The sequence below is a fragment of the Tachyglossus aculeatus genome, chromosome X1, assembly GCF_015852505.1.
Source record: "Tachyglossus aculeatus isolate mTacAcu1 chromosome X1, mTacAcu1.pri, whole genome shotgun sequence".
Taxonomy (NCBI): Eukaryota; Metazoa; Chordata; class Mammalia; order Monotremata; family Tachyglossidae; genus Tachyglossus; species Tachyglossus aculeatus.
In genome coordinates, this window is record NC_052101.1 from 30,706,596 (window position 1) to 30,850,774 (window position 144,179).

General features: G+C 44.5%; 2 protein-coding genes and 1 non-coding gene across 7 annotated transcripts; 2 read left to right on the top strand and 1 right to left on the bottom strand.

The window, feature by feature from the left end:
- Positions 1-3,251: 3,251 nt before the first annotated feature.
- On the top strand, positions 3,252-53,538 carry PWWP2A (PWWP domain containing 2A). Of its 5 annotated transcripts, XR_005447695.1 has the most exons (4): positions 3,252-3,429; positions 36,695-38,395; positions 49,143-49,267; positions 52,601-53,538. XR_005447695.1 is itself a non-coding variant. In XM_038739938.1 (3 exons), exons 1-2 carry the CDS (start codon positions 3,269-3,271, stop codon positions 38,379-38,381), a joined length of 1,848 nt encoding a protein of 615 aa, XP_038595866.1. In that variant the 5' UTR covers positions 3,252-3,268; the 3' UTR covers positions 38,382-38,395; positions 52,601-53,538. The 5 variants fall into 5 exon arrangements, 4 of the variants coding, with proteins under 4 accessions (XP_038595866.1, XP_038595868.1, XP_038595865.1 ...); XM_038739938.1 differs by lacking the exon at positions 49,143-49,267; XM_038739940.1 differs by lacking the exon at positions 49,143-49,267 and having other exon boundaries at positions 36,695-37,662.
- A 13,613-nt stretch (positions 53,539-67,151) lies between these two features.
- Positions 67,152-113,248, bottom strand: TTC1 (tetratricopeptide repeat domain 1). Its single transcript, XM_038740218.1, has 7 exons — positions 112,860-113,248; positions 95,458-95,518; positions 93,940-94,052; positions 92,422-92,458; positions 90,125-90,273; positions 76,896-76,950; positions 67,152-68,491 (listed from the first exon to the last, which is right to left on the bottom strand). Exons 1-7 carry the CDS (start codon positions 113,193-113,195, stop codon positions 68,355-68,357), a joined length of 888 nt encoding a protein of 295 aa, XP_038596146.1. The 5' UTR covers positions 113,196-113,248; the 3' UTR covers positions 67,152-68,354.
- On the top strand, positions 75,857-75,997 carry LOC119920054. Its single transcript, XR_005447823.1, has one exon. It is a non-coding gene; the product is annotated as a small nucleolar RNA SNORA7 (small nucleolar RNA).
- Positions 113,249-144,179: the final 30,931 nt, after the last annotated feature.

A 144,179-nucleotide genomic window follows, 5' to 3' on the forward strand; every position in this document is an offset into this window, starting at 1 on the left:
CCAGAGCTTGGAACAGTGCTTTGCACATAGTAAGCGCTTAATAAATACGACTGAATGAATGAATGATCACCTTGTGATTTCCCCATCGCTTAGAACAGTGCTTTGGACATAGTAAGTGCTCAATAAATACGATTGAATGATCCCCTTGTAATTTCCCCGGCGCTTAGAACAGTGATTTGCACATAGTAAGCGCTTAATAAATACAACTGAATGAACGAATGATCACCTTGTGATTTCCTCATCGCTTAGAACAGTGCTTTGGACATAGTAAGTGCTCAATAAATACGATTGAATGATCCCCTTGTAATTTCCCCGGCGCTTAGAACAGTGCTTTGCACATAGTAAGCGCTTAAATAATATGATTGAATGAATGAATGATCACCTTGTAATTTCCCCGGTGCTGAGAACAGTGCTTTGCACATAGTAAGCGCTTAATAAATACTATTGAATGAATGAATGATCACCTTGTAATTTCCCCAGTGCTTTGCACATAGTAAGCGCTTAATAAATACGATTGAATGAATGATCACCTTGTAATTTCCCCAGTGCTTTGCACATAGTAAGCGCTGAATAAATACGATTGAATGAATGAATGATCACCTTGTAATTTCCCCAGTGCTTTGCACATAGTAAGCGCTTAATACAATTGAATGAATGATCACCTTGTAATTTCCCCAGTGCTTTGCACATAGTAAGCGCTCAATAAATACGATTGAATGAATGAATGATCGCCTTGTAATTTCCCCAGTGTTTTGCACATAGTAAGTGCTTAATAAAATATGACGAATGAATGATAACCTTGTAATTTCCCCAGTGCTTTGCACATAGTAAGCGCTTAATAAATACGATTGAATGAATGATCACCTTGTAATTTCCCCAGTGCTTTGCACATAGTAAGCGCTCAATAAATACGATTGAATGAATGAATGATCGCCTTGTAATTTCCCCAGTGTTTTGCACATAGTAAGCGCTTAATAAATACGAATGAATGAATGATCGCCTTGTAATTTCCCCAGTGCTTTGCACATAGTAAGCGCTTAATAAATACGATTGAATGAATGATCACCTTGTAATTTCCCCAGTGCTTTGCACATAGTAAGCGCTGAATAAATACGATTGAATGAATGATCACCTTGTAATTTCCCCAGTGCTTAGAACAGTGCTTTGCACATAGTAAGCGCCTAATACAATTGAATGATCACCTTGTAATTTCCCCGGCGCTTAGAACAGTGCTTTGCACATAGTAAGCGCTGAAAACAATTGAATGAATGAATACCTTGTAATTTCCCCAGCGCTTAGAACAGTGCTTTGCACATAGTAAGCGCTTAATACGATTGAATGAATGAATGATCACCTTCTAATTTCCCCGGCGCTCAGAACAGTGCTCTGCACATAGTAAGCGCTGAATAAATGCGATTGAGTGAATGAATGATCACCTTGTAATTTCCCCAGTGCTTTGCACATAGTAAGCGCTTAATAAAATACGATTGAATGAATGATCACCTTGTAATTTCCCCAGCGCTTAGAACAGTGCTTTGCACGTAGTAAGCGCTTAATAAATGCCATCATTATTATAGTAAGCGCTCAATAAATACGATTGAATGAATGATCACCTTGTAATTTCCCCAGCGCTTAGAACAGTGCTTTGCATATAGTAAGCGCTTAATAAAATACGATTGAATGAATGATCACCTTGTAATTTCCCCGGCGCTCAGAACAGTGCTTTGCACATAGTAAGCGCTTACTACGATTGAATGAATGAATGATCACCTTGTAATTTCCCCGGCGCTCAGAACAGTGCTCTGCACATAGTAAGCGCTCAATAAATGCGATTGAGTGAATGAATGAGCACCTTGTAATTTCCCCGGCGCTTAGAACAGTGCTTTGCACGTAGTAAGCACTGAATAAATACGATTGAATGAATGAATGATCACCTTGTAATTTCCCCAGTGCTTTGCACATAGTAAGCGCTTAATACGATTGAATGAATGATCACCTTGTAATTTCCCCAGTGCTTTGCACATAGTAAGGCTTAATAAATACGATTGAATGAATGAATGATCAACTTGTAATTTCCCCAGTGCTTTGCACATAGTAAGCGCTTATTAAATACGACTGACTGAATGAATGATCAACTTGTAATTTCCCCAGTGCTTTGCACATAGTAAGCGCTTAATACCATTGAATGATCACCTTCTAATTTCCCCAGTGCTTTGCACATAATAAGCGCTTAATAAAATACGATTGAATGAATGAATGATCACCTTGTAATTTCCCCAGTGCTTTGCACATAGTAAGCGCTCAATACGATTGAATGAATGAATGATCACCTTGTAATTTCCCCGGCGCTTAGAACAGTGCTTTGCACATAGTAAGCACTGAATGAATACGATTGAATGAATGAATGATCACCTTGTAATTTCCCCAGTGCTTTGCACATAGTAAGGCTTAATAAATACGATTGAATGAATGAATGATCATCTCGTAATTTCCCCAGTGCTTTGCACATAGTAAGTGCTTAATAAATACGATTGAATGAATGAATGATCAACTTGTAATTTCCCCAGTGCTTTGCACATAGTAAGCGCTTAATACCATTGAATGATCACCTTCTAATTTCCCCAGTGCTTTGCACATAGTAAGCGCTTAATAAAATACGATTGAATGAATGAATGATCACCTTGTAATTTCCCCAGTGCTTTGCACATAGTAAGCGCTTAATACGATTGAATGATCACCTTGTAATTTCCCCAGCGCTTAGAACAGTGATTTGCACGTAGTAAGCGCTTAATAAATGCCATTATTATTATTATTATTATTATTATTATTATTTATTCTAAGGAGCATCCGCGCCCCGTCCTCTCCCCGGCCGCCTAGGAGACGAGCGGTCAGCCACGTGACCCCCTCCGCCCCCGCCCTGCGGGAACCCCCGCGGTTTGACGGACAGGCCGGGCGACCAACCGCCAGGCCCCGAGCCGCGGGCCCAGCCAATAAGGAGGAGAGCCCGCCCCCCCCCGGGCCCCGCCCCCCGCCGGAGGGGCGGGCCAATGGCAAGTTCGTTCCCCGGGTGGGCGGGACCGGCGGGGCGGAGGACGGACGTCGGGGCGAGCCAATGGGAGGGCAGGGCGGCGGCGCGCAGCCAATGGCGGGCCGGGGGGCGGGCCCGGGAGCCCGCGCCGCCGCGCCGCCTCGGCGAGGCGGCGGAGGAGAAGGCGGAGGGAAAATGGCGGCCGTGGCGGCTGAGGCGGCCGGGGGGCCGCCGCCCGTGATGGAGGAGGAGCCGCCGCCGCCATCGCCCGCGGCGGCCCAGCTGACCCCCGGCTCTGAGGTGCGCGTCACGCTGGACCACATCATCGACGACGCGCTCGTGGTGTCGTTCCGCCTCGGGGAGAAGCTCTTCTCGGGGGTCCTCATGGACCTGTCCAAAAGGTATCGACACCCCCCCCCCCCCCATAACAATTATAATAATAACGGACGGGATGAAGCGCTTCCTAGGCGCACAACACTGTTCTAAGCGCTGGGGAGGTGACCTCCCCAGCGCTTAGAACAGTGCTTGCGCATGGGAAGCGCTTTCCCAGCGCTTAGACCAGTGCTTTCCACACAGTAATTGCTTTTGCCAGCGCTTAGAACAGTGCTTTGCACACAGTCAGCGCCTAGAACAGCGCTTTGCACACAGTGAGCGCCTTTGCCAGCGCTTAGAACAGTGCTTTGCACACAGTCAGCGCTTTTGCCAGCGCTTAGAACAGTGCTTTGCACATAGGAAGTAGTTTTGCCAGCGCTTAGACCAGTGCTTTCTACATAGTAAGCGCCTTTTCCAGCCATTAGAACAGCGCTTTGCACACAGTAAGCACTTTTGCCAGCAATTAGAACAGTGCTGGGCACATAGTAAGCGCTTTTGCCAGCGCTTAGACCAGTGCTTTGCACGCAGGAAGCGCTTTTGCCAGCGCTTAGACCAGTGCTTTCCACATAGGAAGCGCCTTTTCCAGCAATTAGAACAGTGCTTTGCACACAGTGAGCACTTTTGCCAGCGCTTAGGACAGTGCTTTGCACACAGTAAGCACTTTTGCCAGCGCTTGGAAGAGTGCTTTGCACATAGGAAGCGCTTTTGCCAGCGCTTAGCACAGTGCTTTGCATGCAGGAAGCGCTTTTGCCAGCGCTTAGAACAGTGCTTTGCACACAGTAAGCACTTTTGCCAGCGATTAGAACAGTGCTTTCCACACAGTAAACGTCTTTTCCGGCGCTTAGAACAGTGCTTTGCACACATTGAGCGCTTTTGCCAGCGCTTAGAACAGTGCTTTGCACATAGCCAGCGCTTAGCACAGTGCTTTGCACACAGTAAGCGCTTTTGCCAGCGCTTAGAACAGTGCTTTCCACACGGTAAGCGCCTTTTCCAGCAATTAGAACAGTGCTTTGCACACAGTAAGCACTTTTGCCAGCGCTTAGAACAGTGCTTCGCACATAGCCAGCGCTTAGAACAGCGCTTTGCACGCAGGAAGCACTTTTGCCAGCGCTTAGAACAGTGCTTTCCACATAGTAAGGGCCTTTGCCAGCGCTTAGAACAGTGCTTTGCACACAGTAAGCGCTTTTGCCAGCTCTTAGAACAGTGCTTTCTACGTAGTAAGCGCCTTTCCCAGCTCTTAGAACAGTGCTTTTTACGTAGTTAATGCTTTTGCCAATGCTTAGCACAGTGCTTTGCACACAGTGAGCACTTTTGCCAGCGCTTAGAACAGTGCTTTCCACATAGTAAGCGCCTTTTCCAGCAATTAGAACATTGCTTTGCACACAGTAAGCACTTTTGCCAGCGATTAGAACAGTGCTTTCCACATGGTAAGCGCTTTTTCCAGCGCTTAGCACAGTGCTTTGCACACAGTAAGCACCTTTGCCAGCGCTTAGAACAGTGCTTTGCACATAGCCAGCGCTTAGAACAGCAGTTTGCACATAGTAAGTACTTTTGCCAGCGATTAGAACAGTGCTTTGCACGCAGGAAGCGCTTTTGCCAGCGCTTAGAACAGTGCTTTCCACATAGGAAGCGCTTTTTCCAGCGCTTAGAACAGTGCTTTCCACATAGTAAGCGCTTTTTCCAGCGCTTAGAACAGTGCTTTGCACATAGTAAGCACTTTTTCCAGCAATTAGAACAGTGCTGTGCACATAGTAAGCGCTTTTGCCAGCGCTTAGAACAGTGCTTTGCACACAGTAATCGCTTTTGCCTGCGCTTAGAACAGTGCTTTGCACATAGTAAGCACTTTTTCCAGCAAAGCTGTGCACATAGTAAGCGCTTTTGCCAGCGCTTAGACCAGTGCTTTGCACGCAGGAAGCGCTTTTGCCAGCGCTTAGAACAGCGCTTTCCACATTGTAAGTGCTTTTGCCAGCGCTTAGAACAGTGCTTTGCACATAGCCAGCGCTTAGAACAGCGCTTTGCACAGAGTAAGCACTTTTTCCAGCGCTTAGAACAGCGCTTTGCACATAGTAAGCACTTTTTCCAGCAATTAGAACAGTGCTGTGCACATAGTAAGCGCTTTTGCCAGCGCTTAGACCAGTGCTTTGCACGCAGGAAGCGCTTTTGCCAGCGCTTAGAACAGCGCTTTGCACATTGTAAGTGCTTTTGCCAGCGCTTAGAACAGTGCTTTGCACATAGCCAGCGCTTAGAACAGCGCTTTGCACACAGTAAGCACTTTTGCCAGCAATTAGAACAGTGCTGTGCACATAGTAAGCGCTTTTGCCAGCGCTTAGAACAGTGCTTTCCACATAGGAAGCGCTTTTGCCAGCGCTTAGAACAGTGCTTTGCACATAGGAAGTAGTTTTGCCAGCGCTTAGACCAGTGCTTTCTACATAGTAAGCGCCTTTTCCAGCCATTAGAACAGCGCTTTATACACAGTAAGCACTTTTGCCAGCAATTAGAACAGTGCTGGGCACATAGTAAGCGCTTTTGCCAGCGCTTAGACCAGTGCTTTGCACGCAGGAAGCGCTTTTGCCAGCGCTTAGAACAGTGCTTTCCACATAGTAAGGGCCTTTTCCAGCGCTTAGAACAGTGCTTTCCACATGGTAAGCGCATTTTTCAGCAATTAGAACAGTGCTTTGCACATATTAAGCACCTTTTCCAGCGCTTAGAACAGTGCTTTCCACATAGTAAGCGTCTTTTCCAGCGCTTAGAACAGTGCTTTGCACACAGTAAGTACTTTTGCCAGCGCTTAGAACAGCGCTTTGCACACAGTAAGTACTTTTGCCAGCGCTTAGAACAGCGCTTTGCACACAGTAAGCACTTTTGCCAGCAATTAGAACAGTGCTTTGCACATAGGAAGCGCTTTTGCCAGCGCTTAGAACAGTGCTTTCCACATTGCAAGTGCTTTTGCCAGCGCTTAGAACAGTGCTTTGCACATAGTAAGCGCTTTTGCCAGCTCTTAGAACAGTGCTTTCTACGTAGTAAGCGCCTTTCCCAGCTCTTAGAACAGTGCTTTCTATGTAGTAAGCGCTTTTGCCAGCGCTTAGAACAGTGCTTTGCACACAGTAAGCACTTTTGCTAGTGCTTAGAACAGTGCTTTCCACATGGTAAGCGCCTTTTCCAGCAATCAGAACATTGCTTTGCACACATTGAGCACTTTTGCCAGCGCTTAGAACAGTGCTTTGCACATAGCCAGCGCTTAGAACAGCGCTTTGCACACAGTAAGCACTTTTGCCAGCAATTAGAACAGTGCTGTGCACATAGTAAGCGCTTTTGCCAGCGCTTAGACCAGTGCTTAGCACATAGGAAGCGCTTTTGCCAGCGCTTAGGCCAGTGCTTTGCACATACGAAGTACTTTTGCCAGCGCTTAGAACAGTGCTTTCCACATAGTAAGCGCCTTTTCCAGCAATTAGAACAGTGCTTTGCACACAGTAAGCACTTTTGCCTGCGTTTTGAACAGTGCTTTGCACATAGGAAGCGCTTTTGCCAGCGCTTAGAACAGTGCTTTCCACATAGTAAGGGCCTTTTCCAGCTCTTAGAACAGTGCTTTCCACATGGTAAGCGCATTTTCCAACAATTAGAACAGTGCTTTGCACACAGTAAGCACTTTTGCCACCGATTAGAACAGTGCTTTCCACATGGTAAGCGTCTTTTCCAGCGCTTAGAACAGTGCTTTGCACACAGTGAGCACTTTTGCCAGCGCTTAGAACAGTGCTTTGCACATAGCCAGCGCTTAGAACAGCGCTTTGCACACAGTGAGCGCTTTTGCCAGCGCTTAGAACAGTGCTTTGCACATAGCCAGCGCTTAGCACAGTGCTTTGCACACAGTAAGCGCTTTTGCCAGCGCTTAGAACAGTGCTTTGCACACAGTAAGCACTTTTGCCTGCGTTTAGAATAGTGCTTTGCACATAGGAAGCGCTTTTGCCAGCGCTTAAAACAGTGCTTTGCACACAGTAAGCACTTTTGCCAGCGCTTAGAACAGTGCTTTCCACATGGTAAGCGCCTTTTCCAGCGCTTAGACCAGTGCTTTACACGCAGTAAGCACTTTTTCCAGCGCTTAGAACAGTGCTTTCCACATAGTAAGGGCCTTTTCCAGCTCTTAGAACAGTGCTTTCCACATGGTAAGCGCCTTTTCCAGCGCTTAGAACAGTGCTTTGCACACAGTAAGCACTTTTGCCAGCGCTTAGAACAGTGCTTTGCACATAGCCAGCGCTTAGAACAGCGCTTTGCACATAGTAAGCACTTTTTCCAGCGCTTAGAACAGTGCTTTGCACACAGTAAGTGCTTTTGCCAGCTCTTAGAACAGTGCTTTCTACGTAGTAAGCGCCTTTCCCAGCTCTTAGAACAGTGCTTTCTACGTAGTAAGCGCTTTTGCCAATGCTTAGCACAGTGCTTTGCACACAGTGAGCACTTTTGCCAGCGCTTAGAACAGTGCTTTCCACATGGTAAGCGCATTTTCCAGAAATTAGAACAGTGCTTTGCACACAGTAAGCGCTTTTGCCAGCGCTTAGAACAGTGCTTTGCACATAGCCAGCGCTTAGAACAGCGCTTTGCACACAGTAAGCGCTTTTGCCAGCGCTTAGAACAGTGCTTTCTACGTAGTAAGCGCCTTTCCCAGCTCTTAGAACAGTGCTTTCCACATAGTAAGCACTTTTGCCAGCTCTTAGAACAGTGCTTTGCACACAGTAAGCACTTTTGCTAGCGCTTAGAACAGTGCTTTCCACATGGTAAGCGCATTTTCCAGCAGTTAGAACAGTGCTTTGCACATGTTAAGCGCCTTTTCCAGCGCTTAGAACAGTGCTTTCCTCATAGTAAGCGCCTTTTCCAGCGCTTAGAGCAGTGCTTTCCACACAGTAAGCCCTTTTGCCAGCGCTTAGAACAGTGCTTTGCACATAGCCAGCGCTTAGAACAGCAGTTTGCACATAGGAAGTACTTTTGCCAGCGCTTAGCACAGTGCTTTGCACACAGTAAGCGCTTTTGCCAGCTCTTAGAACAGTGCTTTCTACGTAGTAAGCGCCTTTCCCAGCTCTTAGAACAGTGCTCTCTACGTAGTAAGCGCTTTTGCCAATGCTTAGAACAGTGCTTTGCACATAGGAAGTACTTTTGCCAGCGCTTAGACCAGTGCTTTCCACATGGTAAGCGCCTTTTCCAGCAATTAGAACAGTGCTTTGCACACAGTAAGCACTTTTGCCAGCGATTAGAACAGTGCTTTCCACGTGGTAAGCGCCTTTTCCAGCAATTAGAACAGTGCTTTGCACACAGTAAGCACTTTTGCCAGCGCTTAGAACAGTGCTTTCCACATAGCCAGCGCTTAGAACAGCAGTTTGCACATAGTAAGTACTTTTGCCAGCGCTTAGAACAGTGCTTTGCACATAGGAAGCGCTTTTGCCAGCGCTTAGAACAGTGCTTTCCACATTGCAAGTGCTTTTGCCAGCGCTTAGAACAGTGCTTTGCACATAGTAAGCGCTTTTGCCAGCGCTTAGAACAGTGCTTTCCACATAGTAAGGGCCTTTTCCAGCTCTTAGAACAGTGCTTTCCACATGGTAAGCGCATTTTCCAGCAGTTAGAACAGTGCTTTGCACATATTAAGCGCCTTTCCAGCGCTTAGAACAGTGCTTTGCACACAGTGAGCACTTTTGCCAGCGCTTAGAACAGTGCTTTGCACATAGCCAGCGCTTAGAACAGCGCTTTGCACAGAGTAAGCACTTTTGCCAGCGCTTAGAACAGTGCTTTGCTCATAGTAAGCACTTTTGCCTGCGTTTAGAACAGCGTTTTGCACATAGGACGCGCTTTTGCCAGCGCTTAGCACAGTGCTTTGCACACAGTATGCGCTTTTGCCAGCTCTTAGAACAGTGCTTTCTACGTAGTAAGCGCCTTTCCCAGCTCTTAGAACAGTGCTTTCTACGTAGTATGCCAATGCTTAGAACAGTGCTTTGCACATAGGAAGTACTTTTGCCAGCGCTTAGACCAGTGCTTTCCACATAGTAAGCGCCTTTTCCAGCAATTAGAACATTGCTTTGCACACAGTAAGCACTTCTGCCAGCGATTAGAACAGTGCTTTCCACACGGTAAGCGCTTTTTCCAGCGCTTAGAACAGTGCTTTGCACACAGTAAGCACTTTTCCAGCGCTTAGACCAGTGCTTTCCACATAGTAAGCACTTTTGCCAGCGATTAGAACAGTGCTTTCCACATGGTAAGCGCCTTTTCCAGCGCTTAGAACAGTGCTTTGCACACAGTGAGCACTTTTGCCAGCGCTTAGAACAGTGCTTTGCACACAGTCAGCGCCTAGAACAGTGCTTTCCACATGGTAAGCGCATTTTCCAGCAATTAGAACAGTGCTTTGCACACAGTAAGCGCTTTTGCCAGCGCTTAGAACAGTGCTTTGCACACAGTAAGCGCTTTTGCCAGCGCTTAGAACAGTGCTTTGCACGCAGGAAGCGCTTTTGCCAGCGCTTAGAACAGTGCTTTCCACATAGTAAGGGCCTTTTCCAGCGCTTAGAACAGTGCTTTCCACATGGTAAGCGCATTTTCCAGCAATTAGAACAGTGCTTTGCACATATTAAGTGCCTTTTCCAGCGCTTAGAACAGTGCTTTCCACATAGTAAGCGTCTTTTCCAGCGCTTAGAACAGTGCATTGCACACAGTAAGTACTTTTGCCAGCGCTTAGAACAGCGCTTTGCACATAGTAAGCACTTTTGTCAGCAATTAGAACAGTGCTGTGCACATAGTAAGCGCTTTTGCCAGCGCTTAGAACAGTGCTTTCCACATAGTAAGCGCTTTTGCCAGCGCTTAGAACAGTGCTTTGCACATAGGAAGTAGTTTCGCCAGCGCTTAGAACAGTGCTTTCCACATAGCGCTTTTTCCAGCAATTAGAACAGTGCTTTGCACACAGTAAGCGCTTTTGCCAGCGCTTAGAACAGTGCTTTGCACATAGCCAGCGCTTAGAACAGCGCTTTGCACATAGTAAGCACTTTTGCCTGCGTTTAGAATAGTGCTTTGCACATAGGAAGCGCTTTTGCCAGCGCTTAGAACAGTGCTTTGCACACAGTGAGCACTTTTGCCTGCGTTTAGAACAGTGCTTTGCACATAGGAAGCGCTTTTGCCAGCGCTTAGACCAGTGCTTAGCACATAGGAAGCACTTTTGCCAGTGCTTAGGCCAGTGCTTTACACACAGTAAGGACTTTTGCCAGCGCTTAGACCAGTGCTTTACACATAGTAAGCGCCATTTCCAGCGCTTAGAGCAGTGCTTTACATGCAGTAAGCGCTTTTGCCAGCGCTTAGAACAGTGCTTTGCACACAGTAAGCGCTTTTTTTCAGCGCTTAGACCAGTGCTTTGCACACAGTAAGCACTTTTGCCAGCGCTTAGAACAGTGCTTTGCACATAGCCAGCGCTTAGAACAGCGTTTTGCACAGAGTAAGCACTTTTGCCAGCGCTTAGAACAGTGCTTTGCACACAGTAAGCACTTTTGCCAGCGCTTAGAACAGTGCTTTCCACATGGTAAGCGCCTTTTCCAGCACTTAGAACGGTGCTTTGCACACAGTGAGCACTTTTGCCAGCGCTTAGAACAGTGCTTTGCACATAGCCAGCGTTTAGAACAGCGCTTTGCACAGAGTAAGCACTTTTGCCAGCGCTTAGAACAGTGCTTTCTACGTAGTAAGCGCTTTTGCCAATGCTTAGAACAGTGCTTTCCACATAGTAAGCGCTTTTGCCAGCGCTTAGAACAGTGCTTTCCACATAGTAAGCGTTTTGCCAGCGCTTAGAACAGTGCTTTGCACATAGCCAGCGCTTAGAACAGTGCTTTGCACATAGTAAACACTTTTGCCAGCGCTTAGACCAGTGCTTTGCACATAGTAAGCGCTTTTGCCAGCACTTAGAACAGTGCTTTCCACATTGTAAGTGCTTTTGCCAGCGCTTAGAACAGTGCACATAGTAAGCGCTTTTTCCGGCAATTAGCACAGTGCTTTGCACGCAGGAAGCACTTTTGCCAGCGTGTAGAACAGTGCTTTGCACATAGGAAGCACTTTTGCCAGCGCTTAGGCCAGTGCTTTACACGCAGTAGGCACTTTTGCCAGCGCTTAGAACAGTGCTTTCCACATGGTAAGTGCATTTTCCAGCGCTTAGAACAGTGCTTTGCACACAGTAAGCGCTTTTGCCAGCGCTTAGAACAGTGCTTTGCACACAGTAAGCGCTTTTGCCAGCGCTTAGAACGGTGCTTTGCACACAGTGAGCGCTTTTGCCAGCGCTTAGAACAGTGCTTTGCACATAGCCAGCGTTTAGAACAGCGTTTTGCACAGAGTAAGCACTTTTGCCAGCGCTTAGAACAGTGCTTTCTACGTAGTAAGCGCTTTTGCCAGTGCTTAGAACAGTGCTTTCCACATAGTAAGCGCTTTTGCCAGCGCTTAGAACAGTGCTTTCCACATAGTAAGCGTTTTGCCAGCGCTTAGAACAGTGCTTTGCACATAGCCAGCGCTTAGAACAGTGCTTTGCACATAGTAAACACTTTTGCCAGCGCTTAGACCAGTGCTTTGCACATAGTAAGCGCTTTTGCCAGCGCTTAGAAGAGTGCTTTCCACATTGTAAGTGCTTTTGCCAGCACTTAGAACAGTGCACATAGTAAGCGCTTTTTCCGGCAATTAGCACAGTGCTTTGCATGCAGGAAGCACTTTTGCCAGCGTGTAGAACAGTGCTTTGCACATAGGAAGCACTTTTGCCAGCGCTTAGGCCAGTGCTTTACACGCAGTAGGCACTTTTGCCAGCGCTTAGAACAGTGCTTTCCACATGGTAAGTGCATTTTCCAGCAATTAGAACAGTGCTTTGCACACAGTAAGCGCTTTTGCCAGCGCTTAGAACAGTGCTTTGCACACAGTAAGCGCTTTTGCCAGCGCTTAGAACAGTGCTTTGCACGCAGGAAGCGCTTTTGCCAGCGCTTAGAACAGTGCTTTCCACATAGTAAGGGCCTTTTCCAGCGCTTAGAACAGTGCTTTCCACATGGTAAGCGCATTTTCCAGCAATTAGAACAGTGCTTTGCACATATTAAGTGCCTTTTCCAGCGCTTAGAACAGTGCTTTCCACATAGTAAGCGTCTTTTCCAGCGCTTAGAACAGTGCTTTGCACACAGTAAGTACTTTTGCCAGCGCTTAGAACAGCGCTTTGCACATAGTAAGCACTTTTGTCAGCAATTAGAACAGTGCTGTGCACATAGTAAGCGCTTTTGCCAGCGCTTAGAACAGTGCTTTCCACATAGTAAGCGCTTTTGCCAGCGCTTAGAACAGTGCTTTGCACATAGGAAGTAGTTTCGCCAGCGCTTAGAACAGTGCTTTCCACATAGTAAGCGCTTTTTCCAGCAATTAGAACAGTGCTTTGCACACAGTAAGCGCTTTTGCCAGCGCTTAGAACAGTGCTTTGCACATAGGAAGCGCTTTTGCCAGCGCTTAGCACGCAGGAAGCACTTTTGCCAGCGCTTGGAACAGTGCTTTGCACGCAGTAAGCACTTTTGCCTGCGTTTAGAACAGTGCTTTGCACATAGGAAGCACTTTTGCCAGTGTTTAGAACAGTGCTTTGCACATCATGGACCTGTCCAAAAGGTATCACTTCGGGAGCGGGGCGGGGGGTGTTCGCGCCGCCTTCCATCTACCCCTTCTCATAAGAATAGTAATAATAATAATGGTCTTTATTAAGCGCTTACTATGCGCTTGCACATAACACTTTTGCCAGCGCTTAGAACAGTGCTTTGCACGCAATAAGAACTTTTGCCTGCGTTTAGAACAGTGCTTTGCACATAGGAAGCGCCTTTTCCAGCGCTTAGAACAGTGCTTTGCACATAGTAAGCGCTTTTGCCAGCGCTTAGACCAGTGCTTTGCACGCAGTAAGCACTTTTGCCAGTGCTTAGAACAGTGCTTTGCACATAGTAAGCGCCTTTGCCAGCGCTTAGAACAGTGCTTTGCACATAGTAAGCACTTTTGCTAGCCCTTAGAACAGTGCTTTGCACATCACGGACCTGTCCAAAAGATACCACTTCGGGAGCGGGGCGGGGGACTTCCGCATCACCTTCCGTCTCCCCCTTATAACAATAATAACAATAATAATGGCCTTTATTAAGCACTTACTATGTGCTTGCACATAGTAAGCGCTTTTGCCAGTGGTTAGAACAGTGCTTTGCACGCAGTAAGCACTTATTCCAGCGCTTAGAACAGTGTTTTGCACACAGTAAGCACTTTTGCCAGCGCTTAGAACAGTGCTTTGCACCTAGTAAACGCTTTTGCCAGCGCTTAGACCAGTACTTTGCACATAGCACTTTTGCCAGCGCTTAGACCAGTGCTTTGCACGCAGTGAGCACTTTTACCAGCGCTTAGAACAGTACTTTGCACATCATGGACCTGTCCAAAAGGTATCGCTTCGGGAACGGTGTGAGGGGAAGAGGGGGTCCCAGCTGCCTCCCATCTCCCCTTTCTCATAATAATAATAATAATAATAATGGTCTTTATTAAGCGCTTAGAACAGCGCTTTGCACACAGTGAGCACTTTTGCCTGCACTTAGAACAGTGCTTTGCACATAGCACTTTTTCCAACACTTAGAATAGTGCTTTGCACACAGTAAGCGCTTTTGCCAGAGCTTAGAACAGTGCTTTGCACACACTAAGCCCTTTTGCCAGCGCTTAGAACAGTGCTTTGCACATCACGGACCTGTCTAAAAGGTATCGCCTTGGGAGCCGGGGGAGGGGCGGGGAAGGGGGGGTCCGCACCGCCTTCCATCTCCCCCTTCTCATAAGAATAATAATAATGGTCTTTATTAAGCGCTTACTATGTGCACTGCACATAGTAAGCGCTTTTGCCAGTGCTTAGAACAGTGCTTTGCACACAGTAAGCGCTTTTTCCAGCGCCTAGAACAGTGCTTTCCACATGGTAAGCGCATTTTCCAGCAATTAGAACAGTGCTTTGCACACAGTAAGCACTTTTGCCAGCGCTTAGACCAGTGCTTTGCACACAGTAAGCAGTTTTGCCAGCGCTTAGAACAGTGCTTTGCACATAGTAAGCAGTTTTGCCAGCACTTAGAACAGTGCTTTGCACATAGTAAGCGCTTTTTCCAGCGCTTAGAACAGTGCTTTGCACATAGTAAGCGCTTAATAAATGCCATTATGAAAGGTGATCAGGTGGACAGTCTTCATCCCCATTTTCCAGATGAGGGAACTGAGGCCCAGAGGAGTTCAGTGACTTGCCCAAAGTCACCCAGCTGACAAGTGGCAGAGCTGGGATTTGAACCCCTGACCTCTGACTCCAAAGCCCGGGCTCTTTCCACTGAGCCACGCCGCTTCCCCTCCTCCCCTTCCCCATCCCCCCGCCTTCCTTCCCCTCCCCACAGCACCTGTATATATGTTTGTACTCTATTTTATTTGTACATATTTATTAGCCCAGTGCTCTGCACACAGTTAGCGCTCAATAAATACGGTTGAATGAATGCATTTTATTTTGTTAATAAGTTTTGTTTTGTTGTCTTTCTCCCCCTTCTAGACTGTGAGCCCGCTGTTGGGTAGGGACCGTCTCTAGGTGTTGCCAACTTGGACTTCCCAAGCGCTTAGTCCAGTGCTCTGCACGCAGTAAGCGCTCAGTAAATACGATTGAATGAATGAATATCGTGGCTCAGTGGAGAAAGCGTCAGAGGTCATGGGTTCGAATCCTGACTCTGCCACATGTCTGCTGTGTGACCTTGGGCAAGTCACAACTTCTCTGAGCCTCAGTTACCTCATCTGTAAAGTGGGGTTGACGACTGTAAGCCCCATGTGGGACAACCCGCTTACCTTGTATCCTCCCCAGCGCTTAGAACAGTGCTTTGCACATAGTAAGCGCTTAACAAATGCCATCATCATCATTATTATTATGTGTTGCCAACTTGTACTTCCCAAGCGCGTAGTGCAGTGCTCTGCACACAGCGCTCAATCAATGCGCCTGAATGATTGAACAATAATAATAATGATGATGGCCTTTATTAAGCGCTTACTATGTGAAAGCACTGTTCTAAGCGCTGGGGAGGTTACAAGGGGATCAGTCTTCATCCCCTTTTTCCAGATGAGGTCACTGAGGTCCAGAGAAGTGACTTGCCCCAAGTCACCCAGCTGACAATCGGCGGAGGTGGGATTTGAACCCATGACCTCTGACTCCCAAGCTGTGGCTCTCTCCACTGAGCCACGCTGCTTCTCTGAATGAATGAATGAATGAATGAAATGAATGAATGAATGGTGCCCTCCCCGGGCCGGGAGGGTCAGAGAGTTGGCCCGCGCCCCTCGAGGAGCCAATGTGGTTGTTCCCCCCTTCTCCCTGTCCCTTCTCCTCCTCGTCCTCCTCCGCCGTCCCCCCTCTCCGGGGGCGATGGAAGCGGGCTCCGGGCGGTGGAGCCCTGTATATATATATATACCTCTATAGATGATGATGATGATGGCATTTATTAAGCGCCTACTATGTGCAAAGCACTGTTCTAAGTGCTGGGGGAGATACAAGGTGATCAGGTTGTCCCACAGGGGGCTCACAGTTTTAATCCCCATTTTCCAGATGAGGTAACTGAGGCACAGATGTATATATATGCCCCTATATGCCTGCATATATGTACATATACGCCTGCATATATGTACATATATGCCTTCATATATGTATATATGCACACATATGCCTGTATATATGTATATACATACACACATGCCTGTATATATGCATATATGTGCACATATGCCTGTATATATGCATGCATATGCACATATATGCCTATATATGTACATATGCATATATGTGCATATATGCCTGTATATATGTATGCACATGTACATATATATGCCTATATGTGTACATACATGCCTATATATGTACATATATGCCTATATATGTACATACATGCCTATATATGTACATATATGCCTATACATGTACGTATATGCCTGTATATATGTACACATATGCCTATATATGCACATACATGCCTGTATATATATGTACACACACGCCTGCATATATGTACATATATGCCTGTATATGTGTGCATGTGTGCCTGTATATGTGTGCATATATGCCTGTATATATGTATATATGTATACATGTTTGTGCATATTTATTACTCTGTTTTACTTGTACATATTTATTCTATTTATTTTATTTTGTTAATATGTTTTGTTTTGTTGTCTGTGCCCCCCCCCCGCCCCCTTCTAGACTGTGAGCCCACTGTTGGGTAGGGACCGTTTCTCTACGTTGCCAACTTGTGCTTAGGAGAAGCAGCATGGCTCAGTGGAAAGAGCCCGGGCTTTGGAGTCACAGGTCATGGGTTCGAATCCTGGCTCCGCCACATGTCTGCTGTGTGACCTTGGGCAAGGCACTTAACTTCTCTGAGCCTCAGTAACCTCATCTGTAAAATGGGGATGAAGACTGTGAGCCCCACGTGGGACAACCTGATCACCTTGTATCCCCCCAGCGCTTAGAACAGCGCTTTGCACATAGTAAGCGCTTAACAAATGCCATCATTATTATTATTATGTGGCGGAGCCGGGATTAGAACCCATGACCTCTGACTCCCAAGCCCGGGATCTTTCCACTGAGCCACGCTGCAGACCGTGAGCTCGTTGTCGGGTAGGGACCGTCTCTGTCTGTTGCCGACGTGGATTTCCCAAGTGTTTAGTACAGGGCTCTGCACACAGTAAGCGCTCAATAAATACGATTGAATGAATGAAGGAAAGGTGCCGGACGGCCCACGCTTTCCCAGGGGAGCCGGCTAGGCCCCACCACTGCGTCGCCCGCACTCATGGATTTGCGCCCTTTCTCTAATTCCCCCCACACCACTTTAGTAATAATAATAGTCATGGCATTTGTTAATGCTTTACTTTGTGCCGAGCACTGTTCTAAGCGCTGGGAGAGGATACAAGGTGATCAGGTTGTCCCCCGGGGAGCTCAACATCTTCATCCCCATTTTACAGGTGAGGGAACTGAGGCCCAGAGAAGTAAAGTAGTAATAATAATAATAATGGCATTTATTAAGCGCTTACTGAGTTCAAAGCACTGTTCTAAGCGCTGGGGAGGCTACAAGGTGATCAGGTTGTCCCCTGGGGGGCTCCCAGCCTTCATCCCCATTTTACAGATGAGGGAACTGAGGTCCAGAGAAGTGGAGTAATGATAATAATAATAATGGCATTTATTAAGTGCTTACTATGTGTGAAGCACTGTTCTAAGCGCTGGGGAGGATACAAGGTGATCAGGTCCCATGTGGGGCTCCCAGTCTTCATTCCCAATTTCCAGATGAGGGAACTGAGGCCCAGAGAAGTGAAGTGACTTGCCGAAAGTCACGCAGCTGACAACTGGCAGAGCCGGGATTTGAACCCATGACCTCCGACTCCCAAGCCCGGGCTCTTTCCACTGAGCCATACCGCTTCTCTGTACACACCCTTCCTTTTATTTCTCTCTACTCTTATGCGCCTTCCCCTCCAGACTGTAAGCTCCTCCTGGGTAGGGAAGTCGGTTACATTGTACTCTCCCATGCGCTCAGTGTGGTGCTCGGCACACGGTAAGCGCTCGGGAAATACCGTGGATCGATGGATTGGGAGGGGCTCCGAAACCAATCCATCCCCAACACTTCCCACACCAATCCATCCCCAACACTTCCCTCACCTTCGGGAGGTAGGGGACGAATCGGATTCCAAACAATTGTCTTGGCAACGGGATGCGTTGTTAGGGCAAACTTTCTATGGCCGCGTAATTTCCAGGAACGGATTTGTACTTTTTCTGCACTTTTTAACCGGCTTTCAAGAAAGCGGGATTGGGAGGGAGATGGTGAGGATCTAACTTGCCGAAAAGACAAATCCCGGGATTCGATCCATAAGGATGATTCTGGTATTTATAAAGCAGTTACTATCTGCTGGGCACCGTACCAAGCGCCGGGGTGGCTACGAGCAAATTGGTTGGACACAGGATCTGTCCCATGTGGGGATCGCAGTCTTGCTTCCCATTTTACAGATGAGGTGACTGAGGCAGAGAGAAGCGAAGTGACTTGCCCAAGGTGACGCAGCAGGCAAGGGGAGCGAGGGTTAGAATCCATGGCCATCTTACTCCCAGACTCGTGCTCTAGCCACCAGTTAATTCCGATTGAGGATGAGGCAGTGGAGGCTTGCAGTGCACAATTGGTTCCACAAATTTATCCAGGCCGGCACACAGTGTATCTTAGTTGGAAAACCAGTGCTTATTTGCACTCACAAAGGTAAAGCAGGTGATTGATTGCGAGTCCCGAGCTAACTTCCCTTTTTATTCCCTTCTTTTGCAGATCTGAAGTGCAGAGCTTCACATTCATTGCTCTCCATTCTATTTCCGGCAACAGCATACACCCCTCGAATAGAATAATCACCATCTCCTAAACGGCTCCTTTCGTCTCCTTACCTTCCCACTAAAAAGCCCTCCAACATTTGAAACTCTGCATGGTCTTATTTTAAAATTAAGATGAAGCAAAATTTATTACCCGATAAATGGAGATATAAAGTGTACTCTTGAAATACTGAAGAATTAAAGCAGTAGAGTACTTTGAGAACTATGCCGAGAGTCCTCCCAAATGTTCAGTTGACACTACTACCTCTTCACAAGCTTATTTCCGTTGTTTATTATTCAGTTGTCGTTTTTAGGGACGGAAGGTTTTAGTTCAAATAAGCTATTACAGTTTTAGACTCATTTGCTGTTTGGTAGAAGCAGTAGTAGTGTGTATGCTTTTGAGACAAACAGAATAGAGAGTCAGTGATTGTGAGAGTCTGGACTTAAAATTTGCAAAAGGAAGGAGCAGGAGGTAAGTTCAATCATGGAAATGGGACGGAGACCCCATTGCTGTTTGATATTTCAGTTTTGCGGAAGGGGAGCTGTCTCCATCCTCGGTTTGCTCCATGTGTTCGGCTTGATTTCTCCTAGTAGGACAAATCACAGATTCCTATTGCTCCCTAGTCAATCAGTCCGTTGTATTTATTGAACACTTACTGTTCTAAACACTGTCCTAAGCACTTGGGAGAATCCAGTACAGCACAGGTGGTAAGCAACACAGTCTTCACTGGAAATTCACTGGTCATTTGGCCACCTTCAAGTAAGCCGTACCTATTTTTCATTTTTTAGAGAAAGAATCTAGCAGAAAATCATATTTTGAGGAATCTCTTAAGAATATCCGTGTTTTAATCCATGGTATTTTCTCTTCAGTGACTACACTGTAGTAGTCGCTCTAGATTGTAAGCTCATTAAGGACAGGGAACATGCCTGCACAGTCTGTTGTACTCTCCCAAGCGCTTAGTACAGCGCTCTGCACGTAGTAAGAACTCAGTAAATCCGATTGAGGGTGAATGCTAATCATTGCAGCAAACTGACCACATTTTCAGATCTAGAGTGTCTAATACCTTAATTTACTACTTTAAGGCATTACTTTGAGTAAACCTGAGTCAAATGTGGTGTTTTCTAGCCTTCCTCCTTTTTTCTTTTTCTTTTCATGGTAATTGTTAAGTGCTTACTATGTGCCAGGCTTTGTACTAAGCATGGGAGTAGATACAAGATTCATTCATTCATTCAGTCGTATTTATTGAGTGAATTAAGGTAGTTGTTAAGTGCTTTATGATGTGTCAAGTACTGTTCTAAGCACTGCGGTAGGTACTGGTTAATCAGGCCTATACAGCTCATCCCTCATGGGGCTCACAGTGTAGTAGGTGGGAGAGGAGGTATTGAATCCCCATTTTGCAGCTGAGAAAACTGAGGCACAGAGAAATGAAGTGACTTGCCTATTAATAGCGTGGCTCAGTGCAAAGAGCCCGGGCTTGGGAGTCAGAGGTCATGGGTTCTAATCCCGGCTCCACCACATGTCTGCTGTGTGACCTTGGGCAAGTCACTTAACTTCTCTGAGCCTCAGTTACCTCATCTGTAAAATGGGGATTAAGACTGTGAGCCTCACATGGGACAACCTGATCACCTTGTATCCCCCCCAGCGCTTAGAACAGTGCTTCGCACATAGTAGGTTCTTAACAAATGTCATTATTATTATTAATAGAGAAGCAGCGTGGCTTAGTGGAAAGAGCAGAGGCTTGGGAGTCAGAGGTTGTGGGTTCTAATCCCGGCTCTGCCAATTAAGAGCTGTGTGACTTTGGGGAAGTCTCTTCACTTCTCTATGCCTCAGTTACCTCATCTGTAAAATGGGGATTAAGACTGTGAGCCCCACGTGGGACAACCTCATTACCTTGTATCTACCTCAGCGCTTACAACAGTGCCTGTCACGTAGTAAGTGCTTCTAGACTGTGAGCTCGTTGTTGGGTAGGGACCGTCTCTATATGTCACCAATTTGTGCTTCCCAAGTGCTTAGTACAGTGCTCTGCACACAGTAAGCGCTCAATAAATACGATTGAATGAACAAATACCATCATTATTATTAATAGCCACCTCTTCAAACAATTGCTAGTTAAATTTCAGGAGGGGCTAAATAGCTAACCAAAATGGGTCACACAGCAGGCAAATTAAACAGCTTGGCCTAGTGGAAAGAGCATGGGCCCCGGAGTCAGAGGACTTGGCTATTAATCCCAGCCCCGCCACTTGTCTGCGGTGTGACCTTGGGCAAGCCACTTCACTTCTCTGTGACTGTTACCTCATCCGTAAAATGGGGATTGAGACTGAGCCCCATGTGGTACGTGGACTGTGTTCAGTTTGATTGGTTTGTATCTCTACCCCATCGCTTAGTTCAGTGCCTGGCACAGAGTAAGCACTTAACAAATACCGCAGTTAAGCAAGGACCTGTGCTTTATCCATCACGCCTTGCTGCTGCTTTGTATTATCCAGTATCGGTATCACGGTTTTCTTTCGCACTCCATCAGTGGTATTTTTTGAGTGCTTACTGTGCAGAACACTGAACTAAGTTCTTGGGGGAGTATGGTACAACAAAGTTAGTTAACATGATTCCAGAGGCTTTTAGCGTAGTTTTAAAAGTTTTCTGGGCAGGGAAAGTGTATCCCAACTCTGTTAAATTGTCCTTTCCCAAGCGCTTCTTAGTACATTGCTCTGCATACAGTGTGCGTTCAGTAAATGATTGATTTCTGCAGTAGTTAAGGAAGTTGCATGTTTTTGAAACTCTGTACACAGGAGTCACGTCTGCTCCTGCCTTGTAAACTGGATACTTAACGTTTTTATTGTATTGCTTAACACTTACATAGTAATAATCATATAGTAGCCATTCTTGCTTCAAGAAGACAACCGCTTTAATATATCTAGTTTCAGCCATTGAGAAATTTCTTTCCCATACTCTAGTTTTTCGTTTTAATGCTCTGTAGCATCAGAACCAATAGCCTGCTACTATAATCCCAGCTGCTGAAATGTATTATCTGGTGTTTAGTTTTTAATATGCATTCCCTGAACTGACAAGTGAACACTTCCTGACTTAATAGCTGCCCCTTTCAACAATTTCATGTTAAATTTCAGGAAGGGGTAAATCGTTAACCCAAAATGACCTAAATGGTCATTATTTGCTTTGCTATCCTTTCACCTCTTTCCCCTGGGTGGAGGTCTTAAGGTTCATGGAATCTGATTATCCAGTCCTTGCCTTTTTAGCATATAAACCAGGAGGAGACTAATTGAGGAATACCACGACGTCTCATAATTCAGGTCGAATGCCCCCAGGCATGAACTGGAATCATGAAGATGTGAATAATTTGGAGAGAAGTTTAAATGGGCTTGAATACAGGGGTGTGGTTTAGTGTACTCTGCTGGCTAGTGGCTCGTTATTGGAAATAGGCAGTTTTCGATAGCCGTGGAACACAGGTCAGATACATGCAACATGAAATGAAATTTAGAGCTTGCCGAACAGAGAAAAAAATTGACCAGTCTGAGATATGGATGTGTGTGCGCCGGGTAAGTGTAGCGGTACTATATGTTAAAGGATGGGTAGGAGCAAGTTTTGACTGTGCATTTGTTGAGCCTGTGTTAGGGATGTTCTGCTGAATCTCGATCTTGGGGATTTTGTATGAGATACTAGTAATAAGATCTAGAAAAGAGATTTGGGGTTCTGCCTGTCTCCTCCCTCCCCCTCAGTGGTCTCGCAAGCCTTTTCTCCTAAGTTTTATGGTGACTCTTGCTGCTTAGTCGTCTCATTTTGTGTGAGTTGAGAATTTCAATAGCAAACCCGCTTGAGTTCTAGAACTCTTTTATTCAAAGAGAAACTTGTTAAGTTGTAAAAGAGCTGATGACATGCTATTGTTTATCAATCAGTCAGTTGTATTGACCGCTTAATGTGTGCAGAGCAGTCTACAAAGTGCTTGGGAGAATACAGTATTAGAGTTCAAGCAGCGTGGTTCAGTGGAAAGAGCACGAGCTTTGGAGTCAGAGGCCATGGGTTCAAATCCCAGCTCTGCCAGTTGTCAGCTGTGTGAGTTTGGGCAAGTCACTTCACTTTTTAACCTCAGTCACCTCATCTGTAGAATGGCGATTAAGACTGTGAGCCCCCCGTGGGACAACCTGATTGCCTTGTAACCTCCCAGCGCTTAGAACAGTGCTTTGCACATAGTAAGTGCTTAATAGATGCCATTATTATTATTATTATTATTACAGTGCTGTGCAGTACAGGGATATTTAATGTTAAATATGGTCTGATTTTTGTCCTGGCACAAGTAAGGTTGATGAAGCTTTACCATAGAGCAGTTGCTTTCAAACACCCTTGAGCCTAAGATACAAACTTTTAAGGTGATAGGCACAGAAGCCAACATTTTTCGCATTTAGAGATGATGGGAGTTTTCTTATGTGGGCTCGGTAGCTGTAGAAAGTTTTGATTTAGGAAGGTTTCGTTGTGTTTCCTTCCATAACTTGGACTGCTTTTCAAATAAGCGTTTGTCTTTTAGAATATAAATCAAAGAAATGATTTTTTTTTCAGACTGTAAAGTTTGGTGCAATAACTCCCCTTTTGGCAGGAATAAAATACAGCCAAACAGGTGAAGCAGTGAGTAGTAGTGTAACATGCAGCTATGTAGGCTGAGAATTTAGGTCGAGAACCCCAACCTAAATTTAGGTTGAGAATTTGGGCCTTGGTTCAAGTTTGTTTGCACTTTACGTGTTTAAAATCATATTCGTTTAAGTTCCTTTGTCCTTTCTGTCTTCCAAATCCTAAAACATGGTACCCCAGTTCTCCTGTAGCTCTTGGGTTGCAATCCTAAAGAAACGTAGGGTATTCATTACGTGTGACACGGTGCGCACATGGGCCATTTCTTCTGACCTTGCAGGGCACAGATTCAAAACAGAGTCATGTAGCTAGATGAATTTGCCCATATTCCCTAGCAACGGTCAGGCAAAAATACATAGCGAAAACACGTTGCAGAACCCTGCGGATTCTGTAATAAAATGTCACTGATATTTAGAAACGCAGTTTGGGAACTGATGGCCTGCAGTCTATATAAACAAGTTCTTTAGTCTCCGCGTATATTCTGTCTCTGTATGCTGCTAAATTGAGTTTCCTAATGAAAGCTGAGTTCCGCGTGGAGTCCTTAAATACATGTAAAATCTTGTTCATGAGTAACTGGGCAGGGTTACCTGACGATGACGGAGGTGGGGCTTTCTGTTCCCATTGGGAACAATGAGGATATGCCTCGGTCCAGACGCTTGAGGAGCAAGAGTTTGCGTGAAGGAATTGGTTTTTAGTCCTAGTGGCTTGCCCAGCCCCACTCGCCCTTTTTCTCCCCTGCCAGGCCTGTAGGTCATGGACTGCAGTGAGCAGGTAGGCGGGTGAGTGTAGCACAGTGCAGACAGCGCTCATTTTCGGTGACCGCTGCGCAGCGCAAAACCCCGGGAAGCCTTTGGAAGTTGCAGTCTTTGCCACTCACCGGAGCCAACTGCATTGCAGGATTATCCCTGGGCCAGTCCACCTTGGGGGATGCGGTAGGAGGTGCTTTCAGAAATGACCCAAATCCTTTCCTAAAGTAACTCTCTTTTGTGATCTGTCTCTTAGGAAATAAACAAATGAATATCAGTTCAAGTCCTTGGTAAACGTCATAAACTAAGATAGTACTTAGGGATCCTTGACCTGAAAGCGTATGTCCTATAATTTCTGAAACACTGAAGCATCTCAAATATTTTAGTGCTCATTAGGATTAGACTCTTTTGGAGAATTCCTGGCAGTACGTGTAATTAAGTTGTCTGTGAGATTAAATTTACCTATGTGGTTTATCTAATCAAGGCACAAAATGGTTAGGAAAGTTTTTACTTGCTCACCAAAATTATTATCGGGCACAATTTTCAAGTATTCTCCTCTCAAGTGGAATTTGGTCCGGTCCTTTCCCTCCAGGCTACTTCCCTGTTTCTGCCTTTGCCTCTAGGCCACAGTAACCTTAATCCCCACACCCCACCATCCTTTCCTAAAGCAAGAGGCTCATAAATTACACACACTGGCCTGCTACACATGTCAGAAGTCACTTTCCCACTTGGTAACCTGGAGGTGTTGGATACCACTCTGCTGGTCTTTTCCCTTTACTGTAGGCCAGAGAGGCTTTCCGAGGCCTTGTGCTTCAGAGGATGGAGTGGGAGGTGGTAAGGGGAATGGCACCTGTTTTAGGGCCTGTCGCAACCATTTTCATGGACTTCATCTATTTTTGCGGATTGTAGGAACAGAGAATGGATTACGGTATATTTTTAGAATTTCACGATTTGAAAAGCGGCCTTTTTTATCTGCTTCTAAATTATTTGGATTATAATTTCTGATACATGCCTGAAAATTTTTTCACCATGTCTTAACTCTTGGACTGTGTGCAGTGGGGGAAACTGTCGTAAATGAAAACTTAATTTACCTTGAGGAACCTAGTTAGGGAAATGTACCAAATTTCCGGGATATCAATCAATCATTCATTCATTCAGTTCATTCATTCGGTCATATTTATTGAGCACTTACTGTGTGCAGAGTACATATTAAGCATTTGGGAGAGTACAGTACAACAGTAATCAAACACATTCATATTCCTTGCCCCCGGTGAAATTACAGTCCAGAGGAGGGGAGACAGATGTTAATATCAATTAATTACAGATGTGTATGTAAGTGCTCTGGGGGCTGGGAAGGGGGATGAACAACGGGAGCAAGTCAGGGTGATGCAGAAGGGAGGGGGAGAAGAGGAAAGGGGGGCTTAGTCAAGGAAGGCCTCTTGGAGGTGATGCGCCTTCAGTCAGGCTTTGAAAGAGATCCAGATTGTAGTGCCAGCTCTGACACTGGTCTCTTACGTGACCTTGAGCAAGCCATTTGAACATGCCTGTGCCTGAGCTTCCTTTCCGGGAAAATGGGGTTACTGCTCTCCCCTTGTAGACTGTGAATCCGTCTGTAAAAACTGTCTGATTTGATGATGATCTTTCTGTCCTAGTGCTTAGCACACAGTAGAGGTTGTCCTTCTGTTTGAAGAAGACTTCATCCGTGAGTGTCTTTGAGAAAGAATCTGTTGCTCTCGCATACTCAGTTCATGACAGTATGATAGAAAACCTGCTTTTGACCCTATGCCATGTCGGTGATTTTTGCTTAGCCACCAATAGTGACCAGGGAAAAGGTCCTACTGCCAGCTGAACATGTGCTTTGGGTTTTTGCTGCAGTGGTGATGGTTCACATTGAGCCATCCACACTTTGTCGCCCTATATCTTGTGCTCTGTGGCATACCTTGTGAGGGGACTGTTAGAAGAAAGGTACAATCAGTCACTTGAGTATGGTACTTGGGTTGACTTAAACAGCATAGCTCAGTGGAAGGAGCCCAGGCTTGGGAGTCAGAGGTCATGGGTTCTAATCCCACCCTCGCCACTTGTCAGCTGTGTGACTTTGGGCAAGTCACTTAACTTCTCTGGGCCTCAGTTCCCTCATCTGTAAAATGGGGATTAAGACTGAGCCCCACGTGGGACAACCTGATGACCTTGTATCTACCCCAGCACTTAGAAGGTGCTTGGCACATAGCGCTTAACAAATACCAACAATAATTATTATTAAGGATGTCTGTGTTGGGGAGGTGGGAGGGTGTCTTTTCCTCTTGGGAGACAAGGGAAAAACAACTCAAACAAACAAAAAAACACCTCTTTGTACAACTAGATAGGCGGGTTTGGTCTCAGCAGGGCATATGCCGTCAAGGGCGGTCATTTCGAAATGAACTGACTGCCCATATTTATTTGTTTTTGAGTTAAAGCCGTTTTGTGGAAGTCATTATAAATTTTAACTTTTAGCAATTATTTCCAATCCTTGATGGATAAGTGTATATTTTGCTATAAGATTAATAATAATAGTACAACTAATTGTGGTATTTAAGTGCTTACTATGTGCCAGGCACTTAGCACTGGGGTAGACACAGTCTAGGAGGTTGAACACAGACCCTGTCCCAAGGCTCACAGTCTCAGTCACCATTTTACAGATCAAGCAACTGAGGCACGGAGAAGTAAAGTGACTTGCCCAAAGTCACACAGACAAGTGGCAGGGTCAGGATTGGAATCCGTGACGTTCTGACTTCCATGCCTGGGCTCTCTCCATTATACCCTGCTGCTTCCCATTATCAGGTTAGATTAACAAAATAGCCATTGAAGAGCTCACTCCCACGTTGTCAGTAGTGTACCCTGCGCCTGTGAAAATCTGAAATCTAGTCGGGTCGATTATAGATTGCGTTCTGGTCCGATTCTTCTAAGTAGGATCATGTTGGGTGGGAGAGACTTTCCCTCTGGACTGTTCATTCCCACTATAAAAAGGCTTTATTCCATCACCGTGGGGTGAGGTCATAACTGATTTTTATATTCACACTTGAAAAACCTGCGTGACACTGTTTTTTCTTTGCTCTGCTTCCCATGGTAAAGCGTTCCTATTTTAACAGTCAGGTGTCTTAGACTCGGTCCATTCAAATAAGGCCATCTCCCTTTTGGTCACCCCCTGCTCAGTCTCAGTATTTTGAAGATGAATTTGAAGCCAAACTCTGTATCGTTCCCTGCAAAATCTACAAGTGCCTTGTTTGTGGAGCTGAACAAATGAGGCAAAGGAAAGGAATGTTTCCTTGCTCCTTGAACAAGAAGAGGGGGTAGAGGTTTGTAAAGGGGTGATAAAGACTTTTAGTCTAAAGTTTTAGTCTAAAGACTTGTAGACTGTGAGCCCACTGTTGGGTAGGGACTGTCTCTATATGTTGCCAATTTGTACTTCCCAAGCGCTTAGTACAGTGCTCTTGCACACAGTAAGCGCTCAATAAATACGATTGATGATGATAAACCTGGCAGTGCCTTACTGGACTGTGCGGTGTAGGGCATATCGACAGACAGGATGTGGATGTAAAGTAGGAGTGAAATGGAAAATTATTGAACACTTAAACCTTTTGGGAATCCTTTCTTTGGACTTTGAAACTGGTCCATGAGGTCTGCCTATTTTTCCATGGAGTTTTAATGTAATACTGCATCTGCTCTCTGAATAGAAAAATTCAGATAACACTGAACCTTGTGCCTCATTTTGGGTGACTTATAGTCAGTCCATGGTCATGCTTCTCTAATTCCCATGCATTTAGGTACTTATCCTTTCTGTTGTGGAACTTGAAGGTGGATTATGAACAAGTAAATTCCGTCCCATAAATATTATGAAAATGATTTTCTGGTTGGAATAAAAGTCTCCAGTGGCTACCAATCAACCTACGCATCAGGCAAGAAGTCCTCACTCTCGGCTTCAAGGCTGTCCGTCACCTCACCCCCTCCTACCTTCTTTCCTTCAACAGCCCAGCCCGCACCCTCCGCTCCTCTGCCGCTAACCTCCTCACTGGGCCTCGTCCTTGCCTGTCCCGCCATCGACCCCCAGCCCACGTCCTCCCCCTGGCCTGGAATGCCCTCCCTCCACACATCCGCCAAACTAGCTCTCTTCCTCCCTTCAAAGCCCTACTGAGAGCTCACCTCCTCCAGGAGGCCTTCCCAGACTGAGCCCCTCCTCCCCCTCCCCCGCCTTACCTCCTTCCCCTCCCCACAGCACCTGTATATGTTTGTACATACTTATCACTCTACTTATTTTACTTGTACATATTTACTGTTTATTTTATTTTCTTAATATGTTTAGTTGTCTGTCTCCCCCTTCTAGACTGTGAGCCCGCTGTTTGGTAGGGACCGTCTGTATATGTTGCCAACTTGTACCTCCCAAGCGCTTAGTACAGTGCTGTGCATCGTCATCATCATCAATCATATTTATTGAGCGCTTACTATGTGCAGAGCACTGTACTAAGCGCTTGGGAAGTACAAATTGGCAACATATAGAGACAGTCCCTACCCAACAGTGGGCTCACAGTCTAAAAGGGGGAGACAGAGAACAAAACCAAATATACTAACAAAATAAAATAAATAGGATAGATATGTACAAGTACAATAAATAAATAAATAAATAGAGTAATAAATATGTACAACCATAAATATGTGCACACAGTAAGTGCTCAATAAATACGATCGAATGAATGAATAAATGAAAAAGTAGAAGCTCAGTGAATGTGACAAGAATTCATTTGCTGGGGTGTGTATTGAATTAAAATGAGGGGCTCTTGGTATTACATAACACCTTCTTTTCCAGTTCTAGGTTAACAGTACTGGTGGCTAGTGTTTCTCAGGGGAAGCGAATTGTGGGAGGAAAACATTTTTCTGTTGTTTTCATTACTCTGTCTATTGTTGGAAGGAGAGGCGTGGTGTTGACACAGAACGGAGCAGACTGCCTTTTTACTTTTACTTTTACTTTTGAGGAGTTTAGGGCTGGTCTCTCACCTCCCCAGTTCCATTCAGATACTCTAAAGCAGGGCTAGTAACTGGCACATCTTTTTTTTTTTATTTAATCGTTTTATTATGCTATTTGCGCTGGGGTAGACACAAGCTGATTAGGTTGGACACAGTCCATGTCCCACGTGGGGCTCACAGTATTAATCCCCTTTTTGCAGATGAGGTAACTGAGGCACAGAGAAGTTAAGTGATTTGCTCAGGGTCACACAGCAGACAAGTGGCAGAGCCCAGGTCTTTCTGACTCTTAGGCCCATGGTCTATTCACTGGGCCACACTACTTCTCAGTGGTTGGATTCTGTTTGGAATTTGTACCAAAGAGTCAGTAGTAGAACAGGAATGGACTGTATCTAGCAAGTTCAGAGTTGCGGGAGTTTATAGATCACTTATTCATTCATTCAGTCGTATTAATTGAGCATCTATAAAATGTAGAAGCATAATCTACACCATACAGTAATGAAGTTCATCCAAGTGAGGATTTGGTTGCTTCTAGGATAGCTGCTAATAATATGAATGCAGTAGGTGAGTAGGGGAAAGCAAATCTCTGAATTTGAAGCCTGGCGTCATGCAATGAAAAATTAGTCATTAGCATTTTCTTAATCATGAAGTGACTAGTGAATTTCAGAAAATTTTCCATAAAATTGACATCCTCATTAGCTTTGCCCTGTAGATTTTATTCATAATGCAGTAGTTACGGAACTTCAATGCAGCCAGGTCGTTTCCTTTTACACATGACTTTTTCCCTGGCCTGTTTATTCCTAGAGTATTTTGTGGTCCTGGAGGTAGATTCTGAAGTGTAATAATTGTGTAATAGTGAAATTACTATTCTATTTATTTTGTTATGATGTGCATAGCTATAATTCTATTTATTCTGACTATTTTAACACCTTTCTACATGTTTTGTGGTCTGTCTCCTAGACTGTGAGCCTGTTGTTGGGTAGGGACCATCTCTATGTTGCCAACTTGTACTTCCCAAGTGCTTAGCACAGTGCTCTGCACACAGTAAGCGCTCAATAAATACGATTGAATGAATAAATTAAGATTTCATTCTGTAATTCAGGGAGAGCTGTGGGTCTGAATTCTTTTTTTTTTTTTTTTTTTAAGCTTAGTCTTGGTGTCTCCATTTTAAAGTGAACCCAGTGCAGGCTTATGTCTGGGAAAGCAGGCAGGGTAAATAATTTAAATAATTGTTAGGGGGTAAAAAAGAAATCTACACTGTGGTCCTGAATTTTGAAATTCATTGTGCAAGTAGATGAAATGATTTATTTTGTAGACCTATGCACAGACCTCTAGACTAGATTATGTCTCTGGGTCTCTGGGCTCCTTTTATATGATTTTTTCCAAGGATCTTAATTGACTTTAATGAGTTCCTTCCTGGGATTTCTATGTAACTTAACTGTGAATATGTTGTTACATAACCACATTTAATTTAACTCCTATAATAAACAAAATATAGCCGCTGGCTAGGCAGGTCAAGTTTTATCAGCCACGTGGAACCCGGGTTAGGAATTGTTAGGCTGTATTAACAGTTGGAACCACAATTGCTCGTTCTCTACAAAGGAAAATAATACTTTTTTTGCTTTCATTTATCACTCTTAAATATTATAGTTGCCTTTAAAGTATTATTACTTAATTGAATGCAGACACACCCTACGATACAACAGTGTTCTATGCCTGGAAAATGTGACTTAATCATGAGTGGTTATGTTGTGGGAGAAACCTCCCATGGATTTTACGTGCTATACATTGGGCTCCTCTGTGGTATCTTACAATGAATAGCATCTCTAAGCAACTACTTAAAACTTTAACTGAATAATCCAAATCATAGAATTTCAGTTAACATATGAAGAGTTAGAATCTGAAACTGCAGAATTGAAAGTTTCTTCTGGAGATTGGTAGTGGTGTTAGAATTTTAAATGAACAATTTGTTCAACTTAGGTGGAATGGTACACTCCTTTTGTAGAAGACTTAACACCTTTTAAATCCTGTATACCTTTACCTCTCTTAGGGTCTTCAGTTGTATATATAAATTTGTTTGTTTGAAAATTGATGCAAGATGCCCCAATCCTAAGATTTGAGCTGGTGGTGTAGAAGTCTAGCTACTTCATCTGTTTTGGCATTTTGCAGTGATTCATTGGGTTGTCAAAGTTCATTGAAAATTCTTGGTTCTGTGAACCGGAAATGGTTTGGTTGTATTTTCTAAAGCGTAGTTTCTTGGCAAAGAAAGTAGTGTGAATGAAGATATAATTTTTTTTATAGTCCAACCTGGACGCTTTTCTCCTTTAACCTAACCGACTCATTCATATACGTCAGTATTCTCTTCCTTGCTGTTGACCCCTTATCCATTTCCTCCCTCTTCCCTTATATCCAACAAGCCACCTCTCCACTTTCAAAACCCTTCTAAAATCACACCTCCTCCAGGAGGCCTTCTCCGATTAGGCCCTCATTTCCCTTATTCGCTTTCCCTTTTGCACTGTCAATGAACTTGGATCTATACCCCTTAAGCATTTGTTATTCACTCTAGCCCCACAGCACTTTGGTGTATATCCTTATACTCTCCCATTACCATTATCTGTAACCGGTATGTCCGACTGTCTCCCTCTAGACTGTGAGTTCTCTGTGGGCAGGGAACCTGTCTTTTCAACCCATCTGTGTTTTCCCCTCCCAAGTGCTTCTTAGTACAGTGTCACACGCAGTAAATACCATTAGTTAATTGATTGGCTCTCTCAGAAATATTTCCTTTGAGAGGGTTTTTCCTTTTAGGGTCACTGAAGGATCCCTGAAGCAGACTGTATTTTAATTGCCACAGTTCAGTATGCTAATAGGAAGATGTTAGTTGTTAACAGTTTTGTGTTAGGCGAGGGAAAGGGGAGTTTGTGTAAAATACCTTTTTTTCCTGAATCACGTGAATGAAATGGCATGGACAGATTTCATGGTAAAAACAAAAAAGTGAAACAGTCATTAGGGTGTTAAAGTACGCATCCTGCATGATGCACAGGGTTCAAATAGCAAAATAGATGGGAGAATTGGCACTCGTGCTAAAGCCTTTAGCCAAAGCATTAACTTTGTTTTCAAAAATTTCAGAGTAGGCAGATAGTTTTTCCTAGCCCATTCCCTGGGGCCAGAAGAATAACGGAAGTGGGGCCAAGATACTTGACCCTACCTGCTTGGCCTCTGCCAGGGAATTGTGGCTCCAGGGCTGGGCCAGAGATTCCTTTTGCCTGTAGCCTTGGAGCCCCGGAAGGAATAACTGGACATCTGCCTCATCCCGGCCACCCAGGCAGCCTGGGGGATGGATAATAACAACAATACTGGCATTTATTAAGTGCTTATTATATGCAAAGCACTGTTCTAAGCGCCGGGGAGGTTACAGGGTGAACAGGTTGTCCCACGTGGGCCTCACAATCTTAATCCCCATTTTACAGATGAGGGAACTGAGGCCCAGAGAAGTTAAGTGACTTTCCCAGAGTCACACAGCTGAAAAGCGGTTGAGCAGGGATTAGAACCTATGACCTCTGACTCCCAAGCCCGGGCTCTTTCCACTGAGCCGCACTGCTTCTCTAACCTTTGACCCTGGCTCAGTAGCCCAAGGTAGCCCTGGGCTAAAACTGGTTGCTTCCCCCTCCATCCCACAGGCTGAAGGATCCCAACCTGAGGAGATCAATGAGTTGTCAGTTCCACTGGGGTCTGGGCCTAATCTAGTTCATCCCACCGGACTCCATCCTCTGGGACTGGGTCAGAACTCAAAGCAGAGCACGCCCCCTCTCTCCCCCCGACCCTCCAAACACAGGCACGGGGGAAGGGAACGGGATTAAAAAAATACAATAAGACATCTTCCCAGCTGGTCTTGTCTCCCCCCCGAGTCCCGGAGAAGACCGGCAGAATTCCTGGATGCTCCAGGAATGGGGCTGGTTTCACTTCAGTAGCTGTGAGCCCCATGAGACCACCTAGGTGCCATTTCATTTTCTGGGCTGCAACTCTTGCCGTTTGGCTGGGGATGTCAGCTGCGGCATAGGAAGAGGTCTGGTCATGAAGAGTGAGTGCCCTCTTCCTTTCCTCCCCACCCTCCCTCATGTACATATCTGTAATTTATTTATATTAATTGTACTTTCCCAGGCACTTAGTACAGTGCTCTGCACACAGTAAGTGCTCAGTAAATACAATTGACTGACTGACTCCCTCCCACTCTTTGCCTTTTCCCTTTCTTCCGCTCCTCCATTCAATCAGTGTATTTATCAAGCACTTTAATTGGTGAAAAACAGTGTACTAAGCACTGGGGAGAGTACAATACAGTTGAGACACAATTCCTCTATAACCGATATTCATAAGTGAGGTGGGTGTGAGGTGAGTATCATCATCATCATCAATCGTATTTATTGAGCGCTTGCTATGTGCAGAGCACTGTACTAAGCACTTGGGAGTATGAAGTGAGAAGTATCAATGAGAAGCGGGATGACCTGGTAAGTAGAAGCAGCTTGGGTTTGGAAGTCAGAAGGACCTGGGCCCTCTAATCCTGGTTCTGCCACTTATCTGCTGTGGGACCTTGGACATGTCACCTCACATCTCTGCCTCAGTTACCTGATCTGTAAAATGGAGATTAAGATTCTGAGCCCCATGTAGAACATGGACTGTGTCCAACCTGATTAGCTCCTAGGTACCTCAGCGCTTAGTGCAGTGCCTGGCGCATAGTAAGTGCTTGTTTCTGAGGACAGGCCCAAATGCACAGGTGATGGAGGGCCCCCGCCCCACGTTCTCCACCTGGCCCCGAGTGCCCTCCCTCCGCACATCTGCCAAACTAGCTCTCTTCCTCCCTTCAAAGCCCTACTGAGAGCTCACCTCCTCCAGGAAGCCTTCCCACACTGAGCTCCCTCCTTCCTCTCCCCTCCCTCCCCCCGCCTTACCTCCTTCCCCTCCCCACAACACCTGTATATATGTATCTGTACAGATTCATTACTCTATTTTACTTGTACATATTTATTCTATATATTTTATGTTGTTAATATGTTTTGTTGTCTGTCTCCCCCTTGTAGATTGTGAGCCCGCTGTTGGGTAGGGACCGTCTCTATATGTTGCCAACTTTTACTTCCCAAGTGCTTAGTACAGTGCTCAGCACGCAGCGCTCAATAAATATGAATGAATGAATGGAGAAAGGAGGGAAGATAGAGCGGGTGATGGGAAATTAAAGGTGGCTTCCTGGAGAAGATAAGATTAAAATTAAGGGCTCTGAAGATGGGGAGAGTGGTGGTCTGTCAGATAAAAAGCAGGAGGGAGTTTCAGCCTGGAGGTAGGGCCTGGTGTTGGGGTCGGAGTCGCTGGAGATCAAGGCCCAGTCAGTAGGTTGATGTAGAGGAATGACACGTTCGGGCTAGATTGTAGTGGGAGGTGAGTTCCTCTCTGTGTCTTCTCCCTCCTTCCCTCTCCTCTCCCCTTCCTTCCCTTTTCCTTGAAAGGCAGGGTAAAGGAGAGAGGGAAAGGGAGAGAGAAAGTAGGAAAAGAGGCATTCCCTCTCTACTCCATATATTCCTGCCCCTAGTTAGCCTCTGTACTCAAACTGAAAGTTGGCACCGTTGGTAATAATTTTGGGGAAAGAAATATCTCAGCTAAATATACTCAGTGGTAAAAGTCTGTTTTCCTTCAGTGAAGAGAAGAAATGAAATTTCATTCTTGTGGGGGGGAAAGCAACACCTAATGGGACAAAAGTGTCACTAAGCTTTTTAAAAACTAACGTGTAATAATACAGAGTTGTTTGGTTTTCATCAAAGAGCTCAAAGTGCATAAAACAGCCAAAGAAATGAAAAGCAAAGGAATCATCAATCCGTGTCTTTTCTTTCCCGTCATGACAACTGAGGGGATCCCTGAGGGGGTGTGCTAATTGAATCTTTCACAGGCAGAGGGAATTTATCTACAGAGCTGGGTGTCTGTGAAATTTAGGGTGACCCATCCCAGCACTAAAGCGAACGTTCAGGACTGGCCTTTACATTCGCAAAGATGAAAAGCAAATACTTCTTGTTGGCTCCAGACCTGCATTGAGTGGACTCAGTTCTTTGGGTTCACTTTGGCTTAAAATAGCCTCGACACCGAGCAGGCTCTGGCTGATTCCACCCGCTTCTACTTAGACCTGGGGTAGGTCACCCGGGCTCAGTAGTATCTGATCTGACCGTGTCCATTCTGACGTGAGCTTTAATGTTCCTTTTCCACCTCTCCTTAGCCAGAAGTACACCAATCCCTTGCCCAGGTGCTTATTTTTAGGATTTAGGGGTTCATATTTAATAGCTGTGTATCTAATTCTGTAGGGCAAGCCTCAGCAATGAGATTGTCAGCAGTGCCAATCTGTGGGGGCGGGGGGGCTGTAACTTTTCTGGTGGAAAATAAGTGGTGGTGGTGTTGTCTGTGCTTCTGCTTTCAGGATCAGTTTTGTGTCTCATGCCCCGGGCTGGGCCCCTGCCTCCTGTATGGGCAGGAACCGAAAGGGAAAAGTGGCAGGTAACCATCGGCTGCGGGGACCAGGGCTAGCTACAGAACAGGACCCCAGAGTGATCGGAAAAGAAGCAACCCCCCGGGCCAGGGCCTGGCTAACTACTGGCTGATGCAAATGCAGGTCGTTGCTATCTCCTAACATTATACAGACACATGCGATGGCAGGGGTGGAGGAAGAGAATTAATCCCATTTTCCAGGTACGGAAACTGAGGTGTAAAAAGTCCCAAGAGTTTTTTGCCCTCGGTCATTTAACTGGTCAGTGGTGGGACTTTGATCAGAATCCTGGATAAGTGACTCTTAGTCCCGTGTTCTTTCCATTAAATCCCTGTTTATAATCCATGATAAAGCACCCTCCCCCCAAAGCTAAGTTTATTTGGAATTTCCAGTAATGCCTCACTGTGCGTTCAGTTTTAGAGAGCTTGAAACTTAAAACAGCTTAGGGTTTTGGTTTTGGTTTTTTTTTCCCCCAAGTGGCATTTGTTAAGCACTTATTATGTGCCAGGCACTGTTCTAGGCTCTGGAATAGATACAAGGTAAGCGGGTTAGAGACCGTCTTTGTCCTACATGGAGCTCACATTCTTAATCCCCGTTTTAGAGATGAGGTAACTGAGGCACAGACAAGTTAAGTGACTTGCCCAAGGGCACACAGCAGACAATTGATAGAGCAAGAATTAGAACCCAAGTCCTTCTGACTCCCAGTTCCATGGTCCATCCACTGGGCTAAGCCGCTTCTCTTAAGCAGGAGCTACAGCTTATGCATGCATTTTTCTTCAGTGACTGAAATGGGTTTTTTTGGGGTTTCTATGTACTACATCATTATCCTGACAAGTTAGCATTTGAGGTTATATTCCGTGCTGAGGGAGCGGTTTGTTTTCTTCGTTTCTTTCCAAATCTGCCTAACTGTGTGAGACCCGGAGGTGATGTTAATATGGCTTTCTTTTGTGTTTTTAAGCTAAATCTGCTTTTGAGGTATCAACATGAAAGCACTGAGCAGTTGAATTTGAATTGTGAACTTACCATTGTTGTTTTCTTTCATTTCAAGGTTCGGGCCTCACGGAATTCCTGTGACGGTATTTCCTAAAAGGGAATATAAGGATAAACCCGAAGCCATGCCGCTCCAAAGTAAATCATTCCAAGAAGGAACAGAAATAAAGTGTGAAGTGAATGGTACTGTTCCTGAGAACCCATCTCCTATCCAGCCCTCTGAACCTAACCTAGCTACAAGCCTCTGGACTTCCAAACCACCTCCTCTCTTCCATGAAGGAGCACCTTATCCTCCTCCTTTGTTTATCAGGGACACATATAACCAATCGATACCTCAACCACCTCCTCGGAAAATTAAGCGACCTAAGCGGAAAATGTACAGGGAGGAACCCACTTCCATAATGAACGCTATCAAACTACGACCCAGGCAGGTATTGTGTGATAAATGTAAAAACAGTGTCGTGGCTGAGAAAAAGGAGATGAAAAAGGGTGGAAATGCAAATGACTCTTCTAAATATGAGGATAACAAAAAACGAAGACATGAAAGTGTAACTACTGTGAATAAAAAACTTAAAACTGACCCTAAGATGGAGGGGAAAAACCAAAACGAAAGCCAGAAAAGAAACGCTGTGGTTAAAGTTTCGAATATTGCTCACAGCAGAGGCAGAGTAGTTAAAGTTTCTGCTCAGGCGAATACTTCAAAAGCTCAGTTAAATACTAAAAAAGTGCTTCAGAGTAAGAACATGGATCATGCAAAAGCCCGGGAGGTGTTGAAAATGGCCAAAGAGAAGGCACAAAAGAAACAGACCGAGACCTCCACGTCCAAAAACTCCCATTCGAAGGTCCATTTCACCCGTCGCTTTCAGAACACCAGCTCAGGTTCCCTCCCGCCTCGGTTGCGCTTAAAGCCCCAGAGGTACCGAAACGAAGAAAACGACTCTTCCCTGAAAGCGGGACTTGAGAAACTGCGGAGTGGCAAGATGGCAGCCAAGCCCCAGTCTCGCTGTACTTCCACCCGCTCAGCAGGTGAGGCCCCTTCCGAAAATCAGAGTCCCGCAAAAGGCCTGGAAGAGGCCGGCAGGGAGGTTCAGGACGCGAGTGAAGTGCATGTGCCCGAGGAGCAGGAGGAACCGCAGACATTGGGCAAAAAGGGCAGCAAAAGCAATATCACGGTTTACGTGAGCCTAAATCAAAAGAAACCTGACTCTTCCAGTGCGTCAGTGTGTAGCATTGATAGCACAGATGATTTGAAATCCTCCAACTCCGAGTGTAGTTCTACCGAGAGCTTTGATTTTCCTCCAGGCAGTGTGCATGCACCTTCCACCTCCTCCACTTCCTCCTCTTCGAAGGAAGAGAAAAAGCCCAGTAATTCCTTGAAAATGAAAGTCTTTTCCAAAAACGTCTCTAAGTGCGTCACGCCAGATGGCAGGACCATATGCGTAGGGGACATTGTCTGGGCCAAGATTTACGGCTTCCCTTGGTGGCCAGCCCGTATCCTTACCATAACCGTGAGCCGGAAAGATAACGGCCTCTTGGTCCGGCAGGAGGCCCGTATCTCGTGGTTTGGGTCCCCCACGACGTCTTTCCTGGCTCTCTCGCAACTCTCCCCCTTTTTAGAAAACTTCCAGTCACGCTTTAATAAGAAGAGAAAGGGCCTGTACCGCAAGGCTATCACAGAGGCAGCAAAGGCTGCAAAGCAGCTGACTCCTGAAGTGCGGGCCCTGTTGACGCAGTTTGAAACGTGAACCGGGACAGAGAGGTAGGCGAGAAAAGTCGGGAGGCTCCACAGGTTTCCGTAGTCTAGTTAGATCTAACTTCCACGAAGTAGACCCGGCCAGATCAAAAAAGTTGCACTTGGTTGGCTGCTTTTATCGTGTTTTATTTTATTTTTTTTTTAATATATTAAAAACTTTCCGTTGGACGAAAACCTAAACCGGGTTCCGGGCAATCAGATTTTTAAATTCTGTGCGAGTGAGACGGAGCGGTATTTTTCCATTGCCGTTTTAAAACCCCAAATTCTTCACCCGCCTCAAGGTATAGGAGCCGTGGCCTCAGATGAAAGTTTATTTATTTGTAGGGAATTTTTTAGCAGTTTCTACTCGATACGTACGGAGCTTGTCACTGTGTGACATAGGCTGCAGACGTGAGGAATGAGAATTAATAGCTGTGAGCTGGGTAGTCCACCAGGAAAACGATGGGACTTGATGACCACTTGTGGGATGTGGGATTTTTTTTTTTTTCCCTTTGGTTTGGTTTCTTTTTAGTGAACACCCAGCGTTTCTATGCACACGAGGGCATACATTTGACACTTCAGTTTTTGAAAAGCTGAAATGGGGATACTTGCAGATTCGAGGAGAGCTGAAAAGTTGCTCAGTATTTGGGATCAAGGGCTGTCAATGCTGCATAGGTGTGAATCATGACTTCCTGCCTTTCTTCCACGGGGGAAAATAAAAGATCTTCCAAGCCTTTGGGCCTGGGAGTTTAGATAAAAAGAGGTTTTGTTTTGAATATGTAAATAATTGATTGCTGAATTTGGTCAGATTTTCTCCTGACTGGCTGTTCCTAAATTCTTAGGATACGTCCCGGTAAATTACACTTTGTGAATTGTCAGATGTGTAATTGTTGCATTTTTGGATGTACCTAATTTCATAATTTTTTTAAAACATTTCCGTTTAAGGTATCTGTTTGCAGGTCAGAAAACGAGAACTTGTAATTGTGTAATGCTCTGAGATGTACAAAAACTGTAAATAAAATCGACTAAATCCGAATTATTTGTGTGTGTTTCTCAAAAAGCTTTGAAAACTTCAGGATGCTACCAAATATGATTACCCATTCTTTGAATATACTAATTAGAAAAAATATCAAATTGATTTTTTTTTTTTTTAGTTTTCTCCTCTGTATTGCCAGTAACTATTTTTCAATCTCTTTAAGACCGATAGTCCTGACGAGTATATGTTTTTCCCCCTCAAAATCGGCTCATATTTAGAAGCCTTTGTCCTACTCTAGGAAAAGGATTTGTCAAATCAATTTTCCCCAAAACTTTCAAGGGGGTGAGAGTTTTAATCCGTATTGGCGATCTCAATTTTTCTGTCTCGTGCTTCGTTTTTCACCTTGAAAAATTCCACCCCGTCTTCTTTCTGGTCTGTTTGATCCTTGCCTAATGCTTTGCCCCACTATCAGTTACTTCTGCGCCTTGATGGGCTTCCTGATGCAGGAGGTTTTTACCTGCTCAGTTATTTCCCCAACTATATCAACCTTCCTTGCCCCCTTTAAATCGACACTGCTTTCTCCTTTACTAGCGTGCACCTTGGGAAAAATTTCAGATGCTTGCAAGTGATATCAAATTCCTACTTGCTTATAAAAGGCACTAGTCGAGATACTTTTTTTTTAGGACTAGCAAAGTTGGTGTAATTTCAAGTAATTAAAAAACGATTCTAAGAAAGGTCAGCACAATGCTCTAGAGCTTTAAGAAAATTAGATATTTTTGAAGAGAAGATGCTTTGGGGTTAATTGCGGATTTTCAAATCACTTTACCTTTTCTCCAGTTTGTCTTGTTACTTTTAACAATACGGTGATAAATTGACATCGGTAGTGGCTTTTGGCTTCCTTAAACTTACGAGTGCCATTTCTTTCTGCAACAAATCAGATTTTCTTCTGGAGAACTAAGCCTACTTCCAGGAGAACCGTCAATGCTTTTTGAATATAGTAAACACACAAGTTGAAATTTTCTTTTCAGATTGTGAAATGTTGTTTCGCTTTCACATTACACATTCTTTCCTGCAAACAGAAACAACTGAAGTATTTTAGTAATTATTACATGAGCTGCATTGATAAGGCTTTAGTTTGTGTGAAAGTGATTAAAGCAGGAAGATAATCCAGAAGTTACAAAGTCCACAGTGGTTACTGGTTCCCTGTGAACAATAGGGTAATTTATTAGTGACTTAAAAGGACTAGCAGAACAGAAACTTGGAGAGGAATTTTGGTTTGTATTCAGTGAATTGGTTCATTCCAAATCTTAATCAAGTTTGAAATTTAAAAATGAAGTTATACTTGAACAAGCAGAATTACATTTGTCACATTTCAAAAGCTGATATCCCATGTAGTTACTCTCAGGTGTTTATTCAATTCAAATTCGCCAGAACTGTAGAGAGCTGCTTTGAGGAAGGTTTTTAATGTCTATTCTCTGGCCTGCTGTGGAATGTATTTTTTTAAAACCCCAAACTGGAGCATATATCTTAGTTATCATTGTAGGATAAAGAAAAAGGTTGTGAGTTTGCATGTTATATTTTATATATATATATATTCATATATAATGTATATATGTTTTTAAGTGTACATATACATGTGCATATATAAAGAGAGGAAGACCATTTGTTGAATGGAATGTCGTGTTTATTTCTGAGGTAAGACTAAAACCAGAATACAGTAAGCCATTTTCAAATTCTCTGTTATAATGGCAGAGCCTATATCCTACAGAAGGATGTTTTTTTCCCCAAGGTTTTTTTTTGTTAAAAATGAGTAGAACTGAAGAGATATTTGTGTTTCCCAAATAGCAGCAAAGGAAATATTTTACATTCACTCAACAGGTTATTTAGCGGGCAGGCCCTTTCCGAGGCACCTGCTGTAGAGCAAGACCAGGATTAGGTTATTCTCATCAATTTCTTTGTACAGCGCTTGGGAATGTTATACAGAAGGCTCTAATTCTGCATCCTCCACTCCCTTCCTGTATGCATTCATAAAGCTACATGAGTATTTTCCCCCTGCAGAGATATTTTAAAGAGAAGGAAAAACGGGTTTCCTAGTCTAAATGCAGGGTGGATGTGTGGCTGGGAGATAAAGTAGGTATATAAAAGAATTGTAAAGAAGTAGGCGAAAAATGGTGGCAATATAAGCTAAAGGTGGGGGAGAACAAGTTAAAAGCCCTATAAGGTTAAATAGGGAACTGTTACCCTAATGCGGTGATTTCACTAATTTGGTTTTCCAGCTTTTTAGAAGTGACAGACACCTTGCCTTTTAGGAGGGGAAAATGGGGAAAGCAATTTTAAAACTACCAACCTGCTCCTAAGAGTTCTGAAAAATTTATTTCAGAGTATCTGGCAACATTTCAGCTGAGGATGGTATTAAACTCATCAGGTCCTCCAGACAGAATGATATGTGATGTTAATGGGTAGTTTTGTGAGCCTGGAAATAGTTGTTTAGAGTTCACCTTTTTAAATAAGCAGACAGTAAGCTTTGCCCAAGACCCAAGATCCAGTACTGAGTATCGGCAGTTCTAGGTTTAAAAATGAAATAATAGTCATTTTAGTGAGGTAGAGCATGCTTTTTTCTCCAAGTTAGCTGTCAAAGCTGATTTTAGCGCCAAATAGCCATTTCCTGAATTCCATTAGTTCTCTTGATAATTGTCACGTTTGTTGTTTTTATGCCAATTTGTTAGAACTGGGTAGCAAACAATTAGCCTTGGATAAATGAAATAGTGCTAAGGGTACATGTTTGAAGTATCTCCAGGAGCAGGTTAGAACAGGAAGCTCCGTGAGTGTCATATTGAATTCTGCACCTCCCTTTCAATAAAAAAGCTCCGACAATATTGAGTTTAGGACTGAAAAGACAGTTCATGCCCCGGTTTATTTGCAGCGAATGGCATTTTGGATTCTGCCATTTTTGTTGGCATTGGCGAAGATCTACATAAACTTTAAAATGCTTTCCAGTAAAGGCTTGTTTCACCCAAGTCATTTCATCATTCTCTTATCTGAGGGTTGCTGTTTTTTTAATACATTGGTTAGCAAGTCTAGTTTGCTGTTGGCTGGGTCTGCAAGGACAAAATCAACCCTCAGTTATTCGATTAGATAGAACCATTTTGATTTGGGATGATGAAAAAAAATGTGAACTGAGGTAACATGGAGGATTGTATGAAATCCTTAGATGTTTTACTTTAAAAGACTGTATTAAAAGAAATGAATAATGTTTATGGTGTTGCACAATAATGCAGATAGAAGTTGGCCATGACTATTTTCTTTTTAGAAGGATGGCTAGGATCGTTAGATACTGGCATAAGGATACCTGTATCAGGTAATTTGCAGCTTCCTTCCATGAGTTTTTTTCCCTAAATTTTGAAAATTCAGTGGATCGTGCCCATTCAGTTTTGCTCATCCTTATGTACCAAAGTAGAAGTATGATGTTTCATTTTTATCTTGCCCTGATGGATAATTTATTTGCCTGTGGAGTTTTCCCAGTGGCTGTCTGGAAGAGGATATTTCCTCAGAATCAAGGCATATACTAAATGAAGGATTTATTGATCCGTCTCACTTAGATTCACTATGGGATTGAACCCTTTATTTGGGTAGTAATAAAGATCCCCAGTTGGATGGCCATTTGATGAAGAGCAGGGAATTATGAGGATTTGGCGGTGTCCAAACGACAGTTTATTGTATTTATTGAGCACTTAACTGTAAGCAGAGCACTATACTAAGCTTTGGGGAGAGTATAACATAACAATAAACAGACATACCCATGCCTGTACAATAAATATTCAGGTCCTTATGCAATTTGTGGATTGTCTTGTTTTTACTCCTGTTTGCTCTTTGGTGGTTTTACGGGAACTTAGCCCTTCAACCTGAGAGGGAGTAGATGATCTGAAAGAAAACTCAAGATCACTCATTTTTACTTCTTGCCACTTTAAAGTTCTTGTAAGCGTGAAAGTCTTTGACATTAACTTCAGTTTTCTAGCAAAATTAATGTCTACAATTACCATAGGTAATTGGAAATTAACAGCAAGACTGTCAGGAGAGTGGGCAAATTATTATATTTTTTTCTACAGTGGCACAAAAAATCTAGAAATATTTTACTTTACAAATTCCTCATGAATGTCATCTGGAAAATAACCCTGTAAATGTTGTATTTTAATTGCAAAGACTTCTGAACAGCAACTGAGATAGAAATAAACATTTCTTCTCTTGAAATACAGCATTATGTTGAGTTCATGTCTACTAGTGTACCCCCCCCCCACCTTTTTTCCCCCCCTTTTAGATTTGTTTTAGGTGAGAAATCTCTATTTTAAAAACTCAGTAATTTGGCCAAAGACTTCTAGGCAGTCTCACTGACTTCCCACCGATGTGGGTTTTTTAATATTCTCTCTTGGTCCAAGTTCTGTATGGCTAGTTCTATATTGTTTTGTAGATGGTAAGCCTGGTTGCTTTTCTTTTAGCTATAGGAGATTTCTAGTGGTAGCCTGAGTCTTTCAAGATGAAGTAGTTTACTGATTGAGGTTGCTTTGGTTCACTGGATCAAAGGGTTTGGCACCAGGATGAAAGTTGGAAGGAAAAAACTCATAGCCTACCTACAAAGAACCACTAGATTTAAACTGAGAATTTCCCTATAAACTGCTGGTTGTTCTAGAAGGAACTGAAAACCTTTCAAGGAAAGACGATCTATAAACAGGAGAAGCAGTGATCCTGCCCTCAATGGAATTTGTGAGAATGCAAAGCATTTGCTGAAAACACGTTTGAATAGATGCCACTTAATTTTTTCCATACTTGTCCAGCAAAGTTTTGACTTTTCTATGCATATTTTCATAATTTAAACATTAATGGATTACTAAACCTGGTTTTCTAAAATACCTTATTGAGATTTTAAATAAAAGCCAAAGATCTGTTCCTCGTAGTGCTTATAATGCATATGTAAGACTAAAAGGAAAAAAAAAAAGTGGTCATTATTTAAATGTGCAACTTTCCTTGAACTTTGATAGCTTAGATTTCCGAGTAATTTGTTCAAAGTAGTTTATAGCTCTGACTGATAAGCACTTACTGTGAACACTGTTTTAGAAAATTTGATTGCCATGTGTGTATTGGTTGTGATGTCCTGAAATCCAGATTTTTCAGTCTGCTAAAGTAGCCACAAAATCTCCTCCCTTCCTGTTCCCCAAACAGGTGTATGTCCACAGGGGTGGTTACAGTGACTTTCAAGGCCAACAATAGATACAGAGGCACACTTATGAATTTTTAGGTAGTATTTTAGTTTTTTTCCTTTGGTTATTGCGTGTTTTTTCCTGTAATTGAAGAATTGAAGCCGTTATCCCAGTTTCGTAGGTTTTAGGGTCTAAAATCCATTTGTGAACCATCGAAAAACCAGGAAGAAATATAGCCTAATCTAAGCATAATGTTTTTACTTTGTGAGAGGAAGAATGCATTTTTAATAGAAGAGGAGCTAGCTGCAATAATTGGCAGCTTTTTGCTTGTAGGACACGTGGCATAACCACGTAGAGAAGCAACGTGGCTCAGGAAAGAGCCTGGGCTTTGGAGTCGGAGGTTATGGGTTCGAATCCTGGGTCCACCACAAGTCTGCTGTGTGACCTTGGGCAAGTCACTTAACTTCTCTGAGGTTACCTCATCTGTAAAAATGGGGATTAAGACTGTGAGCCCCACATGGGACAACTTTATCACATTGTATCCCCCCCAGTGCTTAGAACAGTGCTTTGTACATAGTAAGCGCTTAACAAATGCCATCATTATTATTACTATTATAACCCACCAGGAACAGCCATAAAATTTTAAGAAGGAAAGTTAGCTGCTGAGCAGCAGTTCCTAGCATTTCCATGATGGTAGGGGCTGATTTGAAGGTATCTTTCCGAAAGTACAGAACTTTATTTCTGATCATAGCAGGAGTTGCGGTTTTAATCATGCCCCTTTTTGAGCGATCATGGGTAACTAGATAACTGGTAAACTTCACTGGGCTGTATTAGTCAAGTTTAGGAGGAACAGATAATTACAACTGCCATTAAACACATTCCTTGTTAAGAATTCCACTTAGAAGTAGCTTCTAGTCGAAAAAGTAGACGTATTTTAAATAAATTTGAAGTTGTTCGCTGCCTACTAAAAAAACCACTCGGTGACCTCAATTCACCCTTATTTTTATTCATTCAATCGTATTTATTGAGCGCTTACTGTGTACAGAGCACTGTACTAAGCGCTTGGGAAGTACAAGTTGGCAACATATAGAGACGGTCCCTACCCAACAGCGGGCTCATGGAATCAAAGTATTATAAGCTAAGGTAATGGTGTCTTTGTGTTTTATTACACATGCAATCCTGAAGCGCTGATTTTCCGTTCCTTTCAAATGGGTAATATTCAAACTTGTGGTTTATTCATTCATTCAATTGTATTTATCGAGCACTCACTTTGTGCAGAGCACTGTACCAAGCGCTTGGAAAGTACAATTTGGCAACAGATAGAGATGGTCCCTACCCAACAAGGGGCAGATGCTAGAACTAAGTAGACAAATGCTACTTTTTATTATGGAAAAAGTTATGTTTTTGGTGATTTTAATCACATCTTTAATGATAACTTTAAATAGAATCTCTGGAGTTTGGGGAAAATATGCACTTGGAGAGATTTTTCAATAACTATTGGTCAGCAAACAACCGTCAGAGTGGAAAACCACATGTAGTGTTAGTATATAGAGTTAAAATGAGCTGTGTATTCTAACACAAAGTGTGCCTTTTCAGCTTGACCATATATTTCACCAGACTGTAGCATAGTTTAGCGAAAACTTAAATATCTGCTTTAGAACAAGGTAATTAGGCGAATAGAAATGGGTGTTTTTTTCTTTAAAAAATGATTTTTTAAAAAATACAATAATTATTTTAATTTTGGGCTTTCCCCCCAAATCCTGACCGCTTTCTTCTCTGTTACTTCCTTCCCCTTTCAAGCTCTGTCGGGGGGAGATTAGGGTTTTTTTTTCTTACAACATTGTCTTGAGCTCCCCTTTCTCTTTGTACCTCCTCCTAGTGATAGCTGTCATTGTGCCTGTTTTTGTTTCCACTTTGAAGGACAGGATAAGCAGCCACCAATTAAATTAGGAATCACCAAGCCAAGGGGCGCACCTCCTCCACCTCGGGAAACAAAAGAAGTGCCAGACCACTGTCATTTCCTGAGTTTTTAGAAGGTCGCAGCAACTGTCCAAATTGGGTCTTCCTTTCCTGGGTCTCCTTCAAAGTAAATGAAAATGAAATAAAGTGAATGAAAGAAGTAAATGGGCCTCCTTCAAAGGCCCAGAGGAGAACTTATATCACAGGAATGTAGGTCCTGAGTTGAAAGAGGCCTATGCAATTAGTAAAACAGGCGTTTTGTGTTGGCCGGGCCAAGCTAGCCTTGCCTCAGGGGTAGTTGTTAAAAGTAAGGAGTCTGTCCACTGGCTACTGTTTGGATCTTTTTTGTTCTTTGTATCCCTGACCAGCTGTAGGTGGTCACAGCAGGACCTGCCTCAAAATAAGAATTGGCACTGGACAAGAATGAACTAAATGTGAACCAGTATTAAAGCAAAATGGCTCTTAATTGGCTAAGGAATTCTTGCATTTAGTTAGAGTGTGTAGATTCCTTCTATTCCCACTACCTATCCCCCCTCCAAACACCCCCCCCCCCGCCCCCCAACCTTTTGGGTTGCAAATCTCGCCCTAAAGTTTCACAGAACAAACAGGATCCTTTGGAATGAGCAGACATTGCAAGGGAGTTTCTTTAGGGATTCTGGTTTTCCATGGTTTGCTGTTTCTGCTTGTAGCCACACACAACTATTGCTTTACTCCCTTGTTGAAAACACCATTCACACTACACATTACCAAAGCAGGGATGGGAGGTAGCATATTTATTACTCTATTTATTTACTTATTTATTTATTTTACTTGTGCATTTCTATCCTACCTATTTTATTTTGTTGGTATGTTTGGTTCTGTTCTCTGTCTCCCCCTTTTAGACTGTGAGCCCACTGTTGGGTAGGGACTGTCTGTATGTGATGCCAATTTGTACTTCCCAAGCGCTTAGTACGGTGCTCTGCATATAGTAAGCGCTCAATAAATACGATTGATTGATTTATAGTATCACACTACTAACTATCCTCACACAGAAACCGGGGAGCAGTCTCTTTTCAGGTTTTTGTTGTGCTAAAGCTCTGCTAGAAAAATCACATTTTATCTGAAATTCTACCTAAATAATTATGATGATGATGATGGCATTTATTAAGCGCTTACTATGTGCAAAGCACTGTTCTAAGCGCCGGGGAGGTTACAAGGTGATCAGGTTGTCCCCCCGGGGGCTCGCAGTCTTAATCCCCATTTTACAGACGAGGTCACTGAGGCACAGAGAAGTGAAGTGACTCGCCCAAAGTCACACAGCTGACAATTGGCGGAGCTGGGATTTGAACCCATGACCTCTGACTCCAAAGCCGGTGCTCTTTCCACTGAGCCACACTGCTTCTCCAAGCATGAGAAAGGGGAATTGAAGTTAGATTAGTTTTTCCAAATTTCCATTTTTCTTTTTTGCTTGTTGGTATAAGGGTAACCAAATGAATTTTTCCCCTGGGGAATAAGGGCAGCATAGTTATTTTTCTGTTCTTATTTAAAAAGCAAACTTACTCCCCGAAGAATGTTTCATCGTAAGTAGTTCTGCTTGTAGGTAAGGTTTTTAGTATTTCTCCTTTTGTTTTCTGTATAATGGAGGCTTATTACATGATCTGAAGTTGACTGTTTGGTTTGCTTTTTCCACAACTATGTTCTCAGCTTTTGGAAGTGCTTCTTACCCAAAGATAAGGACTTCAAAAAGAGAATTAAGCCAAAGGAACAGATGTATTTTTAATCAGTCAAATGCTGCTTTTCACTCCTATCTTACTAAAGAGCAAGAAAGATGGAAATGTGATCTCTAGAATTTGTTCAAAATTCAACATGTCAATATCTTTATAACCAGTATTATTATTTTAGAAGCTATTAAAACACAATTATACAAGAAGGGCTACATGAGACCTTTCATTTAATGATATTTTAAAACTCTGGAAATATACTGATGTATAATATCTGGCAAGGGGGCGTACGGAATTTAGATGAGAAGAGGCTCTTCAATCGGCCTTAGTTTATGCCTAACTGGAGTTACAGTTTAATATTTTCCCCAATCTTGATTGCGTCCAGCCTGATTATCTTCTAACTCAGCACTTAGTACAGTGTTTGACACATAGTAAGTGCTTTTAATGAATACCACAATTCTTCTCCTTCTTAGAAACCACAATGGGAAACATGAACAGAATTAAATATTTCCATTTTTTAATTTGGAAATTCAGCGTCAGATATAAAGATAACTGATAATAATAATAATAATGGCATTTGTTAAGCGCTTACTATGTGCAAAGCACTGTTCTAAGCGCTGACTGATAATATTGAAACCACCAGTTTCCATCTGTTAGTAAGTTGAATTGGAGAATTTGGCCAATATTGTCTTACCCCTGCAACAGAGGCAGGTGGTTGTGTTCCAGCATAATGTTGAGACTTCCGATAGCAGTTGTCTCTCTCGTTTTCCGTCAGTTTCCAGGAACCTTCTCTGTGGCATTGTGCTTCCTGGTATGTTTACATAAACGTCCTCCTGTAAGGGCAAGCCACTGAATTCTGACTTTTTAAAAAATGTCAACTGGGTGGGTTCTTCTTAAACTCATGAATGAATGCTCGATTTTTGTTAACTTGATGTTTTCTACCATAGGTGTCAACAAATGGCAGCATTTTACATCAGACAGTGACGAGTCCTGCTGCTCCCATACAGTGTCTGACAGACCACTGTGGATTCAGATTGGGAGCAATCATTGAAGTTAACAGTGAAACGGGCAGGTCTGTCTGTTTTAAGCCCTGCCACGAAGTGAAGGGGGCTTCATGTCATCACTTAATCATCCCCAAAGTAGTTTAGGTTAGAATTGATGAGTTTACCGGTTGGTTTTTTTTGTTGTTGTCATTTGAATTTGGTACAAATGTACCTCAGCAACCTCATGTTGCTTCTGTACATGATAGAAAGTTCAGTGCAGCCCATTCTACTCAGCTTTGCGGCAGCTGCCAGACTACAGCCCAAATATGTATGTTTCAGTAAGGTCAGATTTTCTTAGATGGATAAACAGGATAGCCATGCATCACATAATCATATCAAATCGCTCCCAAGTCCCGATTGGAAGAACTACCATTGTGTGTATTTTATGTTTTTGGCCAGGGTTTGTTTAGGAAGCACTTAATTCTTGTTTTGTAACTTCTAGAATTTAGGTTCATTACGTGGTAAAATTATATACATATCACTCCCCTTCCTTCCACTATTCAAATCTTTCATCTGAAGCAAATAGAGCCCCACAAAGATACATCATTTAATGCAGGATTGCGGCTACAGTCTACTTTCTGAAGCACGTGGAATCAATGCAATGCTTCATAAAGTCCTGAAAGATTTTGATGTGGGAGGAGCTATTGCTGGGTTATTAGCGTTCTTTTAGATGGCTCTCAGGAGAGAAAGGGGTGAGGCTTTACTCTTGCCTCCTGGATCACTGTTATTTCTTCCTGTTAAGATTAGTTATTCCCTGGAGCAGTCAATCATATTTGAGCGCTTATCGTCATCAGTGGTATTTATTGAGGGCTTACTCTGTGCAAAGCACTGTACAAAGCACTTACTTTCTGCAGAGCACTTGGGAAATGTTACCAACTTGTACTTCCCAAGCGCTTAGTACAGTGCTCTGCACACAGTAAGCGCTCAATAAATACGATTGATGAAAGTACAGTAGTTAGTGGGCATGATTCCGCCCCCGCCCCATTCTAGTGGGGAGACAGACATTAAAATTACAGGTAGGAAGGAGGACGTGGAAAAGTTTAAATATAAGTAGGGGGGGTGGTGATAGTGAGGGACTCCGAAGTCCCGAAGTGGCATTTGGGGGCGGAAATAAAGTTCGCAGCTGAGAGTATTTGGAAGAGGCTTTCTGGAGGAGATGGGATTTCAGAAGGACCTTGAATATGGGGAGAGCAATGGTAGAGTTTGGCAGAATATGGGGAGAGCTTGGCGGATGTGACGTGGGAGGGAGTTGCTGACAGGAGGGAGGGCAGGAGCAAGAGGTTGACCCCCAGAGAGACAAGAATGAGGGACGGAGAGTAGGTTAGCATGAGGAGCACTGTTGCGCATCGTTGAGAGTTGGTAATATTTAGAGCTTTCTGACTTCTGGACTCCTAACCAGGAGAGGTGACTGCCTTTTATAGTGACTTATGAGGGCCTGTAGGTCCCTATTTACCTCCCTATCCCACAGAGCTTCCCTCTTCCATTCTTTCAACTGAATTAGAGGAACAGGATAAGATGAAGAGAGACTGGATGTTGAGATTCACAAGGGGAAGGACGAGAAGGAGCACAGATACAGAGGGAGACCAATCATCCAAAATGGGTCTTTGCTCCGTCTCTTATTTGATATAGGCAAGGCACTGATGTGCCCCTCTGCTCGTTTGTCAAATGAGATCTGTAACAGCAGTTTATAAATGTAGTTTGAATCAAAAGGTCTGTATTGGCACGAAGTATTGCAGTAAAGCATTTGGCCATGGAGAAGTTCCCAGGACTACCTTTTCTGGAAGCACTGTAAACTAGCCCTGGGCTAGGAGAGAAGACTACAAATGGCTAATTCAGAATCAGTGACTTCGAAGAAGTATTCATATTAGCTTTAAGAAAGATGGCAATTCCCGTCTTACGTGGATTGGTTGTAGCAAGTCAAATCTAAAGTATGTTTCATTAAAGTAGGCATTTGGTACTCAGAGTATTTCCAGGATTTTTAGGAAAAATCTTTTCATTTATTACGTGAATATAGTAGTATGGTATCCTATGTCTTATTTTTAGTTTTGTTAGGCCTTGAAACGGCCGCAGCCCAAGGTCAGCGCGTGTGAGGGTAATGAGTGATATGTCAAATGGCAGAAATGGCATCTGTTTGCAAACTTTGATAAGCAAGTGGGGAAGTTTGTTGTTTTTTGGAGGTGGGTGGGGCAGTCTGTGCATGCTGTTTAGTCTAGCCTGAGTTAACAGAAAATGTCATGTTTTGTAAGATGCAACTGGCAAAAATCATCCTTTGCCTTGTCAGGAAACTGCAGTTCCGGAGTCCTGTTCTAGTTGGATCTTCATGCATCTCCGTGTTCTTGGAAGAGGTGATAAGAGTGGTGGGATTCATTATTTACTTGAAACACCAGGTTTTGAGACTTATTTGATCACCTCTAACCTTTCATACTTCCAGGGTAGATAGAGATCCTCACACCGACAACAAAGGAGGCTTATAAGTTCAGACGTGACGATTTTCTACCGTGCTTTTTGTAAGAGGTGGGGCCCCCCTTGTATCATAATAATGCCAATACAGTCATTTGCCTGCCGCCTGTTGGGAACTGGGTTGCGCTTGTAGACAATACCACAGCAACGTCACATTACTTTTGCACAGGGTATGTTTGTACTTGTGATCTGGGCAGTTGTTCGTTGATAGAAACTGTCAATGGAAATGCAGCTACGAAAAAGCAGCCAAATGGCTCCTGACAGTGAACCAAACAGTTTTTTTTTAATGTATTGCATACTTTAAATTATACATGTTGTGAGTAAAATACATATTGGAAATGGTTGCGCAAAAAACAAGCGTCTACATTATTGGCAATTAAGGATGGAATAAATTCCTCTTTTAATCCGACTGTAGAAAATGGTACTTGTTGAGTGAATATGTGTATGGCAAGATAACAAATCTTTTAAATACTATGATCTTTATTTCATTACTAAGTTAAATGCACATTGAGAATACGGTAATTGTAAAATATGTATTTAAAGATATTTAAATAATGTACATTACTATTCCACAGAATTTGAGTAGGCAAAGAGAACCTAAGAGGGCTGTTTTCATTGAGTGACCACCTTATGTTTGGCCATTTGTAAACATCCGATGGCAAGGAGCGGCAGGAAGTCATAATATGCCTTAAATGTTTTGTTTGCCAGTCATCTCATTTGGTTTTAAGAACTAAATAAGCAGGATTGTATTTACCCTTGGTTTTAGAAATCTGATGGCAGTAGGATAAGTTATCACAGTTGGTAGGGTTCCAAATGGCAAAGCCTTTGTTTTACTTCAATTTTATTGTCCCTTCAGTTTAACTGTTTTTGTTTTTTGTTTTTTTCTCTCTACCGTATTTCAGCACAAAGACATTAGCAGGCCGGTGGTATCACGACCCTCACTACACCGCCACAAAGAGCACCTGTTCATCAGGGCTAAAGGAAATAGAGATTGGATTTTTTTTTCTGTGAAACCTTCACCAAGAAGTGACTGTCGATAAAAGGGAGAAGGGGGAGAGGACAGGTAAAAAACAAAACAAAAAAACAAAAAATAATGCACCTGCTAGGGACAGTTGTATCTATTGTAAATTGTTTCTGCTATATTCAAGAAGTGGTGTTAAAAAGTATTTTATAAAACTTTTTGCAATAAATGATGCATGAAATAAGGAGAAAAAGATTTTGAAGTGCACATCCAAGGACTCACTTGAATCACTGACAGTACCTTCTTTTTGATTGTGAAGTTCTTCTCAGTACATTTGGACAGATCCCGACGACAGGCATCTTGCTGGAATGATGGCAGTAACTGTTGAGCTTTGTTTTTCATCTATATATTGTTGCATTATGCTTTTTCTGATGCTTGTTTTAGTCTGTGCAAAGGTGTTCCTAAATCAGCTGCAATCTGAACAGGAACAGTCATATTGACTGAGACCAAAGTTTCCTATCAGGGTGACAGAGAATCCAATACCGTATCTGTCGAAAAAATCATGACTGCCCCTGCTTATTCATTCTCATGTTTTCTCTCACTCCTGAATAGAAAGTTAGCTTGTTAAGACTGTTCTTAATTTATTTGTTCCTGATATTTAACACTGTGGACGTATTTGTGTGACTTCCATCATATCTTTGAAGTTCTAAATAGGAATAGGGAGGTCACTAAACTTGAAGAGTTAGTGTGCATCTAGGAATAAGTATACACCCATTAACTGACTAATTCCTCTTTGTGTGGAGTTGAGAGGGCTTTAACTATTACTCATTGGTAGTGCTTGAGCATTTACTGTGCGCAGAGCACTGTACTAAGCGCTTGGGAGAACGCAACGGAGTTGGTAGACACGTTCCCTTCCCAATACGAGCTTACAGTCTAGAGACTATTCTTTCCCCCTTATTCCAGCGCTTAGTACAGTGCTCCGCACACAGTAAGCGCTCAATAAATACGATTGATGATGATGATGAAAAGAAAGGTGTTTTTTTGGTTGGTTCTCAACTCTCCTTCCCCCCGTCCCCTCCCCCAAGGTTATTGAGAGAGCATCTGAAGAGACTTTTTTTCTTTTTTCGGGGGGTGGGATGAGGTGGGAAGGAAGAGCCAGTGCAAGCAAGTTTCCCCACTCATCCTCATCATTGTTTCACCTATCTACATGTTTCACCTGTCTACATGTTTTGTTGTCTGTCTCTACCTTCTAGACTGCGAGCCCGTCGTTGGGTAGGGACCGTCTCTATGTGTTGCCGGCTTGTACTTCCCAAGCGCTTAGTACAGTGCTCTGCAGACAGTACGCGCTCAATAAATACGATTGAATGAATGAATGTACCCTGTCCACACTCACAAATCAGTAGAAGCTGAATCTGTTATCTAGAGGAGCCTCCCCTCATTAATGATTTAACACCCCTTGGCCTTTTCTTTTTTCAGTGGTATTAAGGACTTACTATTTGTCAGACACAGTTCTAAGCCCTGGGGTAGATATTAGTTAATCAGGTTAGAACAGTCCCTGGTCACATGCCTCTCATAGTCTAAGTAGGAGAGTGAATGGGTATTTAATCCCCATTTTACAGTTGAGGAAACTGAGGCATAGAGAAGCGAAGTGACTTGCCCAAAGTCACACAGCACAGCTCGGATTAGAACTTTGGACTCCCAGGACCATGCTCTTTCCACTAGGCCACGTGCAGCTTTTTGGTTTCTTTGCTATGGAAGGTATAGTCAGTAAATTTTTTTTTTTTTTTGGTGTGTGTCTGTGTCTGTGTGTAAGGGGGAAAAATATACTAATGGGAAAACTCAGAAGAATCTATGAGAACTAAATTCCTAAAACAGTTTACAGAAATGTGCTGTACTTCAAAATATTAAAAAAAAAGTTTTTTTAGTGGTGATTCTAACTTAGCCCAAAAGAGAACTGCGCCTATTTCAAAGCCACTCCAATTTAACAATGCAATGATTTACTGTTGGTCTCAAGTTATCCCACTTTTCACATATGATTTGAAATCAAAAGTAGTCCTTGTTGCTTAATTTTGCTCCCCATTCATGCATATCCTGTATACGAGGGCTCTGGATGAGGTATGGGGGCAATGAAAAAGTCTGAGGACTCTTCCAAGTTAGAGATGGATCCCAAGTTCTTTTTTTTAAATGGTATTTAAGCACTTCCTGTATGCCAGGCGCTGTACTAAGCACTGGGATAGATACAAGATAAAATCTTGGCCATAGTCCATTTTCCACATGGGGCTCATAATCTTTGTCTCCATTTTACAGATGAGGTAACTGAGGCAAGGAGAAGTTAAGTGACTTGCCCAAGGTCACACCGCAGACAAGTGAGAAGCAGCGTGGCTCAGTGGAAAAGAGCACGGGCTTTGGAGTCAGAGGTCATGGGTTCAAATGCCGGCTCTGCCAATTGTCAGCTGTGTGACTTTGGGCAAGTCACTTCTCTGTGCCTCAGTTACCTCATCTGGAAAATGGGGATTAAGACTGTGAGCCCCCCGTGGGACAACCTGATCACCTTGTAACCTCCTCAGTGCTTAGAACAGTGCTTTGCACATAGTAAGCACTTAATAAATGCCATCGTCATCATCATCAAGTGGCAGGTCCTCTGCCTCGGATCTGTGTTCTTCCCACTAGGCCACACTGCTTCTCGTGGACAAGCTTAAAGCAAATATAAAGTTGAATTTCATTACCTCACCCTAGACCTGCCCTACTGTATGTTTTCCCATTTTTACAAAATAACACCCAATTATCTAGCATTGATGGTCTGTGTAGGAACTCTGGCAGCTGGGATGCTCCGTGTTTGAGTTGAATCAAATTGAGGTGAATCAAAACCTCCAACAATGCCCAGTGCCTTCTTGCTTTTTTGACTCCAAGTCAGAGGTCTGTCTTTTTCTGTAGGATTGAACACCAGCACTTACCAATTAGTACATACCCATTAATAATAATAATAATAATAATGATGGCATTTATTAAGCACTTACTATGTGCAAAGCACTGTTCTAAGTGCTGGGGAGGTTACAAGGTGATCAGGTTGTCCCCCGGGAGGCTCACAGTCTTATTCCCCATTTTACAGACGAGGTCACTGAGGCCCAGAGAAGTTAAATGACTTGCCCAAAGTCACACAGCTGACAATTGGCACAGCCCATGCTCTTTCCATTGAGCTTCTCGTTGAGACCCAGTCCGTTTTATTCACAGGTAGAACTCCTACAGATGTGTGAATTGGGTGTATATATGGCTTGTCCGAAAGGATTCTGTATTTGGAACAAAATTGCCAAAGTAGTTATGGAAAATCAAGAAGGTCAAATTAAATCAGGAAAATGAATTTTTTTCTCATGACAAGTACCAAGGTGTGGTTGCAAACCTCATTTCCATTTTTCTCAAAAAAAATGAGGCCAACAGGATTATTCGCATTATCAACAGTGTTGTTTTTCTTTGCTTTAGGTGCTTAATATTTAAGCTTTCTTTTATGTTCCTTTTTTCCGATTTTAAATGGTCACTTGCCCATTTCGTTTTGTAGACTTGAATGGAAAAAAAAAATCGCTTCACTTCTAAAGTTTGCTCAGAGTTAAATGTTAAAGAATGTTGTGTAACGTTTATTCCAATAAAGTCGATTTTTTTTTTTAACTTATGACTTTAACGCGTCTTTTTGATCATGGTGAAACTTCCATTCTGTGGTTTGATACTAAGAACAGCGTTTATCACAAAACTTTAAAGTCTCACTGTTGATCGTGGTTTGAGTGGAAGTGCTCCATGGGAGAGCATTATTGGCAGAACATTATGCCTAGGCAAAGCAGCAGGAAGAGGCTAGTTCACTATGAGGAAATGAAGAACTGCAGGTCATCCATGGTGACAAGTTAATAATCATCATCATCATCATCATCAATCGTATTTATTGAGTGCTTATTGTGTGCAGAGCACTGTACTAAGCGCTTGGGAAGTACAAGTTGGCAACATATAGAGACAGTCCCTACCCAGCAGTGGGCTCACAGTCTAAAAGTCTATTATTATTATTAATAATAATAATGATGGCACTTGTTAAGCACTTACTATGTGCCATGCACTGAGTTCCTGGGAGCCCCAGCTAGCTCAGGTTATACCGGTTGTACATATTTATTACTCTATTTATTTATTTATTTATTTATTTTACTTGTACATTTCTATCCTATTTATTTTATTTTGTTGGTATGTTTGGTTCCGTTCTCTGTCTCCCCCTTTTAGACTGTGAGCCCACTGTTGGGTAGGGACAGTCTCTATGTGTTGCCAATTTGTACTTCCAAAGTGCTTAGTACAGTGCTCTGCACATAGTAAGCGCTCAATAAATACGATTGATTGATACCGAGATCCCTTTAGCGCTTTGCCCTTCCCCTAAAAGCAGAACTGGTTCATGTTTCATTCCCTTCCTGATTCTGGGAAGCTGGAGAAGGGTCAGTCAATCATATTTAGTGAGTACTTGAGATTACCGTATGACACATTCCCTGCCCACAGTGTGCTTACAGAGGGGGAGACCGAAATGAATATGTCTACTATAATGAGTCAGGGAAGGAGAGGGGCCTTTCAGTCCCTCTCAATCAACAGTAGCTGAACTCCTATTGTGGGCAGAGCGCTGCACTGTGCCTAGGCCCCGAATAAAGACATTAACAAGGGCTGGGGAACGTGAGGACACAAGTGCTTACGAGATCCAAGTATTGAAGCGGCCGCTGGACTGGATCGAGATTGGAGAGGTAAGAGATTAATCAGGGAAGGCCACCCGCAAGAGCTGAGCACTGAAGGTAGGCCGTGCTGCAATTTGAATTTGGGTGGGATAGTATCGAAAGCATTTGAACAGCGCTTAGAACAGTGCTTTGCACATAGTAAGCGCTTAATAAATGCCATCATTATTATTATTATGATTTGAATCCATACCTAGTCTGCAGAGGGAGAGATTTTTCTCTCCCGTGTTGGTTACAGTCCAAGTCAGAGGCCAGGGCCTTCTGGGAGGCAGCCCAAGAATAGCTCAATCAATCAATCAATCAATTGTATTTATTGAGCGCTTACTGTGTGCAGTAAGCACACAGTACAGGTTTCAACAGTACAGGTTTCTACAGGTTTTTTCAATTTGTAATTTGGGGGATTTCATTGACTTTGTGTGACTCTTCAGAGCTTCCCTCATTCTCCTTTGTCTTGAGCTTTGTATATATGTTTGTACATATTTATTACTCTATTTATCTTGTACATATGTATTCTATTTATTTTATTTTGTTAATATGTTTGGTTTTGTCCTCTGTCTCCCCCTTTTAAACTGTGAGCCCACTGCTGGGTAGGGACCGTCTCTATATGTTGCCAATTTGTACTTCCCAAGCGCTTAGTACGGTGCTCTGCACATAGTAAGCGCTCAATAAATACGATTGATGATGATGATGATGATGATGATGCAGAGCACTGTACTAAGCGCTTGGGAAGTACAAGTTGGCAACATATAGAGACAGTCCCTACCCAACAGTGGGCTCACAGTCTAGAAGGGGGAGACAGAGAACAAAACCAAACATATTAACAAAATAAAATAGAATAGATATGTACAAGATAAATAGAGTAATAAATATGTACAAACGTATATACAAAGCTCAAGACAAAGGAGAATGAGGGAAGCTCTGGAAAGTCACACAAAGTCAATGAAATCCCCCAAATTACAAATTGAAAAAACCTGTAGAAAATTGAGAGTGCACATAGAAGTGAGAAGCAGCGTGGCCTGAGAGAAGGATACACGTTCTAATCCCAGCTCTGCCACTTGTCTGCTGTGTGACCTTGGACAAGTCACTTCATGTCTCCGTGCCTCAGTTACCTCATCTGTAAAATGGGGATTAAGACGGAGCCACAGGTGGGGCAGGGCTTGTGTCCAATCTGATTTGCTTGTATCCACCCCTGTGCTTAGTATAGTGCCTGGCTCAAATTAAGTGCTTAACAAATACCACAATTATTAAGAGTGACATTTCCTAAACCTCACCGGATTTGGGTGACAGTGGAGGAGCCTCAATTGCTCCTTCTGCTGCAGTGACCATGCCTGGCCTAAATAATTTAGCGGGGGTGGGACGAGCTGGGCAAAGATTGCCCAGTAAAACATTTGTAACAACCATTTTTTTTATCCTAAATTCTCTCTCCAGTGCACAAGTGCCCACAGGATAATGGCAGCACCTCTACTCAAATCTAATTGGGAAGAAAAGGGTCAATGGAGAAGACACCCAGCTAATCCCTTTCGGTCTCATCTGAATGATCAGACAGTCCGATAATCAATCGTATTTATTGAGCGCTTACTGTGTGCAGAGCACTGTACTAAACTGTCATGATTGTGTGTTAGCCAGCATAATTAAAGCTACTGGGATTTTAGCCTGAATTTAAACCAGAAGATCAAACTCACCTAGGCAAAACCGCGTATGACCATTTTCTCTCGGTAGAAAGAGGAGAGACCATTTTCTCTCGGTAGAAAGAGGAGACATGTTGAGTGCTGTAAGCAGGAGACGAGAACTAGATCATTCATTCTCAGGCCCCACCCCGAAAGACAGATTAATCTGGAGTTAGCGCCGTACACCTTGAAGCGCGAGCCGTCTCCCTCCAACCCCCACGGCATGGGTGCAGCTAAATTCCAGAATTCCTCCTGCTCACATGGGCGGCTTGCCATAGGTTTTGCAGGAAAAAAAAGCTACAAATGTAGCTTCCTAGTCCCCCCAAAAGTGCAAAATTAGAAGGCAACCAGAGGTAGGAAAGAGGATGACCCTTACTTGTTTGGCTTTTTAGAGAACACAAACCACTGGGTAAAAGGCTACTAACATGACAGATGTTTAGACTGTGAGCCCACCGTTGGGTAGGGACTATGTTGCCAACTTGTACTTCCCAAGCGCTTAGTACAGTGCTCTGCACACAGTAAGCGCTCAATAAATACGATTGACATGTATAACGCACCCTGGCTTTGCTTCCTCCGCCATGCGTCGTTATTACCTGAATGGCTGAGGGCCACGGGAGCCCCAGCCCCTGACACCGCTCCCTGTTTGAACGGGATGATTCCTTGACAACCCTTCAGCTAGTCCGAACTCGTAGTGGGAAAGCTGCCCGGTCCAGGAACATGCGTTAACCACCGGAGCTGCTTGGGGACTGAGTCCTCCGCGGACCTAGAAGTGGTGATGGCAAAGCTTAGGGCGCCTGTTTTCGCCCTCTTGATGAAGCATTCATTCATTCAATCATCATCAATCGTATTTATTGAGCGCTTACTGTGTGCAGAGCACTGTACTAAGTAAGCGCTTGGGAAGTACAAGTTGGCAACATATAGAGACGGTCCCTACCCACCAGTGGGCTCACAGTCGTATGTATTGAGCGCTTAACTCTGTGCAGAGCACTGTACGAAGCGCTTGGCTCCGACAAGACCGTTCCAAAAACGGCATCTCAGACTAATTAAAAGTCTAGGCTTACAAAAGTAGTCTATTACCTTCATCATCTGCACCACAAGCAGTTCGATAGCCAACTTAAACATTCCCATTCATTCGTTAGTATGTTTGGTTTTGTTCTCAGTCTCCCCCTTTTAGACTGTGAGCCCACTGTTGGGTAGGGCCTGCCTCTATATGTTGCCAATTTGTACTTCCCAAGCGCTTAGTACAGTGCTCTGCACACAGTAAGCGCTCAATAAATATGATTGATGATGATTCATTCATTCGTTAGTATGTTTGGTTTTGTTCTCCGTCTCCCCCTTTTAGACTGCGAGCCCACTGTTGGGTAGGGACTGTCTCTATATGTTGCCAATTTGTACTTCCCAAGCGCTTAGTACAGTGCTCTGCACACAGTAAGCGCTCAGTAAATATGATTGATGATGCTGATGATGATTCATTCATTAGTTAGTATGTTTGGTTTTGTTGTCTGTCTCCCCCTTTCAGACTGTGAGCCCACTGTTTCGTAGGGACTGTCTCTATATGTTGCCAACTTGTACTTCCCAAGCGCTTAGTCCAGTGCTCAGCACACAGTAAGCACTCAATAAATACGATCGATTGATTGACTGATTGAGCGCTTACTGTGCAGAGCACTGTACTAACCGCTTGGGAAGTTAAGTTGGCAACATATAGAGACCCAACAGTGGGCTCACAGTCTAGAAGGGGGAGACAGACAACAAAGCCAAACATATTAATAAAATAAAATAGAATAAATATGTACAAGCAAAATAAAGAGTAATAAATACGTACAAACATATATACAGGTGCTGTGGGGAGGGGAAGGAGGTAAGGCAGGGGGATGGGGTGGAGGAGGGGGAACATATTCATTCATTCATTCATTTAATTGTATTTATTGAGCGCTTACTGTGTGCAGAGCACTGGACTAAGCGCTTGGGAAGTACAAGTTGCCAACATATAGAGACGGTCCCTACCCAACAGCGGGCTCACAGTCTAGAAGGGGCAGACAGACAACAAAACAAAACATATTAACAAAATAAAATAAATAGAATAAATATGTACAAGTAAAATAAAGAGTAATAAATACGTACATACATATATACAGGTGCTGTGGGGAGGGGAAGGAGGTAAGGCGGGGGGATGGGGAGGAGGAGGAGGAGGAGGAGGGGGAACATCTCATTCATTCATTCATTCAATTGTATTTACTGAGCGCTTACTGTGTGCAGAGCACTGTACTAAGCACTTGGGAAGTACAAGTTGGCAACATCTAGAGACGGTACCTACCCAACAGCGGGCTCACAGCCTAGAAGGGGAGGACAGACAACAAAACATATTAACAAAATAAAATAGAATAAATATGTACAAGTAAAATAAAGAGTAATAAATACGTACAAACATATATACATATATACAGGTGCTGTGGGGAGGGGAAGGAGGTAAGGCAGGAGAATGGGGAGGAGGAGGAGGGGGAACGTCACTCATTCATTCATTCATTCAATCGTATTTACTGAGCACTTACTGTGTGCAGAGCACCGTACTAAGCGCTTGGGAAGTACAAGTTGGCAACATCTAGAGACGGTCCCTACCCAACAGCAGGCTCACAGTCTAGAAGGGGAGAACAGACAACGAAACATATTAACAAAAGAAAATAAATAGAATAAATATGCACAAGTAAAATAGAGTAATAAATACATACAAACATATATACATAATAATGATAGCGTTTTTTAAGCGCTTATTATGTGCCAAGCACTGTTCTAAGCACTGGGGAGGATACAAGGTGATCAGGTTGTCCCACTTTTTAAGCGCTTACTATGTGCCAAGCACTGTTCTAAGTGCTGGGGAGGATACAAGTTTGTCCCACGGGGCGCTCACAGTCTTCATCCCCATTTTCCAGATGAGGTCACTGAGGCCCAGAGAAGTGAAGTGACTTGCCCAGGGTCACCCAGCTGACAATTGGCGGAGCCGGGATTTGAATCCATGACCTCTGATTCCAGGGCCCGGGCTCTTTCCACTGAGCCACGCTGCTTCTCTGACACCTGTCTCCATGTTTTGTTTTATCGTCTGTCTCCCCCTTCTAGACTGTGAGCCCGTTGTTGGGTAGGGACCGTCTCTCTCTCTTGCCGACATGGACTTCCCAAGCGCTTAGTACAGTGCTCTGCACACAGGAAGCGCTCAATAAACGCGATTGAATGAATGAATGAATAAAAGAACAGAAGCAGTGTGGCTCAGTGGAAAGAGCCCAGGCTTTGGAGTCAGTGGTCATGGGTTCAAATCCCCGCTCCGCCAATTGTCAGCTGTGTGACCTTGGGCAAATCACTTAACTTCCCTGTGCCTCAGTTACCTCATCTGTAAGATGGGGATTGACTGTGAGAACCCCGTGGGACAACCTGATCACCTTGTATCCCCCCCGGTGCTTAGAACAGTGCTTTGCACATAGTAAGTGCTTAATCAATCAATCAATCAATCAATCGTATTTATTGAGCGCTTACTGTGTGCAGAGCACTGTACTAAGCGCTTGGGAAGTACAAATTGGCAACACATAGAGACAGTCCCTACCCAACAGTGGGCTCACAGTCTAAAAGGGGGAGACAGAGGCTTAATAAATGCCGTCATTATTATTATTATTATATATACAGGGGCTGTGGGGAGAGGAAGGAGGTAAGGCGGGGGAACATCTAGAGCCGGTCCCTACCCAACAGCGGGCTCACAGTCTGGAAGGGGGAGACAACAAAACAAAACATATTAACAAAATAAAATAAATAGTAAATATGTAATATACGATTAAATGAATGAGTGAATCCCGCATCATCACGCTCACTCCATCTCTAAGATGGGGAACAGAGAGCAGTGGCAAAAAGAGACAGTGGTGGGGTCTCCAGTTCCTCTTTTCATCAAATCAATTTGGAAGTGCTAGCCATGACAGTCATGGGATTTGAATTATGCGCTTTCTGATTCATTTTGGTTGCTCTTAAGCATCTTGCCCTACTGGAGAAACACTACCAGGCACAAGGTCCGGGAGTTTCTAAGCGGTCGCCACTGACACGGACCAACAGTTGCTACACAGGGTAACTAGTGTGGTTCAGTGGAAAGAGCCCGGGCTTTAGAGTCAGAGGTCATGAATTCAAATCCCAGCTCCGCCAATTGCCAGCTGTGTGACTTTGGGTAAGTCACTTCACTTCTCTGGGCCTCAGTTGCATCTGTAAAATGGGGATTAAGATTGTGAGCCTCCCGTGGGACAACCTGATCATTTTGTAACCTCCCCAGCGCTTAGTACAGTGCTTTGCGCAGAGTAAGCACTTAATAAATGCCATTGTTGTTATTAAATAGCAATAAATAAAATCCACAGCTCACCCACCCCTGCAATGGCTCCTGATGCATTTAGCAATGCTGTTCCATCTTGCTTCCTTCTGCTCTCCCATTCATCTGAGAATATAAATGTCTGCCCACAGCAATCAATTGTATTTATTGAGCGCTTACTGTGTGCAGAGCACTGTACTAAGCACTTGGGATGTACAAGTTGGCAACATATAGAGACAGTCCCTACCCAACAGTGGGCTCACAGTCTAAAAGACTGTTATTTACACACACACCCCCACATACCCACACCCCACCACCTTACCCATCATGAAAACTCATTAGAAATTAGAGCTTGGCTGTTGTATTGTCTATATCCATGGTATGTGCTTCTTTTCTCAATTTAGAGAAGCAGTGTGGCCTACTGGAAAGAGCGTGGCCCTGGGAGTCAGGGCACCCGGGTTCTTATCCTGGCCCTGCAACTTACCTGCTCTGCAACCTTGGACAAAGCACATCATTTATCTGTGCCTCAGTTTCCTCATCTGCAAAATGGAGATCCAACATCCATTAGCCTCCCTCCCCCCTTAGATTGTGAGCCCCATGTGGGACATCACGAACTGCTTCTTACCTGATTATCTTGTCTCTATCAGTGTGTAGTTCAGTTCTTGGCACGTAATAAGTGCTTAATAAATACCATAATTATTACTCTTACCCAGTTGATCTTGAGGCCGTTCTCAGTCAGTAGCCCCACTAGCTGCAACTTGCCCGCTCTGTGACCTTGGACAAAGCACATCATTTATCTGTGCCTCAGTTTCCTCATCTGCAAAATGGAGATCCAACATCCACTAGCCTCCCTCCCCCCTTACATTGTGAGCCCCATGTGGGACATCACGAACCGCTTCTTACCTGATTATCTTGTCTCTATCAGTGTGTAGTTCAGTTCTTGGCTCGTAATAATTGCTTAATAAATACCATAATTATTACTCTTACCCAGGTGACCTTGAGGCCGTTGTTGAATCAGGCCCTTCCCTGCTCTATCTCAGTCAGTAGCCCCACTAGCTGCAACTTGCCCGCTCTGCGACCTTGGGCAAAGCACATCATTTATCTGTGCCTCAGTTTCCTCATCTGCAAAATGGAGATCCAGCACCCACTAGCCTCCCTCCCCCTTAGATTGTGAGCCCCATGTGGGACATCATGAACCTCTTCGTACCTGATTATCTTGTCTCTATCAGTGTGTAGTTCAGTGGAAAGAGCCCAGGCTTTGGAGTCAGTGGTCATGGGTTCAAATCCCTGCTCCGCCAATTGTCAGCTGTGTGACCTTGGGCAAATCACTTAACTTCCCTGTGCCTCAGTTACCTCATCTGTAAAATGGGGATTGACTGTGAGCCCCCCGTGGGACAACCTGATCACCTTGTATCCCCCCCAGCGCTTAGGAACAGTGCTTTGCACATAGTAAGCGCTTAATAAATGCCATCATCATCATTATTATTATTATATATACAGGTGCTGTGGGGAGAAGAAGGAGGTAAGGCAGGGGGGATGGAGAGGGGGAGGAGGGGGAACATATAGAGCCGGTCCCTACCCAACAGTGGGCTCACAGTCTGCAAGGGGGAGACAGACAACAAAACAAAACATATTAACAAAATAATATAAATAGAATAGTAACTATTCTATCTTGTCTCTATCAGTGTGTAGTTCAGTTCTTGGCACGTAAATAAGTGCTTAATAAATACCATAATTATTACTTTTACCCAGTTGACCTTTGAGGCCCTGTTGTCGAATCAGGCCCTTCTCTGCTCTCAGTCAGTAGCCCCACTAGCTGCACTGAGAATGGTAATAATAATAATAATGATGGCATTTGTTAAGCGCTATGTGCCAAGCACTGTTCTAAGCGCTGTAGTAATTTCTCCCTTTGTATAATGGTAAATTTCTCTGGTTTCATACTGGACAGTCTGGTTTTCTGCTCGTCTACCCCATCTGGTGCAGACAGTGCTATTTCTATTATTTCCCACCCCTTCTCCCCAACCACCTTCTGAGGGCCCTGCTGCTGAGCTCTTTAGCTCAGAAGCGGTGGCCAGTTGACAGGTACCTGGGAGAGGAACTAGAAGGCTCTGGAAAAAGTCTGGGGAAGGGGCCCATCTCGGGAGAAATGCTTTAGTTCTGGTGAATTCCGCATTCCTATGAAAAATGGCACACGTGATGTCACCACGTTACTCTTGTCTGGCATGACACGTGATATCACATATGCCTCCGGGCCCGGTATCCACAAAGGCTGGTAGCGGCCACCCTAGCCTCTCAACCTTTTCATCATCATCATCATCAATCGTATTTATTGAGCGCTTACTGTGTGCAGAGCACTGTACTAAGCGCTTGGGAAGTACCTTTTGGAACTCCATTCTGTATGGCTCTACCCATTCCCGTGGCAAAATACAGAGACAGAAAGGCACCTTCAAACACTACCAAGTTCCAGAACCAACCGCACTGTAGAGTTATAGCTTTCTGAAGACATGTTCACATGAAGAAACTCTTCAGAACTGACCTGAAAAACACACTCAGATGTCCAAATCTTCAAGAAAGGCCTCTCAGTCACACCTCACAAGTCCCGTAAATTCATCAGGAGAGGACGGTGATTTCTGCTCCTCTGGAAATTATCTCTTTGGGATTTAGGTTGCTACTGGCCAAGTTGATCTTTCTAATACTAACGACAGCAAACTTTCTTTCCCCTCTAGAGTTCGGATAACTTTGCAGTGCACACAGTATATAGAGTCAAGACAAAGGCCAAGGAAAGTTTGGGCTATAGGATAATTTTTTTTTAACGACCTTTGGACCACATCTAGTCACAACCATCTTTTTTTGTGAGCCTGTTAGGCCATTTTTTGATGCCAGAAACACTTTTTCTAGACCCTGGTTGGTATTTCCCTTGGTATGATCCCTTCCAGCTTCCACCCTTTTCTCCCGGTTGGAAAGCTCTCTCTCCTTCCTCTTCACCCACTTGCCTGGGACAGCAGCAACATTTACTACTGGCACACTTTAAGTAGTGTCCTGAATGAGTGGATTTGGAGGCAAAGTGCTATCAGTAATTTTAATGCCTTTCTCCCTCTCTAGCCTGTCAGCTCCTTGTGGGCAGGAAAACGTGCCTACTAACTCTACTGTATTGTTCTCTGCCAGGCACCCAGTACAGTGCTCAGCACACAGCACTCAAAATACCACTGATCATTAATGACAACTTTTAATACCTTCATTCTATCTCAACGTTGTCTCAAATGTCCAGGGAAGCAAATCTTCCTCTTCACTCCCACCTCAAAATTGTGTTTCCCACATGGAAAACATACCCAAGTCTCCACGAAGATTTCAAAACCCAACCTCAGGCTGGCTCACAGTTTGACATTTTTGATTAATTCTTGCCTTAGCCAATACACTGCCCCTTGGAAAATTCATCTGTGGTTATAAGAGAAGCAGCTTAGCCTAATGGAAAGAGCACAGGCCCGGGAGACAGAAGATCTGAGGTCTAATGTCAGCTCTGCTAACTGCTAGCTGTGATCTTGGGCAAGTCATTTAATTCCTCTGGGCCTCAGTTCCCCCACCTCTAAAACGGGGATTAAGACTGTGATCCCCACGTGGGACAACCTGATTACCTTATATCCCCCGCCCAGCGCTTAGAACAGTGCTTGGCACATAGTCACATAGTAAGCGCTTGAGAAATACCACCATCATCATTTTCAGAATCACAAAGAAGTCTCAGGACACATAAAATGATGAACACCATCCTACAAGTACTCTTATTGCATATTCAGTCTTATTATTTGTACACACATATTCTGCATAGTTTAACACAAGTTTATCATCCACCATACATAAAATTAATTTCTACGATGGAGTTAATAAGACAATTAGTTCTGCAACATTAAACTCCAGATAAAAACCAAAACAAGTTAGACGTTGCAGATGTCAGCGACATGCTTTACCACTTCAACATACACATTACACAAACACTCAACTCTAAAGGAGCTGTTTAAGCCTCCCCTTATAGGCTTAGTGCAGTCTAAAGGCATTGAGAATTGTGCTCGGTCACATCTCATTATCTGTTAACATAAAGCTACTTAATTATTTTTTTTGAGTCCTCCAGAGCTACCACAGCAATACTTAGAGAGTATTTGGTGAAACACAAAGGCAACACAAATATATAACCAAGGCAGCGTATTTTGTAGCTTCTATTTTCAACATTTGCTTCTTGAATTCAGAACTCAGGCACAGGGACAATGAGAAATTGCCTTTTTCTGAACACCTATATAGGAAGATTATAATTCTTAGCAGATGGGTGATGAGTTCACTTAGGAGAGACCCGACGAAAAACAATGCCACTCACAAGATTGGTGGAGAGCCTGCCTCAACTTCAGTGGACACACAGAACAAAAAACGTCCAACCTAGCCCACGCAAGTCACAGAAAGCCTTTATTACAACTACTAGTTTGGCAGTGTATGGTTGTGGGAAGGGAGTGGAGTGGGGAGGGAGGAAGGAGCCAGGATGCGAAAGCCAATCTCATTCTGGGTTGCATGGAGACACAGCCCTTTCCACAGTGGCTTCGCTAAATTCAGACGAGATTTCACGGGGCTTTGAATACCAGTGGACTTGCCGTGGGAGGTTTGGGGCTTGTGCTGCTGAGAATGACCAGCCCTGCCCCGCGGACTTCCTCACGAAAGACAACAAAGGATTAGAAGAGCCTCTCCAACCAACCCCTCTCCCCCACAAGGTATCCCCAGTTACCAATATAAGAGGGAAATCAAAATGGGGCTGATCACAAAAGTAATTCTATCACCCTGATAACAGAAGCACTGGACTCCCTGAAGAATTTTTCCTTTAGATAAGATGCCTTTTTCACAAATTAAACATCGACAGAGCCTCTTCCTTGGTAGCAGCAGGCACACCATTTCCAGACTAGGCTTTAATCACTCATGTTATCTGTTGTTATTGTTTGGATTTTGAACAAAATTGATGGAGTAGGAGCCGGTGGAAGAATCCTGTTTGACCTGGAAATTCTCAGTGGACAGTCCAAAGGGTCGGAGAACCAAGTTCCCAAGATCTTTTAGTTTACCTGCAATGCAAGAGGAAGAATTCAAGTAAGTAAAAGAGTGAGTATGAGTGGGCAGGCCAACATAAAACCATTTTAACTTTAACCTGGGTTGCAGCCTCACTTAGCTTTTTCCTCTCTGTTTCTCAGTTATCCTTACTGGCCGGGAAATGACTGCAGGGAACATGAGCTGCTCCAAATCTCTGGGGTCCTCTAGACTGTAAGCTCAGTATAGGCAGGGAACATGTCTGCAAACTCTGTTGTACTGTACTCTCCCAAGCGCTTAGTACAGGGCTCTGCACATGGTAAGCCCTCAATAAATACCACTGATTGACTGGACCAGAGTTTTCTGCCCCAATCCAGCTTTCTCTGGGGGTAATATCAATCAATCAATGCCCGGATGCTATTATTTCAAACTCTCCCCGCCAACCTCTAGATAATAATAATAGTAATAACGATGGAATTTGTTAAGCGCTTACTATGTGTCAAGTACTGTTCTAAGCACTGGGGTAGATACAAGGTGATCAGGTTGTCCCACGTGGGGCTCACAGTCTTAATCCCCATTTTACAGATGAGGTAACAGGCACAGAGAAGTTAAGCGACTTGCCCAAAGTCACACAGCTGACAAGCGGTGGAGCCGGGATTTGAACCCGTGACCTCTGACTCCTAAGCCCTTTCCATTGAGCCATGCTGCTTCTCTAAAGAACAAAGGTATTTTCCCTGTGGGGCATCATCTTGGACTGTGAGCCCCATGCGGGACAGGGACCGTATCCCATCTGATTACGCTGTGCTTATTCCAGGCTCGATACTATCATTATCATCCTAAAACTGTTTGCAAAGATGGGTCCCACTTTCCTCCTCTGTTCAGAACCTCCCCTTCAATGGAAGGCAGCACTACGACCACTCCTAAATCCCCATGGATAATAGTCTTCCAGACAGACACCAGTCAACACGCTCCTCGAGGAAACACAAAGCAGCAATATACAACTATGAAAAAATACAAGGGAAAACTACAGGCTGGGCTAAAGCTCTAGAAACCTGGATTGAGAGCAGGTGGTTAGTTACACATGGAAATCATTTCTCCCAGAAAAAAACCCCCACGACCACAGCAGAGTGGTTAGTCTGTGGGAATTCTGCTGGCAAGGAGGAGCTGAGAGAAGAAAATCCCAGTGTTGAATAGAAGCCCTCATTCTCTGGGACCCGACACTTCCATGCTAAACCAGTCCAATGGCCGGTCAGATATAAGACCCTTTAACATGTCTACTGGTCATTTTCCATTAGGCACATCCAGCTGCCCTGAGGGGAAGGAAAAAAAAAAAGAATCTACATTCCACCCAGCAGAAAATGATTCAAAGCAGGATGAGAGAAGTGTTCAAACTGTGGTCAGAGACACACTATAGAGAAATTTCTGGCGCTGTTCTTCTCAGGCAGTAATTTTGGCTGGCTCGACTGGAGGGTGGACCACTCCCTGGGGTTCTGTCTTGTTGCTCCAACCACGTAGGGTCCCTACCTGGAGCCATTTTCTTATTCCTTCCATTCCACATCCCGCTCCCCACGAAATCAGCTGCGTGGCCAGAGATTGGTAGTTTCTTAAGGTTGACAACGGCCCCTGGGGCTCCAGGCTTCTGCAACACCTGGGATTTATCTAAACCACCACCGAATTTGAGAAGGTGGTCACTTCCTTTTATCTTCAACGGGCAGAGGCTGTGCTTAAGAGAACGATTCTTCAAAGGTAATGCACGTTTGCGCATTCACCGACCGAATTTTTGCCTGGAGTGCTCTCCCTTCAGCCAGGGTAGGATGATCACGTTCCAGGCCCATCAATTTGTCAGACTTTTTAATCTGGTTGTCATGTTCTACATTCCTCCCCGCACCTGTGCCCCAATCTGGGCAACAGTCAATTCGGCATCTGCATCTTTATCTGTAGCTCAACCCATGGGGATAACTCTCTCTCTCTCTCTCTAGACATTTCCACGGACCCCTATCTTTTTAAGACTGCATAAGCTATTGAATGAAGTACAAGTTATCATTTTTGGCTCAGTCCTGAGGCACGAAGTAGTTTGTGCAGCCAACCAGTTTGACATCCATTTTAGGATGTGTGCTTGCTAGCCTCTTCAGGCTACCACATGCATTTGCACTGCCATCCCTGTATCTCTTCAGTCAAACAACAGCATTCATCGAATCCCCGTATGCAGCATATAGTACTAAGCACTTGGGACAACACGACAGGATTAGTAGACATGATCCCTGCTCGAGGGTGTTCCGAACTAGTAGAGGAACCTACAATCAGCACTTAGAACAGTGCTTTGCACATAGTAAACGCTTAACCAATACCATCATTATTATTATCTTTTGATGGAATCATTCACTATTACATTCGATAGATTAGCAGGTTACCGTGGCAGCTGCATTTAGCCAGATTCATCTGAACCTGAAGAAAATGAACTCCATTTGCTTTCATCACCTTTATATCATCGGTGTTTTGTCTATTTTGGGGTTCAAGTTCCCCTCTGATTATCAAGGCTGAACAATTTACAATTACCCCCCGATACTGCCCTACTGCTCCTGGGCCGGCCAGCTGGGCAGCCCTTGATTACCCGTGAGCAAATGGCAATCAAATGATGGCCGGGGGTTGGAGGAGTGAAGGTCATTCCTGATCCAAATCTTTAATCAGCTACGGGAGGAGACAGGAGACCGATGCCTCGGTTTTCAGAGTTGTTCTAAAGAAGCAGGACGATGCACTCATTTGAGCCCCACATTTGCCTCACCAGAGTTGTGGTGTGGGGGCTAATGAAAGGCAATTGCGGGAAGGAGGAAAAGCCAGGAATATGGATATATCTAACAAATTCCACCTGCAAATATTCACTCCTGGACAAAGAGAATGAAATTTTCCTCATGAACCAGGGAACTGGTCTGAGTTGTCTGGCCTCTGCAATCAATACATCAGTGGTATTTTTTGAGCGCTTACTGTGTGCAGAGCTCAGTACTAAGCACTTGGGAAAGTACAATAAAACAGAGTTGACAGACCTGAGCCCTGCCCACAGGGCACTTACAACCTACAGGAATGCAGAACGGGGCATGCTCATGTCTGCTATTAGGTACTGCAGGGGAAAATTCAATGTTTAGAAAGAAAGGTGTTTGGGGAAGTTATGCGACTGCCACAGGGTGAACTGCTGTGGTGAACCAAGAGACCTGTGCGTCAGGTCATTTCTAAATGATACCTAAAGGACATGATCACTCTTGTGGGTCTTATAAAAATAGCAATACTGACGGTACATGTACCTGCTGATTAAGTGCCAAGTACTGTGCTAAAGTGCTGGGGCAGCTATGAGATAATAGGTTTGGACACAATGTCCCACATGGGATTCGCGGCCAAAAGGGAAAACAGGTATTTCACCCCACTTTACGGATGAGGAAACTCAGAATACTACTACTACTACTACTACTACTTGTGGTATTTGTTAAGCACTTACTATGTGCCAGGCACGGTACTAATAGCTAGGGTTGATACAAACTCATCAGATTGGACACAGTTCCTGTCCCACGTTGGGCTCACAATCTTAACCCCCATTTTACAGAGAAGTTAAGCGACTTGCCCAGTGTCACACAGCAGATAAATGGCAGAGCCAGGATCAGAGCCCAGGCCCTTCTGACTCCCGGGCCAATGTTATCTCCACGAGGCTACGCTGCTTCTCAAGTCAGGTGATTTCTCCAAGGTCATAAAGTAGGTAAGTGGCAGGGTCTGGACTATAGAACCCGGTCTTTCCTGACCCCCAGCCCCTTGTTCTTTTCACTAGACCATGCTACCGAGGTTCTACCCTCTCAGGGGCCCAGGCCCCTCTACTTCAAAGGGAGAGCAGCACAAATGATGCCTCTCCATGGAAGTGATTAGAGATCCACTCATCTTTGACAAGCTAGCTCTCTTCCTCCCTTCAAGGCCCTGCTGAGAGCTCACCTCCTCCAGGAGGCCTTCCCAGACTGAGCCCCTTCCTTCCTCTCCCCCTCTCCATCCCCCCCATCTTACCTCCTTCCCTTCCCCACAGCACCTGTATATATGTATATATGTTGGTACATATTTATTACTCTATTTATTTTACTTGTACATATCTAGTCTATTTATTTACTTTGGTTAGTATTTTGTTAGTATGTTTGGTTTTGTTCTCTGTCTCCCCCTTTTAGACTGTGAGCCCACTGTTGGGTAGGGACTGTCTCTATATGTTGCCAATTTGTACTTCCCAAGCGCTTAGTACAGTGCTCTGCACATAGTAAGCGCTCAATAAATACGATTGATGATGATGATGATGATCTTTGTAGTGCCCGACTGGTTTCAAAGGGCTAGTGTTGCTGTCAACATTAATCAATCAGTCAATCAACGGTATTTATTGGGTGCTCTCTTCTGTCATACTCTCCCAAATGCGTAGTACAGTGCTCTGTACAATGCATTTGGGAGAGTATGGTACAAGAGAGTTGTTAGACCCTTTCCATGCCTACAATAAGCATACAATTTTGGAGGACTGCCAACACTACCAATACTTTAGCCTGGAATCCACTCCGTGGTATAACCCCATGCACCAAGTGCCCTAGTGTGCTATACTTCTCAGGCATTGGCAAGGCCAAGAATATTCAGCGACGGCGGGCAGCCCCTTTTCTGACCAAGTAGAAAGAAAACTTGTAGCCACATTGGCACCTGATCCTCCTGTGGTTTTTGTATCGCTCAGTTCATTTTTGACAGGCCTCAGCACCCTCACAAAAATCTCCTTCTGCCATGAAGTACGGGGGGTGAGTTTTCCTTCTGCTTCACACACTCACACGACGTGAAGGCAATGAAGGCACTGATATGGAGGCAATGAGAAATTCCACCTTCATTCTGCCTGATTCTCCTCTTGTTTGCTGATTCTTCGCTTGCCTTCCCTCTCAATGCTCTTGAAAGAAGGCAGGCACAAACCAGAGGGATCATTTCCTTTGGAAAAGAGGTGCATAGCCACTGTCCTCATCAGCATTCTACAGCACTGAGATATCAGACAGCAAAAGAAACAGAAAGGGCTAAAAGAGCACAAGTCCGGAAGTCGGAAGGTCATGGGTTTTAATCCCGACTCTGCCCCTTGTCTGCTGTGTGACCATGGGCAAGTCACTTATCTCCTCTGTGCCTCGGTTCCTTCATTTGTAAAATGGGGATTAAGACTGTGGGCCCTCCGTGGGCAGGGACCCGATTACCCCAGCACTTGGAACAGTATTTGGCACATCGTAAGCGCTTCACAAATACCATCACTATTATTATTATTGTTAAAAGGCTCCCTCTTCTCTAAAGGTAATCGTCCTTCAGGGGATCTCGGTTTACGTACGGCAACAAAGCTCCATCTGGAACACCACCTATTTTAAATATCTGTTAACTGAGGCAACAAGAAGAGGAGGAATAGGGCTATATTCTCTCTCGCTCTCCCAGATTTAGGGAAGATTACAGTACCGTCTATTCCCTTGAGCCCCACTAGCTTAGCTAATGGATTCACAGAGTTAAGCATTAAGTGAGAAGTCAGTTACAGGCAGCATTCCAACAACCTATTCCTTTTCCCAAAGAGGAAGCAGTCATAATGGCCTATTTTGTTTTGAGGTCAACGGATATCATGATTGACAGCTGCCCCGGGAAACATTTTCTGCCCTAATGGATGGTATTTGTAAAATGTGCCAGATCAGGAATGGGACAGTGAAGGCAGGAAAAGACATTTAGCATTTCCTTTAGGATTTAATTCCCATGGGCTAAATTATTTCATTTTTAGCAACCTGGAAAGCAATTACACCAGGAAGTGTAACTGGAAATCTAAGTGGAAGTCTAAATCTTGACCAGAGGAAAGAATTCAGAATGAAAGCTCATTTGCTAGCTAAATAATCACAACATTTTACCCAGTTTCGTGACACACAGTAGCAGGGTTTAACAGCTTACCTTCAATGCTAGGAGGAGTAAGGGCTTCTGCCACAAGACTGCCTGTGAACACACTCACACTACTGGTTGGGCTACGGATTCCAAATACTTGACAAAAAAGAGATTTTTATACCTATTGGACGGCCCTGTCTCCACGAATCTCAAAGTATGCTCAGTTTGGCCTCTCCATCTTTCAGATAGAGGAAGAATAGTAATAAGGTGGGGGTGATCAGAAGGGTCTGCTTAAAGTGGCTTATCAACTACTGTTTGGAATGATTCATTGTCCTATCTGTTAAAAAAAAATGTCTGCTTGCTGAAAATGCCAATAGGTAGCAGCAAGCAGACATCATTGTACTTGTTAAACCACTTAAGCCTTCGAGGAGCTAAGTCCCAGACAAGAGCAACTCAGAGTATCAATGCCATGTGAAAAATGCATGCCGTTGGGTAGGGACCGTCTCTATATGTTGCCGACTTGTACTTCCCAAGCGCTTAGTACAGTGCTCTGCACACAGTAAGCGCTCAATGAATACGACTGAATGAATGAATGGACAGAACTGACAGCAGCCAAGTCCCTATGGCTGCAATTTTTCTTCTCCAAAGTTCCTAATGACGAGGATAATGGGAGATTTTGATACTTCTTGGTGGTAACAAGCAGTCAGTGCAATTTTGTTTGTCATCAGTCAGTGCTATTTATTGGGCACTTACTATGCACAGAGCACTGTACTAAGTGCTTGGGAGAGAACAATACAATAGAGTTGGTAGCCACATTCCATGCCCACAATAAGCTTGGGGTCTAAAGGACCGTTAGCTAGTTGCAATGATTAAAAATGCCTGAAAACACCCCTGGAAACAGAGAAATGATAAACCTCTCATCCAAGTCGACTACGTCCCCCTTGTCAGAAAAAAGGAACAAGTTCCTCTCAGAACACAGTTTGTTCAGTTCCTCAGGAAATCCTGGCTCAATAAACAGCAGCTCAGTCTGGATTCCAGGTTGTGAGCATTTTCACTAAGATATGGTTCCTTCAACGACTGCAACCCCGTTTTGATATACCAGAAAATAATATCAAACACCCTGAACCCATTTTAGAAAAAAGGATAAAAGCCATCTCACACCCTTTCCAGCTAGGTATTAAATAAACTATGCTCTTCAGACCCAGGGGATTGAGCTACATTTCACAGATGAGATCATAGTTTTTTCATCTATCTGACTATATTTAACTAAAATCAGACACCAACTACCTTACAACAAATTGTCTCCTTGGCACCCCAGGCCTCTCCGCTAGTCCTTTTCTAACATAAAAGTAATCAATTAATGACATTTGTGGGCAGAGCGCTGTACTTCATGCTCATTCTCCAAGCTGCTCTTGTCTACGACTTTTCTCCTGGAAGGCTAGATGTGATGTAGAAAGTATAGTGAAATCTGCTAGCTTTTGCCTGTTGGCATTTATGATACAGTTGGTAGACACATTCCCCGCTTCTCAGGATCGCTCCGGGAGGGTTTCCAGTACTCTACCAGTCTCGGCTAAGGGAGGCAGAGTCAAGCAGAGGCATATCCATTCCATTCCTAGCTTGGACAGTGGCTAGCGAGGAGTGGAAGGCAATCTGCTACAAGTCAAAACTCACCTGTGCTGGGCAGCAGTGGCATGGGAGCGAGTCGAGGGCAAAGACTCAAGTTTACTGCACGGAAGACGGCAACGGTAAACCACTTCCGTATTTTTACCACGAAAATGGAATGGATACACTACCAGAACGACTGCAGATGGAGAGTGGGGTGATCTGGAAGAGATGTGTCCATGGAGTCGCTCGCTATGGGTAGGAGATGACTCAACAGCATAAGACAAGACACATTTCCTGCTCAAAAGGAGCTAACGGTACAGAGGCATTTTCAGTCTGACTAGTCTAGTCTACAGCGTTATGTCTGGAATCCACAAAGCCGCTTCCCTAATATAACCCATTAGTCAGGTTGCCATAATCTTGGCTAGACTGAAAGCAAGACAAGCCTACCTGCCCTGTGTGTGGAGGAACCCGCCCAACAAACTTAAGATTTAACAGCTTTTGCCTACTAGGTGAAGTGCACATTTCTGAAGTACCTAAGCACTGCTCCAAAGAGGTTTAAAAGAAGGTCATTGCAGGCTGGGAGGTGAATTGAGAAAGCAGTGAGTGAAAGAAAACGCAACCAGCAAAAACGAAGAAGTACTGACTTCCACCTGAGCTACACCTAGAAGGATAAGCCCTTTTCCCTTGAGGATGGCTGAAGAAATGGAGACTGGGCCTGTCTGTTCTATCCTGGCCAGTTCCTCGTAGCCTTTCAATACCCACTGGTACTTCCAGCTCTTCCTTTAGGACTGGTCAGTCAGTTGGTTAACAGTATTGAGCGCTTATTGTTTGCAGAGCACTGCACTAAGCGCTTGGAAGAGTACACTATAGCAATAAAACAGACACATTCTCTGCCCACAATGAGCTTACAGGACTAGTGAAACGAATCTTTTCATGTGGCTGAAGTGCACTTACCTAACATCTCCTCCTTTAATCGTTCATTCCGTTCTTCAATTTGTCTGGGCAATCTCTGAGGAGAAAGGGGAGAAACAAGAGTTGGCGAGGATGCCTTTGGGACATACTTTACCTAGATTAGTGTCAATACCAACACCACCCCTCGCCCAAAACACAAAACCTAATAACTGTGATATTTGTTAGGCACTTAATACGTGCCAAACACTGTACTCAGTGCTAGGGTAGACCCAAAGTAACCAATCAATCAATCAATCGTATTTATTGAGCGCTTACTATGTGCAGAGCACTGTACTAAGTGCTTGGGAAGTACAAATTGGCATCACATAGAGACAGTCCCTACCCAACAGTGGGCTCACAGTCTAAAAGGGGGAGACAGAGAACAGAACCAAACATACCAACAAAATAAAATAAGTAGGATAGAAATGTACAAGTAAAATAAATAAATAAATAAATAAATAGAGTAATAAATATGTACAACCATATATACATATATACAGGTGCTGTGGGGAAGGGAAGGAGGTAAGATGGGGGGATGGAGAGGGGGACGAGGGGGAGAGGAAAGAAGGGGCTCAGTCTGGGAAGGCCTCCTGGAGGAGGTGAGCTCTCAGCAGGGCCTTGAAGGGAGGAAGAGAGCTAGCTTGGCGGATGGGCAGAGGGAGGGCATTCCAGGCCCGGGGGATGACGTGGGTCGGGGGTCGATGGCGGGACAGGCGAGAACGAGGTACGGTGAGGAGATTAGCGGCAGAGGAGCGGAGGGTGCAAGGTGGGCTGGAGAAGGAGAGAAGAGAGGTGAGGTAGGAGGGGGCGAGGTGATGGACAGCCTTGGAGCCGAGGGTGAGGAGTTTCTGCCTGATGCGCAGGTTGATCGGTAGCCACTGGAGATTTTTGAGGAGGGGAGTAATATGTCCAGAGCGTTTCTGGACAAAGATAATCCGGGCAGTAGCATGAAGTATGGATTGAAGTGGAGAGAGACACGAGGATGGGAGATCAGAGAGAAGGCTGGTGCAGTAGTCCAGACGGGATAGGATGAGAGCTTGAATGAGCAGGGTAGCAGTTTGGATGGAGAGGAAAGGGCGGATCTTGGCAATGTTGCGGAGCTGAGACCGGCAGGTTTTGGTGACGGCTTGGATGTGAGGGGTGAATGAGAGAGCGGAGTCGAGGATGACACCAAGGTTGCGGGCTTGTGAGACGGGAAGGATGGTAGTGCCGTCAACAGTGATGGGAAAGTCAGGGAGAGGACAAGGTTTGGGAGGGAAGACAAGGAGCTCAGTCTTCGACATGTTGAGCTTTAGGTGGCGGGCGGACATCCAGATGGAGATGTCCTGAAGGCAGGAGGAGATGCGAGCCTGGAGGGAGGGGGAGAGAGCAGGGGCAGAGATGGAGATCTGGGTGTCATCAGCGTAGAGATGATAGTTGAAGCCGTGGGAGCGAATGAGGTCACCAAGGGAGTGAGTGTAGAACCAGGTCAGACAGTACGAATAAGATATGGGAACAAGCACTTCTCCATTTTATAGATAGAAAACTGAGGCACAGAGGAATAAAGTGACTTGCTCAAAGTCACACAGCAGGCAAAAAGCAGGGCTGGGATTAAAAACCAGGCCTCCTAACTCCTAGGCCTATGCTTTTTTTTCCTAGGCCATGCTACTTCTCAAACAGTCAATTCTCAATTTTCAGGCTCATGTAAACTGGAAAACTTGGCAAGTAAAGAAATGCCTCCAAGGGAAAAGCTGGAGATTACTTGGCTCAGGCAGGCCATTGGGCCTGGTACTTGGCCACACATCCACCCTCATCCCTCACAGCAAAAACAACACAGATAATTCACAACACCGAAAAACAACACGAATAATCAGGAATTTACAGCATGGACCATACACACTTAAGATAAGAAACCTATCTTCAGCCTCTTTTTTTCCTTGTCACCTGGTCAATTCGTTCAAGTAGTAGGATTACAGAAATAGCTCATTTATAACATTCAACCCATCCCCTGCCCTCAAAAATCTCGGCCACACTTTTAGAACTGCACAGTTTTTTGTTTTTGTTTTTTTAAATTCAAAGACAAGATTTAAAGGCTCCTGGAACACCACTGCCGGGAGGTTGCCTTTAATTGCAGCAAGCTATTCTCAGCACAAAGTATATTTTTTTCTAGTATATAAAGAAACTCAGTTAATCGAAAGTATTTACTGACTGTTTACTGTGTACCTCAGTGGACTACAGTAAGCACTCGGGAGAGAAAATAAAAGCAAATGACACTGTCCCTCCCTTCAAAAAGTTTACAAGTGTAACGGCCCAATATGACACATTATATTACATAGGAGAAAGACCTAGTTTTAATAACAGTGGTGTTTTGGTATTTTTATATGTCATATTTTTCCTCTCGAGGAGTATATCCTAATCATCTAGTTTTGAAATGTTGAAAATTGCTGCCTCAAGTAGATGAGGTATTTCTCATAAAAAACAACAGCCTCTGAATTAGACTCTAAGCTCCTTAAGAGCAAGGGACTGTATCTTTTACTTTTATGGCACATCCACAGAGTACAATGCCTTGCACAAAGCAGATACTCAATTTTAAATGATGATTTAATGTACCAATAAACCAGACAGAGAACACATTTCTTAAAACATATGATTTAGTGTGAAAGGTTTACATTATGAACATGTTATATTTATATATGTGGCACACAAATTATTTCTTCTATTCCCTACCTCTGATGCTCATATATGCCCGACACTTCCTTTGATAAGAAGCAGGGTTGCACAGAGGATAGAAAAAAGGGTGGGAAGAAAAAGTTTGGGGTAATGAGGTCCTGTTATAGCGGGCCTTTGGAGGCAAAATGGCCAGGAGAAGGAGGTGAGGAACAGGAGATGCAGGTTAAAAAGGTTCTTTCAAATTAGTATACTTCAAATGCCTCAAATTTGGAAAGTGGGAAGAGAAAAACCAGTTGGAGAGAGAAAATGTCATAAATGTCTCTAACTGGGTTTTAATCAATCAACGCTATTTACTGCACACCTACTGTGTGCAGTGCACTGCACTAAGCGCTGGGGAGAGTATAATAATAATAATAGAGTGGGTAGACAGTATTTCCTGTCCACAACATTTTGTACCAACCTTATCTAAACTTTCTCAGCAGGAAGCTTATCTTTTCCTTTCTTTTGCTCACACCAAAACAAAACTCACGATATTCTGGTGTTTTTCTATTTTATCTTCCCTCTAACCTATATATGCAATATCCACATATGGTCACATGTCCTACTAAGCTTATTAATCGGAAAAGCTTTGAATAAAGTACTCCGAGAAAACTTCACTAAAGTGGAGGCAAGGATTTGCAGAGTTCAGAAAAGCTTCCAACCCCAAAGACCAGTTTACCTGTGATTGGCATGCTTTTGCCCAGAAGGAAAAACATGTTGTTAGAGATCAGAGATAATTTAATCTAACCTGCCGTCAGAGAAGAAGTCAGGCCCACATGCATTCAACACATGTGACTACTGTCTGCGCAGTCAGTGAAGCTGAATTTCCTCTGGGTCCAAAGCCCAGATGTGACCCTCATTTAACTTTCCAAAAATAAAGTATCAAGGGATAAAATTAAGATATGAGAGGCATGGCTAATTAACACCTGGGGGCTACTTTAGATTTGTCTTACCTTGGAGACTATCCATTTATTTTGGTTTAGAGGAAAACAGGAAAAAGTGAGAGCAACATGAACCTTTTATGTTTTTTAAGAACTTCTTGGGTTTTCACCATGTGAAATACGAAAGAAGGTCGGTACTTCATCCAATTGCCTGACGGTTCTAAAATCCACTTTCAACATCAATTAATCGGTATTGTGTGCAGGGCACTGTACTAAGAACTTGGGAGAGTCCAACTAACTGAATTACAAGACATGCTCTCTGCTCTCCAAGAGTTGCAATCTAGCAGGAAAGACAGAAATTCAAATGAATTACAGATAGAAAGCCAGGTAGTAGAAAGATGCGTGCATAATGGCTAAAGGGGTGGTCTGAGCAGCCGGGTGCTTAGGTGATGCATAAGTGCTGAGAAGTAGCGTGGTCCAGTGGATAAAGCACAGGCCTGGGAGCCAGAGAAACTGGGTGGAACCAGGACTGTGTCTAACCTGTTTTTTTGTAACAACTCCAGGTTTAGACAGTGCCCGACACACAGTAAGCTGCTGACAAGTAACATTAAAAGAAAGGGTTGGTTGGAGAGGATTAGAGGGTGGGAAGGTGAAAAACCAGGTGGTGAAGGTTATGGGAATTCAGAAGGGCTTTGCAGACAGGGAGAGCACTGGTTCACCACATGTGAAGGGGGAAGCAGTTCCAGGTTGAAGCAAGAGGTTGGCAGAAGGAGAGAGGAGAACAAGTACAAGGGAGTAGGCTAGCTTGATTGGGGTTTCTTGGGAGGAAAGAGAGAGCTCACTGAATGTCTTAAAGCCTTAACATTCTTCTGCAGAGAAGAATATGCCGCTGCTTGAGCTTTTTGAAGAGAGGGAAGACCTGCAGAAGAATGTTTTTGAAAAATGATCCCGATAGCAAAGCGAAGAATGTACTAGAGAGAGGAGAGACTGGAAGCTGGGAAGGAAGTAAGAGAGGAGTCCATTGGGGATATGACAAGTGCCTGGCCCAATGTGGTTGCAGTCTGGATGGGAAATTAAGGAGCAGGTTCCGGAAAAGCTGTGGAGGAAGAACCAGCAGGATTTGACAACGGAATGAATATGGGGATTAACAGACAGCACGGAATCAACAATAAAGTCACAAGATGAGGAGGGCAGTGAGGGTGTCAGTCCTGTTGGGAAAGTTACGCAGAGGGGAGGACTTGAAGGGGGAAGATGAGAAGTTCGGGTTGGGCCAATTTGAACTTAAAGTGCAATGGGGACATCCATTTCGAGATGCCCTGGAGACAGGAGGAAATAAAAGATTGCAGAGGAGAAGGAGGGGAAGGCTAATGAGGTAGATTTGGGAGTCATCTGCATTGATGTGGTTATTGAAGCGGTGCAAGTGGATGAGCTCAAGGAAATAAAGGGAGATTGGAAAAAGCAGGGGACCCATAACCTGGGCCTCGAGGGATGCCCTTAGTTAGGAAATGAGAGTCAGAGGAAATGATGGCAGAAGATCCTGAGAAGGATCAGCCAGAAGTAAGAGGAGAACCAGGAGAGAATCGTGTCTGAAATAAATAAGGATAGTCAGTGTTTTGAGGAGGAAGAAGGGGTCCAGTGTCAAAAGCAGCTGAGAGGTAAAGGAAGGTTAGGTTGCAGCAGAGTCTATTAGATTTAGTTAAAAAAAGTCATGTATAACTTGGGGGGGAGCGGCCTCAGTGGAGTAAAGGGAGATGCAAGCCAGACTGTAGACAGGCAAGGAAGGAGGTGATGAAGAGGGAGTGGAGGCAACAGGTGCATGCAGCCTGGACAGATATGGGAGGAGGGAGATGGTGCAGTGGAGTCCCGAGAAGCTTTAGCTACAACAGTAATGACCTGATTGAAGGTCGAGGGGAAGGAGCCATCAGAGAGTGAGTAGCTGAAGGTGGTGGTTGGGAAAGGAGAAAGAGTCGGAACGAGTGTTTTTATACGGTGAGAAGGTCAGAAGAGTACAAGGGAGGGATAGACACTGAAAGCAGGCCGGAGATCTTGAGAGGAGACCAGGGACGATGACAGAATGAAGGAGGGGGTGGGAGGGAATTGGGGAAGTGAAGGGGAAAGTTAAGCATTTACTATGTATCAAGTGCCACTATCAATATTTTGGATTACTGAAAGACGAGAATTTTCTTTTAAGTGACTGGTTTAAATACTACACTGAAAATTATTTCAAAATATAACAAGGGTGGATGAATGACCCACAAAACAATAGCACAAGCAAATGTTCAAAGACTATGAGCCCACTGTTGGGTAAGGGACTGTCTCTATATGTTGCCAACTTGTACTTCCCAAGCGCTTAGTACAGTGCTCTGCACACAGTAAGCGCTCAATAAATACGATTGATTGATTGATTATTATTATCGTACTTGTTAAGTGTTTAATATGTGCCACGCACTGTTCTATGTGCCAGGGTAGTTAAATCAGTTTGGACAAAGTCCCTGTCCCACATAGGGCAATCAGTCTACACAGGAGAGAGTAGAACTACTACCCATTTTACAGTTGAGGAAACTGAAGCATAGAGAAGTTAAGTGACTTACTCAAGGTCACCCTGCAAGCAAGTGGCAGAGCTAGGATTCATTCATTCAACCGCTACCCTGCTAATTCAAGCTCTCATCCTATCCCGTCTGGACTACTGCACTAGCCTTCTCTCTGATCTCCCATCCTCGTGTCTCTCTCCACTTCAATCCATACTTCATGCTGCTGCCCGGATTATCTTTGTCCAGAAACGCTCTGGACATATCACTCCCCTCCTCAAAAACCTCCAATGGCTACCGATCAATCTGCGCATCAGGCAGAAACTCCTCACCCTGGGCTTCAAGGCTGTCCATCACCTCGCCCCCTCCTACCTCACCTCCCTTCTCTCCTTCTACTGCCCAGCCCGCACCCTCCGCTCCTCCACCACTAATCTCCTCACCGTACCTCGCTCTCGCCTGTCCCGCCATCGACCCCCGGCCCACGTCATCCCCCGGGCCTGGAATGCCCTCCCTCTGCCCATCCGCCAAGCTAGCTCTCTTCCTCCCTTCAAGGCCCTGCTGAGAGCTCACCTCCTCCAGGAGGCCTTCCCAGATTGAGCCCCTTCTTTCCTCTCCCCCTCGTCCCCCTCTCCATCCCCCCGCCTTACCGCCTTCCCCTCCCCACAGCACCTGTATATATGTATATATGGTTGTACATATTTATTACTCTGTTTATTTATTTATTTATTTATTTTACTTGTACATTTCTATCCTACTTATTTTATTTTGTTGGTATGTTTGGTTCTGTTCTCTGTCTCCCCCTTTTAGACTGTGAGCCCACTATCGGGTAGGGACTGTCTCTATGTGATGCCAATTTGTACTTCCCAAGCGCTTAGTACAGTGCTCTGCACATAGTAAGCGCTCAATAAATACGATTGATTGATTGATTGATTGATTCATTCATTCAGTCGTATTTACATCTATGGTTGTACATATTTATTACTCTGTTTATTTATTTATTTATTTTACTTGTACATTTCTATCCTACTTATTTTATTTTGTTGGTATGTTTGGTTCTGTTCTCTGTCTCCCCCTTTTAGACTGTGAGCCCACTATCGGGTAGGGACTGTCTCTATGTGATGCCAATTTGTACTTCCCAAGCGCTTAGTACAGTGCTCTGCACATAGTAAGCGCTCAATAAATACGATTGATTGATTGATTGATTGATTGATTTACTGAGCACTAAGTGCTTGGAAAGTACAATTCGGCAACAGATGGAGACAATCCCTACCCAACAACGGGCTCACATCAGAACCCAGGTCCTCTGATTCCCAGGCCTGTACTCTCACCAACTAGGCCACGCTTCTTCTCTATGTCTTTTGCTAAGTATAAAGTGGGTGCCTTAAAGAACATTTTAAAAGTGACTTTTTGCTTACTGTACAACTTAGGGATACTGTTGCACTGTTCCCTCAGTGTAAGGTGAGTTAAAAATATGCTTTTGAACATAAAATTCATTTTTTCATTTAATTTTCTTTTCAGTATCACATACTACCAAGATTAAAGTTCAGACACGCTTTCCATAATATGGATTTATGTGTTTATCCTGGACTTTTAAAATTCTCTCTGGCTTTGAAATTTAGAATGCATTTGCTTTCCCAGGAGAGTCTGGGGAGTCCACTGACAGACATGTGCCATTCCCATCTGTCAGCAATGGTTAACGTAATCCACAATCTGCACTTTAAAATTCATGTCAACTGCCAGCAACTGAAGGAGCAACGGGCCTTTCAATATGCTTCCACCCCAGTTCTTCCTCTCAACTCCATTTTCACAACATACAACTTTCCCCTGGATGCCAGACCTCTTTCCCTGCTTTTCTTTTGAGCCTAGTAATGCAAGGATTTACGGGGCGAACAGCACTTAAAAACCCTATGGAAAACATTGGCAGTTGCCAGATCACTCGTCTCCTATTCTCTCTTCATGTGAGACCAGTTTCATGAGAGGAGCAGTCTGGTGCATAATCAGTCATCACAGATGGGAACTCATGATGCATACAGGGCTGGGAATTTATTATTATTATTATCATTAGTATTAACAGTAATACTACTAAAAATGATTTAAGTGCTTATAGGAAATGGTTCTATCAGCTCTGTTGTATTGTCCCAAGCACTTAGTACACAATAAAGGCTAATTAAATACTACCGATTGATTACTGTGCGTCAGGTACTACACTGAGCACTGGGGCAGATACAAGATGATAAGCTCAGAGTCCCCTTTCCACATGAAGCACACAGTCTAAGCAGGAGGGAGAACAGACATTTAAATCCCCATTTTACGGATGAGGAAACAGAGGCACAGAAAAGTTGAGTGACTTGCCCAAGATCACTCAACAGCTAAGTCCTCAGACTTCAAGGCCCACGCTCCTTCCACAGGGCCACACCGTTTCACAAATCAAATCGGGAAAAATCCGGATGGAGGTCAATCCACTAGCTGCCCTTCCTAGTTGGACCGCTGAAGCCCAAACTGCTGAAGATGAAGGTTGTGTAAGAAGAAGCCTCTAACAAGGTAGATGATCCATCACAAATTTTCATTCACCATAAGGCCTTATAAATCCCAGTACTGGCCCTGTCAGGCCTCCAGCGCTGTATGGACAACAGCTTAATTGTTCTGTGACCTCTTATCAAAATTTCACACCTGCATGCATCCTGACACATTTATCTTCTAGACTGTGAGCCCACTGTTGGGTAGGGCCCGTCTCTATACGTTGCCAACTTGTACTTCCCAAGCGCTTAATACAGTGCTCTGCACACAGTAAGTGCTCAATAAATACGATTGAATGAATGAATGAATCAGTTCTAATGGCAAAGACCCTTTTTGGGGACTGAATGACGCTAATGTAGAGTGACCCATACCGACCAAATTCATCTGAAGAATTAAAATGCTAAAAAATTTCTGGTATCAGCATTTTCTAAGAGAAAGGCTCACAAAGGCAAGCTTCCGGCTGAGATCAGAAATCAGTCTCTGGCAGCAATGTCAAATATCACTGACTAGGGGTATTTCTACTTTCAAAGACTTCTACGTGCATATCTCTGCTTTTTTCACTGCTTGGAAACAAATACCTGTTCAGAATTTTGGGGCTTATTTTAAACTCTGAAGGAATTTGCTATCCTTTCAAGAACCTGCTTATTTCACAGCAACTTATATCAAATCGAAGGAGACACTGGACTATATTATGAGATAGCAAATAAAATTTTGCTTGGAAATGAAAAAGCAGTTGGATGGGAAGAAGCTTGTTTACAACAAGGTAACTTTGCTTTTAAGCAAGATACAGCAATTTTAAACCGAGAGCAAATTTAAACAGGCCAAAGATGCTCAGAGCACACAATACTTTTAATAAACCAACACAAAGAACTTTGAAATTAACCAGAAAAGTCATGAAAGATTAAATGCCATCAATAATTTAGCTAATGTCTTCTGAAACCCCCTCATCTTACAAAAGGATATTGCACAGAAGACAGTGAATAGAATTACAATTTTAAGATTAGAAAAGTGTTTGGTGACCATCTCCACTCCATCTCATTTCAGAAGTGAATCAATGAAGTACAGCTGTAGCCTTTTTGGCCACACGAATATCTCCACGCTTTTGAGAGATTCGCTCTTTCTCCCATCACCTCTAATGGACGCTTCTAGAACTTCCTTCTAGAGCTTAAGTGATGCTCACTTTCAGCTTTAAGAACAGCACTGAACTGTCAATTATTCAGGGCCCATTTAGACATCTATTTGGCACAAGTACTCTTTCTATCTCAGTCATTTCACCACCTATTCGTATCTCCTCTCAAGACTTTAAGTGGAGGTTGAAATTCTGGGGATTCCTGAGATTTAAATCACCCTTACTATCCATACCACTATATCACAGCTGAGAGTTAACTGTCATTAAATTGTGTAGCTGAATGCTCCAACCAAACCCAATACACGTACTTATTCAGCAAAGAGACAGCAACTTAATAGAAGACCACAAGAATGAGCAACCATAGCAGTGTTTCACAGAACTGAACCCCACAGCAACTCTATTCTTGACTTTTGGACAAGGATTGTCTAAGGAGAATTTTAAATCTTAATATTCAGAATCGAAGACAGGAAGACTTTTAGCAGGCATGACAATCTCCTGGCCTAATGTGCAATTGTCTGTGGACACCGCAGCTGACTGGCAGCTGGGAAGCAAGAGAGAAATACAGCAGAGCTTGCCTCTTCCTCACTATGGCCAACAGACTGACTCCCTCCAACTACTCTGGGCCGGAAAAGATTATTGGGATCGAGAGAAAAATTTGGATCCCCTCTGGACAGAATTTGAGATGACCAACCAATCAATCAGTGGTATTTAGTGAGTGCTTATTACTTTGCACAAAGGAAGTGCTTAACAAATACCATAATTATTATTATAGTCAAAGTACTGTACTATGTATAAGGGCTTGGGAGAGTACAATGGAATTAGCAGATATGCTCCCTGCCCAAACCGAGTTCCCAATCTAGCGGGAACAGCATGGCCTAGTGGATAGAGAACTGGCCTGGGAGACAAAAGGTCCTGGGTTCTAATCCCGGCTCCACCAACTGTCTGCTATATGACCTTAGGTAAGTCACTTCACTTCTCTGTACCTCAGTTACCTTACCTGTAAAATGGGGATTAAGACTGTGAGCTCCATTTGCAACAGGGACTGTTTCCAACCTGAATACCTTTTATCTACCCCTGCACTTAGAACAGTTCCTGTTACATAGTAAGTGCTGAAATACCATTAAAAAAAAAATGGGGGTGGGTATCATCATGTTGCTATATATCAGTATATTTGGACCAATCCCAGACATCCTGTATGTAGGAGGATCAAAGGCATGTATGCATCTAGAAATTCCTCCCAAGATTCCACTAAGGAAGTTGTATAAGTGCTAGAAGCCGTAACTGAGCTACAGCACAAACAAGCATTAGAAAAACAGGATTTTATTTGGAATGTAGAAACAAGCAGAAAAAACAGAGGGAGTTCACAAGGCAATTAGCTGCATCTCCTGGAGGATTTGGAGGCTAATTAACATACCATCCACCCACCCAGAAATCAGTCTCAATCAGATGGCCATGTGGACTGAGGCCTGAACTTGAGCAAGCTCTGAAAACCCGGGTTTTAAACGGAAATCATCGCCCAACAACTCTTCTAACCAAGCCACGCTAACCTTCCCTCTCGTCTCAATGACAGCTTGGAGAGAAATAATTTAGTCACCTGGGAGGCACATTAGGCCTGTTTCTCAGGACCGGAGTCGAAACATCCTATTTCAACCCCAGCTACCAACGAGAAAAGGCTAGGATGACTTCTTCCCCTCCTACTGGTGCCCAGCTCCCCCCACCCACCAGGGCCCTTTTCAGACTACTGGCCCCAAAGCTATGCCCATCCTAGAATAATCCAGAAAACCTGAAAAAGGTGGTGAGAGAAAGAGAGAACTGCACCAATCTGGTGGCCACCTGTGACTTGGCTACCTCGGACTGCTCTCTAGAGCTCTCCGGGTGACCCATCTTCATGTCTGAAACCCAGGAACCCTTGGAGGTGGCACCCCCAGCCAGGGGCAGCAATAAAAGGGAAAAGACCTTAATAATGATGATGATTATAATAGTAATTTGTTAATTTCTGTTCTAAGTCTTGCGGTAAATACCAGTTGATCAGGTTGGACACGATACCTTTCCTGAAGGGTTCTCACAGTCTAAGTAGGAGGGGGAACAGATACTGAAATCCCCATTTTACAAATGAGGAAACTGAGGTGAAGGGAAATGACTTGCCCAAGGTCAGCAGACAAGTGGCAGAGCTGGTCCTTTGACACCCAGGCCTGTGCTCTTTCCACTAGGCCATAGGGTGGGATGGGATGGTGGTGGTGGTTGTCCCCTCAACTATGGACAACTGCCTCATCCTCCAATAAAATCCCACCCTCTTAACTGCAAGAAATAAAAGACAATTATATTTTCTTTTGTTCAACTTAACGATAAAGCACTAGGATGCTAAAACTTTTACAGTGTATTAACATTTGCAGGGTTTTTTACGAATTATATAACTGTAAAAGTGCTCCTTTCATCAGAAAGGATTTGACAAGCCTGCCTTACATTGCGCAAAAGCTATGACTGGGTCATATTCCTGATGGGGATATGTTTAGAACCCATACCCCTGAATTTCAACAGAAGCTTGAATTAGGTGAATACTTGGTTCTGCGGCAAAGTTTGTTTTCAACATGCACTTGGTTACACTACTGCTGGGGGACTAGGGAATGTTCTTCAATCAACAGAAGCATCATGGCCTACTGGAAAGAGCATGAACACGGGAGTCAGAAGACCTAGCTAGGTCCTAATCCTGGCTCCACCACTTATCTGCTTTGTGAACTTGGGCAAATCATCATCATCATCATCAATCGTATTTATTGAGTGCTTACTACGTGCAGAGCACTGTACTAAGCACTTGGGAAGTACAAATTACTTATCTGTTCCTCAGTTATCTCATTTGTAAACTGGGAATTTAGACTTGAAGCCCTATAAGGGACAGGGACTGTATCCACCCTAATTACCTTGTATCTACCCTAGCACTTAGTACAGTGCCTGGCACATAGCATACACAAAATAATGAATAACTAATTAAAAAAAACCATTTGGGCTCAGTGTGACATGTTATAAGGAAAAACTGCACATATCTGCACATTATTGGAATGGGCACATTTTGTGTGGACACAATCTTTTCTTTTCATGATATTCCATAAGCACATACTATGCGCCAGACACTGTACTAACTGCTGGAATAGATAAAAACTAATCAGATGGGACACAGTCCACATCCCACGTGGGGCTCATAGTCTTAATCCCCATTTTATAGATGAGGTAACTAAAGAAGAGAAGTTAAGTTACTTGCCCAAAGTCACACAGCAACAAGTGCAGAGCCGGTATTAGAACCCAGGTCCTTCTGATTCCCAGGCCTGTGCTCTATCCCTTGGGCAACACTGCTTCTCTAACCTGTGCAGCCCTTTCCACAAGCTAGGGAATTAGTTATTAGCTGCATGATGATCAAGGATGAAGAGCACCCAAAGGGAAGAAAAAGTTTATTATTTTGCTTCATTCCTTCTTTATATACTAAAAAGAACTGACCATGCAAGCCTCTCTTGCTGGATGCACCGAAGGATCTTTTTCTAAGATGGATTTGTAGTCTTCCAAGGCCTCATCTAGCTTCTCAGTTTTCTCATACAGCTCCGCTCTCCTCAGTATTGCTCTGATGTAGTTGGGATTTAATTCAATGGCTGTAAAGAAAGGATGCAGTTACTATGGCATTTTCAAATATTTTGCAACTGGCAGATTTAAACCAATAAGCAATCTGACACCACACACACACACACTTCAAAAAATGTTATATCATGATTAATAATAAGCATAACATTGTCAGGTAACTGATAGAACATACTGATCTTTAATACCAAATTTTAATTTAACTTTTTTAAAAATGGTATTTGTACGGTAATAATACTGTAACGGCAGTGTAATGGCACTGTACAGTGCCAGGCACTGTAATAAGCACTGGGGTAGATACAGATAATCAGGATGGACACAGTCCAGGTCCCATCTGGACCTGATGGGGCTCATGAGAAGCAGCATAGCTCAGTGGAAAGAGCCCGGGCTTTGGAGTCAGAGGTCAGGGGTTCAAATCCCGGCTCCGCCACTTGTCAGCTGTGTGACTTTGGGCAAGTCACTTCACTTCTCTGTGCCTCAGTTCCCTCATCTGTAAAATGAGGATTAAGACTGTGAGCCCCCTTGGGACAACCTGATCACCTTGTAACCTCCCCGGCGCTTAGAACAGTGCTTTGCACATAGTAAGTGCTTAATAAATGCCATTATTATTTATTTATTTATTATGAGTCTTAATCCCCATTTTACAGATGAGGTGAATGAAGCACAGAGAAGTTAAGAGACTTGCTCAAGGTCACACAGCAGACAAGTGATGGAGCCAGGGCTAGAATCCAGCTCTTTCTGACTCCCAGTCCTGTGCTCTATCCACTATGCCAAGTTGCTTCTGAGGTAATTGGCAGGGTCACAAACCACAAATGGCATTTAAAATTCAGTTTAGGTTTTTACAATGCCAGTAAAGAACTTCATCTATGTCAGTGGACACTGCCTATGTCGGCCCTGTAAGCTTTCTTTTAAGAGCTCCGGCAGATGGATGAACAACTAGTTTCAATGAGCTAGAATGGTCCAGGAAAAGCCCTTGGGTTGTCCTTCCTCTTCCTCCTAATTTCTTGGTGGGGTAAACAACATTTACTGGCACATCTGGAACGGAATGCTAAACGGTTCCCTTCCCTGTCCCTACTAATCACAAGCTCTCAAGACCTTTCCCCGCCCATTTTGCAACACAGGAAGAAGCCTTGAAAAGCAGGCTGCTTCCCAATTTACACTATTCAGAGAGCAAAATTTTCTACCAGTAGAGAGGCATCCTAAAATATTCTAGTCAGACACACTGGCTGTTTCTTCCTCTTTAGTTCTAAGAGAACCCATGTACAATATACAAAATGGATTACAGCCTATGATACTGGAAAGGGCAAACTCATTTCAGAGGCTCCCGAAAATTCTGTGCCACAGTTTCAATCAAAGATTTATGCTTTTTAATGCTCTTCAGTACTTTGCTGCACCCTTATTGGCGGAATTTAGATAACGCATGTGTGTGTGGGGGGCATAACCACAAATATCTGAAAGAAGGAACTTGATGAAAACCACAGCAATACTCCTATTTTCCAGGCTGAAAAAATCCACACAGAGAAGCCTGAGGGGGGCAAAAAAAAGTCAACTGTGTGCTCTCTCAGCCACTGAGTTATTGTTTGCTTTCTGATTTGCAAGACAGGACTCAACGTCAAAACTGTAGAGGGGAATTTTGAAAGAACACCCAGATTTAACATCTGGGGATTTTGATGATGTTAGGCTGTGAATGTGATGGCAAATAATGGAAAAAAAAAATCTCGATGGGGAACTGATAGGAGTCAGAGCAAAGACTCAGTGACCATGCAAAAGTCTGGCCTAGGAATAGGGGACTACAATGATGGGGGTCTGGAGTTGGGGTGGGGAGAGAAATAAAGACTCTGGATCCAGATACACAAACCTATGAAAATGTTTCAAGTTGGCAGACTGGAGTTGTTCAAAGCATAGTCTTGTACATTCTATGACCGAGGTTGCTCTCCCTTCACTCACATTTTTTTTTCTACTTATGCTAAATGATTATAAAAGCCTGCCTAGGATTACATTATGGTTACTAGCCAACAACACATCCTTTATTTAAAATAGACAAAGGGATTTTCTCCACAACCTCCCATCTGCTCCACCCCCTATATACCACCCCCACCAACATTTGCTTCTCTAGCACTGATATTACTTCTTGATCAGCGATAAGAACGAAAAGGTTGTACCTTTACTGCAGTCAATCAAGGCAGCATCTTTTTTGTCCTAAAAGAAAATACATTATTAATATACTCATACTAATTCTAATGCTCGATGTCAATGAAGACATTTTATCTGGGTGTTTTTATTTACTCAATCGTAAACATTTTTAGGGTTCTGTTTGTGTATTTTTAAAAATTTAAGATCCCACCCTATACAACCTTCAGCTACTGCATGGATAAAAGACACTTTTACTGTTTAATATTTTCTTTCCTCCTAACAATAGACACTTCTCAAATGAAAACAAGTCCTCTCCTCTTCATGGCATTCACCCAACCAAGGCCACTAAAATCAATCAATCAATCGTATTTATTGAGAGCTTACTGTGTGCAGAGCACTGTACTAAGCGCTTGGGAAGTACAAGCTGGCAACATATAGAGAAGTCCCTACCCAACAGTGGGCTCAGTCTAAAAATCACAATCTCATCTTTGAATCATGAGCTTCCTGCAACCCTGACACACAGTCCAGGCGACTACAAGTATTGTTCCTTCTTTATATAATCCAGGATGTGGAATTTCCCCTGAGCTTGATCTTCCTCAGCACTGCATCATTTCACAGTTTTCTAATGAGTGTATCCTTCAAAGCCAAGAAGATGGAATGATGGCAGACGGGAAGGGGATATGAAGCAAACACACGGGTTTACAAATACAACCTTTTTTCAGATTTTTTTTTTTCCTGGAGGTACCAGATGATAAAGAAGCAACTACTTAAAATACCCAGATTTCCAACACTGCGGATCTACTTAGCTCACACCCAGCTCAGGTATAAAACGTATGGTTCACGTACTAGCTAAAAGCTCTCTTCATAAAGTGATTTTCAAGTTTCTAATATATGGGCCTCGCCATATTAAACATGACATCTCCTTGGCAACTGGGGGTGCTTAAAGTCACCTGTTTGTTTCATAAACCTTTGTTTTCCATTGCTGGGAGAGGTAAAATGCTCTATGGCTGTTTTCACATTCCATTCCATATCAGACCCAACCATACCCACCACCGACAGATATCCCAGTAGCAAAAACAATGCAGACTGTTGACGAAAAAATCTGCTCCTTTCATACATAAAGAGGGGGCAGAAGCCTTATTTCTGACCAAGGAGTAAAGAACAAATAGGAACCACGAGAAGAAGTTGCCTTATGGCTTACAGTGGGTCATTCCTTCCAACATTATAATTTACAGATGGAGAAAAAGAAGAGTTAAAGGCCTGGCCCTAGGTCACCTATGCAATCAAAGCCAGGTCGAAAATTCCCCAGTTTCCTGAGAGTCGACATCACGGCTTCCTAAGGCTTTACAAAGTCTTCCTGCGATCTGACCATGAAACGGCAATTATTTCAGGAAATTGACCATTTGTCTTCTTGTTTCTAGTAAAGAGTTGGATGAAAGTGAGGAGCAAAAATCCAGGAGCAGCTATTCATACTCCAAGAATTACTACCTACTGAGCTCTCTGTTTGCTGTATCCCTGCAAGTAAAAGGTCACCCAAACAAGCTTACCTGCTTCATCCTCGCTGCAGCTCTATTTGAAAAGAGTATAGACCTGTCTGGGCGGTAGCAAGCCGGGCAAGTCTGGAGAGCTCTGCTGTAGGAACTTTCAGCTTCTGTATATTCTGAAGGTTAAAAAGGTAAGGAGAGAGGAGGCAAAAATGGAACAAAAGTTCCCATTCGGGTTTCAGCTTTGATACTGTTCCCATGCTATATAATCTTCTCTCAAGTCCCGGGCTTAATCTCTTTGGGCTGCTATTGAAGCAGAGTGTTCTTTAAGCCAAGGTTTTAGTCAGATGGATGGACTTGTGCCAGTAAATATTCTGCAGTTTTTAGTCATCGTTTTTCAGTATTTCATCACTTAAAAAAAAATTAAGATCACAAGAAGTACTCAAGGAGACTCCTTTCTTTTAAATATTTACTCATTCTCTGGCTTTCCAGACATCCAATTTGAAACCCAATGAACAAGAGTGAGTCGTTATTCCTGTTTCATAATTCCTATGTCACTCATACCAGTAACACCTTCAGCTTCAAAATCAGGGGACTGGCGGTGGAAGACCACCTTAATTAATGAGGGCATACTGAAAGACACTACCCTTCAATGGTCAAGGCAGAAAACCCTGCTCCTCGGTTTACTGAGGCATTTTTCAGCCAACAACGACAGGGGAAGACTGTGAAAAGAAGGAAGGATATGAAACTGCTGTTTGCCAGCTCCAACAAATGTGAAAATGTCATTTTTGTCATTGTAACCTTGGTACATAGATTCAGTTCAAAATTGAGAGTGCCTCAAAAGTAGCATCTAAAAACCAGTTCCTTCCTAAGTACACTCAGTTCGGTCATCAAGCATGTTTCCCCCATACACCTGAGCTACAATGCGGAAGCAGGAGAAGGAGCATTCTTCTGACTATGCAAGCCTGCCTGGACACAGCGAGATGCAGTGTTAGAAATGGCTGTGTAACTGGCCCATAGACATGGTGAGAACTACAGCAGGAGTTTTTGGTATCATAGTGCACTGTGAGAATGCTATCCCCGTGCTATAGGAGAATTGGGTGTAGTGGAAAAAGCAAAAACAGAAGATCACCTGCTTTGCCAGAATACCCAGCCATGTGACACATTCAGCAAAACGCTTCTCTAGCTAACAGACGTACACCCATACCTATGCTTATTATAGCAAGGAAGTAGGGGAGGAACTGGAAAATAGCTTACTCAAATATGTAAGGTCATGATTTTTCAAAGCCATAGCGAAACAGCTTTACAACAACCCTACTTCTGAAGGGATAAGTATTAGATTACAGGAAAAAAAATGTTGTATGCGCCAACAGACACATACAAACGCACCAATTTACTCTCCATCAGCTGAGAATGTTCTCTAGGATTTGATGGAGAAACAAGATTCCAATATCTAATTGCCAGAGAATGCAAATGCCTTTACAATTTTTCTAGGGTAGTTTTAGAGAAGGGCAAGGAACATGATAACGGCTGCTCCCATCCATCTCAAAATTGTCAGGCATTTTAAAACACTTCACTCACCTCCTTTCTTAAACTGTTCATTTCCCTCTTCCTTTAGTCTGGCGCTCTCTTTTTTTCTTTTCTGCAAAAGATCAGATAATTCCACAAGTTAGATAATTAGGGAGTTATGTCTGGCAATATTTAACTGCAATTAGCAAGTAGTATGGCGCCCCTTGCTTAGGCCTCTGAGCAGTCAATCCATCGTATTTACTGAGCGCTTACTGTGCGCAGCGCACTGTACTAAGAGTTTAGCAGAGTTACTAGACACTTCCCTGCCCCCAGTGAGCGAACTGCAATTTTGTTAATAAGATACAATAAATATAGACAAACAGAAAACACAATGGACAGATTTTGTTTACAGTAACCTCATAGTACAAGAATTTGAAAATGCATGGACTGCTGCTGCTTAAGTTCATTTGTTTGTCTTTCAAAGTCACCTCTGGTACAGCAAACAGCTTCAGCATTGATTATGGTCCCTGACTGTGAGCCCGTTGTTGGGTAGGGATTGTTTCTACTTGTTGCCGAATTGAACTTTCCAAGAGCATAGTGCAGTGCTCTGCACATGGTAAGCGCTCAATAAATACGACTGAATGAATGAATGAATGACTGGGACTGACACCAGGCAATATGTGAGGGGATCACCCAAACTGCAAGGGTGAGCAAAGGCTTTTGCCTCCTCTGGGAGTAGGGGAGAGAGCAAAGGGGGAAGGGAAGGCAGAGAACAGTGCCAAGCTTTAAGGGAGAGATGGAAGGCCCTCCACACAGAAGGTGTCTTGTATGTCAGAAGGTTCCGGCTTCCACTTTCTGTAATGGGCTCAATGTTCACCACTGAGGGTAGATCTGATCTCCAGCATGGCTTCTGGTGATTTCTAGACAAGGGGCTGGACCACTGGGGGGGACTGGGAATGGCACTCCTATTTGACTCTTTTCCCTTCCCCACCTATAATAATAATGATGGCATTTATTAAGTGCTTATTATGTGCAAAGCACTGTTTTCAGCGCTCGGGAGGTTAAAAGGTGATCAGGTTGTCCCACGCGGGGCTCACAATCTTCATCCCCATTTTACAGATGAGGGCACTGAGGCACAGAGAAGTTAAGTGACTTGCCCAAAGTCACACAGCTGACAATTGGGAGGAGCCGGGATTTGAACCCATGACCTCTGACTCCAAAGCCGGTGTTCTTTCCACTGAGCCATGCTGCTTCTCTATGGGTCTTTCACTTTCACAGCCATGAGGAAAGCTCCCACCCATCCTTTTAAAAGCCAATTTGGTAATTTTGTTAAAAAAAAAAAGCTCTGATGATTATAACAACAAAGACCTTTCTATAAGGAGATCTATGAAGGCTTACATTAGGTACAAATGCTGGAAGAAATATTATGCCCTTTTTGTTCAATCAATCAATCGATGGTATTTATTGAGCACTTCCTGGGTGCAAAGAACTGTACAATCCAACCGAGTTGGTAGGCATGTTCCCTGCTTAATGAGCTTACAATCTAGTAGTCTTCAATGTCTTAAAAATATAATAATTTTGAATGAAGGCTTTCCAAATTTAACTGCCACAGAAAAACTACTACTGTATACAGGCAATAAATGATTACAAATAAATTTCAGCTACATTTTCCTATGTGGTTTCTCTTCTTCACCTTTGGTACTTCTTATAACTGGCCTCACAACCATCAAACCCAAAGATGGAATGACTATTCCTTTCCTTGATGAAGATGACACTGGCTTCCACCCAGGAACCTCTTAACGGGCATTGCTGGCACAAAGCTGGCATTCATGTTTGCTTGCCACCCGCTCAGGTGCAGCTACAGAAAAACCGGGAAGCCCTTTCCTCCACTGGTAACTCACAAATCATTTATGTATATGAAAGCAGCTACTGGAGGAAACCCAGGACTGGGAATCAGTGGCTTTAACAGGTGGGAAAAGGGCCCCGGTCCCCGGTTCTGGCACCAATTAGTTCACGGTCATCTTTTGACCAGCAAATTTTCATACATGCAGTTCAAATCAAGCCTCCATTAAATTACAATTTAGCAAGCGATTAAGCAGCAAAGAAGCTGTAAAAGGAGCTGTTTCTTTTGCCAGACTGTATAAAATCGGGGATTAATGCAATTATCAATATCGTGCAGAACATCTCCTTGGAAACAGCTAAAAATAGTACACTGAGGAGACAGCCGGCCCACCTCCCTGCTGCAACAAGAAACTGACTTGAACCAAATCAAAGACAGGGGTTCATTCTACTGTCTGCCTGGCCTCTGTGAAAGAAATCTCTCTCTCTCCCTCTCCATCTAATTCCCAATCGGAAGATGGCATCGGTAAGGTGGTGCGTGCATCTGCTCTTTGGAGACAGATGCTGGGGGGGGCCTACTCAGGTCCTTCCACGCTACGGCAATTAGTTCCGTGCAAATCTTTCTAAGATTGGTTCTTCTGAGACGGAAGCCGAATGGAAACTTTTGAGCGAGCCTTGTCTTGTACAATGTCTTGTAATGAACTCCAGAAAAGCTCTTGGGAAGACCACCGCTTTTGCTTTAGATTTCAGAAAGGATTTCTCACACGGTATCTGAAGGAAATAATGTTCTCCTTGCTGCTGAAGTCTCAGGGGAAATGGCGATGCCGCACTGTAAATAAACAGCACCTGCAATGACATCCCCTTCCCAAATAAAAGGAGTTCCTCTCTGAATGGAATACACTTCAATTATTCCCTGGAACACATCAGGCAGACCACAAGTACGGTACAATGCTTTTTTCATTTCCTTCTGTGTTTCCTAACATTTTACACAAGACTAGGGCTCCCTGCAGATTAAAGGACCTTGAAAATTTGAAAGTAAAATGCATCTGTTCCCTTCTGAGTCGTTTTTTGTATTGTAGGACAGTTACTGGCATGCCACGGAGTAATAAAATGATGATACCCGAATAAAACACCACTAAGGTTAATTTACATGACTTCTCAGCGATGATGCTTCACCAAGCTTATTTACAAATCATATCAAGACTTAAAATTAGTAAAATGCAAGTGAGATTGGTTCATACTCTATGTTATCCATTAACTGCAGAAATGCTGAGAAATGATGTGAGACTGCTAACCCTTTATGCAGGAACTGTGACTTTTATTTCTAGTGCCCATGTCAATCAATCAATCCATCATATTTATTGAGCACTTACTGTGCGCAGAGCACTGTACTAAGCGCTTGGGAAGTACAAGTTGGCAACATATAGAGACAGTCCCTACCCAACAGTGGGCTCACAGTCTAGAGTCCAAACAATACAGTGCTCAGCACACCGTACATCCTCCATAAATTCTACTGATCAAGGCTCTTCCTTTAACCCTCCATGAAGCCATCCCATGATGATGATGATGAGGGTTGGGTAATTCTATAATACAGAACAAGCGCTGCAGATCTAGATTGACTAGGATCACTTTGAAGCCGGACGTACAAAAACCGGAGTACCTAGGGTGTTTGGGGTTAACAGAGTACACACGGTCTGAGCTCTTCACTATAAAGGCCAGGAGGCTTGGGGATCCAAGACCTATACAGTCCAATAGTGCTGTCTGTTACTGCAGCATTCATGTACTACTAAATTCAAGGCCCTACTGAGACCTCACCTCCTCCAGGAGGCCTTCCCAGACTGAGCCCCTTCCTTCCTCTCCCCCTCGTCCCTCTCTCCATCCCCCACATCTTACCTCCTTCCCTTCCCCACAGCACCTGTATATATGTTTGTACATATTTATTACTCTATTATTTATTTATTTATTTATTTTACTTGTACATGTCTATTTATTTTATTTTGTTAGTATGTTTGGGTTTTTTTCTCTGTCTCCCCCTTTAAGACTGTGAGCCCACTGTTGGGTAGGGACTGTCTCTATGTGTTGCCAACTAGTACTTCCCAAGCGCTTAGTACAGTGCTCTGCACACAGTAAGTGCTCAATAAAAACGATTGACTGATTGATTGATTACTACCTGCCACTGGAATGGAGTCCATATTCAACAGACAATCACTCTCCCCACTTTCCAAAACCTTATTGGAGGCACATCACCTTCCAACAGGACTTCCCCAAAGAGGCCCTCATTTCCTCTTCTCCCACTCCCTTCTGTGTCACCCTTGCACTTGGATTTGCACCTTTCATACACCCCCTCCCTCAGCCCCACAGAACTTATGTCCATAGCCATAATTTATTTTTTTATATTAATGTCTGCCTCCCCCTCTAGACTGTGAGATACTTGTGGGCGGGGAACGTGTCTTCCAACTTTGTCATAGTGTGCTCTCCCATGTGCTTAGTACAGAGCTCCGCACACGGTAAGCACTAAATAACACTGATGGAGGGTAGATGGATTGATCACTCCTCTAGATGGTAAGCTCCTTATGGGCAAGGTTCACGTCTACCAACTCTTTTGTACTGCACTTTCCCAAGCGCTTAGTACGGGGTTCAGCACCCATTAATGGCAGGTTATTCCGCTTCCAAATCTCTGGGCAGACTCCTCAGAGCTCATTAATCTAGGGGGAAACACTGTCCACCCTAAGATGTTAAGATTCTGGGTCTCTGGGAAGTCTGGACAACGGACTTCTTAATGACCGTGTTACAGAAAATGCTCAGGGAGGCAGGCTTGATAGATACATGAAATGGTGCAAGAGGCAAGTACAGATCTAGATCGAACAGTCTATTTAGTATGATTACATTTAACTCTAATGCAATCAGGCATGCCAGCCTACCCCGGCATTTCTCGTACCTCTCTGGCTCATTAACTCTCCAGCTATTTTGTCAATCTTCACCTTTCCACACCATTGCCCACACCGCGGAAACCCTTCTGTGCAGTAGCATCCTGTGCTTAAGCTCTTGAAGCCCTCTGCCACAGTGCGCGTGAGAAATATCACCCTATATAAAGGCAGTCATTGGCTGAATCCAACAAAAGAGCCAGAGGGAAAGTGCTGGCAGAAAGTTACTTGCAGTTTTTGCCCCGAGCCACACCTGCAGATGACTGCTGTGTCAGGAGTTTGTGTCAAATGGTTCCATATTGGAGTATTAAGTAATAGCATTTGGGAAACTCCAAACACAGTTAACATGTTCCCTGGACACAAGGGGCTCACACTCTTCAAAACCCTTTTATATTCTTGCCTAAATACCCACTATCAGGCAGACTGTCCTTGCGAAAAGTGTCGGAGCATCATGCTGCTTCCCCAACCCTCGCCCTTTCCAAAGGATTTCAAAATAACCACAGCACAGTGAAGGGAGCTTCATCTTGTCACTGAAGGGTTTGGACCTGAGGGGAGGAAAGGAAGCCAGGCGATGGAGTAGAAACTAGCTCACTTAACCACTGAGGAGATCTCTTCAGTCTTTCGTTAAAGTGTCTGACTTCATTACAAATTCTGACTTTGCGTTATATTCAAAAGGGTGAGAAAAGGGAGAAAACGAGGTAATCACTTTTTAGTACAATAAAAGCCAAAGAACAAGGAAGTCATCAAAGTGACAATAAAGAGGCTGTCAGATTTTGCCTGCCACAGCCTTAATGAATTTCTAAAAACCTCCTTTGTGTAATGGCAAATTATCATTTGTGACTTTATAATCTTTCAAAAAGACAGAAGATGCTCCCCAGTTAAATGATGAACCCGACAGATTGACAATTTTATTTCTACAAATGTCTTTTCAGCTCGATGGTTAAATAACCTTTTCCAGATACGGCACTGCGAAGTAATTTTCCTAAAAGCGCTAATTTGGCCTAGTGGTTAAAGCATGGGCCTTGGAGTCAGAGGACCTGGATTCTAATTCCGGCTCCCCAACGTGTCTGCTGTGTGATCACAGGCAAGTTACTTTACTTCTCTGTGCCTCAGTTGTCTCATCTGCAAGACAGGAGTTAAGATTGTGAGCCCCATGGGGGACAGGGACTTGGTCCAACCTTATTAGCTTATATCTACCTCAGAGCTTAGTACAGTGCCTGGCACATAGTAAGTGCTTAACAACCAAATGTCAAATACCACCATTTATTATTAAATAATTTGCTACGGAGTTCAAAACCTTGGGAATTACCTAGATCCAAAAAGCCACAGTTCTTGCCCTTAAGGAGTTACAGCCGTAAGCAACAACAATAAAACCCACCATAAACATATGTATGGTTAAACCAAGAGAAATGAACTCCGTGAGAAACTAACTTCCTGATTCTTTGATGGCACTGTAATGATTTCCTGTCTCGCTATTCCACAGAATAACCTATTCATCCACGCCACCAGTGATTTACGGAGAATTAGAGGCATTTGAAATATTGAATGGGCTTTTTTTCTTTTCTTTTCTTTTTTTTACTGACAGCACAAATAGGCGCACGGCTACATTTTATTGCCTGGGGCCATTTATACAATTTGAGTCTAGGGGTGATGAGGGATTGCTCCTTCTTTGATAAGCAGCCATCACTTGCACTGAAAGAAATCATGTGATAGCAGTCAACAGGACACCCATATACTCTCACTAGGCTGATCAGAGAGAGTTCACACTCTCACTAGGCTGATCAGAGAGAGTTAAGAGAAAGTCTCAGAGGAAAACAACTTAGAACAATTTAAGTCCAGACAGGCACGTTCATTTCCAATTTATGAATCTGTCAGCAGCTATCTGCTTCCCCCTACAGTTTCAGGAAATGCAGTGGTTGTCTGAGCTCAAGCAATCTGAGCTTGGTCTAAATGATTAAGGGGTCATACTAGAGGAATAGTTAAGAGTTCGGGAAAGCTAGGCATCTACATTGTAATATTCTATGGTAAAACAATTCCAGTTTTAGTGCTGGACGCAACATGATTACAGAGCACCCAACAAATGAAAGAAATGCTGTAAAATAGTTTGGTGTTGAAGTTTTAGCAACTGTTCTTAACATTAAATAAGGGGTTTGCAGTTTCTTTAGCCACTGCAAAAATGCTCATGATTTTTCTGCCTAACTGGCTTTTTCCAGTTTTAATATGTTTAAGAGCAGGTGTCGTTTTGCTATATGCATTACAAAAATACCTAGTATCTTCACACATACGTTTCTTCAGAAACATTCACCATCTAAACTGCTTTAAGGCCATCCTGAATTACAGCAAAGGGCAATTTTTTTTTCGTGGTACTTATTAAGCGTTTACTATGTGCCAGGCACTGTACTAAGGGTTAGGGTAGACCCAAACTCATAGGACTGGACTGTGAGCCAATGTTGGGCTCACAATCTTAATCCCCATTTTACAGATGAGGTAACAAGCAGAAAAATGAAGTGACTTGCCCAAGGTCACACAGTAGGTATATGAAAGAGCTGGGATTAGAGTCTCAGGCCTGTGCTCTTTTCACAAGGTTATGCTGCCTATCCTCAATTCGTTTATGGTATTTATTAAGCGCTTACTACCCCCGCAAAGACATTTTTGTATAACCCTTCTTTCAAAACCCCAAACGACTGCTGGGGTGGGTAGATCAAGAAGGAACTACTTTCATAATACAGACAGCACTGAGGCTTTAGGAGACCCCAATCTGCTATTCCACGCCTCTCCACCACATTCCTTAGCCATCTGCAGAGTGGAATAAGACAGAGGAATGAAATGGGATCATCCAATTTGGTAACTATGAATCTATAGCATGGCTGTTAAAACAAAGGCGCTGCCAGTAGACTCAAAGCATAGTTGCCAGCCCAGAAGAGGGCATCTGCACCACGTATGCATTCTGAAGCTGGCATGCCAACTACGATGACATTGAGCATGCCATGGTTACCAACTCCTCAACAGAGTCAAACTAATTTTAAATGAATTACTGTAAGGCCCTGCCTGGCCTGAAAACCGAACCCCAAGGCCCAGTTGTGAACCATCAATCTTACACAAGCCGGAGATGAGGAAAATGTATAAGGGACCATTGAGAAGTCAAATAACCACCACAATTTGTCACAGGGTTGGCATCCCTGATACCAAACCAGAGTGGCATCTCAAGAGTAGTGTGGCTTAGTGGAGAGGGCATGGGCCCGGGAGTCAGAAGGACCTGGGTTCTAATCCTGTCGGCCACCTGTCTGCTGGGTGACTTTGGGCAAGGCACAACTTCTCTAGGCCTCACTTACCTCATCTGTCAAATAGGGTTTAAGAGTGTGAGCCCCATGTGGGATAGCCTCAGTTACCTCATCTGTAAAACGGGGATTAAGACTGTGAGCCCCCTTTGGGACAACCTGATTACCTTGAAACCTCCTCAGCGCTTAGAACAGTGCTTTGCACACAGTAAGCGCTTAATAAATGCCATTATAATTATCCAGCGCTTAGAACAGTGCTTTGCACATAGTAAGCGCTTAACAAATACCAACATTATTATTATTATTTAAATTGTATCTACACCAGTGCTCACAGCAGTGCTTGGCACATAGTAAGCACTTAATGAGTACCATTATTATTATTATTATGCTAGCTGGCATATCTCACACTGGCCTCCCTGGGATCACTGATACCTACTTTAAAGACGGTACTATACCCATAGCTCTCAAAGGGGACTCACTATGTCCAGAGGATTGCTTTGGAAAAGTTAGGACTCATCAGTGCAAAAAGATGAAGCCGACAAAAAGACATGATTCAAGTATACCCTAACCAAAAGGGTGTGCAAAGAGCAAATGGATTTGCTGTTCACTATAACCCATGACAAAAGGAACAGGGGGCAATAACTGAAACTTGATGGGCCTCTACATTGTGAGCTTGTTGTGGGCAGGGATTGCCATTGTTTATTCTTGTATTGCTCTTTCCCAAGCACTTAGTACAGTGCTCTGCACACAGTAAGTGCTTAATACGGTTGAATGAAGGGGATAGATTTAAAACAAAAGGAAATACTAAATTCAACTCACTCGCTCCCCTGTCCTTTCATCCATCTTGTACCACTAATATCAGCCTGCTCACTTTGCTCCTCTAAAGCCAACCCATTCACTGTTCCTCTTCATATTCAACAGATAGCCCTATCCCCACCTTCAAAGGCTTACTGAAGGCACATCCAAGAGGGCTTCCCCAACTAGGCCCTAATTTCCTTTTCTCCCACACCCAAGTCATCCTTGTACTTGGATTTGCATCCTTCCCTCAGTTTCACAGCCCTTATGTACATATCCGTAATTTACTTCTTTCTATTACTGTTTATCTCACCCTCTAGACAGTAAGTTCATTGTGGGCGGGAAATATGTCTACCAACTCTGTGATATTGTACTCTTCCAAGTGCTTATACAGTACCCTACACATAGTAGGTGCTCAATAAATACGGTTAATTGATTGCTTTACTCAACAGATGGTGAGCATATGGATTTTACCACTAAGGTAATCTATCTGGCTGGAAATATCTGTAGGTTCAGAAGGACTTTGGATAGCCACATTGAGTTGCTAGAGGGAAAATTAATGATGCTTGACTTGACTTGGTGAGTTTTATAAAGACCCATGGTTATTCAATGTATGATGAGTTAGAAGAGAGAAAAAGAGGGATATGAAATGATAATGATACGCCAATGGAAAATTAAGAAAAAGTTAATGGATGGCAGCAATCACATGGTTTCTCCAAGTACTCTGATGCCATTTCTGGAGGCAGAATACTAGGCTGGATAGACCACTAATCAATCAATCAATGAATCAATGGTATCTACTGAGCAACTTACTTTGTGCAGAGCACTATTAAACATTCGGGAGAATACAGTACAGTAGAGTAAGTGTAGAAAATCCCGGCCCACAAGACGCTTACAGACTAGCGGGAGCTCTGATCCTGGGATGGCATGTTTTAAGATCTTTGATTCCTCTCACAGTTTGGCACAGCAATCACCTCTGATGGATAACTGCCTATTCCATTCAATCAAAAAATATAAAACCATTTCCATTAGTGAGTAGGGAAAAATCAACATATTCCATTTGTGGTGGGTGGTTCCCGCATCTCCAAATGACGGATTAATCCTTTCTGATCCCTTTCCTTTTTGATCTCCCATCCTCCTGTCTCTCCCCTCTTCACTCTATACTTCACTCTGCTGCCCGGATTATCTTTCTACAGAAACGCTCTAGGCATGTCACTCCCCTCCTCAAAAATCTCCAGTGGTTGCTTATCAACCTTTGCATGAAGCAAAAACTCCTCACTATTGGCTTCAAAGCTCTCCACCACCATGCCCCCTCCTACCTCACCTCCCTTCTCTCCTTCTCCAGCCCAGCCCGCACACTCCGCTCCTCTGCCGCTAACCTCCCTGTGCCTTGTTCTCACCTGTCCTGCTGTCGACCCCTGGCCCGGAGTGCCCTCCCTCTACACATCCGCCAAACTAGCTCTCTTCCTCCCTTCAAAGCCCTACTGAGAGCTCACCTCCTCCAGGAGGCCTTCCCAGACTGAGCCTCCCCTTTTCCTCTGCTCCTCCTCTCTTCTCCATCGCCCCCACTCCCTCCCTCTGCCCTACCCCCTTCCCCTCCCCATAGCACTTGTGTGTATCTGTACATATTTATTACTCTAATTTATAAATGATGTATATATATCTATAATTCTATTTATCTATTTTGATGGTACTGACGCCTATCTACTTGTTTTGTTTTGTTGTCTGTCTCCCCCTTCTACACTGTGAGCCCGTTGTTGGGTAGGGATTGTCTCTATCTGTTGACAAACTATACTTTCCAAGGTACAGTGCTCTGCATACAGTAAGTGCTCCATAAATATGACTGAATGAATGAATCTTAAAACCCAAGGGGATATTTGTATCAGCACTTGCGTCATTTCCTATTTATGTTTTAGCACAAATCCACAGTCTTCACTTCACTGATTCCTTCCACTAAGCCATGCCCCTGGGAAACCACTGCTCTATACCTCCAGCTTAACACCTACACAATGTGTACTATCATGTAAATTCCCACTCCAGTGGGTGAAGGGTACTACAGCAGGTTAGTCATTAGTTCTGAAAATTTTAAAGGACAAACTAATCTATTTAAATAAAAAATGCCTATCAGTGACAATCTTGCTGTTGCAATTAATGATATTTATTGAGAGCTTACTTGCGCACAGCATTGTACTAAGGGCCTAGGAGAGAATAATACAACAGAGTCAGTGAGAAGCAGCGTGGCTTAGTGGAAAGAGCACAGGCTTGGGAGCCAGAGGATATGGGCTCTAATCCCGGCTCCGCCACCTGTCTGCTGTGTGACTTCGGCAAGCCACTTCTCTGTGCCTTAGTTACCTCATCTGGAAAATGGGATAATAATAATAATAATAATGATTATGGTGGTATTTGTTAAGTGCTTACTATGTGCCAAGCACTGTTCTAAGCACTAGGGTAGATAGAAGGTAATCAGGTTGTCCCACTTGGGGCTCCCAGTCTTAATCTTCATTTTACAGATGAGGTAACTGAGGCACAGGAGTTAAGTAACTGGCCCAAAGTCACAGAGCTGATTAGTGGCGGAGCCGGGATTAGAACCCACGACCTCTGACTCCCAAGCTCGTGCTCTTGCCACTAAGCCACGCTAGTGTTCCTACACCTCCCCAGGTATCAGTGAAGCGCTGGACAAGATATACTCCTGAAACTTTCCTGGAGAGATGCCTGGTTGGATTAAAAAAAAACCAAATGTAAAGTCATTCCATTGACTATCAAATGCTAACTGCCAACAACAGGATCAGTCTGCAAACCACATCTATGATCCACCACCACCTTAAGCAACATAGTGAAAAAGTTGTTCCTCGTCTTCCTTCCTAAATTTCCCATTACAGTCAGCAACATCACCACTCTCCATGTCTCAGCACCTCATTTTCTTCCCCACCCGCATTCAGTTTTTCTACTGGTGCTTTTTTCCAAAATATTTTCCAGACCCACCCTTTACTCTCCAGCTCTACAGCCACCCTCTCGGCACCATTATTTCCAGGCTGGATTATTTTATCAGCCCTTTTACTGGTCTTCCTGAACCCCGGCTCTCCCTCTCCAGACCACTCTCCACTTGGATATCCAGATTCTCATCCTAAAATGCTGTTCAGAGACTCATCAAAATCTCTCAGTGGCCACCCATTTCTCTCTGCAAACTCCCCTCACTATTGGATTCTATGCACTCCAGTAGCTTTCTCCTTTCTTATCTTTCCGGCCTCTTCACTCATCACACCCCTGCTTACACTTGTCACGCCTACAGAGCTAACAACCGTCCCATTACCAATGGATGAGTGGACACTTCTATCTTTCTAGAGCTCCATCCCCTCTCAAATCTGCCAAACCACCCACTACCTCACCTTCAAAGCCCCCCTGAAAACCCAACTGCTCCAGGTGGCCTTATCTAATTCCCACGGCATCATCCTCTAGACTGAAAGCTCACTGTGAGTGGGAACATGTCTACCAACTCTGTCACACTGTACTCTTCCAAGCGCTCAGGATAGTGCTCTGTATAGAGTAAGCGCTCAACTGACATCCTCCCATCAGCCCCCCCTTACCATTTATGTGCCCCCACCCCATCTCATTTCACCCTTCCCATCCACGCCATTCTCTACCACCATCCCACCAAGCATCCCCTTCCTCGCAGACCCCTCTGGCCTCTGAATTCCCCTTTCCCTTGCATTCCCTCCCACTATTCTCTTCCCACATCGCCCTCCTGTCCTGGATCTCTACTCCACTGTGGTCTGGCGAGCCCTAACCCCAACCTCATCACTCTGCCAAAACCGTGTTCTCTAAGGTCACCAAAGACCTCTTCAGTGCCAAGCGCATCCTGATCTTCCTTGACCTCTCGGCTGTTCCCTGCACTGCGGATCACTCCCTTACCCATAAAATACTACTGGGCCTCAGTTTTGCTGGCACGGCACTAACCTTACTTGTTTTGATGTCTGTGTCCCCTCTTCTAGACTGTGAGCCCGTTGTGGGCAGGGATTGTCTCTGTTGCTGAACTGTACTTCCCAAATGCTTAGTAATGTTCTGCACACAGTAAGCGCTCAATAAATATGACTGAATGAATGAATCTGGCTCTCCTCTCACTTCCGTGTCTGTTCCTGTTCAGTTTCAGTCGATGCTATCCAACCTTGGCTTCACAGACTCTGTCCTTTCCTGGTTCTCAGTCTCTTTTGCGGGCTCCTCCTCCCCCTCCCATCCCCTTACTGTAGGGGTTCCTCAAGGATCAGTTCTTGGTCCCCTTCTGTTCTCTATCTACACTCACTCCCTTGGTGAACTCATTCGCTCCCACGGCTTCAACTATCATCTCTACCCTGATGATACCCAAATCTACATCTCTACCCTTGCTCTCTCTCCCTCCCTTCAGGCTTGTGTCTCCTCCTGCCTTCAAGACATCTCCATCTGGATGTCTGCCCGCCATCTATAACTCAATATGTCCAAGACTGAACTCCTTATCTTCCCTCCCAAACCCTGCCCTCTCCCTGACTTTCCCATCACTGTTGACGGCACTACCGACCTTCCCGTCTCACAAGCCCGCAACCTTGGTGCCATCCTTGACTCCGCTCTCTCGTTCACCCATCCAATCCATCACCAAAAACTGCCGCTCTCACCTCCGCAACATTGCCAAGGTCTGCCCTTTCCTCTCCATCCAAACCGCTACCCTACTGGCTCAATCTCTCATCCTATCCCGACTGGATTACTGCATCAGCCTCCCCTCTGATCGCCCATCCTCCTGTCTCTCCCCACTTCAATCTATACTTCACGCTGCTGCCTGGATCATCTCTGTGCAGAAACGCTCTGGGCATGTTACTCCCCTCCTCAAAAATCTCCAGTGGCTACCAATCAACCTACGCATCAGGCAAAAACTCCTCACTCTTGGCTTCATGGCTCTCCATCACCTCGCCCTCTCCTACCTCACCTCCCTTCTTTCCTTCTACAGCCCAGCCCACAACCTCCGCTCCTCTGCCGCTAACCTCCTCACTGGGCCTCGTTCTCACCTGTCCCACCGTCGACCCCCGGCCCACATCCTCCCCCTGGCCTGGAATGCCCTCCCTCCGCACATCCGCCAAGCTAGCTTTCTTCCTCCCTTCAAAGCCCTACTGAGAGCTCACCTCCTCCAAGAGGCCTTCCCAGACTGAGCTCCCCCATCCCTCTCCCCCTCCTCCCACCCTACCTCTTCCCCTCCCCACAACACGTGTATATATGCTTGTACAGATTTATTACTCTATTTATTTTACTTGTACATATTCACTATTCTATTTTATTTTGTTAATGAGTTTTGTTTTGTTGTCTGTCCCTCCCTTCCAGACTGTGGGTCCGCTGCTGGGTAGGGACCGTCTGCATATGTTGCCAACTTGTACTTCCCAAGCGCTTAGTACAGTGCTCTGCACACAATAAGCGCTCAATAAATACGACAATGAATTAATGAATGATGCATCCGCCTCTGCCTCTCATCCTCTCCCCTTACCCACAAGGCTTTACTCTGGGTCACCTACCCTTCTCCCTCGACAATTTCTTGGGCAGCTCACATTTACATTCCAATTGTACATTCACTTATTTCTTTTGAATTCTTTATTAATATTTTACACCCTCTGCATCGTTAGAATGCAAGCAACTTGTGGGCAAGGACTGTATTAGCACACCTTTGTTTTGTTCTGCCCAAGCACTTAGTGCAAAGCATTGCACCAAGTGTGCATTCATTAAGTACTATTACTACTACCGCTAACTCTGATAACCAACTACAAATCAGAAAAGAACACGTGCCATCCATCGTGAAGTGAAAAGTGTGCTGTACATTGTTTACATGGATGGGGAGCGGTTTGCCAAAAGCCATCTAATTTACTAAAATTAAGGTTTTCCTTCAAAAGTTTCTTTCAAGAGAGGGCTGCCCACACATACCCGCAGCTCACTAAGGTTCAGAATGACTGTAGCTCCTAGGAGAACCATCCCAGTTGGCAGATTCTGTCTTTGGGTACACATAAAAGGTTTACTAATGAGAAAATATTAAGCAAGAGGGAAGATTTCAGCCAGTCTAGCATTCAGGCAGCAAGTCTGGTTGTTTCAGCAGGGAACACGCACACGGTCTTGCTGCAAAAGCTGAAAGGGCAGATGGACTACCATTATGCTGGAAGGGGCTGGGAGGAGGAGGTGGAGAGCAGGGAAGGAAGGAGAAGGAGGGAAGAGGATGAAGGGAGAACGACGGACCACCGCTGAGTTTGAATCAAGTCAATGACAGCGAGTAAAGAAAGGTGAATGCAAAAAAAAATTTGTGCTGCCTTATAAACTGTTTCTTCAAGACAATGCATTTGTGCTTGATTGCTTTTATTTTTGCTGAGACAGAGTCTGCAGCCTCCACTCCCCTTTGCCGCCTGACCCTAACATATCTTTGGGCTTCATTCTTCCCTTTCGGCAACAGACACTGGGATCATAACCGTAACTCAAACGTACACTCAGAATCCCGGGAAAATTACTAAACTCAGTCATAAAAACTGTCAAGCAGTATTCCAAAGATTTTTTTACCAACTCTGTCAGTGCTGTACTAAAACAGCTTCCTGAACCATCGGTGGTTTTTACCTTTAGAAAACAGCCTTTTAAGTCCATCCAGTGTTACCAGCTCACGGCTGTTCAGTGGCATAATTTATTTCATTCGTTCAGGTTTTTAAACAAGTGCAAAAGTGAAAGATGAAACTAAAAGGCAGAATGATGCATGAATTGGGCTTGATTGGCAGGCTCTGGGAATATCAGGTTGGGCTGTGTTTAAGGCCCTGGAGCGGGGAGCCCTGTTTCTGGGATTGGGTGGAAGGGGAAAGACTACGGATGGAGATGCTGCACTAAGATCAAGGGGGCTACCTTGAATGTGCAGCTTTTCATCCATGCATAATTGTTGCAGCAGGTTGCTGGAAATCTGTCCCAGAAGCCCCTGAGACAACTACAAATAATAACTATTAATAGTAATGATAAAAATAATGCTCCTTGTTAAGTATTTATGATGTGCCAAGCACTGCACTGAGCACTGGGGTAGATACAAGATAATCAGGTTGACGCAGTCCCTGTTCCACATGAGGCTCACAGTCTAAGTAGGAGGGAGGACAAGGACTGAATCCCCATTTTACAAATGAAGAAACTGAGGCAAAGAGAAGTAACTGGTCCAAGGTCACAAAGCAGGCAAGTGGCAGATGCAGAATTAGAACCCAGGTCCTGTGACTCCCAGATTCATGCTCTTCCCATTAGGTTGTACTGCAAGAAACCCAACACATGTGCAATGACCTAGAAGTATGATCTGCACAAAATTTGTTCATTCAATCGTATTTATTGAATACGAAGCAGCGTGGCTCAGTGGAAAGAGCCCGGACTTTGGAGTCAGAGGTCATCGGTTCAAATCCCGGCTCTGCCACTTGTCAGCTGTGTGACTTTGGGCAAGTCATTTAACTTCTCCGTGCCTCAGTTCCCTCATCTGTAAAATGGGGATTAAGTCTGTGAGCCCCACATGGGACAACCTGATCACCGTGCAAACTCCCCAGCACTTAGAACAGTGCTTTGCACATAGTAAGTGCTTAATAAATGCCATCATCATTATTATTATTTATTACTATGTGAAAAGCACTGTACTGAACGCTTGAGAGAATACAGTATAATAACAATCACTTAATAATAATGATGATGATGGCATTTGCCATATTTAAGTTTATCATATATCCTAAATTTAGGGAAATTTTCCAGGAAATTAATGCCTATCATACACATCATCTGTGGATGTGCCTCACAAATCAATAAAAATGGAGTACCTCTTGCTGTTAGCAATCAGAAAGAATGATGACTGAGCTGCCCTACTATTAATTTTATAAGAACTACTAATTTTATAATGGAGTAGTTAAACCACGGTGACATTATGAAAAAGTTTTTCTTTCAAAGAGAGAAACCATGTCACATCAGCCTCAGAAGCCTACTCTGCCAAACAAAAGGGGGTTTCCTCCTTCCAAAATTAGTGTTTAAATGTAGGAGCTAAAGGAAGGACAGAGAATGGAAAAGAGTAAGACTGGTTTCTCAGTGATTAGCCAGATAATGGATAATGACAAAGACTCCCCTGGCAGTCCAGGGTGGCCCCCAACTACTCCCTTCACACCTCTAAGTAAGGAGCATGGCCTAGTGGAAACAGCAAGGTCCTGGGCGTCGGGGATTCTGGGTTCAAATCCCAGCTCTGCCGCTTGCCTGCTGGGTGACTTTGGAAAAGTCACTTAACTTCTCTGAGCCTTAGTTTCATCTGCGAAATGGAGATTCAATACCTGTTCACCTTCTTACTTAGGCTGAGCCTTACGTAGGCACAGGAACTGTGTTTGATCTGACACCACTGTATCTACCTTAGTGCTTAGTACAGTGGTTGGCCAAAGAGTATGTGCTTAAACACCACAGTTACTATTACTATAATAACCCTCAATAATTAGAATAGCAAAGTGAAAATGCTGCTATGCTTAACAAAAGGAACCACTTTCAATTTTCCCTCCAAACCCTGGGTGAAGGACTACATACCAACAAATGAAAATGCGTGTCACTTGAAGCATCTCCTACCAGGAAAAGTGGGAGAATGTTTACGCAGCACCATATTTACCTGTTTCTCATCCTCCGGCATGTTTTTCTCCAGATCCAGCAAGGATTCTTCATCTGGTTCTGGGGGTGTCACCTTGTCATCTAATTTGTCCTCTGATTCATCCTCTTCGGGCAGCTTCCTTTCCTCAAATGAATCACTACAGTCATGAAAGTGCTCCTCCTCTGCCTGGTCCTCTTTGGGAGGAGGCTGATCATCCTTCAGCAGCTTTTTCTGAAGATGCCCGTCTTCCGAATTCGACATCAAAGAACAGGAAGCACCTGCTTCTTGGGCATCAGTGATGTTTAAACCATTGAACAGCTCCTCTGGAAGCTTGGATTCTTCTGGTTTCTCCCCCATGTTGGATTTTTTTTTTGGGGGGGGGAAGTACCGGATCTTTGGGTGCAAGAAAACATTTATGACGTTAATAGAGATATATAGGCATCTGACAAGGGAGTATATAATGAAAGACAGATTGTACATTTCACAAATGAACTCCCTATTTTATACCTAATGCGAGTCCTTTATGATGGGACTCCAAAGCCATAAAAACACTCTTCCCCAACAGCTATTATCATCATCATCATCATCATCAATCGTATTTATTGAGCGCTTACTGTGTGCAGAGCACTGTACTAAGCGCTTGGGAAGCACAAATTGGCAACATAGAGAGACAGTCCCTACCCAACAGTGGGCTCACAGTCTGAAAGGGGGAGACAGAGAACAAAACCAAACATAGTAACAAAATAAAATAAATAGAATAGATATGTACAAGTAAAATAAATAAATAGAGTAATAAACATGTACAAACATATATACATATATATAGGTGATGTAGGGAAGGGAAGGAGGTAAGATGGGGGGATGGAGAGGGGAATTATCCTGATTAGCAAACTGCATCCTCAAACTCACTTGCATTGTCATCCACCTCCCTTGACAGTGCTCTGCATACAGTAAACTGTCAATAATAATAATAATAATAATGGTATTAATTAAGCGCTTACTATTTGCAAAGCACTGTTCTAAGCGCTGGGGAGGTTACAAGGTGACCAGGTTGTCCCACGTGGGGCTCACAGTCTTCATCTCCATTTTATAGATAAGGGAACTGAGGCACAGAGAAGTTCAGTGACTTGCCCAAAGTCACACTGCTGACAAATGGAAGAGCCAGAATTTGAACCCAGGACCTCTCCAAAATAAATACGATTGAATAATAATAACAATAATGACAACTACGGTATTTGTCTTAACTATGTTCCAGGCACTGTAGTAAGCGCTGGGGTGGATATAAGCAGATTGGGTCGGGCACAGTCCCTGTCCCACGTGGGGCTCACAGTCTCAATCCCCATTTTACAGATGAGGGAACTAAGGCCCGGCAAATTTCCCAAGCCCATGCTCTATCCACTCTGCCATGCTGCTTCTCATAATGAATGAATCCTTGCACTAGAGATGCTAACAAGGGGACAAAACTGCTCCCAAAGAGTTTCACTTCCTCTCTCTCGGTGGGAACGTCCCATAGACAGGCTAATCAGAACAGTGCTTGGCACATAGTAAGCGCTTAACAAATACCATTATTATTATTATTATTATTATCAGCTCTGGCCTAAGCAAGCACTGTAGAGAAGCAGCGTGGCTCAGTGGAAAGAGTACGAGCTTTGGAGTCAGAGGTCATGGGTTCAAATCCCACCTCTGCCACTTAGCTGTGTGACTTTGGGCAAGTCACTTTACTTCTCTGGGCCTCAGTGACCTCATCTGGAAAATGGGGGGGGGGGGGGGGTGAAGACTGTGAGCCCCTTTATTTTGTTAATATGTTTTGTTGTCTGTCTCCCCCTTCTAGACCGTGAGCCCGCTGTTGGGTAGGGACCGTCTCTAGATGTTGCCAACTTGGACTTCCCAAGCGCTTAGTCCAGTGCTCTGCACACAGTAAGCGCTCACTAAATACGATTGAATGAATGAATGGGGCAACTTGATCGCCTTGTCCCCTCCCCAGCGCTTAGAACAGCGCTTTGCACATGGTAAGCGCTTGATAAATGTCCCCGCCGTTATTATTACTAAAAATACGATTGAACGAATGAATGAATAAACGCGAGCGAATGAATGGCAAGCAGCCGGAAACCTTCCGGGTTCCTGGGGCGAGTCCTGGGCCCCCGATGGCCGAATCCCGGCCTGGGCGGGCAACGCGGGCGACCTGGTGTCGTCCCCGCCCCCTCCGGCCCCGGAGTCGGGGGGTGAGGGAATGGGGGGGTGAGGGAGTGGGGGGGTGAGGGGGCGAGGGAGTGAGGGAGTGGGGGGCTGAGGGGGTGAGGAGGTGAGGGAGTGAGGAGGTGAGGGAGTGGGGGGTGAGGGAGTGGGGGGGTGAGGGGGGTGAGGGAGTGGGGGGATGAGGGGGTGAGGGAGTGGGGGGATGAGGGGGTGAGGGAGTTGGGGGGTGGGGGGTGAGGGAGTGGGGGGGTGAAGGGGTGGGGAGGTGAGGGAGTGGGGGGGTGAGGGACTGAGGGGGTGAGGGAGTGGGGGGGGGGGGGGGGGGGGGGGGGGGGGGGGGGGGGGGGGGGGGGGGGGGGGGGGGGGGGGGGGGGGGGGGGGGGGGGGGGGGGGGGGGGGGGGGGGGGGGGGGGGGGGGGGGGGGGGGGGGGGGGGGGGGGGGGGGGGGGGGGGGGGGGGGTGGGGGGGGGGGGGGGGGGGGGGGGGGGGGGGGGGGGGGGGGGGGGGGGGGGGGGGGGGAGGGGGGGGGGGGGGGGGGGGGGGGGGGGGGGGGGGGGGGGGGGGGGGGGGGGGGGGGGGGGGGGGGGGGGGGGGGGTGGGGGGGGGGGGGGGGGGGGGGGGGGGGGGGGGGGGGGGGGGGGGGGGGGGGGGGGGGGGGGGGGGGGGGGGGGGGGGGGGGGGGGGGGGGGGGGGGGGGGGGGGGGGGGGGGGGGGGGGGGGGGGGGGGGGTGGGGGGGGGGGGGGGGGGGGGGGGGGGGGGGGGGGGGGGGGGGGGGGGAGGGGGGGGGGGGGGGGGGGGGGGGGGGGGGGGGGGGGGGGGGGGGGGGGGGGGGGGGAGTGGGGGGGTGAAGGGGTGGGGAGGTGAGGGAGTGGGGGGGCGAGGGAGTGGGGGGGTGAGGGACTGAGGGGGTGAGGGAGTGGGGGGTGAGGGAGTGAGGGAGTCGGAGAGTGAGGGGGGGTGAGGGAGTGGGGGGTGAGGGACTGAGGGGGTGAGGGAGTGGGGGGGTGAAGGGGTGAGGGATTGAGGGGGTGGGGGGTGTGGAAATGGGGGGTGAAGGGGTGGGGGGGTGAGGGAATGAGGGGGTGAGGGAGTGGGGGGGGTGAGGAAATGGGGGGTGAGGGAATGAGGGGGTGAGGGAGTGAAGGGGTGAGAGAATGGGAGTGAGGGGGTGAGGGAGGCCGAGCCTCCGGCCGCCGCCCGCCACCCGCCGCCCGCCGCCCCCGCTCCGGCCCCCGGCGGCCCAGCTACCTCCACCGCCAGTCGGCCGTCCCTCGGCCGCCCCCGACCTCTCACCCCGCCGCGCTCACGTCATTTCCGGTCCCCCGGAGCCGGAGCGTGCTGGGAATTGTAGTGCGGGACGGGGACGGGGGGCGGACCCTCCTGGATCGTACGTCCGCATAGCTTTCATTCATTCATTCATTCAGTCAGTCAGTCAGTCACTCACTCATTCACTCATTCATTCATCCACTCATTCATTCACTCATTCACTAATTCATTCACTAATTCATTCACTCGTTCATTCACTCATTCATTCATTCACTCACTCATTCATTCATCCGTTCATCAAGCGCTTAGTATAGTCCTCTGCACACAGTAAGTGCTCAATAAATACGATGGAATGAATGAATGAATTCATCCATTCATTCATTCACTCATTCATTCATCCATCCATTCACTCATTCATTCATCCATTCCTTCACTCACTCCTTCATTCACTCACTGAGCCCCTTCCTTCCTCTCCCCCTCGTCCCCCTCTCCATCCCCCCATCTTACCTCTTTCCCTTCCCCACAGCACCTGTATATATGTATATATGTTTGTACATATTTATTACTCTATTTATTTATTTATTTTCTTTGTGCATATCTATTCTATTTATTTTATTTTGTTAGTATGTTTGGTTTTGTTCTCTGTCTCCCCCTTTTAGACTGTGAGCCCACTGTTGGGTAGGGACTGTCTCTACATGTTGCCAATTTGTACTTCCCAAGCGCTTAGTACGGTGCTCTGCACATAGTAAGCGCTCAATAAATACAATTGATGATGATTCATTCATCAATTCATTCACTCATTCACTCATTCATTCATTCACTCATTCACTCATTCATTCATTCACTCATTCACCCATTCACTCAACCGTTCATTCACTAATTCACCCATTCACTCATTCAATCGTATTTATTGCGTGCCTACTGTGTGCAGAGCACTGTACTAAGCACTTGGGAAGTACAAGTTGACAACATATACAGACGGTCCCTACCCAACAGTGGGCTCACGGTCTAGAAGGGGGAGACAGACAACAAAACAAAACATATTAAAATAAAATAAATAGAATATGTACAAGTAAAATAAATAAACAAAAAAATAAATAAATAGAGTAATAATGAGTCATTCATTCATTCACTCCTTCATTCATCCATTCATTCACTCATTCATTCATTCACTCATTCATTCACTCATTCACTCATTCATTCATATTTATTGAGCGCTTCCTGTGTGCAGAGCACTGTACTAAGTGCTTGGGAAGTACAAGTTGGCAACATATAGAGACGGTCCCTACCCAACAGCGGGCATTTCTATTTGTTCTGATTATTTTAATAATAATAATAATAACAATAATGATGGTATTTGTTAAGCGCTTACTATGTGCCAAGCACGGTTCTAATCGCTGAGGAGGTTACAAGGTGATCAGGTTGTCCCACATGGGGCTCACAGTCTTCATCTCCATTTTATAGATGAGGGAACTGAGGCCCAGAGAAGTGAAGCGACTTGCCCAAAGTCACACAGCTGGCAGTTGGCAGAGCCGGGATTTGAACCCATGACTTCTGACTCCAAAGCCCGTGCTCACCTGTCTAAATGTTTTGTTTTGTTATCTGTCTCCCCCTTCTAGACTGTGAGCCCATTGTTGGGTCGGGGCCGTCTCTATATGTTGCGACTTGGACTTCCCAAGCGCTACGTACAGTGCTCTGCACACAGTAAGCGCTCAATAAATACGATTAAATGAATGAATGAATGAATGGTGCCCGCCGTTGCTCAACGCCAGAGCGCGACGCCCGCACGGCGGCCTGAGCCTGTAGTGGGGGGCACCATCTTTTGTTAAGGCAGAGACCCTTTGGCTCATTAGGAGTGAGGGAGCGGGTTGAGATCCATTGTGGTCATCCATGAACCTACTGTCTTATTTATAATAATAATAATGATGACATTTATTAAGCATTTACTATGTGCAAAGCACTGCTCCGACCAATTGGAGGGTTACAAGGTGATTAGGTTGTCCCACGGGGGCGCTCACAGTCTTCATTCCCATTTTCCAGATGAGGTCACTGAGGTCCGGAGAGGTGACTTGCCCAAAGTCACACAGCTGACAATTGACGGAGCCGGGGTTTGAACCCATGACCTCTGACTCCAAAGCCCATGCTCTCTCCACTGAACTACGCTGATTGATGATAATAATAATAATAATAATAATAATAATGGCATTTATTAAGCGCTTACTATGTGCAAAGCACTGTTCTAAGCGCTGGGGAGGTTACAAGGTGATCATAATAATAATGGCATTTGTTAAGCACTTATTTTGTACGAAGCACTGTTCTAATCACTGGGGGGATACAAGGTGATCAGGTTGTCCCACGTGGGGCTCACAGTCTTCATCCCCATTTTACAGATGAGGGGACTGAGGATCAGAGAAGTTAAGTGCCTTGCCCAAAGTCACAAAACTGACAAGTGGCGGACTTCCGATTTATGGTATTAAATGTTTGTTTTTTTTTTGGTGTGGATTTTAATGCTTGTTCGTTTATTGCAAAATAAAATAAATAACAAGAGCAATCCCCTGAGAGTTGTCCGATTCCCCCCACCCCTCCGCCTTGCTCCCGCTTTAAAATAAATCCTACTGAAATGTCCACTTCTTGGTATACATGGCATTTTTTCCACTCCTCTTTACTAGGCATGTCATTTAAAAAATCTCTTTGGTAACAGCCTTTTTTCATACAATTCACTATATTTCGGGAAATTATCCAGGAACATTCAGTAAAGGCTGGACTAGTAGTAAATTTCAACCTGTTGCAATCCCGCCCTAGGTTTATGATGGGAGCAATGGCAGACGAGCCCTGGATGCTTTTTAAAACAGAAAAAGAAAACGTTGAACCAGATCAATCTATTTCTTTATATCTTTCATCCCGACTTGTGGCAAAGAACCTGGAGGGGCTGAAGTGTCGCCGGAAAAAAAAATGGAAAAATCTCTTCATTTTTTCCCAAACGGATCCAACTAATGTGTTCTTGATCCTTCCTTATCTGACCCACTGCACACAATTACACCTGAATCGGAATCGCTTCCCACTGAAATCCTTCTATTCACCATCTCTCCAACTTCAAAGATCTCCTAAAATACAACTCCACCAATCAATCAATTGCATTTATTGAGCACCTACTGAGTGCAGAGTACTGTAGTAAGCGCTCAGGGGAGTGCAGAACAGACCCTTTCCTTAACCAGTTTACAATGAAGCAGGGAATATAGGCACCAAGCAATTACAGATAAGAGAGAATGTAAAAATGCATATAGGGATGAGTAAAAATTTAAATAGTAGGTGGGAGATGGGGTGAACAGGCAGGCTTATGATGGCGGGGTTTAACTTGAATTTCTGGTGTTCATGGAGAACTGGGCAAGGTAAGTTAGATGATAGTATAAAAAAGACCACATCTAATTATAATGGATCTAAATTTAATTTTGGTTTCCAGAGAGTTTTATCTGTCTCTGCTGTTTTCTCTGTGCCTGAAATCAATTCATTCATTCAATCATATCTATTGAGTGCTTACTGTACTAAGCGCTTGGAAAGTACAATTCAGCAGCAGAGACAATCCCTGCCCAAATGTGCTCACAGTCTAGAAGGGGGGGGGGGGGGGGGAAAGAAAACAAAACAAGTAAACAGGCATCAATAGCATCAATATAAATAAATAGAATTATAGATATATACACACCATTAATGTAAATGAATAGAATTATAAATATGTACATGTATACACAAGTGCTATAGGGTGGGGAGGGGGGTAGAGCAAAGAGAGCTAGTCGGGGTGATGGGGAGGGAAGAGGGAGCAGAGGAAAAAGGGGGATTAGTTTGGGAAGGCCCTTCTCAATCAATACCCTCCTTAGTCAATGGTATTTCAGGGGAAATTCAGAAGCTATCAAGTGGGGCATTCAATATCAGAGATGAGGGTGGAGAATCAATCAATCAATCATATAAGTGCTCAATAAATACAGTTGAATGAATATTGAGCACTTTCTGTATGCAGAGCACTGTACTAAGTGCTTGGGAGGGTAGAGCAACAGCAATATAACAGAGATATTACTTGCCCAGAAACTCATAATATACCAAAAAGGAAAAGAGAAACCCATTCTGAATAATTTTTTTGATGTTTTCTGTAAAGCTCTTAACATATAAAATGAAAAGACCAAGAAGATGATATAACTGCCCATATTAGTATATTAATGTCTGTCTCCCTCTCTAGACTGTAAGCTCATTGTGGGCAGAGAATGTGTCCATTATATTGTTATATTTTCTCTCCCCAAATGCTTAGTACAGTACTCTGCACACAATTAGCACTCAATAAATACGGTTGACTAGCTGACTGAGCCTTTCACCTTCACCAATGGAATCGAACAAAGATGTCTATATACTTGGTCCAGTCTTGTTCAATGTATTCTATCCAGCCAATCAGTGGTATTTTTTGAGTGCTTACTGTGGGCAAAACGTTGTACTAAGCGCTTGGGAGATGCAACAGAGTTGGTATACAAGTTCCTTGCCCATAAGGAGCTTGCAGACTATAGGGTGAGACACATAGTAATATAAATAAATAAATTAGGGCTATTCACATAACTGCTGTTGGACTGAGGGTGGGGTGAATATCAAATGCTGAGATGCATAGGTGATGCAGAAGGGAGAAGGAATAGTGGAAAAGGGGGATTAATCAAGGAAGGAGGGGCAGGTGATGGTCTGTCGTATATGAAGGAGAAGGGAATTTCAGGCCAGATGGAGGACGAGGGCAAATGGCTGGCATCAAAATAGATGAGACTGTGAGCCCACTGTTGGGTAGGGACTGTCTCTATATGTTGCCAATTTGTACTTCCCAAGCGCTTAGTACAGTGCTCTGCCCACAGTAAGCGCTCAATAAATACGATTGATGATGATGATGATGAGACTGAAGTAGGTTGGCATTAGAAGAGTGAAGTGTGTGGTCTGTGTTGTAGTAAGAAAGCAGCAAAGTATGATAGGAGGAGGCAAGCTGGTTGAACGCTTTAAAGCTGATGATACGGAGGTGGATGGACAACCACTGGCAATTTTTGAGTAGGGAAACATGGACTGAACAGTTTTTTAGAAAAATGACCTGGACAGCAGAATTCATTCATTCATTCAATTGTATTTATTGAGCGCTTACTGTGTGTGGAGCACTGTACTAAGCACTTGGGAAGTACATGTTGGCAACGTATAGAGACGGTCCCTACCAACAGCGGGCTCACAGTCTAGAAGGGGGAGACAGACAACAAAACAAAACATATTAACAAAATAAAATAGAATAGTAAATATGTACAAGTAAAATAAATAGAGTAATAAATCTGTACAAACATATGTACAGGTGCTGTGGGGAGGGGAAGGAGGTAGGTGGGGGGGAGGGGGAGGGGGAGAGGAAGGAGGGGGCTCAGTCTGGGAAGGCCTCCTGGAGGAGGTGAGCTCTCAGTAGGGCTTTGAAGGGAGGATTGCATGATAGAGACGAGTAAAGGATAATGCCAAGGATTCATATGAGCTTGTGAGACTGCGAGGATAGTGATGGGAAAGACAGAGGGAGGACTGGGTTTGGGTGGGAAAATGAGTCCTTTTTTGGACACTTAAGGATGCAGTAAGGAATCTGAATATTGGTGGCAGAAAATTATTGCGGTCTTTGGGAAAACTCTTTCTACCAAATAGTGGGAATATCATTTAAAGTCCTTGAATTAGTCCTCCAGTAGATCATTTCTGCAAATGAAAGAGCCTAGAATCCATCCATCAGTCAATTGATGGTATTTATTGAGCTCTTACTGTGTGCAGAGCACTCTACGGAGCGTGGGAGAAGATATAGTACAGTAGAGTCATTGGTAGATGATTTTGTGGAATTTATAATGCAGTAGGGATGACAGACATTAAAATAAATTACAAGCAAGGGAAGCACCACTCTTCATAATGCCTCCTCCTGGCCTGGAATGCCCTCCCTCCGCACGTCTTCCTCCCTTCAAAGCCCTACTGAAAGCTCATCTCCTCCAGGAGGCCTTCCCAGACTGAGCCCCCTCCTTCCTCTCCTCCCCATCCCCCCCCCACCCTATCTCCTTCCCCTCCCCACAGCACCTGTATATATGTTTGTACAGATTTATTACTCTATTTATTTTACTTGCACATATTTACTATTCTATTTATTTTATTTTGTTAATATGTCTTGTTTTGTTGTCTGTCTCCCCCTTCTAGGCTGTGAGCCCGCTGTTGGGTAGGGACCGTCTCTATAATGTTGCCAACTTGTACTTCCCAAGCGCTTAGTACGGTGCTCTGCACACAGTAAGTGCTCAGTAAATACGATTGAATGAATGGATGAACGACGAAGATTGGGAACTGTTTCTCAGGAATCAGCAAAGTCTTAGGGGCTGAAGGTCCGAAGAAAGCCAAGGTCTTGTGAGAGCCAGAGGCTGAAAGTGAGAAACAATTTTAATCAGGAGGGTCTAGAGGACATTTTGCAGGGAGTGGGGAGGAAGCAGTGGCTTGTGTGTGTGTGTGTGTGTGTGTGTGTGTGTTTGTGAGAGAGAGAGAGAGAGAGAGAGAGAGAGAGAGAGAGAGAGAGAGAGAGAGAGAGAGAGAGAAAGATGAGAGAGAAAGATGAGAGAGAAAGATGAGAGAGAAAGATAGGGGGGCACAGGACCAGCCTGCTATGAGGAGAAGGGCTGGATCGCCCCAACCACCAATTCCTGGCCAGGCTGGAGGCCGTGTTCTTCCAGAAGGGAGCAGGGTCATAGGTGCCAGGGCCATCTTGGTGCTCCCTCCAAGCCCTGTCGCTTCCAGTACCAAGGCAAGTGATGGCTACACCTTACTGCTCCATAATGGAGAGTAGATGGTAAGGTAACCATCGGTGGTGAGGCCAGCGTCAGTTTTTCCATGATACTCTGGAGGTTTAAACTCTGTGATTTAGGCAAAGAAGATGACATTTGGAAGATGACATTTGGAACCGCACTTTTGAGGAAAAGCACAGATTGTGTCAGAACTCGTTCCTCCCAAACAGTTATTAATCACAGACTTGGCCTTGCCCGCGGGAGCGGCCCTGCGGGCTGTGTCTGAAGTGAAACACTTAGACTCCTTGGAGCCACAAATTTAAATTCTGGCAGCACTGACTCAGCACTTTCTCCTCCCGAGGTTGATGGATTAAATGCTATGGGGTTTACTATAAACACATCTTTCTTTGAGATGAATCCTCGTTTTCCAGTGCCCTGTCTGCCCTAGGTATCCACTTTGCATTCCCACTGAGAGAGCACAGTTTGCATGGGTTCTTGGACGTATACAGCCTTCTAGGCGACTGGAGATGATTTATCAGTGTGCAATGGGTGAAATGCACGGCCAAGGGAAGAAAAAGAAAAAAAGATACGCATGGACGGAATGCCCTAGATGTCCACTTTGCATTCCCACCGAGAGAGCACAGTTCGCATGGGTTCTTGGACGTATACAGCCTTCTAGGCGACTGGAGATTATTTATCAGTGTGCAATGGGTGAAATGCACAGCCAAGGGAAGAAAAAGAAAAAAAGATCTGTATGGACGGAATGCTGTTTAAATGGCTTGGCAGCCCTCACCTAATTTTCAATCCAATGAAAGGGGGTTTGGTGAATGCTACTTTTTATTTCAGTTAAATTAGTTCACCCTGAGAGGATAAATCAATGAATCATTCGATTATATTCACTGAATGTTTAATGTGTGCAAAGCACTGTATTAAGCGCACGGTAGAGTACAATATAACGGCGTTGTTAGACATTTTCCCTGCTCACAAGAGTGGCTTGGTGGATGGAGCACAGACTTGGGAGTCAGAAGGACCTGGGTTCTAATCCCAGCTCCCTCGCTTGCCTGCTGTGTGACCTTGGGCAAGTCACTTCACTTCTCTGTGCCTCATTTACCTTATCTGTAAAATGGGGATTAAGACTATGAGCCCCATTTGGGACAGGGACTGTGTCCAACGAATCAAATTGTATCTACCTACCCCGGTGCTTAGTACAGTGCCTGGCACAAAGTAAGTGTTTAACAAATACCACAATCATTATTATTAATATGATATTTATAGATTATATACAGCATATAATGTATGCCTATATAATATAAAAATAATTATTAATATAATAATAATGATAGTAATAATCTTAGTTTAGCGAAGGAGATAATAATAATAATGATGGCATTTATTAAGCACTTACTATGTGCAAAGCACTGTTCTAAGCACTGGGGAGTTTACAAGGTGATCAGGTTGTCCTATGGGGGGCTCACAGTCTTAATCCCCATTTTACAGATGAGGTAACTGAGGCACAAAGAAGTTAAGTGACTTGCCCAAAGTCACACAGCTGACAATTGGTGGAGCCGGGATTTGAACCCCTGACCTCTGACTCCAAAGCCCATGCTCTTTCCTCTAAGCCACGCTGCTTCTCCATAGGATCCTAGTTCTGGCTCTGCCGTTTGCCTGTTGTTTAACCTTGGGAAAGTCACTTAACTTCTCTGTGCTTTGGTTTCCTTTTATGTAAAATAGGTATTATTATTATTGCTATTATTATTATCATCATAATTATGACAATTGTTAAATGCTTACTTTGTGACAAGCACTGTACTAAGCACTGGGATAGATACAAAGATAATCAGGATGGACATAGTCCCTACAGATTGTAATGTTCACAGTCTAAGTAGGAGTGAGTAGGATTTAACTGCCATTTTACAGATGAGGAAACTGAGACACAGAGAAGTTAAGTGACCTGCCTAAGGTCACACAGCCGAAAAGTGTTCAGAGCTGGGGTTAGAATCCAGATCCTCTTTCTGATTTCCAGGTCTTCTGATTCTCAGGTTCTCTGATTGCTCTTTCCATTAAGCCACACTGCTTCCCTTCCTCTTAGATTGATCCCTCCTTCTTAAACTGATCCCCAAAGGGAATTAGGACTGTGCCTGATCTGAGTTGCTTGGATATACCCCTGCACTCTGTACAATGCTTGGTACCCTGCAAATGCTTAATCAATATCATCATCCTTTTCTCATATCCTCTAAGTGGCCAAGATTTAGGCATTAGCCACATCTAATGTCAGTCAGTCAATCCTATTTATTGAGTGCTTACAGTCTGCAGGCCACTGTACCAAGTATTTGAGAGAGTACACTATAACAATAAACAGACATATTCCCTGCCCGTAATGAGCTTACAGTCTAGAGCGGAAGACAGACATTAACATAAATAAATAGATTACAGATATGTACATTAGTACTGTGGGGCTGGAAGGGGGGAATGAATAAAGGGAGCAAGTCAGGGTGACGCAGAAGGGAGTGGGAGTTGAGGAAAGGAGGGCTTAGTCAGGGATGGCCTCTTGGAGAAGATGTGCCTTCAATAAGGCTTTGAAGTAGGGAAGAGTAATCCATGGATGCTAGCGAGCGCTCCCTTCTCTCCATATGCCTATGACAGCCCTCCTTGGGTTGTCCTAGAGTGATTCAGGGAAGATGAAAAAGCCCGAGACTGTCTGCTAATTTGGGTTAGTGCACACTTTCAAAATGAAAAACTATATCTAGACAGCACCAAAACAATCAGCCTGAGGCTGGCATGGACTGACTAGTATAGAATCAGGGCTGAATTTTTCCTGGAAAATTCCAAAGGGAACAAACCTCTTTCTGAGGTAGATGTGACGTTGTGTCTGGAGAAAATTGGTATCCTGGGCAAGGCAAGCGTCAGGACCAGTTTCTAGAAAGTGGAACATCAGCCTGAGGCTGGCATGGACTGACTAGTATAGAATCAGGGCTGAATTTTTCCTGGAAAATTCCAAAGGGAACAAACCTCTTTCTGAGGTAGATGTGACGTTGTGTCTGGAGAAAATTGGTATCCTGGGCAAGGCAAGCGTCAAGACCAGTTTCTAGAAAGTGGAACATCAGTGGAAATGTTGCAGAACTGAGGAGGTGGGAGTTTGGGGGGGCTAAAAGAGTCTGCCCAACACCTCCTGCCCAACAGACTAACACCCAAGGAGCAGACCACATTTATGCAGCAGGCTGAAAAAAACCAGCCGAATAGACCTTGAAAGCTTTATGTGTCAAAAATGGATGCTGCAGGCTTGGGCAGCTCATGGATATGAATTTGTAGGGTTTGTGGGGAAATGAACAAGGTGAGCTAGATGATAGCATAAAAAGATAAGATCTCAGTCCCTCCTACTTAAATTGTGAGCCACACGTGGAAAAGGGACTGTGTCTAACCTGATTATCTTGTATCTATCCCAACACTTAGTACAGTGCTCGGCACAATGTAAATACTTAACAAGTACCATTGGAAAAAAAAATCTAATTTTAATTTTGGTTTCCATAGAGTTTTTTCTGTACCCGCTGATTTCTCTCTACCTAAAACCAGTAGCTTTTCAAGACTGTTATGCTCCTTGTGGGCAAGGAATGTGTCTACCAACTCTGTTATATGGTACTCTCCCAAGTGCTTAGTACAGTACCCTGCACATAGTAGGCACTTAATAAATATGATTGACTGATTATATTGTACTCTCCCAAGTGCTTAGAACAGTGCTCTGCACAAAGCAAGTGCTTAGTAAATATGATCGACTGTTTGATCGATGGGGGTTTCATGTGGGGAAAATCAGAAGTGATCAGATGTTGCATTGCAGTGTCAGAGATGAGAGGGGAGAAACTCTTAATAAGCCAAAAGTAGCAGAAAATCTGTTTCTGAAGAGTGTTTTTTGATGTTCTCTATGAAGCCTTTAGAGTACCCAGTGAGAAGACCAAGAAGGTTGTTTGAGGAGACTTGCAGTGCTCACTGATGGTGGAGGAAGGTTTGATAGGTAATCTGATGTGCTGGAGAAACCATCTGGAAGCCTGCCAGTTACAATGAGTGTAAAAATATGAACATTTTTTGCTTCTCTTCCACCTCTTCCTTCCTGTTCTTCTCCCCACTCCCTACCATTTGGATATGGAAAGGAAATAAAAATCTCAAGCCACAACTGGAATGGCTGCACTAGCAAGAATGTTCCTTTTTAGGCTCATCTGTCCTGGACTATGCAATTTATTCTGAGTTAATGGAAAATATTATCCAGCCCTCATGTCACACTATATTAAATATCACTTCCATTTAAAAGACTAAAATTATGGTGGTGCCAGTTCCTGCCAGGCAATTACTAATCCCAGGTGTGATGTCAACTACTGCTAGCCCTGATCTTAGCTGAGGAAGCTGTGTCCATCTCCAGTATATTCAGATACCATGACCTAATGCAGTGCTGTTTATTAGGTAGCTTTGAGTTTTACCAGCCTCCATCAGAGAGGGAAAAAAGAGAGGGACACAGGAAGGAAAAGGGCTATCAGGAGTGGAAGTGGGGAAGGAAGTGGGAGTAGGAAGGACAAATGGTTTTGCAAGGCAGAAGAGGACGTTAGATGTACCTAAAAGATCTAGCTCCTGTCAGTCCTGATTCATTCATTCAGTTGTATTTAATGAGTGCTTACTATGCGTGGAGCACTGTCCTAAGCACTTGGAAGAGTACAATCCAACAATAAACAGACATATTCCCCACCCACAACAAGCTTACAGTCTGTATTCTGCAGAGACCCATCTCAGAACCACCAGCTCTCAGCCCTTCTAAGTTGTGGGCTGAAGGGACAATCTGTGAGCAGAGCACTGTACTTAATACAATGGATTGTTGCCTGATTCAGCAGCAATAAGGGAGCAAGATAGGTGCCTCCTATTCCTGCTCCTTCTTACTTATAAAAGGAAAAGTTTGTTGTGCACCCAATACTACCTGGAAGACATAGTCCCTGTCTTCAAAGAGCTTACAGTCTAGCTAATAGATTGTTGCTTGGATTCATCAAAAAAAAAAAAAGGAAAAATATGGGTGCTTCCTATTTCTGCCCCTTCTAATTTATAAAAGGAAATGTTGGTTGTGCCCCCAGTACTACCTGGGACAGTGGGCATAATGTAAAAGAAAAGAAAAGAGTTGGGGAGATGACTTCTTAAAAAGCGATACCAAGCCCTTGGAGCCTGGGTTTCATGGCCAAAGAAAAGCAGATGAGGCAGTATTGTCCATTCAATCTGGAATGTCACTCTGGATATTGAATGACACCTCAACAGGAAGCTGGAATTAGGGATCTGGATGTTTCTACTTTAAATCCAGGAAACGTTCCTTCCCAAGAAATTCAGAAGTTTTTTTCCACCATTAAGTTTTGAGGAAACAAATAAAACCCAGGGTGAAACTTGCAGCAACATCAAAATTTCCCAGTCTAGTTACAATCACCTCCATTTCCAGGGTGCCTCTGGCTACTTCATCTGCCCAGGCTTTCCCCCTGGAGAGCAGCAAGAAGAGATCAACTCTTGTTGAGCATTGAGCAACATAACCTTCTTTAATCATACAAACATCAATGGGCGTTTCTGGAAATTACTTGGAAAATCCACTGAAACCCAGGAAAGTTGGGTGAGTAAAACAAAAAAATCACAGCCTTCTTGTCATTTTGGATTTCAAGGCTGTGTCAATACCTTAATCAGAGTTGAAATTATTTTCCTAAAATTTAGTTATTGGCCCTCCTCACTCCCATTCTTTCTGAACCAGTGACATTTAAAATCTTTGGTGAATCTGTTTTTCTGTTTTAAATGAGTCGGTGATATTCATCTCAAGAAGCTTCTTAACTAAATACGTCACTAGGAGCATATTTTAGAAGCATCGATTAAGGAGGTTGTCCAATTATTCCAGCATTTGGGTTTTCTTTTTAAATTGCTGTGGTTCTTCTGTGGCAGGTTTTAGACCATAGGATATTAGTTCAAGGTTTTCCAAGTGCCTAAGATTATTGGAGCATATCACAACACTCTCCAAACCTCATTTTATCATCCTGAGCCGTGTGGGTAGGCTCTACCCAGAGGTTGTTAAGGACACAACTTTTTTTTTTCCCAGTGACTTTAGCTTAACTTAACTTCTCTGTGCCTCTCTTCCCTCATCTGCAAAATGGAGATTCAATACCTGCTCTCCCTTCTACTTAAACTGTGAGCCCCATGTGGGACCTGATTATTTTGTATCTATCTGGCACTTAATACAGCAGTTGACACAATAGTTCACTTTATGCTCCAGTGTGGCTGATAACCATGTTGGGAGAACCTTGCCTGTAAAGATACAAACTTTAGTGGTAGCTTCCGTCTGGTGAGTATTTCAGTTCTTAGACATTCCAGAGGCTTTATTTGCTCCTCTGACTCAGCATAGGCACAGCTGGGGCAAGTGAATAATGATGATGATGATGATAACAATTGAGGTAACCGTTAGGCATTTACCGTATGTCAAGCACTGTACTCTGGGGAAGATATAATACAATCAGAGAAGGCAGAATCCCTGTCTGTGTCTTCTCTGATTGTATTACATCTACCCCAGATAGAGTTCACATGGCATTCACAATCTGAAAGAGAGAGAACAAGTATTTAATTCCCATTTTACAGATGAGGAAATTGAGGGACAGAGAAGTTAAATGATTTATGCAAGATCACATAGCAGGCAAGTGGGTTAGAACCCATGTCTCCTGACTACCATTCCCATGTTCTTTCTACTACGTCACATTGTTTTTCTGTGAAATCCACAGAAAATCCTCTTGATTGAGGACTCAACATTTCTCCAGTCAGCTGCTGCTGTCTACCAATGAACTTGGCATGACTGACTCCATCTTGTGCGTAGCAGCAGTAACCCTCCATTTTGTGCAGACCGAAAGCACTCCTGTGTGTGTAAAGCTCCATTAACCAAAGTGGCTCCTCTCTGTCTGGGATGTCCCCATCTTGCGCTGACCGTTATCTCCTGATAGCATCCTGGTAACAAGGATTTTGCCACTAACCAAACCATGACAAACAAAGAGTTGTAATTTAACTCAGGATCTAGTAATGCCAAGGTTTCACGTGCAGCACGTACGCAGGAATCCTTTGTACGTGGGAATCCTTTGTGTAGCTCGGACCTGGAACCAAATAAAAGAGGAAGAAGCAGTTGGGATCGGGGCTGCTTGCCACTCGTACCTCTCTCGGGCGGTGAACGGGCAGGTAGTCAACCTTCCTACCTTTCCTGCTCTATCTGAACTCATGTCTCCGAGTCATTCTTCCTATCTGCACCACCACCTTGGGTTCTCGAACCCTGCGGCCGATTTACACTGGTTAATCTATTTTGCACCCTAATTTTCGATAACAGCTGCTGATTAAACCAAGACCTTATAAAGAAGTGGTGAACTGGCACTCATCTGGCCAGCAGTTGGTAGGATTGATCCAGGCCCGGTGAGTCGTGAGACGACAAACGTATAATACAAAGAAGAAACCGAAGCCCCTTGAGCCTGAGGAACAGAAGCCAACAGTCATGACTTCTCACCTCACTTCACAGTCCTCTCCAGAGCAGTTATTGCTCCTGCTTGCAGGACAGGGTAGGGTCATGCAAACAATTAGGGGTCATGGGGAAGTGGGAGTTGCTCCCTCCACTGTAGCAGATTGTTCATGCTGGGGCCTGATTGCCCTCATTTCCTTCCAGCAGATTACAATTGAATGGTGCTCCTGAGCCTTGTAACATCTGTGAGTAATGGTAAGGAGGCAAGGGGGCCTCTTCTGGAAGTTGCCCCTGAAGTTCGGCCTTCAGAACCGTAGTCCTGGGCAACAGACCCCCTGGATCAAACCCAGAAAAAATGGCAATATACCAGCAAATTCTAGCTTCCTAGAGAATTCATTTTGCGTCAGGCTTTTGTTTGGTTTTTAGTAATTGCTTCAGCAGTTTAGAGGAAAACGATCATTTTCTATGATTGACAAACTCTCTGTATTGAAGTCCACAACAATTCAGAGCTCTGAATTGCCTGCTGGCCCCCTAGTCCCTGCTCCACAAATGATGCCCAGATTTGGTTATTCTCTTCTTCTCTTCTCAATCTACATTCACTGCTTTGGGGAGTTAATCTTCTCTCTCAGCTTCATCTAGTTCTTCTAGATGCATAGCTTCCAGATCTGTTCCACTAGTCCCAACCTCTCTCATGCAATCTTGCGTCTCCTCCTCCCTCCAGAACATCTAATCCCGGGTGCCCCATTGGCACCTAAAGGTCGGCACATCTAAAATCGAACTCATCTTCTCCACACAACCCTCTCGTCCTCTTCTTATCACTGTTGACAACACCACCATCTTCCCCGTCTCTCAAGCCTGGCATTATCCTTGACTCCTCTCTCTCTTTCAGTCGCCCATTTTTGTACCCTTTTGTCTCTAGAATTCACCCCTTCCTCTCCATCAGATCCGCCACCAGGCTGCTCCAAGCACATGCCATATCCTAACTCGATTCCTGCATCAGCATCCTCACAGGACTTCCCCACCTCCAGTCTTGGGCCTCTCCAGTCCATTCTTTCCTCTGATGCATGCGACCATTTTCTTAAAATATAATTTTTCACACATTTCCCCACTCATAAAAAACCTCCAGTGGTCACCTATTCATTTCTCCATCAAGCAGAAACTCTTGACCATTGGCTTCAAGGCACTTGATCATCAACTCTTTCCCCACTACTTAACCTCATTTTTCTCTCATTACACCCCAGCTTGCCCAGTTTGCTCCTGTCAAGGCAATAATAATTAATAATTCTGGTATTTGTAAAGTGTTTACTAGGTGCCAGGCACCACACTAGCACTGGGGGGGATACAAGCAAATCAGGTTGGACACAGTCCCTGTCCCATGGTGGGGTTAACATTCTCAATCCCCATTTTACAGATGAGGTAACTGAGGTACAGAGAAGTGTAGTGACTTGCCCAAGGTCATACAGCAGACAAGTGGCGGACCTGGGATAGATCCCATGATCTTCTGACTCCCAGGCCATAGTCTATCCTAGGAGAAGCAGCGTGGCTCAGGGGAAAGAGCCCGGGCTTTGGAGTCAGAGGTCATGGGTTCAAATCCCGGCTCCACCACTTGTCAGCTGTGTGACTTTGGGCAAGTCACTTCACTTCTCTGGGCCTCAGTTACCTCATCTGTAAAATGGGAATGAAGATTGTGAGCCCCCCGTGGACAACCTGATCACCTTGTTAACCTCCCCAGAGCTTAGAACAGTGCTTTGCACATAGTAAGTACTTAATAAATGCTATCATTATTATTATTATCCTCTATGCCTTGCTCCATTGCGCTTTATTGTTCTCTCTCTCACACACCCCTCCTACCTGGAACTCCCTTCCCTGGAAATCCCTTCCCTTTCACATCCAGAAGATCATTTCTCTCCCCATCTTCTTCATCTGTGGAAATCACATCTCTGGATACTGGGAAGAAGCTGTGTGGATTGGTGGAAAGAGCATGGGCCTCCCAGCAGTTACATACACATCTTTAGAATCTGTTATTTCCTCCTTTCTGTCATGTATTTTATTGTCTGTCTGTGATGTTGGAGAAGGCTTTTTGCCAATACCACGGACTGCCCAAAAAACAAACAAATGGGTTTAGGAGCAAATTAAGCCAATGTGGTCATCATCATCATCATCAATCGTATTTATTGAGCACTTACTGTGTGCAGAGCACTGTACTAAGCACTTGGGAAGTACAAACTGGCAACATATAGAGACAGTCCCTACCCAACAGTGGGCTCACAGTCTTTGGAAGACAAAATGATTCCACATAAGCTAGCGTATTTTGGAAACATCACCAGGAGTACTAATTCTCTGGAAAAGACATTAATGCTAGGAAAAGTCCGGGGAAAACGCGGACGAGGCAGACCAACAGCTAGATGGCTGGAAACCTTTAACAATGATAACGGAAGAACCGTTAGCAAGATTATGGATTACGGCAGGCGCCAAGACATTCCGGAGAAAATATTTCCGTAGAGTCGCTACAAATAGAAAATGACGGCATTTGATAATAATAATAACTCCAACCCTGGATGACAAGCACCTTGAGGGAAGGGGGCATGACTACTAGCTCTACAGTACTCTGCAAGACTCTTAGTAAAGTGCTCCTTTATAAAGGGGAGGTGCTCAGTAAATACTCTTGATTGACTGGTGTGGAGGCAGTCCCAGGATCCGCTTGCGGCCTCTCCTATGGGGCGTTCTATCTGTATATATGTTTGTACATATTTATTACTCTATTTATTTATCTATCTTACTTGTACATATCTATTCTATTTATTTTATTTTGTTAATATGTTTGGTTTCGTTCTCTGTCTCCCCCTTCTAGACTGTGAGCCCACTGTTGGGTAGGGACCGTCTCTAGATGTTGCCAACTTGGACTTCCCAAGCGCTTAGTCCAGTGCTCTGCACACAGTAAGTGCTCAATAAATCCAATTGATTGATTGATTGATAGACAGCGATTCGAGGATATGGACTGGGGGTGGCGCCATTGTCCCTCACATGGTGGGAGAGCAGGGCGGCCAACAAAGTGTCTGTCGCCTGCACATAGACTGTAAGGTCTCTGATCCTCCAGGAAGGATCAGAGATTCAGGAACCAGCAGCAGAAAAAGGAGCCATTTCGACTGACAATCAGTCGGAGCGACAGAGGAGGAAACAGCAACTCCAGCAGGGTGATTCGAAGGCCCGTTTCCCCCTGTGAAATTAGCTTTGTTTTAGCAACACCACCGCTCGGCATTTTACTCTGCGGGACTGGAAGTTTCAAAGGCTTTGGGAAAAGGCAGCCTTCCTTCAGGTGCCTCTGGGAAGTAGTCGATCAATCAGTCAATCGTGGGTGTGATCAGGATGTGTTTCGGGATTCTGCACTGTTAGCCGGAGCTGTCAAATCCTGGGAGTCAGGAGATGTGCTGGCTGGGTGACCTAGGGAAGCTGTGTGGCCAAATGGGAAGAGCACAGGCCTGGGACTCAGAGGACCTGGGTTCTAATCATCATCAATCGTATTTATTGAGCGCTTACTGTTTGCAGAGCACTGTACTAAGCGCTTGGGAAGTACAAGTTGGCAACATATCACAGTTCCGCCACTTACCTGCTGGGTGACCTTGAGCGAGTCACTTCCCTTCCCTGTGTCTCAGTTCCTTCATCTGAAAATGGGGATTCACTACCTGTTCTCTCATCTACTTAGAATTGCAAGCCACTTGTGGGACCCTATTTTTTTGTATCTACCCCAACGCTTTGTCAGTCAATAAGTTGATCGTATTTACTGAGCACTTACTGTATGCAGAACACTATACTAAGTGCTTGGGAGAGTACACTATGCTTAGTACAGCGCTTAACAAATACTACAATTATTAAATCCAGGGTTTGTTTCACTGATTTTGTATAGGGCTGCAGGGAAAGGTGGAAAAAAGCGTTGGAAAGATGCCTGACCCTTCAGTGTCATCCGTATAATAGTTCACCAAGGGTCCTTCCTGAAATCTGAGGTGACTTCCTCTCTGTGCAGAAGTCCTGGGCTTGTCAGTGGATTTTGCATGTCTATCTATTCTAAAAGACTAATAATGATGATGGTGATGATGATAATTATGGTGTTTGTTAAGGACTTACTATGAGCCAAGTACTGTGCTAAGTGCTAGAGTAGATACATGATAATCAGACTGGAAACAGCCCCTGTCCCACACAGGGATCACTATCTAAAAGGCAAAGGGAGACCAGGTATTGAATCCACATTTTACAGATGAGGAAACTGAGGCACAGAGATGTTGTTCATTCATTCAATCATATTTATTAAGTATTTACTGTGGGCTGAGCACTGTACTAGGCACTTGGAAAGTACAATTCAGCAATAAAGAGAGACAATCCCTGCTCATACCAGGCTTACAGTGTAAAAGCAGGGAGACAGACATCAAAACAAGTAAATAATAACAATAATGGCATTTGTTAAGTGCTTACTATGTGCAAAGCACTGTTCTAAGCGCTGGGGGGGATACAAGGTGATCAGGTTGTCCCACGTGGGGCTCACAGTCTTCATCAATATTTTACAGATGAGGGAACTGAGGCCCAGCAAAGTGAAGTGACTTGCCCAAAGTCACACAGCTGACAAGTGGCGGAGCCAGGATTAGAACCCACGACCTCTGGCTCCCAAGCCCGGGCTCTTTCCACTGAGCCACATTGCTTCTCTAGGCATCAGGCATCAGTATAAATAAATAGAATTCTAGATATACACACATGAAAACAAATAAACAGGCATCAACATAAATAGAATTGAAGATATGTACATATGTACACAAGTGCTGTGGGGTGGGGAGGGGCGACACGGAGGGGAGAAGGAGCTGAGGAAAAGGGGGTCTGACTTGCCCAAGGTCATACAGCAGATCTCCTGACTCCCAGCTGCAGGCTTCATCCATTTAGGCCATGCTGCTCCCCAGGACGACATCAGCTTTTGCATTTCCTCTCTAGATTTTTTCTGAAGTCACTGCATGGCCTAACAGATCACAGGTCTGGACCAGTTTTGTACCAAGAAATATCAGGATCCAAGCTAGGAGAAAGTATAGTTTTCCAGCAGTGTGACGAAAGAGCACGGGCTTTGAAGTAAGAAGTCATGGGTTCAAATCCCAGCTCCGCCACTTGTCAGCTGTGTGACTTTGGGCAAGCCACTTAACTTCTCCGGGCCTCAGTTACCTCATCTGTAAGATGGGGATTAAGACTGTGAGCCCCCCGTAGGACAACCTGATCACCTTGTAACCTCCCCAGTGCTTAGAACAGTGTCTGCACATAGTAAGCGCTTAATAAATGCCATTATTATTATAGTTCTGGATTCTGATTTTGGCTTGCGTTCTGTCTTCCTCAGCAATGGTGGGCAGGAGACTTCCCCTCTCAAGGCTTCATTCAATAATAATAATAACAATAATGGCATTTATTAAGCACTTACTATGTGCAAAGCACTGTTCTAAGCACTGGAGAGGTTACAAGGTGATCAGCTTGTCCCAAAGTGGGCTCACAGTCTTAATCCCCATTTTACAGATGAGGTAACTGAGGCCCGGAGAAGTTAAGTGACATGCCCAAAGTCACACAGCTGACAATCGACAGAGTCAGGATTTGAACCCAGGACCTCTGACTCCACAGCCAGTGCTCTTTCCACTGAGCCACGCTGCTTCTCTGTTACAGTTATTTCACTTGTAAAATGGGAATTACAATTTAGATTGGAATATTGAGGAGGGTTTGTAGTTAAAGTGGAAAGCACCCCAAGTTTTAAATGCTGAGTAGAAAGCCGAACAATAAATGCTGCTTGGGTTGATCTCTTGCTCGTTTGGCTAAAGGGGATTTTGATTTAGTCAAGACCAAGTCTATCCTGTGATCGCTCCTGTTCCTGAAACATTGCTCAGCACGCATTAACATTCTAAAAAGCTCTTCCAATTCATGTTCTAAGCCCTGGCTAATTGCGGTGAAACCCCCAATGGCCACCAGCCAATCCAAAGAGAAGACTGAGGCAGCTATCCAGTTCAATAGTTCAAACCGCAGAAACCTGCTTTTATACTCTGAGAAAATGTGAGGTGAAAGGAATTATCCGGCTTATTTTCTCAAGTTCCAACTTCGCTTTGCTACGGAGACCTAAACCAAAGAGCCGGCATCATCTTTTGGAAAGTAGCTGGACAGTCAAAAAAGCAGGTTTTCAGTCCAGGTTCTACCACTGGCCTGGGTGACCCTGGGTGTCACCATCTCTTACCTCATCTGTAAAATGGGGGTAGGATGATGATGATGTTATGAAATTTTCTGTGATCATATGATATGAGATGAAATAAAGATCATGTATGGCCTTCCTTCTTCTCCCAGAGATATTCTGAGGGCAAAAAAAGGCATTTGTTGGGAACGTGCTTTGGGAAAAATGAAAGTACTACAGAAATTCGAGGTATTATTCATTCAATCGCGTTTACTGAGCATTTACTGTGTGCAGAGCACTGTACTAAGTGCTTGGAAAGTACAATTCGGCAATAGATCATTATTATTGTTATTGTTAGGTGAGTCTGGCTTTGCCTGCGCTACTGGTAAAGGCTATTCTTCCTCCTCCACTCATCTGCTACAAAGTTGGGGATACCTGTGTGTTGGCCGGGAGCCTCATGCAGATGGTTATTCAGCCCTTCCGAGCGCAGAGCCTGCTGAAGGATTTAACAGTCACCACCACACCAACAGTCAGAGGCAGCCCTGGGTTCTGAGGCAAGTCGGAGAGAAAGAAATAATGGTGTTATATATTGGGCTTGGAGGGTTCTGCTGGTTTTTGTGGGGACCTTAACAAAACATCACACCGAAAGCCATCATCATCAGTGAGGTGTGGGACCCAGGGGAGCCAGAAGAGGCTTGCATCAGCTGTCTCCACAGTTGTGACCATTTACCACGGATCCCTGAGTACATGGGCTCCGAACCAGCTAGAATTGGGGGCTCAGCAGGGTGTCAATCACCACTTGTAGAGGGCTTGCTGCTTCGGGAACCTCAGCGGTTACTCTCCCCATATCCTTTGTAAGAGGGAAGAGCCACTTCTTTCCAAAGAGGAGGAAATGGAGTCTGAAAGAGGGATATTCTGTAAGTCACACAGGAAGCCAGTTTCTCTCTGCGTGGAAAGGAGTGTGATCTAGTGGAAGGCACATGAACCTCAGAGTCAGGAGACCTGGGTTCTAATCCCGGCTCGGCCAACTGTGTACTGCATGATCTAGGGTAAGTCACTTAGCTTCTCTTTGCTTACATTTCCTCATCTGTAAAGCAGGGATTACATACCTGTTCTTTCACCCCCTTAAACTGCGGCCCACATGTTGTTCAGACCCACATCTGAACTGATTATCTTGTATCTACCTCAGTGCTTGGTACAGTGCTTGGCACACTGTAAGCACTTAACAAATATCGCAGTTATTATAATGACCTAGTTTGGGATTTGGGAGTTCAACACTCTGCTCAGCTCATTTTGCAGGTGTATACATCATTTGTTCCTTGACCCCTAGTGCCCATTGATCCTGAGAAAACTTGGATGACAGCCATTCCATTTTATAACTGTTTCCTCTCTCCTTATCCCCGGAGCTGGCTTCAGACATTTGACCACTCTGAGTTGGGGAAAAATGTGTGCACGCCACTGTTCAGTGTGATGTCAGTTCATTTCCCTGTGTGGGGTACGTGCCTGTGTGGGGTACGTGCCTGGAACCAGCATATGATGTCAGACGAGAGTCTACCCAAGTGCCCGAACCCAGAGCTTTTCTCCAGAACCCATGCTGCCCTAACCCCGCTCTTGTTCTAGGGCTGCTGCATTTCCCTCCCAAGGCCTCTGTTCAAACAGGCAACTCTTCTGACTCAGGCCCCGTCTCTCCAAGATAGGGAGCTCAGCAGTGAGGGCGGCAGGCTCTGGGCCCGGCCCGGAGGTGGGGAGCCCAGCAGTGAGTGGCCATGGGGTAGGAAACACGGCAGCATGGGCAACGGACTCTGGGCCCAGCTTCTCAGGGTTGAGCCTGGAGTCCATCTGCCTCTCCCTCTCAATTTAGGAACCCATGTGATGTGTTGGGGAGACCACCCTGCCGGTCTTTCCAGCCCACAAGTAGGACCATTCTTCCCCCAGACTCCCGGCTGCCCACAGTCCCAGTCCCAACACTGGGTTCCACGTTACAGGCTGCAGTAGCAACAGCAGCGCAGACTCGCCGATGGACAGCTGGTAACTCCAGTGGTCCTGGGGTGTCCCAGCCGGAACCTCTGGGAGATAGGGGGAGGGGAACAGGAAGAGACCACCTGGTCACTGGGTCCTAATCCTATCTCCTGGGGGGCAGCGAGGTTCTGGGGTGGGGGCGGCCAGAGTATCTCCAGTCCCGTGAGGCCACAGTCATGGGTGTCAGGCTGGAGGTGCGAGAAGACACTCCCCTGATGCTCGAGTCAGTTCTCTGAGGAACGATCCCCCTGTGGCCCCACTGCCCCGATCGACGATGCTGATCTGAAGCCTGGTTCTGAGTCAGGACTACCATGACTTTCTACCGGAGGGGCTGCCCACAGGGTGGCATGGCATGGTGGGGGGCACAGAGCTTCGTGCTCCAGGGAGGAGGCTTCCGTTCATACAGAGAGGAAGAGTTGCTCCCGCCCACACGGAGCCGTGCAGCTCTGGATGATGATGATGGCATTTGTTAAGCGCTTACTATGTGCAAAGCACTGTTCTAAGCGCTGGGGGGGATACAACGTGATCAGGTTGTCCCACATGGGGCTCACACTCAATCCCAATTTTACAGATGAGGTAACTGAGGCTCAGAGAAGTTAAGAGACTTGCCCAAGGTCACACAGCAGACATGTGGCGGAGCCGGGATTCGAACCCATGACCTCTGACTCCAAAGCCTGTGCTCTTTCCACTGAGTCACGCTGCTTCTTGATGTTCCTGGATGTTGCTGTTGCTGCCCCCGCCATCTCTCCCTATGCCCCAGCTGTGGGCAGAGCCATGTAGGGTGATGTGAACCTGTCTCCTGGGGGGGAGCACCCTGCTGCCAGCTTCTCACCGCTCCCGCCTCAGCCTCACCCTGGCCTAACCCCCTGTGCCCCCTCGGGTTCTGCTGTGGGGACCTTGGTCCCTGCTCCGCTGCCTCTGTGCCCGTGAGAGCAGAGATCCTGAGTCCGTCTGGCACTGAGATCCCACTTTAGCTGTCCCTGGATCCCCAGCCTTCCTGCCTGCTTCCCTGGGGCAGGAAGAGTTGAGCCCAAGTCAGCAAGTCAGATTCACCCAAGCCTGGATCTCAGCCCCAGCCTGGGACTCACAGGTGTATGGTGCTTGTCAGCGATGACTGACACACAGAAAACCACTTTGGGCCCCCCACCGGAATATCACCCTGCTTCTTTTTGCTTCATGGCCATGGATCAAATATCACTGTTGTCTCTGACCTCCCCCCCTTTCTGATTCACCATGTTTCTAGGTGCCCCAAGATTCCCTGGCATGGCATAGTGGGTAGAGCACAGATCTAGAAGTCAGAAGGTCATGGGTTCCAATCCTGGCTCTACCACTTCTCTGCCATGTGAACTTGAACAAGTCACTTCATTTCTCTGTGTTCTCTGTTCCTTGGTTCCCTCATCTGTAAAATGGGGACAGAGACTGTGAGCCAATCATGGACAGGGACCGTGTCCAACCTGGTTTGCTTATAACCACTCCAGCGCTTAATACAGTGCCTGGCATAAAGTGCTTAACAAATACCATTTTTTGAGAAGCAGCAAGGCTTAGTGGATAGAGCACAGGCCTAGGAGTCAGAAGGACCTGGGTTCTAATTCCGGCTCTGCCCCTTGTTTGCTGTGTGACCTTGGGCAAGTCACTTCATTTCTTTCAGCCTCAGTTACCTTATCTGTAAAATGGGGATTAAGACTGTGCGTCCCATGCGGGACAGGTACTGTGTCCAACTTGATTAACTTGTATCTTCCCCAGCACTTAGAACAGTGCTTGGCACGTAGTAAGGGCTTAACAAGTACCATAATTATTAATTATTATTAAATATATACAAAATTTAAAAAAGTCAAATCTTTCTAGTAGATTCCTTTATTTCAGTGGGTTAGAGGGGAGGGTTGGTGGTGAGTGAAGAAGCCTGTAAAAACTGAAGAAGGTTTCTTGCATGCAGCAGAGGGAGGGGGACAGTGGAGACATGGTGCGGGTACAGCAGCTATCTTGCCAAGGGCTCTGATACAGGTGCCATTTTGAATGTGCCAAGCATTAGCTCTCCTGAGAAGCACCATGGCTTAATGGAAGGAGCACGGGCTTGAGAGCCAGAGGTCATGGGTTCTAATCCCGGCTCCACCACTTTTCAGCTGTGTGACTTTGGGCAAATCACTTAACTTCTCTGTGCCTCACTTACCTCATCTGGAAAATGGGGAAGAAGACTGTGATCCCCCACGTGGGACAACCTCATTACCTTGTAACTACCCTAGGGCTTAGAACAGTGCTTGGCACATAGTAAGCACTTAACAAATACAATCATTATTATTATTATTATCAGCATACATGCAACTGACCCTGCCACATAACCCTGAAGTGACACCTTACTTTGCCTAACATCTGCTGCTGGCCCTTACCATTCTCTCAAGCGAGTTTGTCATTGTGGGCAGGGAATGTGTCTACCAGCTCTGCTGTATTTCTACTCTCCCAAGGCCTTAATATAGTGCTCTACACGCTTTATGTACTCAATAAGTATCATTGATTGATTAAATGGTCTATAATATATTTATCCCAGAGGGACCTCTAATAATCCAAACACTGGGTGGAGCCTTCTAACTGTGTTTCATCACAGAAAATAATTAGGCCTCTTTCTTGGGACCTCATTATCAATTTAGGTTCTGCACTGTTAGCCCTAACGGGAGAAGGTATTTATCTGAATATGTCCTTTTCAATACCGCAGCATATAAGTAAATTGTAGCAGAAGTTACCAGCAGAATTGTCCCCCAGACTTCTTACTTCAGCTCTGTATCACTTGCTCTGGGCTGTCTGCCGCTGGAATACATCTGAAATTTCTCAGACACTCTGTTTTTCTAGGCTTACCCTTGATAGATTCTGCAGGCAGAAGCTCTTCTGCAAAACACCACTCTTCTTGACAAACACCACAGACCCTAAGCAGTTAGCCTTGTTGATTGTGGACCAAAAGGATTGTAACCCAAAATAGCCTCCCAGAGTGGTGTAGTGGAAAGGAAGGAGGAGAGCTAATCTGCTTGCTGATAGGAGTTCAAAGCTGGGGCCCTGGCATTTAGACATTGTAGTAATAGAAGCTGCAGCTTTGGAAGTTTCTTCTTTCTTCATAGCTCAGTCCACTGACCAAGCTATACAAGGGACTTCTGGACTTTGAACAGGCTAATCACGGATGACATCTAAAATTACTGGGATCAGGAGAAGGATGTGATATCACATGCTTTCTGGAAGACTGTAAGCTCCTTGAGAGCAGAGATCATAGCGACAAATTCCACTGTGCTCTCCAAAGTGATCGATACTCTTCTTGACATATGATAGGCACTCAATAAATACTATTGAAGCAGCGTGGCTCAATGGAAAGAGCCCGGGCTTTGGAGTCAGAGGTCATGGGTTCAAATCCCGGCTCTGCCACTTGTCAGCTGTGTGACTTTGGGCAAGTCACTTCACTTCTCTGGGCCTCAGTTCTCTCATCTGTAAAATGGGGATGAACCCTGTGAGCCCCCCATGGGACAACCTGATTACCTGGTACCTCCCTAGCGCTTAGAACAGTGCTTTGCACATAGTAAGCGCTTAATAAAATGCCATTATTATATTATTACTATTGGTTGATGGTTTGATAGACCGGGTGTACCACACGATATAATGACATCATACTTGCCAGTTGGTGGAAGTTCACTGAGTTTGTCTGAACCTAGGCCATTTCTCCAGGGGGCTCCCTACTCTTCCCACTTGCTCCAGAGCCTTTGTATTCCCCTCCAAGCTCCATAGGAACCAGGGCTCCACTTCCAGGCCATGAAACTTGGCAGCAGAAATAGGCTGGACGTGAAAATAAAAATATTGGTCATAAAGGCATTCAGTTCACTAAGCAAACCAGACATATCACCTGAAAGCCAGCCTATCTTAAAACAGGACAAATGACCTCTGTACTCTTCAGTTCAGTGACAGTGACTTTCTTTTGATTCATTCATTTTCTCAGAGACCTTTCTGGTGCTTGCATTTGTGTCACAAAATGCCGTATGTTTGCCTGTGTGTCCATGCCGCTTTTGTAATAATAATAACAATAATTATGGTATTCATTAAGTGCTTAATACATGCCAGACACTGTACTAAGTGCTGAGGTGGATACAAGCAAATCGGGTTGGAGACAATCCCTGTCCCACATGGGGCTCACAGACTCAATCCCCATTTTACAGATGAGGTAACTGAGGTACAGAGAAGTGAAGTGGTTTGCCCAAGGTCACAGAGCAGAGCCAGGATTAGAACCCATGACCTTTTGACTCCCAGGCTCATGGTCTATCCACTACACCATGCTGCTTCTCAGCAGCATTTGTTTGGTCCCTTTAAACTGGAAGCTCCTTCGGGCAGGGTTTGTCCTTTGAAATATTGTGCATAGAACTCGGCAGCAAATGAAGGGGATTTAGAAATGCCAAATTTCCGATGGTTATTCACAGTCATAGCCCCACTATTCTCTAGAGAGAGAGTTCTTAGCTTTGGACCGAATCAGAGAACAGGCCTATTTCTCTGATTTGAATACCTCTGCAGGAAAGATTTGTGGCTTTGTAGCTTGGGGTTGGAAGAGTAGGAAGAAGGAAGGAGGGGCAGAAAATGTAGAAAGGGGCAGAAAAGGAAGACAGGGGCAGGGAAGGGAGAGAAGGGCAGAAGGGGAGATGGGAACCTCTTAATCTCTCATTTCAGTTTCACACACAAACTGGCTTCTCCAGGATTTTTCAAACTCTACACTGACATTTGAGATTGCTCAGACAGACTACTCCATTTGTACGACACTGGTCAGAAACCTCGGAGGAAGGGCCAGACCGGTCAGGTCTTAGCACTTCAGCTCATCACCTCAGCTACAACCAGGCTCTGTCTGGTGAGATAATCTGCAAAGGAAAGGTTTCTGGGGCTCCCTGGAGCTCTGGGGTGGCAACTGATGCTGGGAGGAACTTGAAATTTCAGGGAGAATCAGTTGTAATGGAGCATCCTTGTGGGCCCAGCCCAGAGCAGAAGATGTGGGTTTGGACAAGCACAAGGCTTCCTGCTCCTTTTTGTCAGTGAGAGATGCAACAACTAGTTTGGAAATGTGCTCCACCATAGCACACAGAGAGGGCTCCTTCACCACAGCTGGCACAGAGAATGTCTGCTTGCCGAAGGAAGAGTTGAACCCAGCAGAGTGACTCAATTTTCAATTTACATCTTCTTGCCTTACCCATTAGATAGTAAGATTATTGAGAGCAAGGAACATCGTCATGTTTTATGCAATGGCCTCTTTCTTGCCAAATCTGCTCCATCCAAATCCTCCTATACCTCTCAGCTGCCTTCGACCCTTTAGACCACCCTTTCTCCCGTAACATTACCTAACTTTGGCTTCGTCGAAACAGTCCTTTTTCTTGGTTTTCCTCCTATCTCTCTGGTGACCGCTCAG

Bases quoted from the DNA above. Each gene is read 5' to 3' on its own strand.
- PWWP2A (XM_038739938.1), top strand. From the start codon at position 3,269: ATGGAGGAGGAGCCGCCGCCGCCATCGCCCGCGGCGGCCCAGCTGACC. The intron at 3,430-36,694 runs GTATCGACACCC...TTTCATTTCAAG, and splicing joins CTCATGGACCTGTCCAAAAG to GTTCGGGCCTCACGGAATTC.
- TTC1 (XM_038740218.1), bottom strand. From the start codon at position 113,195: ATGGGGGAGAAACCAGAAGAATCCAAGCTTCCAGAGGAGCTGTTCAAT. The intron at 90,274-92,421 runs GTACAACCTTTT...CTTTCTTTACAG, and splicing joins CTTGATTGACTGCAGTAAAG to CCATTGAATTAAATCCCAAC. The intron at 68,492-76,895 runs GTAAGTGCACTT...CTTGCATTGCAG, and splicing joins ATTAAAGGAGGAGATGTTAG to GTAAACTAAAAGATCTTGGG.